Here is a 144,179-nt window from a genome sequence, read left to right as displayed (position 1 = left end):
GTCAGCGGCGTGGTTGCCATGGAAACGCCGTCCGCGGCAGGGCGCGGTGGGCTCTGCGTCGCGGTTTGCCCATGTCGAACCGCTTCCGCTGCCACGTGCCGCGCTCCAGGTCCGCGCCGCCAATCACAGAACGCGCTGAGCGTAACGTCAGGTACGGAACCCCGGGCCACACGAACGTTCGCCGAACCGCTGGCGCGGACGCGGCAGCAGCTATGAAATACGTATCATCCGATTCCAAGGAAACTATTCGGTAGAAAAATTTGATTCTTTGGCATGTCACAGCCTGATATCTTCTCTCAATAAAGGACCGAATTTCTTTTCGTTATTCTTCGTGGTTACTTGCTGTATCGCATTTACGTAAACCTTTATACGAAATTTTAATGAGTGTGCAGAGGTAAAAACGCATTGCGTGGACTTTGCGTACAGTTCATTTTAGGTAATACATTATTGCATATGAAATTTAGTCAACATATCGAAATTGTTTTTAAAGCTGAGAGCAGAACGATAGTTATCACCGTTCTCGAGATATTGAATGATATGTCGGCGGACGGGCTGTGCGGTGACAGCGCGCAGGTCGCTCGCGACGCCACCGATACTTCGTCCTGCTCGTCGTAAACCATGTGGTTGTATCAACTGCAAATTTCGTAAACGGTTCAGGAAATCGAAACTTTTTTTTTTTTTTTTTTTTTTTTGCAAAGGATAACTCGTAAAAAGTCATGTATTTCGTCGTCTGGCAAATATCCAAAATCTGTTTATGTACCGAGATATGAAAGTAACTACAGTTTTTCAGAAGGGATAGATGAATTTTTTTAAACGACATTTAATAGCATTTGGAATGAGAAGTTAAACCAGGACTAATTTGCTGGTATGTCATAAGATGTAATTTGCTAAGTATCTACAGCTATTGATTATTTCCTTTGGTAAGTAACAAACGTTTTTTTCTTTATCCAATGTACTTTATTGGTTCAAAACTCGGTTCGCCTTTTACTTTAAGGCATCTCGGTGGAATCTAGAATGATTCAGTTTTGTTTGGATATGTGATACATGCAGATCATAAAACAGATCACATCTTTTTTTACGTGAATAACTGATTACTTACAGTGAATCGAGTTTTTGGCGGACATCTGCGTTTCCCCTCACCTGGTCACATGCTGGAGGTTGAACTAAAACGTAGATTATGGAACATAAGCACATTTTCATGTTCGCTCTTTTTTCTTCTGTCACTAGATGTAGACATTTTACCGAAAACACTGATTTGAAGACGTAACTACAGTGTGTTCAAAAAATGGTTCAAATGGCTCTGAGCACTATGGGACTCAACATCTTAGGTCATAAGTCCCCTAGAACTTAGAACTACTTAAACCTAACTAACCTAAAGACATCACACACACCCATGCCCGAGGCAGGATTCGAACCTGCGACCGTAGCAGCCCCGCGGTTCTGGACTGCAGCGCCAGAACCGCACAGCCACCGCGGCCGGCTACAGTGTGTTCACCTCATGTCCCTTCCTGTATGCTTTGATTGTGTACATGTTGCCAACCTAAAGCATTATATGCTGAAAACTAATGTTTGTTTATTTCTGTTCTCCTTATATCTGTATGTGTGTGTGGCTAGCTAGTGATAGTTATAGAAAGTTGCAAGTGAATGCAATAGTTGTCAGACAGTGGTTGAAAGATATGGTGTTCAGCTGATTTCAGTTTTGGTTTAAATGTTTTGTGAAGGAGTGCATGGAAGAGTAAATTCGCTGCTTACATTAATAGATAAAACAGTAGAACAGCATTTCAACAGATGATTATTATCAGAATACTATCACATTTTAAATTTTTGTCTCGCTTAACTATCTGAATAATCTCTTTTGTCGTACATTGTTTCAATGTGTTAGGAGATAATGAACAATCATGAACGGTAGTCATGAAATCTGTTGATGGTGAAATGAGAAAACATGAATAATGAAATATGTGAAAGAGTACATTGTACAGAAAATGAAAAATTGGTATGTCTTCACCCAACTTCGTCTTTCCTTCATGCAGGCGTAAGATATAGTTAATCAAATGCACCAGGCGTTTCAGTGGGTCCCGCCCCGTACCTCAGTGGCTGTCCATCATTGGCTACCACTAGCGTCTGCCGCTTCCAGATGGGAATGCCAATTCCGCGAGCCGCCGCGTCAAAGCGGAAAACGCTTGCCACTGCCGTTGCTATACGATGCGCTGCCGCGCTCTAGTGGGAACTGGCCTTAATAGGCGCTGCTCATGCATGGTTGTTTACATCTTTGGGTGGGCTTAGTGATATCTCTGAACAGTCAAAGGGACTATGTCTGTGATACAGTATCCACAGTCATCATCTATCTTCAGGAGTTCTGGGAATCGGGGTGATGCAAAGCTTTTTTTGATTTGTGTAATTCATGAATTAGGAATATTGTTCATTTATCTGAAAAAAATAAAAAAGCATGTAAACTTCCACTTACACAAAAATGCGGATCAGAGAGTAGTGAAAGCTGAAACATTATTTCGTTCTGGCCATAAACTGTACTTAATTGTGTAAAGAACAACATAATCTCACAAAAACAATTCTTTCTTTTTTCAGACAAGCTATGCATATTATTACTATAACTATTATTACTGTTATTATTATTATTATTATTATTATTATTATTATTATTATTATTATTATTGACAGGGCTTATAGTTGCATAAACACGTTGATAGTATAACTGTAATACAACAGATGCTATTAATTTTGCACTCTCCTATTTATCTAAATTTAAAAATTTGTGAACACTCAGGATGTATACCTACTAACAGCAACTGTAAACATTCTCTATTTATTCCCTTACAAATATTGTTTGATGTGTTTGTATGTACTGTATATACTTTCGCTATCAATTAAATGTCTAACTTTTAAAATGTTGTTTCACTTCTCAGCACTATACCACACAAAACTGGTCAAGAACATACGTTATGATGTTCGCTTTGATCCTATATAATCTTTATCATTGTTAGTTCCTCAGTTCTGGTACTATAATTCGATATTTTGTATCATGGCTGGTGTCTCGTAACCTCACTTTCATCCTTCAGTATGGTATGAGGCTAACCAAACTGACGTGACATGATGTGATGGAGAGCATGAATACACTCTGACATGATGGTGCTGTGATGTTACACGATTTACAGTGTGAATTGGCCTTAATGAAGCAATTTTTATTGAATTATATTTTTTAAATGTCGAAAAAGTCAGCTCTAATGAAACAGAAAAATTGAGCTTTTTTGACATATTAGTTCCCTTTTAGTGGATTATATTGTATATTATGTTGCATATGTAAAATAAGTTTTCATATAGGAATCTACAAAACTTCGTGTATGCAACACATATGTATTGTAATATTTGTGTATAATTGACGAAAAGCATTCACACTGGCCGTCAGGTCACCTCCCATCCTGTCCCATCAAAACATTCTGCAAAGCATTTCAAATGGCAGCATCCACAATGCTCATCCCATCTCGTTGCATCATGGCACCTCTGGAGGAAAGTTTTGAGGGTTGATATTATCCAGCCATTGCTGATCATGTAACTCTTGAGCTCATTTCCTCCTATTACACAGCCATGGGGAGAGCTCTCATTTCGTTTTGTCGTGGTTTTTGTGGCCCACACCAGTTGTTCTTTGTTCGTTACTTGCTACAAATCGTGTTGTTTCGTTATTTATTTTGTTAAAATACACTCCTGGAAATTGAAATAAGAACACCGTGAATTCATTGGCCCAGGAAGGGGAAACTTTATTGACACATTCCTGGGGTCAGATACATCACATGATCACACAGACAGAACCACAGGCACATAGACACAGGCAATAGAGCATGCACAATGTCGGCACTAGTACAGTGTATATCCACCTTTCGCAGCAATGCAGGCTGCTATTCTTCCATGGAGACGATCGTAGAGATGCTGGATGTAGTCCTGTGGAACGGCTTGCCATGCCATTTCCACCTGGCGCCTCAGTTGGACCAGCGTTCGTGCTGGACGTGCAGACCGCGTGAGACGACGCTTCATCCAGTCCCAAACATGCTCAATGGGGGACAGATCCGGAGATCTTGCTGGCCAGGGTAGTTGACTTACACCTTCTAGAGCACGTTGGGTGGCACGGGATACATGCGGACGTGCATTGTCCTGTTGGAACAGCAAGTTCCCTTGCCGGTCTAGGAATGGTAGAACGATGGGTTCGATGACGGTTTGGATGTACCGTGCACTATTCAGTGTCCCCTCAACGATCACCAGTGGTGTACGGCCAGTGTAGGAGATCGCTCCGCACACCATGATGCCGGGTGTTGGCCCTGTGTGCCTCAGTCGTATGCAGTCCTGATTGTGGCGCTCACCTGCACGGTGCCAAACACGCATACGACCATCATTGGCACCAAGGCAGAAGCGACTCTCATCGCTGAAGACGACACGTCTCCATTCGTCCCTCCATTCACGCCTGTCGCGACACCACTGGAGGCGGGCTGCACGATGTTGGGGCGTGAGCGGAAGACGGCCTAACGGTGTGCGGGACCGTAGCCCAGCTTCATGGAGACGGCTGCGAATGGTCCTCGCCGATACCCCAGGAGCAACAGTGTCCCTAATTTGCTGGGAAGTGGCGGTGCGGTCCCCTACGGCACTGCGTAGGATCCTACGGTCTTGGCGTGCATCCGTGCGTCGCTGCGGTCCGGTCCCAGGTCGACGGGCACGTGCACCTTCCGCCGACCACTGGCGACAACATCGATGTACTGTGGAGACCTCACGCCCCACGTGTTGAGCAATTCGGCGGTACGTCCACCCGGCCTCCCACATGCCCACTATACGCCCTCGCTCAAAGTCCGTCAACTGCACATACGGTTCACGTCCATGCTGTCGCGGCATGCTACCAGTGTTAAAGACTGCGATGGAGCTCCGTATGCCACAGCAAACTGGCTGACACTGACGGCGGCGGTGCACAAATGCTGCGCAGCTAGCGCCATTCGACGGCCAACACCGCGGTTCCTGGTGTGTCCGCTGTGCCGTGCGTGTGATCATTGCTTGTACAGCCCTCTCGCAGTGTCCGGAGCAAGTATGGTGGGTCTGACACACCGGTGTCAATGTGTTCTTTTTTCCATTTCCAGGAGTGTATATTACAAATGACGACAGGTTAACTGAAGCAATGAGACAGCAGTCTGAATTGTACAACATGAGTGTACTAACATTACTTGCCCTCTACTACATTTATAAAGTGGTTTTTTGTGGATACTAGTGTGCATTTAATATTTTACAGTGAAGTAAATTGCAACATGGCTGCAATTTGAAGTGATAAAAGTACTGTGGATAAAATCAGATTGATAAGTAGGTGGAATTTATTTGAATGTTGTCAGGCATTTTTAGTGTTAAATAAAGAAATGTACTGAAACCTTAAGACACTGCAAGTTATTTGTTTAAACATGTATTTGTGGCAGGCCTATTTATTGTTAAGCAGCTATCTGAGCTGTGTGTGAAACGGTTTTGCAAGCATCAGTGGCCAATATATATGTGGTTTCACTAGCCAATCCCCTTACAAATAAGGCAATTGAACTATTAAAAGTTAAATGCAACATGTGAAGAAAACCTGTACATCTTTATGGGAATGGTATTGAGGGAGATATGACTAATTCACAAAAAATTGCACTGGACTAGCAACTACAGTTAACATTAAACCAAATTTTCATGCGATGTGATAGCAGCCGTATCACAGTGTTCCTTTTAGTAATTATTGGTGTGGTTTGACTTAACGTATGAAAAAATTAATGCTTCTACTTTCCAAAATATAAAATGCAGATTCCTGTTCCTCAAGCTCCTTGTACAGTCTGTGAAATTTCCCCCTGTACCACGTAAAGACATTTTTCCGGCCCACACATTAGATTAGTGGTTTTTTTGTACATCTGTCTCCTTCCTCTTATATACAAGTTATCCTCGCAAGCAGCAAACCATTTGAGTCCAATAAATGTCATTTTCGTACAAATGTGGACTACAGCATTCCTGCATATACACTATCGCATTGTGTATGTGCACAATGCATGAAAAAACAGTTGAAAATCATCTCGCTAAAATCGTAATTCCCGCAAAAATAACAGCCGAGGAGAGCAAAGCGAGTTGAGATCCTGTGATATGAATTGATTTGATGTGCCATGATGTGACGTACAGTGTGAATACACCTTGATATGATGGTGGCATGACGTGATGGTGCCATGACAGACAGTGTGAACTGGCCTTAATAAATATATTTGACACTTAGAAGAAAGAAAAAACAATGGGTAATATAAACAAGCTTTGTTTATTATCTTACAAATATTTCCTCAGGTGAGTTTGTGTGTAATTTTTTGGCGAGAATATAAATGTGAAGGTTTTGAAATGTGTTTTACACTTTGTCTGTTGTTTCACTTCTCAGCAATTAAATTTTATCATTTCTAGTTTATTAATTTTGATACTACATTCTGACTTTTTATATATATCTTTAAAACTTACTTCACTGTTCCACACTGGTCTAAGCAAAGTAACATTGTGGTGACGTTCTGTCTAATGTGAACAGACCACCTTTTAACGTCGTTCCATTTACGTGTAGTAGGGATAGGCCTGTCCACACCAAATAATATGTCCGCATAGATGCCTGCGCATCCAAAAAAATTCCCACAAATCTCGCGGTTTTTTTAACGTGTCATGGTAAGTTCCCACCTCTGTGTTGGGCTTCTATTTCTTAAATGTATAGTTGAAGATTGAGGATTTACTTTTTTAATTAAACGCTTGACAGGGTGCTTGAGGGACAGTATTTTAGCTCTGCCTAAGTTTAACATAGTAAGCTACCTTTATGTATCTATGTGAGGATAGAATTTAAAATATTGGAAGCTTTTAAAATTCAGTCAATTAATGATCTCAGCACATTGAAGTGGTGCCTTGGATGTAGGATCGTAGTGCCTGACATACTGTGTGAAATGACGGATACTGTCTATTTTCTCATGGTTTGCCATAATCTCGCCCTGATTTGGTCCAGTACCTTCAGCTGTCGATGTAGGTCATCATTCCTGGTGAACATGGATGTTAGTTCTATACACTAGATGCATTTATTTTACACAATCTGGATCTGATTTAATGTGTAGTTATTGGTTAATCCCGATAGTGAGCTTCCATATAAGATCGTGGGTGGAACTATCGCTTTGCAGAACATACTTTAGTGTTTGCCTATAACACTCGGCTTTGGAAACATAATAGCTGTGCTTTTGCTATGCCCGTAGATATTTGATGCTCCTCTTGGACACACTGTTAGAAGGTAAGATTCATGTCAAAAGTTAAGCCAAGGTACGTGGCTGTCCTCCTGTTTGATGGGCATTTAGCTAGAGACATGTTCCATTCGTGGAACGTTTCTCGTTGCAATAGAAAACAGTGCATTTTTGCAGACTGAGTTTAATTTTTTGTTGCTGCACTATCCTTCCATATCCGTTAACTGATCTTGCAGCTAACTGCATAGCGGTAACATTGTTTGTCATGATATCACTTACATAAACATTTATGTACACGAATTTTTGGGTGTAGTCAGTATTGGAAAGCAGTGTGTGCTTGTAATTAATATGTGGAACTTATGTTCAGAAAAACAAACCGTATCGGTTTATTTAGTCAGAGAGAGAGAGAGAGAGAGAGAGAGAGAGAGAGAGAGAGAGACAGAGAGAGGAGGGGGTCGAGTTTGGAGGGGGGGGGGGTTAATGGTGAGAACTGCCAGAGGGATGAGAGAAGGTAGCTCCAGTAGCCCCAGAACTATCTCAGAGAGGAAGGGAAAGGGAAATGCAAAGGTAATAAAGACAAAGCCATTTAGCGCCTACTATGGCAGAAGGTTGGAACAGAAGAGAGAGACTTTCGCAGCTGCTGTTCCTAAAGCCCTCAGTCTCACAAGTCAGGTGATCCTGGGGCGTGATTTGACCGGCAGGGCGGCTTTGCTGACGACGATTTAGCTATTGCTGCATGAACCAGTCTATTGCTGTCGTGTGTGTGAAATGTGGATGGACGAAAAGCTACAAAAAGTTCTAGGTCCACCCTGTTAAAACCCTACAAAATATCGACTTTCTAATCATTTCCTTCAAAAAAAGACACCTGACTTCACTATGTTTTTTTCCTTTCCCTACGAACTAGGAGAGGGCCACGCATCCCATTGCCCCAGGTATGATTGAGCTTCACATATCCTCCCCTCTTCCTGAAAAAATTCAGCATGGATTAATTCGATAACCTCAGTGAGGCCCTAAATCTAAGGATAAGAATATATTATTTTCATTTAACAATGCAAATCTTGAAATGCGAATACAATTGTTACATCACCATGCAGTGACTACACTTGGTGACACAGGACTGATGGTGGCAACATTACAAGCATAGCCACAGCTGATTTCAGAAATAGTTTTAAGGACTGCAAGAAACTGAAACTCTTGTATGAAAAGGATTAGAACACAATATGAAAATAATCTACTCTTATTTACAGATCGGTTTTTTAGGATCAGTAAATGAAGTTTTATTAAAAGAGGTAACAGACTGGGGTTATTCATAATAGTATAGGGGCTGCATGACTTGTAAGATTTCCCTGTGAGATTGTAGTATCCCATGTCCTTAAGGCGACTGGATAACCACCAGGCTGGCACCATATGGATGCCAATCTGATCATAAGTCAGATCGAAATCACGGAACATAATTTTGAAGCACAAAACATAGTTTTAACTGGGGAAGCACCACCGATTACATCTTCTAATTAATGTTGTAACTATTTAGAAACGAATGAAAGATTGTAAAACTGAAAATACACTCCTGGAAATGGAAAAAACAACACATTGACACCGGTGTGTCAGACCCACCATACTTGCTCCGGACACTGCGAGAGGGCTGTACAAGCAATGATCACACGCACGGCACAGCGGACACACCAGGAACCGCGGTGTTGGCCGTCGAATGGCGCTAGCTGCGCAGCATTTGTGCACCGCCGCCGTCAGTGTCAGCCAGTTTGCCTTGGCATACGGAGCTCCATCGCAGTCTTTAACACTGGTAGCATGCCGCGACAGCGTGGACGTGAACCGTATGTGCAGTTGACGGACTTCGAGCGAGGGCATATAGTGGGCATGCGGGAGGCCGGGTGGACGTACCGCCGAATTGCTCAACACGTGGGGCGTGAGGTCTCCATAGTACATCGATGTTGTCGCCAGTGGTCGGCGGAAGGTGCACGTGCCCGTCGACCTGGGACCGGACCGCAGCGACGCACGCATGCACGCCAAGATCGTAGGATCCTACGCAGTGCCGTAGGGGACCGCACCGCCACTTTGCAGCAAATTAGGGACACTGTTGCTCCTGGGGTATCGGCGAGGACCATTCGCAACCGTTTCCATGAAGCTGGGCTACGGTCCCGCACACCGTTAGGCCGTCTTCCGCTCACGCCCCAACATCGTGCAGCCCGCCTACAATGGTGTCGCGACAGGCGTGAATGGAGGGATGAATGGAGACGTGTCGTCTTCAGCGATGAGAGTCGCTTCTGCCTTGGTGCCAATGATGGTCGTATGCGTGTTTGGCGCCGTGCAGGTGAGCGCCACAATCAGGACTGCATACGACCGAGGCACACAGGGCCAACACCCGGCATCATGGTGTGGGGAGCGATCTCCTACACTGGCCGTACACCACTGGTGATCGTCGAGGGGACACTGAATAGTGCACGGTACATCCAAACCGTCATCGAACCCATCGTTCTACCATTCCTAGACCGGCAAGGGAACTTGCTGTTCCAACAGGACAATGCACGTCTGCATGTATCCCGTGCCACCCAGCGTGCTCTAGAAGGTGTAAGTCAACTACCCTGGCCAGCAAGATCTCCGGATCTGTCCGCCATTGAGCATGTTTGGGACTGGATGAAGCGTCGTCTCACGCGGTCTGCACGTCCAGCACGAACGCTGGTCCAACTGAGGCGCCAGGTGGAAATGGCATGGCAAGCCGTTCCACAGGACTACATCCAGCATCTCTACGATCGTCTCCATGGGAGAATACCAGCCTACATTGCTGCGAAAGGTGGATATACACTGTACTAGTGCCGACATTGTGCATGCTCTGTTGCCTGTGTCTATGTGCCTGTGGTTCTGTCAGTGTGATCATGTGATGTATCTGACCCCAGGAATGTGTCAATAAAGTTTCCCCTTCCTGGGACAATGAATTCATGGTGTTCTTATTTCAATTTCCAGGAGTGTATATTAATGTGTGGCAGGGACCAAATCATCTACTTCACTAAATTTTTCCGAGCATCAACTTCCACAACATATTAAATTAAATAGACTTAAGTAACAGAAGTATAAAATGATAAACTGAAAAAAATGACACTCCTCATTGCACTAAGGCATGTTAGAAATTAATAACAAATCATATGCAATAAACACCTGAAGAATGATTGCTCTGACCCAAATTTATGTGACTGCGTTATCAAGGTAATTAAACTCAGTTAGACTGAAAAGAAAGAGTGTAAAAAACAACTCTTGGCAATAAAGCAGCTTCAAATGAACAAATAAGCATAACAACAAAGAACTATTATTTGAAACAGTCACAAAGGTAAGTAGTTCATGAGTTAAATACAAAATAATAGTTTTAATTAAAGAACTGTAATTCACGACAGTAGAAAAATTAAAGTTGTCATTAACTTCACACTTTATGTTGGTAGATTCGTTATGAGCTAGGTCAATGCTTGTGATCAGCTGGAATGGCTATATGTGTTCTACACTAATACTTCTGGGTGTAATACCAGTACTAGCTCACACTCAGTATCAGAGTAGCAAGGAGGCCACAAAGTCATTGTAGGCACAGTTACGTTGAGTTAGATATCGTGCTGGTCGAGTGCTGTAATATGCTTGTACTGCTGAAGGTTCCTCCCACACCAACTCGATATAGTGTGAATTGTTGCTGTTCCTGTGTCATCTGCTGATCGAAGGACACGAGTAATCCCATCGTTTCTTTAAGATCCAAAAGAACAGATAAAACAATATGTGCACTGAGAGAGAACCTACAGTCTGGAATGAGTAACAATAATGATTCGATTATGCCATTCAAAGCTTCTTTCAATTGTGCAGGGAACCAAAAACCAGGTAGCAGGATATCGCAATAGGTTCCTTTGAATAGAAGTCCAATATTATTAAGTGATACTCAGTATGTCAGTGGAGTGAAATTCTGAACTAACACATGGGTGAAACTAGAATGGCCTATGGGGCAGTATATAACTGGCTGGTTCTACAAGCAAAGCAAAACAAAACTCTGTGTTCTGGCCCAGACGGGCCTATCAGGGCTGACTGACCACCATGTCATCTGTCATCCTTTGTCAATAGCTTCATTTGGTTGTGATATGCAGAGGGATGGGAGTGTAAGAAGAGTACCTAAATTTCACTGTTATTAGCAGAACCAAAGAACATAACCTTTGTGGAGGCAGCTCATAATCAGCATACATGGCTGATATATGGAGCGCTGATGCTAGATTTTAGTCAGTATCACATCTACACTTATTGTAAAAAGTCGGATCATATAGGGCATTAAGTAAAATTTGTGACTGGATTGAGGACTTTTTGGTAGGAGGACACAGCATATTATCTTGTAGACTCATCATTAGATGTAGAAGCGACTTTGGGTGTACCATAAGGAAATGTGTCTGGACCCTTGCTGATCATGTTGTATATGAAGGAAGTTGGAACGCCCTGTCCCGACAATGTTAAGTTTAGTGACTTGGCTTCCCTGTATTTCAGTAACCACTGTAGCCATTGACATGAAACTTTTAATCGTGTGTTCTGAGTCTACTGAACTACAATAATTGTATTTCAGCCACTGCTTTTGGAAATACAATTTTTTAATTACACAGTTAAAATTTTGTGTACTTTTTTGTACATTATCGTAAATAATTTTAATAATGCATAACATTATGTTCTTCTTTTAGTTCAGTAGACTCAGGATATGTATGTTATTACACCCTGAAAATTTGAATACTCCATTCGAAGTGGTTTCTTCTTTCTGGACTCCTTAGTGACCAACTCTGCTTTATGAATGCGAACCTCGTTCATCCATTCAAGTTCACTGATGCAGTTTGCTCCAGGATTAATTCCCATATGCTGTAGCACTTTCACCCTACCAATGTTGCCATCATTAAAACAATAACAGCATCACTGATCCCCCCACTTTAGTGTCTTCATTCCAACAAAAACATTTTTTGGTAAGCGAGTCCATATAAGATATTGAATGACTCATTGGGATCTTGTGTCTGACTATGCAGACACTTCTTCAGTAATTCACGATTTGCTAGGTCTCTGTAAATAGGTTTTATGATACCCATGACTGCTGCTGGGATGGAATATTTATGTCTGTATGAATTGTTTGAGTACTGGGCATTGCAAAAAACTGGCTCTGAGCACTATGGGACTCAACTTCTGAGGTCATCAGTCCCCTAGAACATAGAATTACTTAAACCTAACTAACCTAAGGACATCACACACATCCATGCCCGAGGCAGGATTCGAACCTGTGACCGTTCCGGTCTCGCGGTACCAGACTGTAGCACCTAGAACCGCACGGTCACTCTGTCCAGCCTGGGCATTGCAGTGATGGCACCATGAATCATGTCCAGGAGGGTAAAGGTGGTGTACTGTTCTTCATCAGTTGACAGTCTGTGGAAGAAGGTAGCCCATACTGCCTGCTTCATTTTCAACTAATCCTCAGTATTATTTCTAATGGCCATCCCATAATACTGCTGTAGTTCATCAATGCCTCTTATGGTTTTACCATCAGGAAGTTTCTTGTCTCTCAAACTTTATTTCAACTTCCTCAACCTGATGCCCATCCTCTTCTGGACATGACCAATACTGTTAACCTTTGTAACACAGGAATCCACAGCCTTCTGTATAAAACACTACCGATTTTATTAGATATTGAAATAATGCACGTAAAAATTTTACTAGTTTCAACCGGTATAGACTATATTTAAGAAAATAAAATAAAATACTTCCCATGTGAGTTTATAAGCGATATATATCATTTTATTCGGAAAATTGTAAATTTTATAATGAGATAAAAATACGAAAGGGTGAAAAATATTTTTTTCTATTGTAACACCCCTTAATGACCTTGCAGACAATATTAATAGTAACATCAAGCTTTTTGCAGATGATGCAGTTATTTATAATGAAGTACTATCTGAAAGATGTTGCATAAATATTCATTTAGATCTTGATAAGATTTCAAAGTGTTGCAAACATTGGAAACTTGATTTAAATGTTCAGAAATGTAAAACTGTGCATTTCACAAAACGGAAAAACGTAATATCCTATGACTACAATATCAATGAGTCACTGTTGGAATCGGACAACTCATACAAATACCTGGGTGTAGCACTGTGTAGGGATACGAAATGGAATGATCACATAGGCTCAGACATGGTTTCAGTGGATGGTAGACTTCGATTTATTAGTAGAATACTGGGGAAGCACAATCAGTCTACAAAGGAGATCGCTTACAAATCACTTGTGCGACCAATCATAGAATACTGCTCAAGTGTGGGGCCCATACCAGATATGATTAACAGTGGATACTGAATGTATACAGAGGAGGGCAGCACGAATGGTCACAGGTTTGTTTAATCCATGGGAGACTGTCCCAGAGATACTGAAGGAACTGAACTGGAAGTCTCTTGAAGATAGATGTAAACTATTCTGGAAAGTCTATTAATAAAGTTTCAAGAACCGGCTTTAAGTGGTGACTCCAGAAATATACTACAATACCCTACATGTCTCTCACACAGGGATCATGAGAATAAGATTAGAATTATTGCTGCATGCAAAGAGGCATTCAAAAAACATTCTTCCTGTACTCCATACATGAATGGAACAGGAGGAAACCCTAAAACCGGTACAATGGGCTGTACCCTCTGCCATGCATCTCATGATGGTTTGCTAATTATAGATGCAGATGTAGATGTAGACTTCCAACACTAACAGGTATTTTCCCTGGTGGAAGGACTAGAATAGGGTGCACAATCTACTTGGAAATTTGGGCTCTAATTCTGATGGTAAACAGTTATGACCTTTTGAAAGTACAGCTTTTAAACTTTTGCATACACTATTCCTTTGTCACACTCTGTTCCAGTAGAGCTGCTTAATGCCCAAGCATTAATATTCAGTGGAGTGTGTAAAAGATTTGTAAAATACTGTTTTGACGTTGGTAAAATGCTTTATTCATAGTGTCGAAGTGTGCAGTTTGTGACCTGCAGCTGGTGGAAGAGATACCTTTTCTTTGAACATTCTTATATTGGAAGTCATAAATGTTATGTAAATGAATGAAACAAATGGATGTGTCTTAAAGAAGTAGCGCGGCACTATTCAGTCATTAACGTCGGTATTGTGTGTTATCTTCATTGGATTTTAAAGCTGGCACTGTTGAAAGTAAAGTGCAGTTGCAGGACATATGTTGTTCTTCAACGTGGTTGGCATGATTAAAGTGTAAATTGAAAATCATTAATTTAATTTCATAGTAATCCTTCAGTCTTTTAAGTCTATCAATCTTGATTTTGAAGCATATCATTGTCTGTTTATTTGTTTTGTTTCTTTGTTTCTAGGTCATACAAATTTTCAGTTTTATTCGATCCTGATGAAGTTTTGCACACTTTACCTTCAGTACAAGAAGAAGATCACTGTTTACATAAGATTTTGTTATGTTACTTGAAACATATATATGTATGCAATACGTAAATGGCAACAGTTGTTACAAAAAATCTCTAAAAGTAATGTCCGATTTACTTCAAATTTCTGTATAGTGCCCAAATGAACATGTAATGTAGGTAATGTGTGTGTATGTGTGTCCAAGATTAAAGCAACAAACGGAAATTTTTCAAGGATGCACTTATTTTATCACAAAATAGTCGATATTAAAGTAGAAACAGCGTGAATAATACATAACATAAACAACTGCAGCATGCAAAATGGTAAGCAAAAATGTTCTTCGTTTTTTCCAGCTTAACGGATTTGCACAAACATTCTGACAACTGGTTAATGTGCTCAGTATGAGGTGTGAGCACCTATGGCAGCATTACAGGTCTGACAACGTCGGGGCATGTTGTGAATGATATCATCAATCTCATATTGACTCAGTAACGCCCATTCTTCCTGCATAGTTGCTAGCAAGTCTTGGAGAGTGGTTGGTGGTCGTAATCTGCGTCCCTAGTGCATCCCACATGCCCTATCGGATTCAAATCGGAAGTGCGAGCAGGACACGCCATCTGTACAATATCTTTCATCCCAAGAAAACATCAACCACCTGTGCTCTATGAGTTCGAGCATTGTAGTCTATCGATACAAAGTCTGGGCCCACAGCAGCTCGCTACAAACACACATGATGTCCCAAGATCTCTTCACGATACGTGACAGCAGTTAAACCTTGCCAGTTCAGCCATACAATTTCAAGAAGAGATTTTCGAGTGGTCAGCATAATCCCAGCCAACACCATTAGGCATCCTCCTGGATAGTGGTTTCTTTCCATAATGTTTGGATCCCGAAATCGTGTTCCATGTTCCCTCCAGACGCGAAGCCATCGAGAATCACTCTCCGAACGAAATCGGCACTCATCTATGAGAAGAACATTGGCCCATTGTTCGACCATCCACGTGGCATGTTGACAGCTCCACTCTAGAAGTTTCCTTTTGTGAAGACGCCTCAGAGATACACATACAGCAGGTCTCCGACAATGAAGGGCACTCTGCTGAAGCCTTCTGTACACTTATTGCCTCGATACAATGTTTCCAGTGAATGCTGCAAGTCAGATGCCAGTTGCTATGCAGGGGTACCATCCTGCCTTTACATCCAAGCAACAGTCCCCTCTTTCTGCACTACACGTAGTCAGTCCTGACCTGGTCTTCAAGATACTTTCTCGGTCTCTATAAACTGGCGCCACAACTGAGAAACAACAGAAAGATTCACATTAAGCCAGTGGGCCACACCAGCTTGTGACTATCCTGCTTCCATTCTTCCTAGGCCCTCCATTGCAGAGAGTCTGGTAGGCGTGTTCTCTGTGTCATGATCACTGTCTGTGACTGTGTACGTAGCAACTGTGGACATGGAACTAATAGGCAAGCACTATCCTGTTTGATAGGTGCCCTGACGTCACTGATGGTGTGGTTGCCCATAGCCCAAATGCCATCTTCCACGCAGAACATGATCATATACACATCTGTCGAGAGTTTGTATGATTGTATCGTTCATGAGACACAGAATGGGGAAATAGCAGTTTGTTGCTTTAATTTTGAACACCAGTGTATATATCTGAACGATTTACTTTAAAGTTCTTGGCAAATTTACTTCAAATTTCTACATTCAGATGAAATGATGGACAAAATTAATGAAAAAATAAATGCCTAGCAAACGAAACATATTGTGGAAAACTGACAGCTATTCCCATCGTGACTAACTGAACAGCAAGCTATGTAACTCTTTACTGCATCAGCATCCATTGGTGACACATCAGGAGGGTAGCAAGTCACATATCTACGATTGTCTGCTTTTATACTTCAGTTAGTCTTGTTAGGATAGGTAGGATGTGTGCATGTTGTGTACGGACGAAGGAGCAGCTGGCCACAGTTTGTGAACAGCTAAATGTGCTACTGGCTACAGCCAATCACCTTCAGGCTGCTGCCTCAAGGTGTAGCGGGGGCGGAGAATCTGGCGTGTCGCATGGGACACCTCAGGTGTCACTTGTTTTGCCCATGGTCTCTGCTACCAAGACACCTCCTAGTGCACACGACACGGTGGATCTGCCGTCACAGCAGCAAGGTGAGTGGCGGGTGGTAATGCGTTGTCATCGCTCGAGCCGAAGGGCCAATGTGGAAACTGGCAGCCTGGACCCGCCCATTCACCCTGTCAATGGACAGGTGTCCGCTCCTTCAGCAGGGTCCGAGCAGGTACACGGAGGAACGGGTTTACTGGTTATTGAGAGCTCCAATGTTAGGTGCGTTATGGAGCCTTTTTGGCAGACAACGTTCACAGCTGGAGAGAAAGGCAATGTGCACTCAGTATGTCTGATGGGGAGCCTCATCTGAGATGTGGAGGCGGCCTTGCCGATGGCTATGGAGTGCGCGAGGTGCAGTCGTCTGCAAGTTGAGGCTCTCACATCGGCGCCTACGATGCCTGTCACATGGGTTCCGAGACGATTCTCAGTTCGTACAGGCGACTGACGGACTTAGTGAAGACTGCCGGCCTCGCCCTCAGGGTGCAAGCAGGGCTCGCAATTTGCAGCATCGTTCCCAGAGTTGATCTGGGTTCTTTGGTTTGGAGCCGAGAGGACGGTGTCAGCCAAAGGCTTCGTCCACTCTCTGACGGTCTTGGCTGCAAATTTCTGAACCTACTTTATCTTGTGGGGATTTGTAGGACTCCCCTTGATAGGTCAGCAGTGCACTACACAAAGGAAGCAGCTACTCGGGTAGCACAGTACTTGTCGAGTGCACATGAGGGTTTTTTAGGCCAGTCGATTCACAGCAAGGGAAGTCAAACAGTGTTCAGAATAAAGACACTTCCACTGTCACAATTTTATTAGTAAACTGTCGAAGTATTCGTAATAAAGTTCCCAAATTTACTGCCCTCCAGGAAAGTTCTCGAGTTCAAATTATTCTTGGGACTGAGAGCTGGCTGAAACCCGAATTGAAAAGCCCTGAGATATTTAGAGAGTCGTGGAATGTTTATCGGAAAGACAGTTTAGAGGCCATAAGAGGGGGACTTTTCATTGCAGTTGACAATAATACTGTCTCTATTGACGCCGAAGTTGAGAGTGACAGTGAAGTCGTCGGGTCACGTATAACAGGTGTAGGGGAAACTAACTTAATTGTTGGGTGTTTTTACCGGGCACTCAATTCCGCTGTGACAGTGCTAGAGTCGTTCAAGGAAAGGCTACGGTCAATAACACGTAAATACTCAGATCATGCAATACTAGTTGGCGGCGATTTTAACCTGCCGAATTTAGATTGGAATGTCTATGGATTCATTGCAGGGGTACAGACAGTAATGCGAAACACTTTTGAACTCATTTTCTGAAAATTGTTTTGAGCAGGTAGATCGGCAGCCCACACAAAGGAAATATCGTGGACCTTGTAGCTACAAAAAGGCCTGACATTATTGGCAATGTCAGTATACAAACGGGAATTAGCGATCATGATGTCATTATACGATGATTACGAAAGTTAATAAACCGGTCAAAAAGGCTAGGAGAGTGTTTCTGCTAGATAGAGCAGATAAGCAGTTATTAACATCTTACTTAGACAGTGAACTGGCATCACTTAGTACCAGTAAGATGGATGTAGAGGAACTATGGGCTAAGTTTAAGCAGATTGTAAATCGTGGTCTGGAGAGTTACGTGCATAGTTAGTGGATAGAGGATGAGGAAGAATCGTGGTTTAATAACGACATTCGGAAGATGCTGAGGAAGCAGAGGCTGTTCCACTCTACGTTCAAAGGGGAATGCACAAATGATGACAAGCGAAGGTTAGTAGAGGTCCAGATGGAATCCCAGTTCGATTTTACAAAGAGTACTGTACGGAATTGGCCCCTTACCTAGCTTGCATCTATCGTGAATATCTCGCCCGGCACAAAGTCCCAAGTGACTGGTTAAAAGCGCAGGTGCCTTCAATATATAAGAAAGGTAAAATAACGGACCCGCAAAATTACAGAACAATATCCATAACTTCTGTTCGCTGCAGAAGCGTTGAACACATTCTCAGTTCGAATATAAAAAATCTTCTTGACGCTAAGCAGCTTATGTCCACGAATCAGCATGGTTTTAGAAAGCATCGCTCGTGCGAAACTCAGCTTGCCCTTTTCTCACATAATATACTGAGAACTATGGATGAAGAGCGACAGCTAGAATCCATATTTTTAGATTTCCGGGAAGCATTTCACGCTGTGCTCTATTGCAGGCTGTTAACAAAGGTGCGAGCATATTCAATATGTTCACAGATCTATAAGTGGCTAGAAGACTTCTTAAATAATAGACTCCAATATGTTGTCCTCGACGGCGAGTGTTCATCAGAGACAACGGTATCGTCAGGAGTGCTCCAGGTTAAGTGTGATAGGACCGCTGTTGTTTTCTACGTATATACACTCCTGGAAATGGAAAAAAGAACACATTGACACCGGTGTGTCAGACCCACCATACTTGCTCCGGACACTGCGAGAGGGCTGTACAAGCAATGATCACACGCACAGCACAGCGGACACACCAGGAACCGCGGTGTTGGCCGTCGAATGGCGCTAGCTGCGCAGCATTTGTGCACCGCCGCCGTCAGTGTCAGCCAGTTTGCCGTGGCATACGGAGCTCCATCGCAGTCTTTAACACTGGTAGCATGCCGCGACAGCGTGGACGTGAACCGTATGTGCAGTTGACGGACTTTGAGCGAGGGCGTATAGTGGGCATGCGGGAGGCCGGGTGGACGTACCGCCGAATTGCTCAACACGTGGGGCGTGAGGTCTCCACAGTACATCGATGTTGTCGCCAGTGGTCGGCGGAAGGTGCACGTGCCCGTCGACCTGGGACCGGACCGCAGCGACGCACGGATGCACGCCAAGACCGTAGGATCCTACGCAGTGCTGTGGGGGACCGCACCGCCACTTCCCAGCAAATTAGGGACACTGTTGCTCCTGGGGTATCGGCGAGGACCATTCGCAACCGTCTCCATGAAGCTGGGCTACGGTCCCGCACACCGTTAGGCCGTCTTCCGCTCACGCCCCAACATCGTGCAGCCCGCCTCCAGTGGTGTCGCGACAGGCGTGAATGGAGGGACGAATGGAGACGTGTCGTCTTCAGCGATGAGAGTCGCTTCTGCCTTGGTGCCAATGATGGTCGTATGCGTGTTTGGCGCCGTGCAGGTGAGCGCCACAATCAGGACTGCATACGACCGAGGCACACAGGGCCAACACCCGGCATCATGGTGTGGGGAGCGATCTCCTACACTGGCCGTACACCACTGGTGATCGTCGAGGGGACACTGAATAGTGCACGGTAAATCCAAACCGTCATCGAACCCATCGTTCTACCATTCCTAGACAGGCAAGGGAACTTGCTGTTCCAACAGGACAATGCACGTCCGCATGTATCCCGTGCCACCCAACGTGCTCTAGGAGGTGTAAGTCAACTACCCTGGCCAGCAAGATCTCCGGATCTGTCCCCCATTGAGCATGTTTGGGACTGGATGAAGCGTCGTCTCACGCGGTCTGCACGTCCAGCACGAACGCTGGTCCAACTGAGGCGCCAGGTGGAAATGGCATGGCAAGCCGTTCCACAGGACTACATCCAGCATCTCTACGATCGTCTCCATGGGAGAATAGCAGCCTGCATTGCTGCGAAAGGTGGATATACACTGTACTAGTGCCGACATTGTGCATGCTCTGTTGCCTGTGTCTATGTGCCTGTGGTTCTGTCAGTGTGATCATGTGATGTATCTGACCCCAGGAATGTGTCAATAAAGTTTCCCCTTCCTGGGACAATGAATTCACGGTGTTCTTATTTCAATTTCCAGGAGTGTACATAAATGATTTGGCGGACAGGGTGGGCAGCATTCTGCGTTTGTTTGCTGATTGATGCCACAGTGTACGGTAAGATGTCAAAGTTGTGTGACTGTAGGAGGATACAAGACGACTTAGACAAAATTTCCAGTTGGTGTAATGAATAGCAACTAGCTGTAAATGTGGAAAAATGTAAGTTAATGCGAATGAATAGGAAGAACAAACCTGAAACGTTCGGATATAGTATTACCAGTGTCCAACATGACACAGTCAAGTCGTTTAAACATCTGGGCGTAACGTTGCAAAGCGATATGAGGTGGAACGAGTATGTGAAAACTGTGGTAGAGAATTTGAATGGTCGACTTTGGTTTATTGGTAGAATTTTAAGAAATAGTGGTTCACCTGTAAAGGAGCTAATAAAAATAACCTTACTTTCGTTCTAACTTTATATCGTGAGATACTCCATAATTATTGAAATTGGTGTTCATCAAAACTTTAAGGTGTTATATTATTGTCAAAGTTGTTGTACCTGTCATGATAACACTGTTCCCTACTTTAAATTATCATGACATTCTTATTTGGGGTTTTGGGTTTCTTGGGGTGTTACATATGCCCCCTGGACGATGAAGTGGGTATTTTATTTCTCGTTTCGTAGTCCCTATCTAGGTCAGGGCCCTGTTTTTAATTTTCACACACACATTCACACACATAGATGTACAAAACTGAAATATTACACCACTCATACACCTACATATACAAAATTGAATTATTACATTGATCAATACAATAACATGAACTTAAGGTTCATCACTTATATAATTCACATCATATTGCACTGTGTTGTCGACTCATCGTCGCACTGACGCTGCGTCAGCACTGGACCATGTGAGCTGCGAAACATGGCCCAGTTCGAAGCCCATTTTTTTCTTCTCTGAACCCCTGGCGAAGATCCCACAGCATCAGATCGTACCAAGCAGCGATTACGATCCGATTATTTGCGGTTGATTGTTGACCTTTGATGTGAAGTGGTGTCGCCCCTGGTAGACTGTACTAAGGACTCAGTTCAATCTGCAGCCTGATGGTTCGCATCACCAATGTCGCGAATCTGTAGCACTTAGTTCACACTTCTCTCTCTTGTGTACTCACAGGACACTATCCATTTACTGGTTCCTACCAAAACTTTGTTTTTGTGTTTATCTAACAATATTATTTATTAGTCTGAATAATATTTGACCTTTGATACTCTCATTAGTTTATTAACACATAGATTGTTCAACACTATCATCACTTTATTGTTAATTTCCTGTCATTCAAACGCTTCTCACTCCCTTTTTCCCTCATCGGTCTCTTTCTCTCTCTTCTTTATGGTTTTCACATGCTCTCCCCCAAAATAAGTGATCTCTCTTTTACATCAATTTTGTACCTGAACTGATTCTGATTATATTTTTTAGTGTGCTTGCATGTACATGAGTGTGATGCCTCTTTTTATAAGATTACATGTGGAGGATTATTAACAAAAATATTTTAAACAAACATTTATAATTAATCTATAATAAATACATACTTAATTAATTAACAAAAATCCAACAATTCTTGATGGCTCTTGCAACAACTTAATAAAACTCATAGTAATTAGTTGATCCTTTGTAAAATCTATCATCTTCTTGGATGACTCAATTTAACTTAATTATCCAAATAATTATTATTACTAACCACTTATTTACTAAATCTAGATAGAAAGATGATATATTGTTAATCATCTCTTGCTTCACAATGGATCCTGTCGTATAAAAATATGAATTCTGGCTTAACTAAAATACTTTTTTAATTCTATGTGAGGATAGACTCCTATTATTTTCTTCTGTTGTTCGTCTTCTAGAAGGTAACTTCCAGTGTGTGGTATTTTCACAACTCGGTATGGTCCATTATATAGACTACAAAATTTTCGGTTTAGTTTCATTTTCTTTGATGATTTCGGATGATTTTTTAACAATACAGAGTCACCAACTTTATAACTAATTATGACACCTAATTTCTTATCAAATTGGATTTTTCGTGTATTAGCCTTATGTTTTAACTGTAAATAAGCTTTACGTATAACCTCATTGTGATCCCTTTCCTTATTACGTATATGGTAAATTACCAAGCCATTCGTCACCATTCGCGAATACGAGCATCTGAGGTCCAGGGAGGTCAGGAACTTCACCCCATAAAATTTTTGGACGAGTTCTTCTACATTTTCTGGTAGAGTCCTAATAGGCTTAATAATTTTTTTGATATCTCGAGCGTATAAGACTAATTGTATATCACCATTAGGCTTAGTTACTGCTAATAGTGGGCTAGAATATCCGGACGTCGAGGTCTCGATAATTCCCCAGTCCAACATCTATTTTATTTCCTTAGTTACCGCTTCCCTTTTTGACCATGGAATTGAATACGTTGTATTACAAAATGTGGTATGCGGGTAAGTTTCGATATTATACTCGAAGATTTTAATCACACCTAGTTTTTTATTGAATACTGGTAAATACAATTGTTGTGTAGATAAATATTCTGATTCCCGGACTTTCTCGTCGATGCTCGACATATCAGCCTCAGCATCAATTGGCTTAACACGGTCATTATTCAGACAATGTAGAGCATTTACCAGAAAACAATTAACAATTAAATGCTGACAATATTTCCTTACATAACTCTTTTCTTCATTAATGTTACCTTCAATGGTTTGTCTTTAACAATCAAAGTACAAACACTTTCTTTAATACCAAGGATTGCACTGTAATCATACAAAAAATCCATCCCCCACATGCACGGTGGAGAAATTCTGGATACTATCAAGAGAGTACATTCCATTTCGACTCCTTGTAGCTCTACTGCTACCCACACCTGCTTAGTTATCCTTTGCCCCTTAGCGCTAAATGCCCCTGTTACTGTGCATCCTGATACTGGCAAAGTGGGTAATTTCTGCTGTCAACTAACCACATTTAGGCAATTAATTGTCATTAAACTGACCGTTGACCCCATATCAGTTGGTATATTTACCGGTATTTTGTTGATTTTTGCTGCCACAATAGCTTGTAAAGTATACCCTCTCTTATTTAATTCAGCCCTTGGTTCATTCATTAAATCTTCTCTTATATCTGATTCATTGTTATACCTAAGGATGTTTACAGACTCGCGAAGCTTGCCTCCCTCCTCATTACCAGTCATCCGAGGAAGGCTTAAAATGACTGATTCTCGTTTGACAGTCCGTCATTCAGTTTCCTGGGTGGTTCATGCACTTCTACCGAATGTACTTCATTTACCTTTTGGGGATATGCACTGTCTATCACCACACTTCTTCCATTCGTTAATAGTATAGGTCTATTAGATTCAAAGGACGTGCCTGTAGTATTGGTATTTGTCCAACCTACGTTATTCATTTCACATGTCCGCCAACTGGACTTATTTGACGGTTCCATGGGAGCACAGTTGTTTCTTCAGCCATCGTCACAACATTGATGATTTGGCTATTGCCACCCCCCAAACTTCCTTTTCCTATTCGTTGATACCAAATTCACCCTTTGATAACCACTTGGTCCTGCCATTTGATTATTATTTTCTGCGAACGATCTTTTAAAATAATTGTAATTCGCCTCCCAATTCTGGTTATTCTTTGGCACGCGATCTATCTGTCCACCACCGTTTTGAGGACTATTGTTATTGCGGTTGAATTCTGGAGAGTGATTGTTATTCTGCTTATTCTGACTCCATTGACGGTTACTTCCATATTGTCTCGCATCCTCCATTAACATATCAATTGAATCTAGCAAGGATAGAAATTGCTCTACATCACTATCAGGTACGTGAATAAGTTTCTCTCTTATATTGAGCGGTAATCTGACTTTTATTATTCTAATGACTTCACGACTCGAAATTGGTTCAGTCCAGCATCTTGTCTTGTTAAAATAACGCTCAAAATATTGTCTTAAGGTCGCTTTCTTTGGATTGTAAAACTCAGGCTGATAAACCTCATTACGTAAACGCCCTTGTCGACTTAATGACCAATATTTTGCTAAGAATAGTTTCTCAAACTCGGAGCATGTATTGCAGGTTTCGCTTATTTCAGCGGCCCACAATGCAGCTTATCCTATAATTTTAGATACTATGAATGGGATCTTGTCAAACTCGATGCAACTACGCGGAAATATTCTCTTAAAAGAACTGATAAATACCTTTGGGTTGATGTTACTCTTTTCACTAGAGAAAACTGTGAATTGTCTACTCTTGAAAATACTGTGTTCAACCTCTAATGAAGAAATACGAGTCCGTTGTACATAGGGATCATTCTCTATATCCATTGTGTCTTTATTTCCCACGGTTCACTGGTATACACGCTACGTTGTATTCGTGGACATTTCCTCTCGCATTTAGATTTTGACTGGCTATATATATTCATTTTCTGGTTTAGAGTCACTATCATATTGTTGCTCGGATGTTAGAGCAAAACTACCTTATGAGTTATGTCTCGGGACACAATCTTCAAAAGTTTTATTTTTAGTTTGTTTAAATTTATTTAAAAAAGTATTTATTAACTCGTTACTCTTCTGGGCCTGTTCTTCAACTACTTTCTGTGTGGTCCCAAGTGTGGATCGCACCTTATTGTCAATCTCTACGGTCTTAAGCTCTATCCACTCAGAGAGATCTTCTTCGAGCTTTTTGCTTTGACCTATCTTCTTAGCTGAGTTAATCTCTATTTCATTTAAACGATCTGCAATATTACTATTAGTTTCTGCCAATGAATTAACCCTTTCTGATACTATTCCAAATTGCTCTGATAAATTACCGACACTTTCCTGTATTTTATTTACAGGGTCGATAATTTTTACTTCCTCGTTTTCCCGTTTATTTAGTCTAGATTCTACATCCTCAATTTTGTTAGCTACATTACCCTGCTGTTCGGCAAATTTATTTTCAAAGATTTGTAGCTGTTCCCTAAAATTGGCTTCAATAGCAGCTTGCTGCTGCACTATCTTAGCATCTATGTTAGATAATCTAGTTTCTAAATTTGCTTGTTGTTCAGTTAACCTTTTATCTACGTCAGAAAATTTACTATTTAATATCGCTTACTGTTCATTGATTTTAACTTTCATATCACCCAATATCGCTTGGTGTTCATTGATTTTAGCATTCATATCACCCATTTTAACATTCATACCGCCCAATATATTTAATTCTGCTAATATAACACTGAGTACATCGACACTTCCGGAACTGGTCTGTGCGACACTCATCATACACTACTGGCCATTAAAATTGGTACACCACGAAGATGACGTGCTACAGTCGCGAAATTTAACCGACAGGAAGAAGATGCTGTGACATGCAAATGAGTAGCGTTTCAGAGTATTCACACAAGGTTGGCGCCGGTGGCGACACCTACAACGCGCTGACATGAGAAAAGATTCCAACCGATTTCTCATAATCTCATACATAAACAGCAGTTGACCGGCGTTGCCTGGTGAGACGTTGTTGTGATGCCTCGTGTAAGGAGGCGAAATGCGTACCATCACGTTTCCGACTTTGATAAAGGTCTGATTGTAGCCTATCGCGTTTGCGGTTTATCTTATCACGACATTGCTGCTCGCGTTGGTCAAGATCCAATGATTGTTAGCAGAAAATGGAATCGGTGGGTTCAGGAGGGTAATACGGAACGCCGTGCTGGATGCCAACAGCCTCGTATCACTAGCAGTCGAGATGACGGGCATCTTATCCGCATGGCTGTAACGGATCGTGCAGCCACGTCTCGATCCCTGAGTCAACAGATGGGGACGTTTGCAAGACAACAACCATCTGCACGAACAGTTCGACGACATTTGCAGCAGCATGGACTATCAGCTCGGAGACCATGGCTGCGGTTACCCTTGACGCTGCATCGCAAACAGGAGCGTCTGCGAAGTTGTACTCAACGACGAACCTGGGTGCACGAATGGCAAAACGTCATTTTTTCATATGAATCCAGGTTCTGTTTACAGCATCATTGTGGTCGCATCCGTGTTTGGCGACATCGCGGTGAAAGCACATTGGAAGCGTATATTCGTCATCGCCATACTGGCGTCTCACCCGGCGTGATGGTATAGGACGCCATTGGTTACACTTCTCGGTCACCTCTTGTTCGCATTGACGGCACTTTGAACAGTGACGTTATATTTCAGATGTGTTACGATCCGTGGCTCTACCCCTCATTCGATCCTTGCGAAACCCTACATTTCAGCAGGATAATGCACGACCGCATGTTGCAGGTCGTGTACGGGCCTTTCTGGATACAGAAAATGTTCGACTGCTGCCCTGGACAGCACATTCACCAGATCTCTCTCCAATTGAAAACGTCTGGTCAATGGTGGCTGAGCAACTGGCTCGTCACAATACGCCAGTCACGACTCTTGATGAACTGTGGTATCATGTTGAAGCTGCGTGGGCAGCTGTACCTGTACATGCCATCCGAGCTCTGTTTGACTCAATGCCCAGGCGTATCAAGGCCGTTATTACGGCCAGAGGTGGTTGTTCTGGGCACTGATTTCTCAGGATCTATACACCCAAACTGCGTGAAAATGTAATCACATGTCAGTTCTTGTATAATATATTTGTCCAATGCATACCCGTTTATCATCTGCATTTCTTCTTGGAGTAGCAATTTTAATAGCCAGTAGTGTATCAGTGATTACACGAATCAAATACTGAGTTTAGTGACTAACAGTGAATCCACTGTGCAGTAAGTTCCTGGAAGTGGAAGTATTTTAGAGTTGTTTCTCTCCGCTGCCAGATGGTTTGGCAACTGATGTACGAATTGTGAAAGGACTGGCTAGCATCGGTCATGTTCTGTTTCCAGTAGGTTTGAGTTTATTTCCTGCTGAATGCATGGACAAACTGTTCTCTGAGCAGTTCTTCTGCGAGTGTGCATATGCCCTGTCAATCACTTATTACCTCTTAGGAAGCTAGTTTTGGCTTACTCGTGAGTGTTTCCACAGTGACATGTGGTTGTTTATTTGGAACTGTTGCATTCCGGTCCCTCCCCTCGCGCACAAACCAAGTGTAGGATCAGTCACTAATAGTTTACCTGTTTGGTGTTTTGTACTAGTTACGCTGTTTTGATACTGTTGATTTTGTGGAATCCAGCTGAAATCTAATCTTGGCTCTGTTTATTGTATGCACAGACAGATATTTAAGTGGTTCCCTTGTGTTACTTGTAAGGAACAGTGTACCTGCATTTGTTATCAAGGCTGCCTGCTTTGCTCAGTGGGTATCCTGAGTTCTCAACAGCAAAATCCTACAGTGAGAGCTGTTCTATTTACTAGCAAGGCTATGGCACCATTTGTGTGTCCTTTTCCAGGAGTTTATCAGACCAGTGTCTAAATAACTTCCAGGCAGGTTAAAACTGTGTGCAGGACTGAGAATCAAACTCAGGACCTTTGCCTTTTGTGGGCGAGTGCTCATTCTGGAAACATCTCCCAGGCTGTGGCTAAGCCATCTCTCTGCAGTATCTTTTCTTCCAGGAGTGCTAGTTCTGCAGGTTTTGCAGGAGAGCTTCTGTGAAGATTGGAGGGCAGGAGATCAGTTATTGCTGGAAATAAGGCTGTAAGGATGGGCTGAGAGTCGTGCTTGGGTAGCCAAGGTGGTAGAGCACTTGGTCACGAAAGGCAAAGATCCCGAGGTCAAGTCTCGGTCCAGCACACAGTTTTAATCTGCCAGGAAGTTTCGTATCGGTGCACACTCCACTGTAGAGTGAAAATTTCATTCTAGTGTCTATCTAGTTGTGAAGGGGCCCACTCTCCAGTCTAAACTGAAAACCTAGATTAAGCTATGGCTTGTGCCAATTAGCATAAGAGGGTATTCATTCAATACATGAGTAATATTGTATGACTTTCTTCTGTTGACTCTTCTAATCTCACTCAAAGGGCATATTGAAAATCCTTTCTTCTTTCGTTTAATCTATCCATACCTATAATTTATTTTCTTGATGTTACTAGTTTTCTTCATTCTTATGGAGTATTAATATTTGTTTTTGCCCTTACCAGTCTATGGTAAGCCTATTTTTTGATACCAGCCTTGGAATTTAAGTCCCCAATTACCAGTTTAAAGCGACAGTCTTGTCCTTTGTTATGTGCATTTTTTATTTCTTCGTAAAATGCTTCTACTTCATCATCTGAATAGCTTGCTGCTATAAGGTGTGAAATGATGGCATTGTTGGGATTGCTGTATCTCATTGAGACTAAGAAAACAAATCACACAAGCGTCATTGAACTGTGGACAGCAGATGATACTGGTATGGAGATTACAGGAGCTGTGATCAGCTACAGAAGATTTATGTTCCTTTTACAATGTATCTGTTTTGAAGACAAGAGTACAAGGCAAGCAAGAAGAGTAACTGATAAACTTGCTGCAATAAAGCAAATTTTGGATGTGTTTGTGGTGAACTGCAAGAACACTTATAGTGTAGGACAATTTGTGACAGTAGACGAAAAGTTGCAAGCTTTCTGGGGTCACTACTCTTTTGTTCAGTATATCGCGAACAAACCAGCGAAGTACAGAATAAATATTTTGTTTTAGCAGATGCTAAAACATTCTTCACTAATAATAATGAAGTATATTGTGGAAAACAACCAAAAGGACAATACCATGTTTCTAATACTCCCTGTGATATTGTAGGAAGGCTAGTTACTCACATTGAAGGCTCGGGAAGAAACATTACAATGGATAATTGGTACACTAGCGATTCCTTAGCCAACATCCTTTTGGAAAAGATACTAACATGCATCGGCATGTTGAGGGGAAAAAAAAAAAAGAGCCAGATCCCACAAGAATTTTTACCTAGAAAATGTAGGGCTATCCACTCCTGTTTATTTGGTTTTCAGAATGATATGATGCTAGTTTCGTATGTGCCAAAACAAAACAAGGCAGTTACATTATTTTCAACTATTCCCAATTTGGAAACGTTGACGAAGTTACAGGGAAACGAGAGATAGTTTTGGATTACAATATAGCAAAGGGAGGAGTTGACACAGTCAATCAATCGGGAGGTGCATATTCCGTCGCAAGGGTGATAAGAAGATGGTCATTGGTTGTATTTTATGCTCTGATGGACATAGCAGGAATCAATGCTCAAATAACTTTTCACACAAATGAGGCAAATCCAAAAAAGAAGAGAAGAATTTTCTTGAAACATTTAGCACTCTCTCTTATGAAGCCTCAACTAGGGGAAAGAGCTAATATTCCTTCACTTCCTGCCGACATTGCAACTTTCCTCGAAAAATACAAAGATCAATGTGTTGAAAGAACTGAGGAGCCTACCACCAAGGAAAGAAGTCGGTTTGTGACATGTGGACAAGTAAGAAACACATCTACTACCATAAGGTGTAACTCATACCATAGCTTTGTTTGCAAAGGATATGTAAAAACAGTGCACACATGTGAGAAGTGTAAAGCATTTCCCGAAAATGCGCAAGACGATTAACTGTGTAGATGGAAGTAATTTTGTGGTAACTTATATTTCTTCAATATAAAAAGTCTTTGCTCTTTTATATTGCAATGAAGGAGTGTTTTTGTTCAGTAGGTTCTTAAAAAAGTGTTGAAACAGGTTGATATGTCAGCTACGGTAGCAGAATGATATGAAAGTTTCTTATTTGTTTAATCGAATAGGTAATTAGTGATGTAATATAAGTTTCTTGTATTGTTGTTTACATAAACTAAAGTTAAAGTGTGATTTAGCTCATACACGTTTCCCTCGGTAGCATAATGACAACTTTCGACTATTCAAGCCACCATATCTCAGCCACAATAAAACCTAGTGCAAAATTTAGAGATGTAGCAGGTTCTTCACCAGCACAAGCCATGGAACTGGCAGTTTTTCTGGCTGGATCAAATGACGTAGAGAGAAATGAAGGAAAAGACTTCTTGTCCTCATTAAAGAAGAAACTGCCGGAACTACAAAATACAAATATCCTCATCTTTTCAATGCCATTTTGGCATGATCTTCCATCCTGGTCGTGTGTGAATGTTGAAGTGACAAGAGTAAATGAAGAAAATTTGTAAATACTTTAAAAATGTCTGTTTTGTAAACATAACTAACTTAGGGTACAAGATTTCACACTGTTCATGGTCTCCATCTGAATCAACTCGGAAAGAAGTATGTGAGTAATGAAATCATAAAACTAGCCAATGAGTTAGGCATAACAAAAATCGAGAGCTCTAAGTCAATACCACTTAGATTTAAGGAAAACTCTTTTTTAGAGGTAGCAAAGAAGTGCTGAGACCAACAGCTTTGCCCAGATTCACACTGGATGACCAGATTAAAGATAAGAATAATATAATAAATGTCAGTAACACTAGAGAGAAATATAGCAGTAATGATGAATGCCCCATTAACAAAAACCACTCACCAACTTTGTCTTTCAAGATAGGTTATCTCAATATTGAAAGTATAAGTGGAAAACACACAATTTTAAACGAATTTGCAAATGAGAACTTATTTGATGCATTATGCTTAAGTGAGCACTGGTGTAAAGGAAATGAAATATCTTTTCATGTACTAGATGATTTCCACTTAGCAAACAGTTTTAGCAGAGAGCAACATATTCATGGGGGTGTATCAATTTACATTAAGAAGGGATTAATAAATTGTAGTAATGAAGTAGATGTAGGATTTTTGTGCAGTGAGATACATTTTGAAGCCACAGACATATATCTGGATCATTTAAAAATTGCTATTGTATCTCTTTATAGATCACCAGATGGAAGTCCATTAATATTTTTAGAAAAACTTGAGACTTTACTAAATTTCTTTCTTAGTCCTCAGTGGAAGAAATATAGTATTGTGATTGGTGGTGACATCAATGCTGCATTAGATGTAAACAAAGATGTGCACACTGTAAATGAATTTAAAAACCTGTTACGACAATTCAACTTCATTTTTACGAACTGCAAACCCACAAGACAGTCCGCTTGTCTCGACAACAATGTCAATAGAGAGTTACTGTCTTCAGATGTAGCTGTCTTCGATTTCTCGGACCATGACTCAGTTTGGGTAAAAATAGGTACAGATAGGCCTAACATGGAGTACAAGGAGTTTAAAGAGCCTAAAATAGTCATCACAAGACCAATAACGCAAGAAAAATTGTCTAATTTCATGGTCTCACTCAGTAATTATGACTGGTCACATCTGTTTAACAATAATGCTCAAGGCTCTGCCAATACATTGTTTAAAAGATTTTTTCATTACTTCTTCAATATATTTGAGACCAACTGCCCTCAATACAAATGTAAAGTTAACCCTAAAAGTAACAGTAATAGACATAGGGATAAGAGTTCATGGTATACCGCTCAACTAGCCAATATGAAAAGAAGGTTGTTGTTGTATAGAGATTCTTACAGGCTTCAGAAAACTCATATGGCTAAACAAAGGTACTCAAGAGCACAAAAGGAATATAAGTATGCTTTAAATGAGGCCAAAAAACAACATAACCTAGTCAGCATTGAGTCATCAAAAAGTAAATGCAGAAAAGCATGGACTACAATAAATTCAGTGGCCAAAAGCAAGCAGAAAGTTGAGGTAGTAATTTCAGCAGATGAATTTAATAACTACTGTATAAAATCTGTTAACCAAATTAGGGAAAGCATTGTGAGGCCACAAGAGACTGTTGCTGATCTCATTAAATACCATAATGTAGACTATACCCTGAACGATAAATTCCTTTTAACAGAGGTCACACCAGATGTTGTTTTAACTCTTGTAAATAACTTTAGACCCTCTGACAGTGAAGATATATATGGTATTTCTTGTAATATGTTAAAAAAGATAATTGGCTACATAGTATATCCTCTTACTAAATGTATAAATAGATATCTAATTGAAGGAGTATTCCCAGAAGCATTAAAATTATCTAGGGTAGTGCCCATTTACAAGAAAGGAGACAAAAATTGCCCATCTAGCTATTGCCCAATATCCCTGACACCTATTTTATCTAAAGTTTTGGAATCCATCATCAACTCCCAGTTGTGTGATTATCTGACATGTAATAACATTATTACTGCGGTACAATTTGGCTTTAGGAAGGGCAAATCCACAGTCCATGCCATTGACTCCCTGATTAAAAAAGTGCTTAATGCTTATGAAGGAAAAAATTTTGCTCAGGCTACATTTTGTGATCTTAGCAAAGCCTTCGATTCTGTGGAGCATATTTCACTCCTCACCAAACTAGTTTATTACGGAATCACAAACAGTGAAGTTGAAAAAATTTTTGAATCTTTCCTCAGCAACCGTAGACAAATTGTTTGTATTGGTAAACAGAGATCACAGCTAGCTGAAGTTAAGTGCGGTGTGCCACAAGGCTCAGTATTAGGACCTCTGCTATTTATCCTAATGACAAACGATCTACCATCCTACATAAATACGCACTCCATTCTCTATGCAGATGATACCACTTTTTTCAATATCAGCTCAGACATTGATATGCTCCAAACTGTGGCAAACGACACAATATCACAGGCATCAGTCTGGTTCCGAGCAAATGGGTTCCTGCTTAATGAGAGTAAAACTCAAAAGATTGTATTTAGTTTGAGAGATCCGCCAGCAGAAGACTTCAAGAATAGTGCTAAGTTCTTAGGTATTGTTATAGATACTAAACTGACTTGGGAGCCACATATTAAATACATTAGTGCAAGGCTGTCTAGAGTGGTGTATTTGTTAAAGAATTTAATAAATCATGTACCTGCGGCCTATGTAAGATCAGCCTACTTTGCTTTTTTTCAAAGTATTATATCTTATGGGCTTTTAATATGGGGCAATAGCTCAGACCTTCAGGACATTTTGGTACTTCAGAAGAAAGTAATTCGAATTATCACAAACAGTGATAAACTGGCCCACTGCAAACCACTGTTTATCAACTTAAAAATATTAACGGTGATAAACATGTATATTTACACTGCCCTACTGCATATAAAGAGCAACTTATCAGAATACCAGTGTAGAAGAGATGTACACTCTCATGGAACCAGAAATAGTAGCAATCTGGACACACCTTACTACAGATTATCCAAGTCATTGAACAGCTACGAAGTGGTGGGTATGAAGATGTTTAACAATTTGCCACTAGAATGTGTAGAAGCTCCATTTGATTTATTTAAAGACAAATTGTTCAGTTGGTTAGCTGCAAATCCATACTACTCACATCAGGAATTTTACGACTGTAAAATATCATAGTGGTACCGATTTGGAGAGTGCAGCATAATTTCTTTAACTGAATCAGTTATGATGCAATGTTTTCATATTATTTCATTTTAAATATTGTATTTTATGTAAAACCTATGTCACATATTGATCTTTAACCCATGTATATATGCTGTATAACTTGTATATATGTAACTTGACTTTGTCAATTGCTGTAATAGCTAAACGACAATAAAATTTAATTCATTATGTGTACAAAGTGCGCCAAGCGCCTGCTCATGTTACAAAAAGCGACGAGCCTGTTCGAGGGAACATTCCTTGATTGAATGTAAGCCAATTGTAACATTAGCTGGAGTGAGACCACATTAATTATTCAGAGCTTTGTTTCAGAACAAGGGCAGTTATGCTTTCCATTTGTCTTACAGGCTCAGCAGTTGCGGGGTTTGCACCCTCATCATTACGATGCCACACTGTTTGAGGTGGTTCATGTTCTCACATCTGGCACCAGGCTCACTCCAAGAATGTCGAGTGTTCCACAATGGCATCAGATTGGAGACTACTTGCCAATAAATTTGAGTAGAGGAAAAAAAATTGAAATAAATAGAAGTTGTTTCTGCCAAATTGATCATCAGTCACAAGAAAACCTGACTCGACTCCCACCCACATTCTCTGACTCATTAGTTTGAGTGCTACTGTCATCGGCACCTTTGGAAACGTGGTCGAAGGATGGTAAAACCGTGAGTTGGCAACACAGTGTTGGATTTCCGTAAAGCAGGATAGGTGAGTATCTGTGGCAGAGCTAATGACACAGCACAATGCCGGTCCAGGCACATGTGTTTGGGAGCACATATTCAGCGCACATTGCTGAATGTGGGGCCTCCACACCGGATGATGTGTGCATGTACCCATGTTGACCAAATGGTTGGCAACTGTAATTGCAGTGTGCACAAATCATTGGGACTGTTGCATGGAAATGTGTCACATGGTCAGACAAATCATGTTTCTTGTTACACAAGATCAATGACCATGTCCAGATACCCTGCCATCCAGGTGTACGGTTGCTCAAAACATGTACCACGCCAAGGGTGCAGTCTACCAAGGGCAGTATTATACTATAGTAACATTCACTTGCACTTTTATGGGACCCATGGTAGTAATGAAAGACATAATTACAGCTGTTGACAATTTATTTATTTACAAGTCAAGTTCCTTAGGACCAAATTGAGGAGCAACTCTCCAAATTCATTGAACATGTGAGTACATGAAATTACAACATGAAAGTAATAACAGATAAAAAATAAAGTGTTTATGAACCTGAAAAAAGTCAATCCATAAGTTTAAGTAAATGCAATCAACAATACAACAAGAATCAGCTTAATTTTTCAAGGAACTCCTCGATGGAATAGAAGGAGTGAGCCATGAAGAAACTCTTCAGTTTTAATTTGAAAGCATGTGGATTACTGCTAAGATGTTTGAATTTTAGTGGTAGCTTACTGAAAATGGATGCAGCAGTATACTGCCCACCTTTCTGCGCAAGAGTTAAGGAAGTCTGATCCAAATCCAGGTTTGATTCCTGCCGAGTATTAACTGAGTGAAAGCTGGCTTATTCTTGGGAATAAGCTAATATTGTTAACAAGAAATGACGGGAAACTTCCTGGCAGATTAAAACTGTGTGCCGGACCGAGACTATAACTCGGGACCTTTGCCTTTCGCGGGCAAGTGCTCTACCATCTGAGCTACCCAAGCATGACTCGTGCCCCGTCCTCGCAGCTCTACTTCCACCAGTACCTCGTCTCCTACTTTCCAAACTTCACAGAAGCTCTCCCTAATCTGCCAGGAAGTTTCATATCAGCGCACACTTCATTGCAGAGTGAAAATCTCATTCTGGAAACATCCCCCAGGCTGTGGCTAAGCCACGTCTCCGCAATATCCTTTCTTCCAGGAGTGCTAGTTCTGCAAGGTTCGCAGGAGAGCTTCTGAGAAGTTTGGAAAGTAGGAGACGAGGTACTGGTGGAAGTAGAGCTCTGAGGATGAAGCGCGAGTCGTGTTTGGGTAGATCAGAGTTCGAGTCTCGGTCCGGCACACAGTTTTAATCTGCCAGGAAGTTTCATATCAGCGCACACTCCCCTGCAGAGTGAAAATCTCATTCTGGAAGAAATGAATGTACGGAATATGTATATATTGAGAGGCCAATGTCAAAATACCGAGGCTCGTGAACAGTGGTTGACAAGAGGTTCGTGAACCTACACCAGTTATTGCCCAACCAGCCGTTTCCGAGCAAAAAATATCCTTTTAGAATGGGAAGAGTTAAAATACCATACAACATAAGTGAATGAAAATAAGCAAAGTAGACTAATTTTCATTTTGAACGATCACTCACTTCAGATATTGTTCAAATAGTAAAAATGGCAGCATTAAGTCTTTGAACAAGATCCTGAACATGGGTTTTCCACGACAGTTTACTATCTATCTGAACACCTAGAAATTTGAACTGTTCAGTTTCACCAATCATATGCCCATTCCGTTTTATTGAATTGTGTGTTGGGAACTGTGAAAAGTGAGTCTTACTTTCATTTAGCATTAGTTTATTTTCTACAAGCCATCGACTTAGGTGATGAACTGCACTGTTTGAAACTGAGCCAATGTTGCACACAACGTCCTGTACTACCAAGCAAGCGTCATCACCAAACAGAAATATTTTAGAGTTACCAGTAATACTAGAGGGCATATCTTTTATCCAAATAAGGAACAAGAGTGTCCCCAAAACTGATCCCCATCTCCCACTTGGCTGTACCCCGCTGAGACCCCACATCACAGCCATTCACAACATTGTGAATAATGACCTTTTGCTGTCTTTTGCTAAAGTAAGAGGTGAACCAATTGTGAGCTACTCCCTGTATTCCACAATGGTCCAACTTCTACAGCAATATTTTGTGATCAAAACAATCAATTACCTTAGTTAAATCAGAAAATATGCCTTGTGTTTGAAACCTGTTGTGTAACCCATCCAGTACCTCACAGAGAAATGAGAACATAGAATTATCAGTTGTTAAACGACTTCTAAAGCCGAACTGTACATTTAATAGCAAATCGTGTGATATAAAATGATCAATTATATTTACATACACAGCCTTTTCAGTAACCTTAGCAAAGACTGATGGCATAGAAATAGGCCTAAAATTGTCTACATTATCCCTTTCTTCCTTTTTCTAAAGCGGCTTCACTACTGAGTACTTTAATCATTCAGGAAACTGACCATTCTTAAAGGAAAAATTACGAATATGGCTAAATACAGGGCTAACATGTCCAGCAGAGTACTTTAATATTCTGCTATGCACTTCACCATATCCATGAGAGCCCTTAGTCTTCAGGGTATTGACTGAATCTCCCCCTTGTCTGCATCACAGAGGAGTATTTCAGACATCAATCTTAGAAAGGCATTTGTCAAGAGTGTTATATGATTGCCTGTAGAAACAAAAAATTTTTATTAAGTTCACCAGCAATGCACAGAAAATGATTATTAAATACTGTACATACATCTGATTTATCAGTAACAGAAATATTTTTACTACGAACTGACATTATATTGTTGACCTTTTGCTGCTGACCAGACACTTCCTTCACAACTGACCCTATGGTTTTAATTTTATTCAGTGAATTAGCTATTCTATTTGCATATCACGTGCTCTTTGCCTTCCTAATAACATTTTTAAGCACCTTACAATACTGTATGTATGGGCTATTGTAGCTTGATTGTGCCTACTATTAATATTTTGATATAATTCCCACTTTTTTCTACGCAATATGCTTATCCCACTAGTCAACCACAGAGGCTGTCTTTTATTCTTACTACCCCATTTAGAACGTTCTAATGGAAAGCAACTCTCAAAGAGCATAAGAAATGTGTTAAGGAAAGTATTTATCATATATGTTATCGACACTATAAACATCCTGCCACTCTTGTTCCTTGACAACGTTTAAAAAGCTCTCTATTGCTGTTGGATCAACTTTTCTACATAGTTTGTAATTACATGTGAGTACAAAAGCCTTTTAGTGTTAAAATTTGTGCATCATGGTCTGAAAGGCCACTCACCCTTTTACTAATGTAATTCCCATCTAGTAATGAATAGTGAATAAAAATATTGTCTATGGCTGTGCTACTGTACCCCTGCACCCTAACTGGAAAAAACAGTCTGCATTAGATCATATGAATTTAGGAGATCTACCAACATCCTTTTTATTGCACCATCATATACAAAATTTATATTGAAGTCACCACATATAAATAATTTCTGGTACCTCCTACAAAGTGAATCAAGAACCCTCTATAGCTTGAGCAGAAATGCTCTGAAGTCAGAGTTAGGGGACCTATAAACAACAACAATTAGAAGTTTAGTTTCACCAAATCCAACTGCCCCTGCACAACGTTCAAATATCTGTTCAGTGCAGTGCCGTGATACATCTATGGACTCAAATGGAATACTGTTTTTTTATGTACATAGCCACTCCCCACCCCACAAGGAACTCCTTGAAAAACAGCCAGCTAATCTGTACCCTGGTAAAGGAAGCCTCTGAATTGTCAAATTACTTAAGTGGTGCTCCGATATTCCAATAATTTCAGAGTCAACATCTATAAGCAGTTCACCAACTTTATCTCTAATACCTCTTATATTTTGATGAAATATGCCAATTCCTTCTCTACTTGGAAACATGACTTCCTCTGAATGTAAGCCTTTACTCAGAGGGACTCCCTTTAATCAGGTATACCTATCAGCTGATTTCAATCTAAAAAAAGGTGCAGCTCTGACACGAATTATTACAGGAACTTTTCCATGAGTGATCCCACCACCACCCACTACACTGTCACCTATAAGCTTTGCCAGCCTCCCCCTTCCCATACCTATTGAGGTGCAGGCCATGCCTAGTGAAACCCGATCTACTGATAGACTCAACTGGCACCACTCAAATGTGACCCATGCCCTCTGCCATCAGTACCTTCTCCAGCCCCATGTTAACATGCCTAACAGCCGCATTAAGACAAGGCCGATCATGACGCTGAAATGCACATTAGTACTACCAGTTTGAGTAGCTATCTTTACCAGGTCATTGCTGTTGTTGTTTTTTGGGGAAGGAGTCCAGACAGTAAAGTCATCGGTCTCATCGGATTAGGGAAGGACGGGGAAGGAAGTCGGCCGTGCCCTTTGAAAGTAACTGTCCCGGCATTTGCCTGGAGCGATTTAGGGAAATCACGGAAAACCTAAATCAGGATGGCCGGACATGGGATTGAACCGTCGCCCTCCTGATTGCGAGTCCAGTGTTTAACCACTGCGCCACCTCGCTCGGTACCAGGTTACTGCCTACATCATATTCCCTGTCCCTATCAAGACTGTTCCCTGCTCCAGCCACTATCACTACTTGATCCTCCTTTATAAAATTCCTACATAACTCCCCTAAGCTGTCAGTCACCTGAGTCAACCCTGCACTAGGCTTCACAATGCTGGTGACCTGGTACTCACTCCCCAACACTTCCTACAACTGCTGGCACACACCTCTACTGTGCGAGCTACCTAGCAGCAGACCCTCCTCCTTTCTGTTAGACTTTGCAACTGACCTAGGCCTCCAAACTGCTGAGGACTGCTGCACATTCCCTATATCTAAAGATACAAGAGGCTCCTCTCCACTCACCTCTGACAGTTGGTCAAATCTATTGCATATATGCCAAGTGTAACTGTCTGCATACCTCCTCCTCCTAGCTGCCTTCTTGCCAACTGCCAGTTCCCATTCCCCACCACCACTCACCTTCCTCAACCCATCTAGTTCCTCCTTTGTGCATCGTAACTGCACCTGCAGGGCACAGATCTTATGCTCCTGCTCCTCTATCAACTTATTTCTACTACAGATTCTGCAGTCCCAGGAGAAGATATCACTAGAATGACCACTGGCTTCCCCACTGAACTGCATCCTCCCCCCCCCCCCCCCCAATGAAAATACTTTGAACAAATCGCACACCATAACCCACTACTCACAAACCTATGACACAGCCCACACATCTCACTCATGATAAATTTTACAGCTACTGAAAAAAAAAAAAACTATACATCTACCCTACCTACGTTCAGTTACACCAGTATAACTATTTATAGAACTGACAATAGCAGTCTCTAAATTCTCTGTCTACTAAGAAAACAACTACTTGTCTTAATACTACTACACCCGATCTAATACCAATACCAACAAAACTTCACAAAATTATTAGCTAAAAGCAAAAATTTAAGCGGCCACTGGAACACTCAACGAAGTTAAAACACCGAATGAAAATTTTCTGAAATATTTCAGGAGAAACAATAAGAAATGTTAGCTGAAAACTAAAGCACGAAGTTTACTAAAAGACTTCAATGCACAGAAAACTCTAAAAAAACACATTATTATAGCCCTTTATGCTCTATGTTCCCACAGCTATGGCGTCTTCCAGCAATATAATTGTCCTTGTCATGAGACCAGAATCGTGCTGCAGTGATTTGAGAAGCATGATAGTGAAACCAGATTGAGGTCTTTGACATTACACATACACGATCTGAACCCAACGAAACATATCCAAGGTGCTACCTGGTGCCAACTCCAAGCCCATGAACTGACTTGTAATTTGCAGGGATTACACAATCTACGCATAGACATCTTGTACTACGTACTTCTGAAAACCTACCACGGACTTGTCGAAAATATGCCGTGCAGAATCGACACAGTATTGCGTTCCGAAGCTGGACCGACACATTATTAAGTAGGTGGTCACAACGTTCTAACTCATCGGTGTTTCTGTTTGTATGTATTATTGGCCTGTTGCTGTTGTGCTTATACTTATAGACAGGTCCTACCAGTCACAACTCTCTACACTATATAACCAGACCGGTATATAAACTTAACAGAATTCAAACCTGTGTTAAACCAAATTAATAACTTAATTTTGAGGCAGTATGGAATGAAACAGTTTGACTGTAATCAAAACTATTAGAAGGAGACATGGATAACTTTATCACTGATAAATGTAGAAGTAACTTGTACACAGTAGCTCAGGGAAGTGTAGTGGGACTCAGGGAGTTGAGGTATAACAATCACCTGGCAGACAATATTAATAGTAACATCACACTTTTAAGAGATGATGTAGTTAGGTATACTGAAGTAAAGTCTCAAGAAAGCTGCACAAATATTCAGTCAGATCTTGGTACGATTTTACAGTAGTTCAAATACTGGAAACTTGCTTCAATTGTATGGAAATACACAGTTGCACATATCACAAAATGCAAAAACACAGTGTTGTATGACTACAATACAGATTGTTTCAAAAGATACATTACAACTTCAATGTATTACAGTATCCAAACTAATCAAGATATTCACATCACAATTGGCTTATGTGACAGATGTACTCACAAAGTTTTCTTTGTGTGCATTCCAGATTGTTGTGAGTGAAGTGTAATGGCAATGGTTCAAGAAAGGTCTCAGGGTGTGGAATGGTTTGTTCAGACCAAATTGGACATGCAGGTTCAAATGAACTCCCAGACAACAGTACAGATGTCGATGCGCTGGTGGTACAGGAATTTTGTGTAGACAAGAAGCATCAATGTGATGTATCCACGCTGGATGACCTGGAAGAAGTGAAGCTGACACTCAGTCGATACGGTTGGCTTTTCAACATTCACCACAGAAGTCTGTCTGGAGGACATCATAGGAGCTGTGAACCCCTGAGGCGGCCGTGCACTGGGTCTGTCGGAAACTTTTACAAATGAATCTGTACCAATTGCAAAATTGCAACCAGACGACAAGTCACAATGTATACATTTTGCTGCAGATGTTTTTCACCATTTAGGGAGGATGGTAATTTTCTAAATAACCTAACATTTTCTGACAAAGCAACATTCCACATGTGTGGTAAGGTAAACAAACACAATGTTCCCACCTGGGCACAACTAATCCACATACTGTGACAGAAGGTGAACAAGACAGCTTGAAAGTGAATGTGCAGTGTAGTTTGATGATTGATCTAATTGTGGAACCATTCTTTTCTCAGAAGAATCAGTTAATTCTAACAGTTACCTTGATATGTTGATGTTTATGTTACCACAACTGGCTGACTGCCAGGACAGTCTTTTCCAACAAGATTGTGCCCTGTGTCTGCTAAGACATGGTGCAAGTATCTTATTTAGTTTGGATGCTATAACACATTCAATTTGTATCGAAACTTTTGAGAAACCCTGTATATTAATAAGTCACAACTAGAATCCATCAACTTTTGTTAACTGGTAGGATAATGTGAAAATAAAGTTGGGTTACAAATGAGATTGGTCACAAAACAGTGCTGCAACCCATCCCATAATATTTCTAAAGAGTATGGGATCCATACTAGATAGGATTAACAGGGTACATTGAATGAATACAAAGAAGGGCAGCATAATGGACACATGTCTCAATGGAGGACATCATGGAAAACCTTAAAGACGTGAACTGGTAGGCCCCTGAAGACTAACACCAACTAACCTGCAAAATGCTACTTTCAAAGCTTCAAGCCCCAGCATTAATAGTGGAATCTAAGAATGTTCTACCATCCCCTACATATTTACCCTGTTACAGAGGAAAAAAAAAAAAAAAAAAAACAAATTCCAAATAATCATTACGCCAATCTGTCTGAAAGTACTAACCAAGCTCATCAATTTGCCTTCCAGAGATGATATGAGGTTATTTAAAAAGGTGCAACAGATTTCAAAAATTTACATCTGATAAACCACAAGAGACACACCTGCAACTCCAGCTGTGTTGCTGTTTATTTGTAGGAAAACGATGATACCATAGGAATGAATGTTTTATGTGCAGCAATTAGTAAAATTTGAGTCCATTGTTAACATGCAACATACATTTTGTTGATAATTCCACAAAGAGCCCCCTTTTTATGAGCAAACTTCAAATGGAAAAGCATAGTTTGTCCACTCACAACAGAAAATGTTGAATGTATATGTGCAACTCACACAAGGAGCCCTAGGGAATCCACAACACAAGCAAACAAGGAACTTAAAATCCATTAACTTATGGTATGGCCAGATATGGAAAACCATCTGAAACAGATGCCATACAAACTGCAGTTCCTTCAAGCATCTTATCCTGATGACCACACAAAAGGTACAAATTTTGCACTGCAGTTCTAGAGAACAACTATTCTGAATGATTAATTTTTTCAAATTAATCTCTCCTTTTTTTTTTTTTTTTTTTTTGCACAGTTTATCTCCATAATGTTAGACTTTGGACGAGTGAAAATCGCATGGTAGTTTTTCAACATGAAAGAGAGAAGCCAAAAGGTAACACTTAACACCTTCTGTATCATTTCTGTAAACAAATTTTATGGCCCATTCTTTTTTTACTGCCAATGACCTTGCTGCAGTGGTAACACCAGTTCCCATCAGATCCCTAAAGTTAAGCGATGTTGGACTGGGCTAGCACCTGGATGGGTGACCATCCGGTCTGCCGAGCACTGTTGGCTAGCAAGGTGCACTCAGCCCTTGTGAGGCAAACTGAGAAGCTACTCGACTGTGAAGTAGCGGCTCTGGTCTCGTAAACTGACATACGACTGGGAGAGTGGTGTGCTGACCACATGCCCCTCCATATCTGCATCCAGTGACCCCTTCCAAGGTGTATTCAGACAATAGTTTAGTTTTTTACTGATATCACTGTCACAGGAATTTTCTATATAGACTTGCCAGAAATCTGACTTTGCTGAGTTTCAAAGTAATTGCCCAACCACATCTGATGTTACCTGCATCAAACCACTGCAGAATGTCCAATTGGAGGAGGAGAAAAAGAAAATTAGTTTCATTGTTGGTGTTTGAAACTGCTCTTTTTTTTTAATAATTTTAACAACAACAACAACAACAACCCTTCAGTCAGTACTGCCGATACACACATCTAGAAATGAAAGTACAGTACACTATCTTAGTTTTTGGAACTAATAGTTTCTTTCTCTGGTAGGAGAGACAGATAGGTTGAGAAAGATTAAAAAGGAGGGCATGTCACTGATACCAGAATGAAAGTGAATCACCTGTAGTGATGACAAGGCCAGACAGAGATGAAGGGTGGGACATCACATAGCACACTGGTAAGCACTGTGCTGGCTTCAGTTCAGTGGGATATTGTGAAGTAAAGATTGATGACAGGATGAAAAAATACAGCAATTAAAAAACTAAGAGAGGAGAAAATGAAAAAGAGAAGAAGCAGGAGAATGAAAATGAAAAAGTAAAAGCAAAGAAGAAAATAGTTATGTGAAAAAGAGGAAAAAATATACATGTATAAAAATATTAATGAAAAATGAGAGTGGAGTTTTTTTAATGGAGATAAATTCGAGGCAGGCTCACCAGTCCCTAAAGTCATACTGTAAAGTATGTTCAGCTACTGGGTACTGGAGATCCACATGGCACAGTGTTCTATATCCATTCATGCACTCTGACAATATAGAGGTTATTTTAACATAAAATGCCACACAATGGACACAAGTTTGTTCAGATACAACATGTTGGTTCATTTTTTGCTCTGCCTGCGATACTATGTGTGTGCATGCGTGGTCTATAGGCACTCAATGGTGAACTCGTCAGCACCCATACAAAAATTAGCATGAATGAATGTGCTTAAAATGTCTAAAGTATTATAAAACAATTAAGGGTAAGTCTGACACACACTCATGGATATCTCCACAATGCAACTATCTCTCATATTTTAAGATGCATAAAACCAATCAGATATCCTAAAACTGGCAGTCAACACATGAGGAAAACAAACAGTGACACAGGGAAATGTGACCGGCTGATCACCTACAAAAACATGGAGGAGCCTTATAACTCATTGAAAACTTCTTCCTGAAATTATAGGGAAGAAGTCTGCCATGTTACAAAAACTTAAGTTGTACCGCATCTGTTTGATCATCAGTTAAAACAGAGGGCAAATCTTCCTGTGATATTACAGGAGCAGGTGGCATTGGGTGGGTGCATGGAGGTGGTTGTACAACAGGGATGATTGCGGTGGTAGCAACCTAGCGTGGTAAGCATAATGGTTTGGGAATGTCATATGGTTTGACTAGAATGTTGCAGAAGTTATGAGGATGATAAAATTGGGTGATGTTGGGAGAATATTAAGGGGAGAGGATCTCATTTCAGGGCTCAAGGCTAACCATATATCTCTCCCATATACACACAGTGTCTGATAGGTACAAAAGAAAGGTGCAAGTAGATGTCAATGAAACAAACAAATAGGCCTTTAAAACAACAGTTTTCACAGTGCGATGTATTATGACTGAGTGCACCTTTTACCAGATTTCCCAAGGATCCAATCGGCAGAAATGAGCTTAAGGAAAAAACATTACAAGTGCCACACGACCACTATTCATGCGAAGGCAGGCTTCAGTAAGTCTCCTTAACAACGCCTGCACACATTAAAAAATCCCACACATTTTTAGACTGAATTGAGAAATACACACAATGTGTTCCCAGTGTTCACTGACAGTTTTGACAGGGATGGAATACACAAGTTTTTACAATAGAAAAAATTCCATTGGGTTCAAGTTGGGGGTTCTGGGAGACCACAGTATTGGTGAGCAATAGCTCATATGGTTGTTGTCAAAGATTTGTACAATGTATTTCTTAACAGCCACACAAAATTATGCCAGTGCCATCGTGCACATACCATATATGCATCCTTTCACCATAAGCTGCAGCGTAACTGTAGCCTTGGACATTAACAGTGCTCCAACATTGGCACGACTGCACTTGTGCATACATCGTTTTGGGAAACCACTGGTTTCTGGACTTATGTTTATTAGGATTATTTGCTTGTTTCACTGTCCTCTACTTGCCCCTTCAATTTGCATCTATAAAAGTCAAACACCATGTATATTAAAAAATTCTCTGTACATAAAGAGGAGTGTTTGCAATTAATGTAAAAGAAAATTACATAAACAGTCAGTATGTTGATAAATGATTACGACAACATGTCCAGCATGAAAATAAAATAAATAAAGTTTGAGCAAAAATATCTTGGGACAGTATCAGGCCAAGATCAAAAGCTGTCAGCTTGGTAGAGAAATATCGTCTTAGGATAACAGCCGACATTTTTTTTCCAACAAATAATTATTTTAGTTCTATGAACTATATCCGACATAACATCTTCAGTGCACTGAAGAAAGTTTTCAGACCTGAAATTTCTTTAGATGTTGGAGTAAATGGAAGTTTGAGCTCGATCTGGTGAAGAGTGTGGGTGATCAAACTACTTTTACTTCAGATCCTCCTATTTTCACACTGCCAAAACACCTCTTCGGCAGTTGCGGTGGTCTTTTTAAAAGAGTATTACTTTCTTTTGCAACATGTAAGTCCTGTAGTTGGTGCAAAAAGACTTTCAAATTATTTTCTTAATCATGCTTTTATCTTTTGGCATATGGTCACAGGATTCCACCTTCTCACTGAGAAATTAGGCTTCATACTCTTTCGTCAGCATTTAAAAAAAAAGGGGCACCTATATCTAAAACCTGTCATCTTTAAAAATATACCATATTGTACACTTTCTCAATGTTTGCATCTAAGGATTGCACTTTCATATGGTTCTACTCAAGAGAAGCTCTGCAATTTCTGTAATTATTATTATTATTATTATTATTATTTTGTAGCCTCTTGAGAAGAAAAATTTCTTTTAATAATAAACTGTGCAAATATATAATGTAGCTGAAAAATTTAGCACTCTTTGAGATACTCAGTTGTTAACTAGTCCCAGGTTTGTAAGTGTGTACATGTTGGGTTGTCTAAGAAAACGTGTGATCTGAAAAGCATTCTGTGCTCATTCAACTGTCACTGCATCTCCTAACAAATTAGTTTACTTAAAGAAAAACCAACAGACACAGAAAATTCACCACAGAATGGCTCGTAGTAAGACAAATCGTACTGTTCCAGTGCAGGTAAGGGAAATATTCACCATTTTGAAATTCCACTTTTAAATGATGTATCAGTCTTTTCCTTCTTTGCCATTTTCAGACACGCAAACCCATTTCTTTTACTATTTAGAATCTTACAGTTTAAGGTAAAGAAATCTTGCCCACAACTACAGAACATGACTTCTGGTCATACTGCCTGCTGACAGAACAATCCAACCCAACTTCCTATAAACTCTGTAACAATTTTGCAGTTTCCTCAGTATAAATGTTATAAGGGGTTCTTAATAACTGCACCTTCTGGCAGCATAAGACCTACATTTGGGCTTAGGATGTTATATCATAAGCAACGTAAGTTAAAATGTTTTATTAAAAAAAAGTCAGAAGGATGACAGGAATTAGCATTTTAATACATTCTTTAAATAATTACACTTAACTACTAATTGATCTTTACTACGTTATTTGGTAACTGTTACAACATGGCGACATTAAAGTTAAACCAGGGCTTAAGCGAATTCGTGAGAGTTTTAATATACAAATAAAGAAAATTAGTCTTCACATCATGCTCCAAACAATTAACAATATGCTGATAATATATGATGTTATTCCTTTTTTCAGTTACTTTTAGCATACTACTTTATCTAAAGTAGTTCGAGAAGCTACAAAGTCTATATGAAAGTAACTGTTGATCAAGCAACAGTTTCAGCATGTGACAGCTTTATGACTAGATAGTTACATGAAATGTCATCGACAGTAACTTACAATACATAATAGCATAAAAAACACTAATATTTGGCTTAATGGTAACTTGTGAGGAGATTCAGATTATCTGTGTAAGCTGTATATCATTCCACCATTATGTTTTACATACTTCCATTTCAGTTACCAAGAAATGAGGAAAAAAACAAAAACTGTGCTATTAAAGCTTAAACCCTGGTTTCAAAAGACAAGAATGAATCAATCTCATTCTAAATGGTAATACTAAAAATCTATATTAACAATGCATAAATATATTTATTAACTTCAGTCTAAGATAGTTTTTCATTGGCATATACTCTGCACATACATGTATTTAACAACACTGCAAAGAAATATGACCAGTGATACAAACACACAGGCAAGGCAGAGCTGTCACTCAGTATTTCCAAATTAAAAGTAAACTTTTTGAGCGTAAGTTTTTAATTTGTAATCTTACAACAACTGATAAATTTGTAAATGTGTGTTATAACAGTGAATTTATATTCAGATTGTTCTCTTATATACTAAAACACACAGAATAAATTACAACCTTCACTGATTTGTGTGCTGCACAATGATTGAAATTATGCCAGTAGACTGGATTTCTAATGTCATTATTGTCTATTTTCTCATTTATAAGTTAATAATGCTGTACATTCCTTAGAAGTTTCTCTACCAAAAGTCTTCCAATGTTCCTGGACTTTCAGGGCACTAGATATTGCATTTTCGCCCATATCTCTGCGTAACATAAAAAGTGTTTGGCAAAAGCATTTTGGTTGGAATACTTTAAGAAGTATAAACATAAAATTCTTAACTTGCATATAAAAAGATGTTTTCTGAACACATTAGAGGGGCATTACTGACTAGCAATACAAATAAGACTCAACATTTATGTAATGATTACTTCCCAATATTTATGTTCACTTAATTAACAACCATTAGCATTCCAGTATTCCATCCGTTTCCTTTAATATGGTGTACAACTTAATTCTTTTTTTAAAGAAGATTTCTATTTGAGTGAAAATATTTGGCACATCTTTGTGAATCAAGGGAGCAATAAATTACGAAAATTTTTTACAAAAATATCATTCACATTTGTAATTAAACAAATATAATTGAACTAATCGAGTGAGGATGTAACAAACAAAATTACAGTTGGAAAAATACAATCATGATTGAATCCAAAGCTACTCTTCATTTTAACAAATTGGCTTTAGATACAGTCTTTATTTTATAAATGTCAAGAGATTACCATTGTCAACATAAAAGAGCATATCATGCATAGCCTTATGAGTATCTAGAGCAAAAAACCCTTCACAGTTTGACAGTTAAGTACTTCTAGAATTTTGATTTTAAGGGTATTCAAAGTAGGTACCTGTAAGTTCAGCACATGAGAGCACCACCATATAAAAATAGAATATATTGGAAAAAACTGGTCCCAAGCCAAATTTGTAACTTGCCGTAACATAGTAGTCCAAACTGTGCAAAATTAATTTTCTTTGGAAATAGGAGTGACAAAAAATAGCTCCCTAAGAATGAAGAACTACAGATATGGCATTATACTTTTAAGTGTTCTCATTGAAAATTTTAAGGGAAGTCATGACTTATTCACAGCTATATTAATGAAAATGCATTAGTATTATAGCAAAATTTCTCATGACAAGCCCTACCTGCAATTTCATTGTTTGGTACTCCACAAGTACAAAGAACTGTTAAACTGCAGTGGTGCACAAGTCTTTCAAAATTATAAAGATTAAACTAATGTCCATAAATTACAAAACTGTACAAACTATGTTACTTATGCAGATAAGTATTAGAGTGCTTTATGGCACTTATACTGGATACGTCCAAGAAATAAAAAAAAGTTTTTTAAAATATAAAATAATCATGACAATCATCTTATGAGAATAAAACTTTTACCAAATTTATTTGGTCATATTTAAGCAGTCATATTCATAGCTGTATACATTACTGTCACCCACATACTTCAGTAACTCTCATATACTGAAGATTTTTTAGTTCTGTTTGAAAAATATAATAAAGCTTTTGAGTATTTTATGTTGAATGAAACATACAGTGAGTAAGAGAGAGAGAGAGAGAGAGAGAGAGAGAGAGAGAGAGAGAGAGAGAGAGAGAGAGATGAAATGATAAAAGACAAAATAACTTTTATTGAAACAGACTTTTTTTCCGAAGTTGAAAGTTGCTGAACTTCCAACAAGCACTCATCGTACACAGAAATATAGTTTCCCGTGCTTTGTATGTCAATGAACTTTAAAATTATATTTGCAACTCATCACACACGAAATGTTGTGCTAACAAATTATGGCAAGACTTTACCATTACAAAATTGTGTTGTATTTTTTCACAACGGCTTCCACTTTATCTACAATTTTTTTTGTCTCTCAATGACTTGCTACTGAACAATTTAAACTGATACGTATAAATTAAATGACTAACATCAGCACATTATGCTACCTTTTTTTTAATCTCTCCCTACTAACTCAGAGAATAGGGTGGAAAACTGAATAACAGATAACCTGTGACATTGACTGCTAGCAAATTCCTTGCTCGAGTGCTTTTAAGTTTTGTGCCACATTTTAAAGTCTGAAGAAGTTTAAAACTTAAAATTTTTACAGTTACACATTTACTGCTAGATACTTTAAATTCTTAAATATAGTACATCACTACAACAGATTTTGATTCTAACCACACAACTCAACTTTATCTAGTGTTACAAGCAGTGAGACCTCTTCCTGTAAGTGCCACAATTTTAAGACATTTTGCTTCAACCAATAAGTCATTTCAAAAATATTAAAAATAGACTCATATCAACTATGCTACAATGCATTACTTGTTAAAAACAGTGTGAAATTAAAATGCAAGTTACTGTACATTAATGACTGACAGATTTTTCTTTTCTAGTGCAAATATGTTATGAAACTTTACTAATCCACAGATCTTTGTAGGAAGAAGACTGCAGGCCACAAATATCAAGCTGCTAGGAGGAAAAAGGTTCACACATTAACCGAAGACAAAATTATGCCTACCCTTAAAAAAATAAAGACTTCAAATATTTACGAATGTCGAAAACTAAACCCATATAAGAAATACTGCGTGTGCATGTGCGTGATAGAGAGAGAAGAAGTTGACAGACAACATGTAACAGCTAAATACTACTGTTCTGGGAACACAAAGAACATTCCCAACCCAGCTATCAACTTTAAACTTGTATAAGGTGAACTTGCCTATTAATCTATGACAATAATTCATCACAACATACAAATAAATTAGATTGTCATGACTTATTCAAGCAAATAACAAAAAATCTGAGCATTTGCACATATAAAAAGTTTATGAAATTCTATAAACAATGATTTAAAAATCTTACAGCAGAAGTGAGAAGTAATTATAAATGATTCAATGCTACCTTCAGATCTAACAAATAAGACAACATGCCAAAAAACAGGCAGGCTAAGAGATTCAAACTTCTTGCACAGTATAAGTTTCATAAAAATATTCTGTATAAATGTACCATGAAGTATGTAAGCGCATTATGGTCCTTTATGTTAATTGTGTGCATTGAGAAAGAAGTCGTTTTATATCTCATTTAACAAATAAAATAGCTGTAGAGGAAAAAATTTAAGCTTTGTATCTGTCCTCTGAACGAACAGCACAGCACAGTATTAGTGAGAATATAAGACCCAGAACTTCAACTGTGGCAAGTGCCAGGCCAACACCCATCAAAATATTTGCATACTGCTGAAGGAGTTCAATCAGTTTGTCGACACAGCCCTGCAACAAAATAAACCCAAATCAATTTGCACAGAATGCATAGCAATTTCTACAAATGTTTGACAGCAGCTCAAACAAAACACCATTCTGCAAACCTGTAAAACAATAGTAAAATATACTAGTTGTCGCATTTCATTCTTAAATTATCTCTAATGCTTGGAAGTTACACAAATACACTAACTGTGTACTGAATTAGAGTGGCTGTGTTTGAGATAGAGCACTCCTGTCACAAGGGGTGGTGCCAGGGGTTGGGCCCAAATAAGATGGACCAATTTCAGAATCGAAGTCCTAAGTCAAACTTAATTTTATAAAATTGAAATAAAATATACAGAGTTATATGCATATGGCAAACCACTCAGTCAGTTTGTTAAACAATTCTGTATTGTCTCATATTAAAACTGTAAAATCAAACAAATACATTTGAAATAGATTTTATTACAAAGTTAACACTGACTTATCCATTGATCTGCCCATGTTGAACAACAAACAAATGAAGCAGTCTATCAATCTATTGAATGAACAGTTCTTCCCCAGTTTCTTGTGGGTGTTTGCATGTGTTTTATTGTTTCTATTGATGCTAAACGATAAAAGAATATTTGTTATCATTGTGGTCTTTTGTAGTGAACTGTACATTTTCTTTAAAGTGAACTTAGTAATTTGGCAAAACTGCCCAGCATCTCACATTTCTTCAGTTCACAGCAAACAGTTATTAAAATGAATGAGTACATTACATCTCCGTCTGTAACTGCAGAGGTTAGTTTCCATGATTCAGGAAGTGAAGTAGAAAAAATTGTGTTTGGTGGTGTTGGTGATGAAATAGGAAGTAGGAAAAGAATTAAAACAGTCTGAAAATGACATCTCAGTGAAAATAAAGGTGAAGATTTATTTTCTATTTTCAGCACTAGCAACAGCAGTACTAATCGGTCTGCTTCAGTTCGTGATATATCTATGAAACTGACTGTTGAATCTGAACAACCTATATTAAGGACTTTTCCTTTCGCTTGTTTGGGGACAAAGAAAAATTTCCACCCAGGTTGGTACAACATTTATCCATGGCTAGAATATACTACTACAAATTATGATGCATTCTGTTTTGTCTGTTGATTTTTTTGTCCCCAACTAAAGTGATAACAAGCCAACTGCTTAGTTTTATATGTGGTGGTTCCACTAACTGGAAAAGTGCAACAGAACCTAATTCCAACTTTAATCATCGTGAGAGCAGCTCCACACACAAACTCCATATTTGTCCTGGAGTCTCTCAAAAACTTGAAAAATAAGTTTGGTGAGAACACATCTGTTGCTACTCCACTACATGAAACAAACGCTCTGGAAATTCAAGAAAACACAGAATAAATACAAATGACTGTCAATATACTTTGATACATAGTTTTTCAAGGAATAGTTGAAAGAGGTCATAATGAATCTAACGATAATGTAAATAAGGGAATTTTTTTAGCGTTAATGAAACTTATGTGGGAAAAAGATCCAAGTGTTAGGAAACAACTTTAAAAGGGAAAAAAAACACACACAACATAATATACGGAAAAAAAAATCTTAGCACCATGTGCAATATCATGCTATAATATATCTCCAATGCAGTGAAAGAAGACCACTATTTTGCTCTACTGATTGATGAGTGAAAAAGATTGTTCAAAAACTGAGCAACTATCAACTATGGTTCAATACTGTTTGGATGATGACACACAAGAAGGTTCTAAGCTCTGAAACTTCAAAAACAAATTGGATGCTGCTGTGGAGTTAAGTTTAAACAACTGTTGCACACACATATGATGTAACTTCATTTCTGAGTGGTGCTTGTGCAGGTGTTCAAGTTCTTTGAAGAAGGGAACCCCATACGAGTTATATAAACCATAAGTTGAGTATTGTCATAGTAACAACATGTAAAGGAATCAAATTGGCTACAATTTTTTTATGGCGCAGCGGGGGGGGGGGGGGGGTATGCTTTTTGGCAGTGCATCAAATGTTTACTAATACACAAATAAAAAAAAAATTGGAAAATTGCAATTAAAAAAGTTAAGTGACAGCAGATGGGTCTGTCTGTATGCTTCATGTTTGGCTGTGAAGAAGATAACTGATGCTATTGTTGAAAACCCAGTAAATATTCAAAGCAGGAAATTCAGAACAAGCTGCAGAAGCACCAGGATGATTTAATGCAAAGTAAAACTGTTCTTTTATTTTTCACTTATACCTTTTCATATATATGGTAGGAAAGTGCAAATCTATCTGATTTCCTTCCGAGCAAAGATCGTTGCTGCAATCAACTCAGATGCTCAAAGGGATCATTTCACCCAAATAGTGTGGCTCAGACTCTGGTTTCACTGAATGGAATGAAAGTGTAGATGTGGCAACAAAAACAGGTGCTGATACTTCTGCAGACTTCTTGCTTCTTCGTAGAATTTTAAATTTCCAAAACACACTGGGGAATATGTTTGTGATTTGCCAAATAAATATAGCCTGGAACCTGTACAATCAACCAGTTTCAAATCTTGAGCGTTTTATAAAGTTTTACATAAAACGAAAAGTGAACTTTAGAGACTTGTTGCAAAATCTGCAATAATTAAAGAAATCACTGCTTAAACCAGAAAGTGAAACTTTTATGGACAAACAAATGTTACTGCCACTGGCAGAAAATTATTCATCCAATACCGAATCGCTGGAAGCAAAAATTCAAGATATTAAAAAAATGTTATCACACGACATAAACAGCAAACCAGAGTGACTGACAATTTACTTGCATTGCTCAAGTTGTTAAACAATATAAACTTGTTTTACATTATTTGTAGAATTTAAGTCAAATAGCTGACTATTCAACCTTCCTCTGCATTACATGACAAAGCTTCATGTATACAACATGTGAAATGTTATTTAAGGAACCCATTGAGTGTGAGGTCTCATGTTTAGTCTTTAGTAAGTATCATTTAGAAGTGTTACATCAACAGTCATGAATTAGCTGCTAATGACTCACCATGTGCGCCAGGAGGGCAACAGAAAATGAGTGTCCGGGTGGTGCCGAGATCAACCTTCTATGGAGTGTGTGTGTTACACTTCACTAAACTGAATCGCCGATATTCAAAAAATGTTCAGAACAAACCATTAACTTCATGATGAACACCAAATGAAAAATGGTGTGCCACGGTGATAAAAGAGGTACGACCCATCAATATCAAATCAGAAACTCCTTAGGCATTATGTACCAAACTGGACAATCAGCTAGGTATCCACTCAAAGAATGCTTTCAAGAATCATATTGGTGTAGCGAAGTGATGAGAACTTATGGAATGTGACAGCATGAAACCAAATATGAAACAGTCTGTTCTGTTTTGTGGAGCTCATCATGAAACTGGCTATCCTTTAAGGCATACCTGCAGATAGTGTATTGTTTTATAGGCTCAGGGGGTTGGGGGGGGGGGGGGGGGGACATCCAGTTTCTGTGATATGAACTGCAATGTACAATTTCACAGGAGAGAACGTTTGTTCTAAAGGATTATGATTTTTATATGCCGACCAGGAATCTGGCATCAATAGTTTTAGTTCTCTTCTGCCCGTTTTTCCCCACTCTTGATTGCTGTGAAAAAAATTCCCTTCTACAGTTGCAATATTATGCACACGAGAAAGAATCATACGAGCAGAGCACCTCCAATTTCTTGCAACACAATAAATAACTTTCCAACCAATTTGCAATCCATATTAGCAGTTGGCACAATTGAATATGAATGCATTAAGGCACTGATGTTAGCTAATCTTTACACACCTCTCTTGTTCCTCTCATTTCCAGGGTTCCTTCCGAATGGATTTCCTCTTCAAATCCCAATTGGTCAGAGTTGAAAACAAATTTTGCGGCCAATTCCACAGTTTGCTGTGCATAGTCAAGTTGACGCTTTGTTTGAAATTTCATTATCTTACGTCTTCTAGTTCTGTAACACTGTCTGAAGTTTTGCAACCATCCACTACTTCCCTTTAAATCACTGTAATCTACGTCGCTCACAGTTTCATGTACATAACACAGTACGTCACTATAACGCACATCCTGAAAATTGTATCCAGTATCCTTGAAACACGCTAACACCAATTTTTGTAACAAGTGCGTCTTGTCCTCCCTCAAATATCCACTATTTTTTATTCATTACATGATCATATTCCTGCAGAAGTATTCAAAATCTGTATGTAATTATGTTTAGTACCTGCTCCTTGGACAACGATTGTCCTTTACTACATTTCAGTGGAAATGGGATTTGTGGCTCCCTGTCCAACAAGGATGGTGAACTATATGGCTTGACACCTGTTTTAGTATCACTTTCACTTAAGCACATATCGTTATCATTGCACTCCTCGTGTACATTGTCTGCAAAGTAAGACTGTATATGACACCATACATTCCACTGACTCATCTTGCAGAAACACTAATATTTCATCTGCCACTTCTTTCTCACTCTACGAAATTCTTTAGGTTTCTTTCTGGTAAAATGTTAACTTCAGCAATTGTTGTTGTAGATATATTGCAATGTTTTCTATGTTTATTGTTGCCACTGCCCTGCTTTGTAACACCACCAATAACACTGTAGCACTGCTATGAGTTATTCATCGACTTAGCAGTTCAACTACAATAATGTTGGAAGGTGAAGATATGAATTAAAATTTTTGCCGCAGTCAGGACTCGAACCCGGGTCTTCTCAGTGCAAAATGTGTTTACTCTTTGATGCAATGCATAATGTGCTCTGTTGTTGTTGTTGTTGTTGTTGTTGTTGATGATGTTGTTGTTGTTGGTGCTGCTGCTTCTTTAGGGTGCAAAACAGCTGAGGTTAAAAGCAGGAATACACGATCTACAGCTTGTACTGCATCTGCCTAAATATCTGATAAATTCAGATAGCAAACACATGTTAAAACAAACAGTTATAAAAGCAGCACTGGAGCAGAAAATGGCACACTGGCAATGGCTGGCTGTGGTAAGCACAGATAAGTGCGGGGTCTCCACTTAAATAATGGTAACTGAAACGACAGTACCCAATATGCAATCAAGCTAAAGTATCTCCTAGGAATGATAAGGGTGAGAGAAAGTCCTCCAAGCTGTTGGGAGGTATTTAATTTCCTGGAGTTTGTTCCCATATAGATATGACCAGTGTTCATGCCAAAGGGACGCTATGCTCCTATGTGCAGCAACACAGAGATCATCCGAAGGGAAAGAATAGCTGAAAGGCCTGGGTAGTCTGACTGCAGCCTTGGCAGCAGCATCGGCAGCTTCATTCCTCAACACTTCAATATGACCAGGGACCCATATGACCATCACGGTGGCTCTATCATCAGTGGAGTGAGTGAGTGAGTGAGTGAGTGGAGGCATCCATGGATTCGTTGCACTAAGGGACGGTGCATGTATAATACACACAGGCTCTGGAGGGCACTAAGTGAATCTGAACATAATACACAACTGAGAAGCCTGTTTCACTGGATGTACAAAGGGTGTTCAAAAAGTTTTGCACAGTCGTCTAATTTTTTTTTATTTTTTGCAGGAGGAGAATGAAATTTTTTGTGAACATACTGGGAACATTTCACTGTACACTGAGCGTACTCAATGTAGACCCCATCAGCTGTGATGCATCTGGCCCAACGTTCTTTCCATGATCTAAACACACTTTGGTAAAATTCTGGGGATTGACTTTTACATCATCGCTTGACACAGGAAATAAGGTCTTTCTTGCTATCAAATGTTTTACCACACAGGTGGGCTTTCACACGATCAAAATACTTATATGTACCAACTTCTAGCTGAATGTTTGAAGTGTGTTCACAAAAAATTTCATTCTCCTCCTACAAAAGTAAAAAAAATTAGAGACAATAGTGCAAAACTTTTTGAACGTCCTTTGTACTGAGTGACCTGATGAGAGTGGAAACCCTTACAATAAAAATCAAGCACTGGTCTGGAAGCCGGTATCTAAAATGTTTGTTGTCAATGACAAAGGTACATCTGACACCAAGGTTAGTCTTGCAACCATCAGTGTACACGAAGGTGTTGTCTCACAGTGGTCTGCAAAGTTTGAGAAAGCGATAGGTTGAATCCAGAGTAGTGTCCTTGGGAAGCAAATTAAGTCCAAGAGGAATGGGGATCTCTACACATAGCCAAGGCGGTGAAGGACTCTCACACATCAGCCATGTGGCAGGGAACATAAGGTTAAGGTTCCGAAGCAGTATATGAAAGCAAACTTCAGAAAGCAACAAAGAAGTGTGAATCTCGTGTGATTGCCAGTGTCTCCGATGGTGCGCTCCTTCATTCCAAGTGCCTTCCACAGAGGGGAGTACACCTGTGTTAAGTGAGTGTTCACACCTCAGGTCACACTTCCCGAACTCCAGACAGAGGGACCAATCGACAACTGGACTGGGAAGGTAACAGATCAGGTAATCACTCCTCCCTGGGCCTGGCCTTTACCAGATGTACATGCAAACCCTTGCTGTCAACTAGGGTGCTGGGAGCATTACACAGTGACCCTTTACATGTCAAACACACGAGCCGGCCTTCAAGCACACACAGGGAGGAAGACAGACAAAAAGGGAGGCCTCAAATGGTGAAGCAGAGGAAAAACAGCAGAAGTCAGAACAAGAAAGGAGAGAGAGACAAAAATGATACTTTCATGTTTTGGTTAATCGATTTTACATAAGACCTGGTCCCCCATGGGAGGGGAAAGAGTAGTAGGACGACAGACATGCAGCACAGAAAAGGAAGGAGTATTGCAAGGTGTAATGATACAAGTATCATTACAACATAAACAATATCTACAATATCTTTATTAGCAGAATTACTAAATTTCAATCATGTAGCAGTCTGCTGTCACAAACAGGCACTGTATGAGCCACACCTAATGTAGATGCTCATGGCATCTTGCAGTTGCAATGACGCAATCTGGTTGTAAAAACGGGTGGGTTATGAATCACCCTTAACATGCTGCCACCTAGTGGTGGAAATGGCAAACAACCTAAGTACACATTTAATAAACTAATTATGAAATAATTAAATATATTATGTTCTGTTTATTTTGTTAAAACAATTAGTGTGTTAAAATGACTGTAAAATTATGTATTGTTTATTATAAACAGTCACGGTTTTAGAAATAAGTAATAATTGTTAAAGGAATTCCTGCATATTAATCTGAGCAGCGGTATGTCACCCTTTTTGAGAAGAGAGAGTTCTCAAACAAAGATTGCCTAAGTAGTCAGTAGTAGTGTGAGCACAGTGCAGGTGTATGGTGTTTGCGAGCTAAAAATTGAGCACTGGTAAAATTAGCCTTGAATGACTGCTGAATGATGATGCTATTTTGTAAAAAGTGCAGCTAAATTGTATGTTACGGACTAAGAGGTTTGCTCTAACTTATTGTGGAGTAAAACGCCAGTTGTGTCATGGATAATGGGATAGTAAGCAGCCATTTCACATTTCAGTAGCAACTGTGATTAGTGTAAAATGAAAACTAAGCACTCTTGAATGCTAAGAAACAAAAATCTGAACCTTTTGTGCACTTTCAGACAAATTTCCCTTTTAAATACTTAATAAGTATTGCTTACTGCACACCATATACTCATACTTAGAGATATACTCAAAATAAACTACAATTTCTCTTATTTCAAGACGCAAAATCCATGTCAACTTACCATCAGAGTTTTTATGAGTAATTGCCACACTTATGGTGCCAGTTTTAAGTAATTGATGCATCCTGATTCACAGATAAATTAGCTGTATAAGAAAACAGTATATCTTTCAGTGCTAATATTTTCTTCCCCTGTCAGATTACATGGCTAGAACCTAATACCAGTGGAGTATTATCAGTATTTTTCACAAAAAACAAAACTGCATGTATGTAAACTAACCCACTACTGATTTTTTTTTTTTAACGACCCGAAGTTCAAATAGAAGGTGGATCAATAAGTATAATTTTTCACTGTTTAATGAAGAACAAAATCACAGAGATTAGGTGTGATTCACTTGCAATATTTTGGGACTTAGTAACAAGTGTCAGCATGCCTTGCTATGCAGTAGTTTATGTGGGTCACTACGTGTGATGCCACACAGCTGTTGGCAGGCCTTGTATTCTCTGACATATCTAAGCAGCCCATGTAATAATCTCCAATGGCTTAACTACAAAAAGAGTTATTGCCAAATGCAACACCCCCTCTCATAAAGTGTTCCAAGTCTTCAGTTTCTGTCAATCCCTATCCTTTAGGAACTTGAGAAATTTCTATGGTACAGAACCCCTGAACTACCTCCGTTACCTCCCTGAATTACTCTTACTATGCAGTACAAATTTCCTACATTCCGTCTCCCAAATAGAAGTCCCTGCTGGCTGTCCAACAACTGAAAGAGCATTTCAAACACCACCTCAAGAAGTCATCCAATCTATTGTCTTCCTAGTTCTCCTGCTCTCTGATGAAACCCACTATTCAACAAGACAATGCTACTCTCACAGGCACTCCCTCACCTTCACATCAGTCTCTTATAAGGCCCAGACTGTCTTGCCAAATTCCCTCAAACTCACCTGTCAACATCTTGCAAGATGCAGAACCCAAACAAACCTGCACCATGACTGCTAACTAACCACTAAGTACCTTAACTTGTAAAGCTTCAGCCCATTCCAAAGCCATCACCTTCAGTCCTATGCCCAAATTCAATCATGCAGTACTTGAGAAGGATCTACTCTACCTCGCCAATTCCCTACAGTAAAAACACTTTTCTCCCACTAAAAACCAACCAAAAACAAACAATGAACAAAACCTCTCTCAAACTATGCCTTCATGTAACTGTGGCACTCCCATTTCCAATCCAACCACTGCCCGATTACTTCCCACGATTTCTTTTCCTCTGACAACCTCGCTTTCCTTTCCTAGCTTTATTCCAAAAAACACAAACCCAGCAACAGCAGAAAGAGCACTGATCCACAATATTAAAACAAACCCTACAAATAACCTATATCGTCTCGTGGTTAGTGTTGTGGGCTATTAACAAAGAGGTCCCAAGTTCAGTTTTGAAAAGGATCCTCGAGTTGTGCCATAGGGTAGTTGGGTTTCAGGTTCCGCTGAATGGATCAGGAGTCCACTACAAGCAAGAGGCAGGGGCCCTGTGGCATGGACTGGGCAGTTTTTAGGTTAGAGGGGCTCGGGGAAATACAAGAAGGGCTTCAGTCACAAAGGGTACAGGTCAAACATAGGAAAAACAGATACAGAACCATTGGTATAACATTTTTAAATTATTGTTGCTGTGTTGGCAAAGTACCAGAGCTCCAAGCACTAACAGAAAGCACAGATACTCAAATTATTATAGGCACTAAAAGCTGGTTAAAGACAGAGAAGTTCAGCTGAAATTTTTGCAAAGAACCTAACAGCATTCCGAAAGGATAGGCTAAACATAGTTGCGGTGGCATGTTCGTTGCTGTTAGGCGTAGGTTATTTTGTAGCGAAATTGAAGTAGACAGTTTCTGTGAGTTAGCATGGGCAGAGATCATTTTTGGCAACTGGAATAAAATAATAATTGGACACTTTTACTGATCTCCCAACTCAGGTGATATAATTGCTCTAAGGTTCAAAGAAAACTTGAGTTTAATTTCAAGTATGTACATGATTCATACAATTATAGTTGGTGGTGATTTTAATTTACCCTCGATATGTTCACGAAAATACATTTTTAAACACAGGGTACACATAAGACATAATCCAGAATAGTGCTAAATACATTATCTGAAAATTATTTAGAGCAATTAGTTTAAGATCCAGCGCAAATAGTAAATGGTTGTGAAAATACATTTGATCTCTTAGCAACAAATAATTCTAACTTAATAATGAGCATCAAAATGGATACAGGGATTAGTGAACAGAGGGTTGTCATAGCAAGACTGAATATTGTAACTCCCAAAATCCTCCAAAAATAAATGAAAAATATGCCTATTCAATACAGCAGATAAAAATTCGCTTGATGCATTTCTGAGGGACAATCTGCACTCTTTTCAAATTAACAAAATAAGTGAAGACAAGATTTGGTTTAAATTCAAAGAAACAGTGTTTACAGCAATTGAGAGATTTATACCAAACAGACTAGCAAACAATAGAGCTGATCCCCCTTGGTACACAAAATGGGTCAGAACTCTGTTGCAGATACAATGGAAAAAGTATGCCCAATTTAAATGAACACAAAGTCTCCAAGACTGGCGACCTTTTACAGAAGCTTGAAATTTAGCACGGACATCAATGTGAGAAGCTTATAAAGGTTTCCACAGCAAAACTATGTTGAAACCTGGCAGAAAATCCACGGATATACTGGTCGTATGTAAAGTATGCTAGCGGCAAGACACAGTCAATGCATGTGGGCATTAAGGATGCCTCTACCTTTTTCATCAACTGATGGACTGCAACAACACCCTAATCAGAGAGGTATGTTTGGATTTCTGCATCGGCCAGACCATCTAGCAGCCTAGTATAAATAACACCATAGGAAGAATTCAGCATTTGATAGGCCTCAACATGAACAGGATAGCCATGGAGGAGCGAAGCAGCAAGCAGTTGTGCTCGAGAATCAGAAGTTGTCTCCAGGTGCAAAGTACCATTGCGTAAATGTGAGTAGGATTTCACAGAGCCAGCAATTGAGGCTGCTAGCTGGTCTGACCGATGCAGAAATCCAAACATACCTCTCTGATCAGGGTGTCGTTGCAGTCCATCAGTTGATGAAAAAGGTAGATGCATCCTTAGTGCCAACATGCACTCTGTCTGTTATGTTGGACAAGTTGGTGCTTCCGTCAAAGTTGATGAAAAGGCAGATGCATCCTTAGTGCATCTGTAATTGTCCATGGCAAATACACTCCCGGAAATGGAAAAAAGAACACATTGACACCGGTGTGTCAGACCCACCATACTTGCTCCGGACACTGCGAGAGGGCTGTACAAGCAATGATCACACGCACGGCACAGCGGACACACCAGGAACCGCGGTGTTGGCTGTCGAATGGCGCTAGCTGCGCAGCATTTGTGCACCGCCGCCGTCAGTGTCAGACAGTTTGCCGTGGCATACGGAGCTCCATCGCACTCTTTAACACTGGTAGCATGCCGCGACAGCGTGGACGTGAACCGTATGTGCAGTTGACGGACTTTGAGCGAGGGCGTATAGTGGGCATGCGGGCGGCCGGGTGGACGTACCGCCGAATTGCTCAACACGTGGGGCGTGAGGTCTCCACAGTACATCGATGTTGTCGCCAGTGGTCGGCGGAAGGTGCACGTGCCCGTCGACCTGGGACCGGACCGCAGCGACGCACGGATGCACGCCAAGACCGTAGGATCCTACGCAGTGCCGTAGGGGACCGCACTGCCACTTCCCAGCAAATTAGGGACACTGTTGCTCCTGGGGTATCGGCGAGGACCATTCGCAACCGTCTCCATGAAGCTGGGCTACGGTCCCGCACACCGTTAGGCCGTCTTCCGCTCACGCCCCAACATCGTGCAGCCCGCCTCCAGTGGTGTCGCGACAGGCGTGAATGAAGGGACGAATGGAGACGTGTCGTCTTCAGCGATGAGAGTCGCTTCTGCCTTGGTGCCAATGATGGTCGTATGCGTGTTTGGCGCCGTGCAGGTGAGCGCCACAATCAGGACTGCATACGACCGAGGCACACAGGGCCAACACCCGGCATCATGGTGTGGGGAGCGATCTCCTACACTGGCCGTACACCACTGGTGATCGTCGAGGGGACACTGAATAGTGCACGGTACATCCAAACCGTCATCGAACCCATCGTTCTACCATTCCTAGACCGGCAAGGGAACTTGCTGTTCCAACAGGACAATGCACGTCCGCATGTATCCCGTGCCACCCAACGTGCTCTAGAAGGTGTAAGTCAACTACCCTGGCCAGCAAGATCTCCGGATCTGTCCCCCATTGAGCATGTTTGGGACTGGATGAAGCGTCGTCTCACGCGGTCTGCACGTCCAGCACGAACGCTGGTCCAACTGAGGCGCCAGGTGGAAATGGCATGGCAAGCCGTTCCACAGGACTACATCCAGCATCTCTACGATCGTCTCCATGGGAGAATAGCAGCCTGCATTGCTGCAAAAGGTGGATATACACTGTACTAGTGCCGACATTGTGCATGCTCTGTTGCCTGTGTCTATGTGCCTGTGGTTCTGTCAGTGTGATCATGTGATGTATCTGACCCCAGGAATGTGTCAATAAAGTTTCCCCTTCCTGGGACAATGAATTCACGGTGTTCTTATTTCCATTTCCAGGAGTGTATTTCGCATTTTCCTTTTGTACTTTGCTGCTGAGGGTGTACAAAATGCCTCAAAAGTAATCAAGGAAATTGTGAGATGCTTCCATAAATTATTGTGAGAAATTATAATCTACATTGAATCTACATTGATCCGAGTTAAGCTTGATCCGAGGTCATTTTCTGTGCTACTCTAAAGTTTTGCTTTACACAATTGGCCCTTAGTATCATGACAGGCACAACCTACCTCTAGCCTATAAGAAGCAAGGTCAACTACTCTACAGCGTTATTTGGAAAAACCAGGTATCCAACCAAATGACTAGCCTCCATCAGTGCATGCCACTGAGCAAAATATGTCCTGCTTCAATGGCTGCTGCATAATCCATACTCTCTGGATCAATCCTCTCCCTCTACATCAACTTCTGTAAGCTGCATACATGTGATCTGTCTCTACAACAGATTCTTTGAACCCTTCATCCCACTGGCCTCAAGCTCTGCTAGCTTCTATCCCATACCCACCTTCAACTCCACTCCCTCCACTCATCGTCCCCTCAATGTATACCACACATTCAATTTCCCCTACCTGCAACCAGGACCATTTCGCTGGTGCCAGATCCTCATTCTATTCTCTTGTTGCTCCTCTGTTCCATAACCCTTACTGTTACTTCTCTTTACCCGTTCCTTACCTTTCTTTTTGTTCAAACATGCTCCACCCACTCAATGCCTTACCCAGGTCCAAATATATATAGACACACAATGGAAAATCCAGGATGGAATGTAGCAATACTGTGAGAAGGATAGCTGCTAATGTCCATATAGAGTCGCAGATAGGCACAACAAAACGGCTGTCACATGATCAGGTTTTGGCCAACCAGGCCTTTTAACAAAAATAGACAACAGATACACACATAGCTGCCAGAGGCTGTGGTCAAGTGTGTGTGTGTGTGTGTGTGTGTGTGTGTGTGTGTGTGTGTGTGTGTGTGTAATGCTCAATGTATTACTGTATTGTCAATGGTTACTTTGACTCTTTTCATTACTTGTTACTGTATATGTACAACTGTGCCAGCAAAGTAAAATTGCTCTGAAGGCAAAAACGTTCAATATGAATCATACAAAAATACGTTCAATACTATGCAGAAGCTACGTGGTGATTTTTCTTTGATGTACATTGCATATTACCTCAGAATAAATGTGTCTGTTTATAGCAGCAGTTAATATCACTGTGCGCCCTTCTTCACATTCCTTTTTCGTAATTCCATCAATGCAGCAGCTAGCAGGAATATTGTAAACATTTACAGCCTTCTTAATTGTCACTTCCACTATACTTTTGTCACGCATATTGAATTTACTATTAGCCCAATCACCTGGACCAGATGCCCCGCAGCATTTCAACTGTGGACAGAAATATCACAATAATTATTTGAAGTATGAAAAATTCACATGTGTAGCATATATACATTAGGCTCCAATCTATAAATATCCTGCCTGTCCTATGAAACAGATCAAATACACAGTTTAAAAAAATTTGAATGTATATATTCAAATTTGTTTTTCACTGAACTGAGAAATGTGAACACCTTCCAAGTTTTGAAAATGCATATGTAAGAGCTCCAAAGGAAAGAAAGTAAGTATATTCCCCAGTTTGGGATCTATTAACACTATGTTCTGAAATGGGTATTATACTTTTTTCACAAAGACAGCAGTAAGTAAATAGCTGACAATTACTTCCTGAACCAAATCAAAACATTGATAAATTAATGACAGAACCTTTTTGAAAAATTGCTAATTTCATTGACAATGTACCAACATGTGCAGCAAATCGAGAAATTCCATCCACACAGACAGCTATCATATTTTCAGTTTTGAAACTGATTACTAGAAATTTTGATTTGATTTGAGTGAAGTCTGCTCACTTTGTCCCAAGTGATCCTAAAATACAGAAATACGATCTGAACGAAGAAATGTGCATATGTAATTACCTGCACGCACTTCACTCAAATCAAATCAAAATTTCTAGTAATCAGTTTCAAAACTGAAAATACGATAGCTGTCTGTGTGGATGGAATTTCTCAATTTGCTGCACATGTTGGTACATTGTCAATGAAATTAGCAATAGCAATAGCGCGCACACACACACACACACACACACACACACACACACACACACACACTTTTGCAGAAAACAGGCAAAAAATTGTTGGAACACAATGTAAAAAAGAAACTACTTTAAAGAACTTACTCCAGACTGTATAGCATCAAATGTAGCTGTACGTGAATCAGCTCCTGATGTTCCATAATCAGCTTGTACGGTTGCAGTAACACTCTGACTGACTAGTTCCTTTAAGCGGTCACTATTGCTATAAGCCCATGCTCCAGCAGCAATTTCCGCAACCAATATTATGAGAAGGAAACAGAAGAACTGAAAAAGAATGCATACTATCATCTTCACAAGATCTTAAACCATCCTTTCTAATAGAGAAGTATGTCACTAGAAAATATGCTGGAGTGTAAAGTAATTAAGAATATTGGCATGTAACATCACAACACACACAAACTGAAATCATAAAATGGGAATTTTGGTGAGAGACTAAGTATAATAAAACAGTAATAATTTTTCAAGTACCTGTTCCCATGGTGAAAAACAGTAATTTAATCACAAACAAGCACAGAACTTTACAAGATTGTCACAACTTGACTACCTACCTGTTTGAAAACAGAAAGATAACTCTGCATAATAACTGAAGAGTGCTTAATAATGACACACACACACACACACACACACACACACACACACACACACACACACACACACGCAGTACAGTAAAAATAAATTATTGAAGAAGAAAGAAAAATACAAACATACTGACTATGACAAACCAGATGTATGTGGGCTGTTCAGAAAGTAATGTGACTTTTCAAATTGCAAGCAATGTACATTCGATTATCGATCTTTTTGTTGTTACACATGTACCAAACACATGTTCACAGTTTCAAGTGTACAGCACACTTCGTTTGTTCTTGACAGATAGATGATTTAAATGTGTTTTAGTGTGCTCGGCAATTTTTGATTATGATGGTGGCTTGAAAAATTCTCGGAATCACCACCAGAGGTCAGTGCTAGCACAACGAGTTGTTCACGTGATATTCATTGAACTGTTGCCAGTTAACACGGCGGTGACATGGCTCTGTTGTTCCCGCATGGTGATTTACTAAGATTGGGGGACGGGGGAGGGGGGGGGATATCTAGATTCGAGCAGTGATTTAAGTACTTCGTAGAGAAAGGTATGAAAGCAAAGGGCATTCGTGCCTATTTCCAGAATACGCTGGGGGACTCTGCTCCTTCATGTTCAACTGTTGCCAAGTGGACAGATGAATTTAAATTTGGTCAAGAGAGCTTAGATGGTCCATGCAGTGGTCGGCCAAGATGTGCCACTACTCCAGAAATCATTGCAGAAGTGCACAAAATGGTCTTGGAGGACCACCAATTGAAAGTGCGTGAAATTGCTCACACTAGCCTGATGTCATCTAAAAGGATATATCACATTTTAACTGAAGAATTAGTAATGAAAAAATTATCTGTAAGATAGGTGTCACGACTAAGATGGATAAAAAATGCATGAGAATGGACATATCTAAACAATGTTTGGCCCGTTTTAGGAGAAATGAACAAGATTTTTTGCGCCGGTTTGTGACCACAGATTAAACTTGGGTGCACTACTATACCCCAAGAGACAACACGCCAGTCAAAGCGGTGGAAACATGCTGATTCTCTGCCACCAAAGAAAGCGAAGGGAATTCCTTCAATGGAAAAGGTCATGGCATCAATGTTCTGGGATGCAAATGGGATTCTGTTTGTAGATTATCTCCCCATTGGGCAAACAATTACTGGAAAACACTATGCTCACCTCCTGGACAAATTGTAACAAAAGATATGCAGAAAAAGTCCAGGTTTAGCAAGGAAGAAAGTAATCTTACATCAAGACAATGCGTGCCCGCCCATGTGCCGTCGTCATGGCAAAATTACATAAACTATGGTATGAATTGTTGCCACACCCGCCTTATTCACCTGATATGGCTCTGTCACACTTCCATCTCTTCCCAAAACTGAAAAATTTTCTTGGTGGACGAAGATTCACTTCAAATGAAGAATTGATAGCCAGAGTTGACAACTATTTTGCAGGCTTGGAGGAAACTCATTTTCAAGATGGGATCAAGGTGCTGGAACAACATTGGACCAAGTGCATTAATCTAAAAGGAGATTACATTGAAAAATAAAAGAAATTTGAGTGATGTAAGTACTTTTTTCCTATTCCGTTCTGAGAAATTTTTAGACCACCCTCGTATTATAAAAAAATGGAGCAAAGAATTTGCATCAAATTGTGTGTGAAAAATGGAATCAAGTGTTCTAAAACACTTGAAATATTGACAGTGGCATATGGCCAGTCAGCTCTAAGTAAAAAAAAGGAAATTTAGAAATAGTAGAAGTTGTTACAAAGTGGCTGAGAAGATGAAAATGATGAGCCTCACTCTGGATGCCCCAGCACATCAACAACAAATGGTAACATTGAAACTGTGAAGAAAATTGTTTTGGAAGATCATCGAATTACAGAAAGAGAAGTTGCTGAGGATGTTGGAATATCTATCTGCTCGGGTCTTACAATTTTTTCGGATGTTCTGGGCATGGGACGTGTCAGCGAAGTTTGTTCCAAAACTTCTCAATTTTGATCAAAAGAACCGTTACATGAGCATCACTCAGGAGCTCTTGAATGGTGTCAATGATTATCCTGATTTGCTCAAAAGGGTCATAACTGGTGACGAAACATGGGTTTACAGTTATGATGTCGAAACCAAAGCCCAGTCATCCCAATGGAAGCATCCCGAAGAGCCAAGACCAAAAAAAGCACAATAAGTTCGATCAAATGTCGAAGTTTTGTCTAGTACCTCATGCCGCGGAAGTCAAACACGCGCCAGAACAAATAGACGTGGTCAACCCATAGGCGGCTACTCCGCGTGGTGAGGGCGCCGCCACCTGCAGACAGCGGCCAATAGCCACTCCCTCCGGTTTCGTATATAGGGGCCTGCTCTGCCCTAGTCCAGTCAGTCTGGTACTCGCTCTGGGTTGAGTTTCTATCTCGGCGGTACTGCGTTCTTGTCGTTGCTCGTTGTTGACTTTTGCCTGGCTCTGGTTCAGAGTGGATTTACTTTTGGTGTTTGGTGTTGTGGTTTCTACAAACCTCCGTTGTTTATCTCTTCCTTGTTGTGTCGGTCATGGTCGGTTGTTGTCAGTTGTCGTTGGTCTGTCGGCCGACTCGTCCTTGTGTTTGCCCGGTGGTGCGTGCTCCACCACCGGCGGCTCCCCCACCTGGCGGCTCCTATCCGCAGCCCAAGGCGTTCCCGCAGTTGGTTGTGGTTACTACATTTTGCTCACTGTAGTTTTTTTTTTTTTTTTTTTTTTTTTTTTTTCCAATCATTGTGGCATAGTACATATGGAATTTTTGCCTCAAGGTTGTACGAGCTATAAGGAGTAATACCTTGACGTTATGCGCCATTTGAGATATGAAATACGAAAAAAAGTCTGGAATTGTGGGAAAACAATTCATGGCTTTTGCGTCCTGACAATGCACCTGCTCATTCATCCTTGCTTGTGAGATTTTTTGGCCAAAAACACATGAAATCATGCCCCAACCACCATTTTCAATGGATTTGGCCCACCTTTGACTTTTCCTGCTTCCAAAACTGAGGAGACCTATGAAAGGAAGACGATTTTCAATGACTGAGGAAATAAAAACTGTATCTCTGGATGTACTCAGGCTGTACCAAAAAGTGCTTATGAGAAGTGCTCCAAGGATTGGCACAAGTGTATTGTATCTGAGGGGGATTACTTTGAAGTATCTGTGTAGTATCCACCACTATTACATCTCAGCACCGAGCAACAGCACGCTCCATTACGCGCGGCCAAGAAATGCATCACTGGCTGAACTTCTCTGCGCACCGCCCACTGCCAACATCACAGGTCACCTTTGCACGCACACACTTCAGAACACAGTGATTGGCCACCCGTAACACTCAGCGATTGACTGCGCAGAATACACAGTGACCCCAGCCAACAGCTCCGTTAACTATGGAGCCTCATTTAATGCCGCTCCTGACCCTACAAGCCAGTTCTTATCATGCTATGTTTCTACTCCATGCTGCGGTGGACCTGCTGTTAGATGTTGATTCGGCTGTACTGGAATTTGGACTTCAACACTTGCAATTACTAGATATTGGTATAACCACCATCAAATTATATAATTTTCCATAAAGTGTTCATCTTCAACTTGGCGCTTGGGAACAGAATTATTTGTATCAGTGTTTTGTTAATAAACCGTAGAATGGTGATATATTTTTTCTTTTATTTCTAGTTATAACACAAGAAAATGCCGCCAAGCCATCAACCATCTACACTGTAAGCTCTAACCACGCAACTTATTCATCAGCAGGACAAGAACCAGATGCTGCAACTGAACACTCTCCAACCACTTTTTCAAAGCTTACTACAGATGCAAGCAACACAGCAAGTGTCGGCTTTTCCTTCCTTTGCTAAGGCTTTAGAGGACTGGGAAGCCTACAAATTGAGATTACTGGAGCATTCCCCACACATTCCAGGTAATGCCAGACTCATGAAATCTTTGTTTTTGTTGTGGTCAAAATCTGAGATTTACCATCTACTGTGCAAATTGGCCCCTTTATTTAACTCTTCAGAGCTCACCTTTTCAAACATTCAGTCATTGCTGGCTAAATATTACGAGCTTCATACCTTTGTTATTATGTCCCCGGTAGCAATTTAACAATGCAAGAAACAGCCAGACTCGGCGAATGGCTCTCAGAATTATTCAGAAGGAAAGATCAGAGACATGATCATCCGGGGTTCTCCTGACAGATTTCCAGCATAAGGCACTCCAACTCTAAGACTTGTCATTAGACAAAGTTTCAAACTTAACATACAGCTTTGAAGTGACCTGAGCAGCAGATAAGAAACAGGAGTCATGAATCAACATAGCAGCCATTAAGGCAAACACATCTGAGCCAGCAGCCAATGCCACACTAATGGCAATTTGGATGTAGCAACTGTACAGGCAGAACACTGTACCATTAACCAACCACGTCCTCCAGCCTGCTCGAGCCGATCAAACTGGTCTTGGGTACCAAAATGGTTGTTTTCATGTCCGGATTATTTTAAAAAACATCAATGTGAAGACTGTCCTGACAAATGAACCAATTGCCAAAACTGTTCTGTCAATGGCCAGTTAGCTTCCTTAAGTCATAAGTCCTATCAGGCAAGAGAGCCTCCTACCCAACAGATGGTTACTAGATAAAACTCCACTACAGACCTCCAATACGCTTCTTGTAAAAAGTGCTAATTACAAAGAAACAAGTTCAATCACAAGTAGACATCGGCACAGCCATGAGCATTCTGAATTACGGTACATATTTAAAACTTGCAAGAAACAAAGAGACATCTAATGGCTTATGATAATCATATCAGTATGTGGTCATCAAGTTAAACTGCCAGCGACATATCATAATTTCACCAGCCACATTACCTTCTTAGTCGTTAACAGTGATTCTGCTGAAAACTTGTTTGGACCTGATTCTCTTCAGAAATTTGAATTTCAGTAGATGATTACGTGAATTTGTTAGCCGAAGATGTTCTATACTCGGACTTAAAGACACTGACAGGATTATGAGAACCTGTTCACCCCAGAACTTGACACCGTAAACAATTTTGAGGCACCCGACACACTGAAACGTAATGCATGATCTCAGTAATTTCGAGCTCGCGCCATTGTGTTTGCAGTCGAGAGACCAAGTAAAGGAAGAATTTGACCATCTAATTCCAATTTCAGTTCTACAACCTATTCCTTCTAGTCAGTGGGCTACCCCACTAGTCATATTGCAAAAGCCATCGGAAAAGATCCACCTGTGCAGCAATTTTAAAGTAACTGTCAACACCCAATCGGAGATTAAGACATATCCTATTCGAAGCCAGAAGAATTATTGTCAAAATTAAAAGGTGGGACCCACTACTCTAACATAGACCCATCAGATTTGTATCTCCAACTTCCCCTTGATGCAGAATCTCAACAGTTTAACGTTTAACATCCTGCACAGGCTTTATCGTTTGAAATGCCTAATGTTTGTTATAGCACGTACCCCCGCCATTTTTCAGCGGTATTTGCAACAATTATTATTCAAAGTGAATGGATGCATTAACTATTTAGATGACATCATTGTAACAGGGAGAACCTTCACATTCTGAAATCTTTATCCAGTGTCTTAAGGGAGGCTGGCCTAAAATGCAGAAGAGAAAAAGGTTTTTTTCCAGCCCGAGACTGAGTACCTCAATCATCTCATTTCCAGCTCAGGCATTCGTTCTCTGGATAAACGTGTCAAAGCTACACTCAAACTTGCTGGACTAACAACACTTAAGCAACTTCATTCCTTTCTGGGGAGGATATTTCATTACTGGTAAGTTCTAACCCACAGCAACAACAGAAACCACCCCCTTGTCCCAGTTACGAAAAAAAAGTGGGTGCCTTTCCAGTGGACAGCAGCACACCAACTTGCGAGCGCACCTTCCACAGGTTGAAATCCTAGTTGTTGACGTCTCTATGCCTCGAATGTTCTGATCCAACAAAGCAGTTATTGCAGCGGACACATCTGATACAGGTGTCTGAGCAGTCCTGGCATTCAGGGAGGTGGATGGCTCTGAGCAACCTGTGGCCTATGGATTGAAAGCATTTACTGGCACCCAACACAGATAGCCAGTGCTTCTTTTTCTATTTGTGGCTATCATCTTTGCATTAAAGAAATTCCATGTGTTTGTTTATGGTACTAAGTTTTACCTGAACACAGATCATAAACCACTGATCTTATTCAATCAAGCAGTGAAGATTCCAGACAGGACTGCTAACCACCTCCAGTGCTGGGCTTCACTTTTGGCGCACTACCAGTATGAGATTCACTTCTACAGCACAACTGAGCATGCCAACACTCATGCCCTCTCCCACCTTCCATGGAGACCCAAACCAGAGTTGGGCAAAGAAGAAATTCAGTGTTTTCACATCGAACAAGCAGATGCCTCCGTAGATTCTTTTATCATAACCAGCTCCCGGGTTGCAGACACAACCAGTACTGATGAGGTACTCCGACAAGCCCGGACACACATACTTCATGGATGGTCCTAACAACCTCCCACGGCTTCCATGGCATTCCATCAGCTTTTTAATGCCCACCATCAGCTCATGCTGATCAATGGAGTAATTCTACATTCTACTCGTTTTCAATGACTAACACCCACGAGTAACCATTCCTTATTCTTTACGTAAGCACATCCTGCAACTATCGTACCAAGGTCACTGAACTCTTGGCTTGTAGTTTCACTTACTGGCTGGGCATGAACCAGGAGATTGAACGACTCACCTAAACATGTCCATCCTGCCAAAACCAGCAGGCAGCCCGAAGACACTCATTTGCTTCTTCGTCACCATGTGCTTGCCCTTAGGAGTGGGTAAACACTGATTTTGCAGGGCCCGTGTTTAACACCATGTTCTTGATAGTGGTCAACACTTACTCCTGATTTCTCAACATTGTTCAATGCAATGCCATATCAACCACCACCACAGCCTTGGGGGAAAAAAAATTGTAACTGAAGGTCAGCCAGAAGTACTTTTAACTGACAATGATTGGTTGGTTGGTTGGATGGATGGATGGATGGATGGTTAGAGGGGGGGGGGGGGTCACCAGTCCCTTGTTCCCAGTAACAATTACACAACAGGAAAAGAAAGGAGACATACAGCACAATAACAGGAGAAATGAAAAACCAGAAGAATGACACTAGGACAACCAACACTACTACGGTCACAACAGGAAAAGAAAACCACAGAGAGAAGCAAGAAACAGGTAGAATGGGTAAAAACAATAGAGCAGATGACCATGGCTGGCCGACCACGAGAATAAAAAGGAAAAGCCAGCCACTCTGCGACACATTAAAACATCCACCCTAAAAGTATTAGTGTGCAAAACATAAAATCACAAAGGACATGTGTGAAAACTTATCTAGAATGATAAAACACACCGTCACGTATAAAAGGTAAAACTAAATTAGCTGATGAGGCATTGTCAAATAAAATTAATGGCAATGAGTCCGGTAACTGAAGAGGACGTTGCAGGGCAGCCAAAGGAGGACAGTTCACCAAGATATGGGACACTGTCAGCCAGGTGCGGCACCGAAACTGAGGTGGATCACCATGGCGCAGGAGGTAGCCATGTGTCACCAAAGCATGGCCAATGCGGAGCTGGTAGAGAACCACAGAGTCCCTGCAAGAGGCCCGCATGGAGGACAAACACATTCGTAGTCTCCTTACTGGCACACAGTTTGTTGTGCGTACTAAGGTTATGCCATTTCGTCTCCCAAAGTCACAAAACCCTGCGGCATAGTACTGATCACAGGTCAGATGCAGAGAAGCCAATCTCAACAAGCAGTTTCCATGTAACTTGTTTGGGCAGCCTGTCGGCAAGTTCGTTGGCTGGGATTCCGACATGACCTGGGGTCCAGACAAACACCACTGAACGACTGCACCATTTCAGGGTACAGATGGACACCTGGATGGTCGCTACCAAAGGATGACAAGGGTAGCACTGGTTGATAGCTTGTAGGCTGCTCAAGGAGTCATTACACAGAAGAAACAACTCCATAGGGCATGAATGGATGTGCTCAAGAGCATGGGATATAGCCACCAGCTCGGCAGTGAAAACACTGCCGCCATCAGGCAAGGAATGCTGTTCAATATGTCCTCCATGGACATACACGAAGGCAACATGACCTTCAGCCATCGAGCCATCTGTGTAAACCACTTCATGGCCTCAGTATATGTCAAGAATCGAGAGGAAGTGGCAGTGGAGAGTTGCATAGTTAAGTGAGTCCTTAGCGCCATGCGAAAGGTCCAGGCAAAGCCGCGTCTTAGGTGTACACAACGGAGGTGTACATGGATGGACCTCAAGTATAGGTGGTAAAGGCAAGGACTCCAGTTCGGAAAGAAGGGATCGGACATGAACTGCAATTGGAAGCACTGACCTGGGCTGCCGATGCGGGAGACAAACCGCCGTGGGTGGGAAAAGGAGACGGTAATTCAGATGCGCAGGAGAACTACAAATGTGTGCAATGTAACTGTCCAGCAGTTGTGCATGCATAACCTGCAACGGAGGGACTCTGGTTTCCACCTGGATGCTGGTCACTGAACTTGTTCTAAAAGCTCCTGTCGCTACGCAAACGCCACAGTAGTGCACTGGGTAGAGAAAACGCAAAGACGCCAAACCATAAACCAGACTCCCATAGTCAAGGCGGGATTGAACAAGGGCTCTGTAGAGCTGCAATAGCAGAGAGCGATCAGCACCCCAATTATTATTGCTCAGGCAGCAGAGAGCATTGAGGTGCTGACATCACTTCCACTTAAGCTGATGAAGGTGAGGATGTGAAGTCAATCGGGCATCGAAAACCAGTCCTAAGAGTCAATATGTCTCCACTACAGCGAATGTATCATCATTAAGGTAAAGTTCTGGTTCTGGATGAATGGTACGACGCCAACAGAAGTGCACAACACATGACTTTGCAGCCAAAAACTGGAAACCGTGGGATAGAGCCCTTGACTGCACCTTTGGGACGGCTCCCTGTAGGCGCTGCTCAGCAACACCAGTACTGGTAGAGCAGTTCAAAATGCAGAAGTAGTCTGCTTACGCAGAAGGTGAGACAGATGGCACAATAGCTGCTGCTAGACCATTAATGGCCACTAAAAATCGAGAGAGACTAGATACTGAGCCCTGCAGGACCCCATTCTTCTGAATATGGGGGAGAACTATGGGAGGCACTAACTTTGACGCAGAAAGTTCAAAGCAACAGGAAATTTTGGATAAAAATCGGGAGCAGGCCTCAGACCTCACTCGTATAATGTGGCACAGATATTATGTCGCCAGCTGGTATCTTACACTTTTCATAAATCAAAGAAGATGGCAGCAAGGTGTTTGTGTCTGGGAAAGGTTGTACAGATGGCAGACTCGAGGGACCCAAGATTATTAGTGGTAGAGCAACCCTGGCGGAAGCTGGCCTGACATTGAGCCAGTAGGCCACGTGACTCTAGGGCATGACCCAACCCAACCGCTGACACACCACACATTCCAGCAGCTTACAAAGAATGATGGTGAGGCTGATGGGCCAATAGCTATCCACATCAAGTGGGTTTTTACCAGGTTTGAGCACCGGAATGATGGTGCTCTCCTGCCATTGTGATGGAAAGATGCCATCACAACAGATCCCGTTGAAGATGACGACGAGATGTGGCTTGTAGACTGTGGATCCGATCTGGCCCAGGAACTGTGTCGGAGCAATGTGCAAGGGCACTGAGGAGCTCTCATTCTGTAAATGGGGAATTTTAGGGTTCACTGTGGTGTGTAATAAATGGAAGGACTGTCCCTTCCAGTCGCCATCTGAGAGTGAAAAAGGCTGGGAGGTAATTCTCCGATGCAGAGGGTCAAGCATAGTGCTCAGCAAAGTGCTCAGGAATCACATTTGCATTGCTTGATAACACGCGATTTATGTTAACACCAGGATCACCTGTTGGGGTCTGGTACCCGAACACATGTTTGGCCTCTGCCCAAACTTGGAAAGGTGACATCTGGCACCCAATGGTGGACACACATCTGTCCCAACAGTCCTGCTTCCATTGTTTCATAAGTTGACGAATGCAGGCATGGAGCCATTTAAAGGCTACGAGTTGCTCCAGGGAAGGGTGTCACTTATGCCACTTTAGATATCACCGATGCTCCATAATTGCTTCAGCTACTTTCGGCAACCACCAAGAGACTGCCTTTTGTCAGGGGCGCCCTAAAGAGCAAGGGACTGTGTTTTCTGCCACAAACAATTGTTGTCACCTGCCCAACCATCACGTCGATGTTACCATGTGGGGGGAGATTCAACAGTAACTGCAGAGGTTAAAGTTTCCCAGTCCGCCTTGTTTAAAGCCCATCTGGTCAGGCACCTGGGAGCCTGATGCCGGGGCAGTGACAGGAAGATGGGGAAGTGGTCACTACCACACAGGTCATCATGTGCTCTCCAGTGGATAGATGGGCGAAGTCCTGGGCTACAAATTCAGAAATCAATGGGTGAGTAGCTACCGTGAGAGACACTTAAATGTGTAGCGGCCCCAGTATTTAAGAGGCAGATGTTGAACTGAGACAGTACAGTTTTGACATCTCTGCCCTGGCCAGTAAGCATGGTGCCACCCCTGAAGGGGTTATGAGCATTAAAACCTCCCGAAAGTACAAAAGGTTTAGGGAGTTGATCAATCAGTGCAGTTAATACATTCAGGGATACTGCTCCAGCTGGAGGAAGATATACATTGCAGACAGTTATTTCCTGTGACATCCTTATTCTGACAGTCACAGCTCCAAGAGGGGTTTGAAGGGGCACAGTTTCATTACAGACTGAGTTTAGGACAAAAACGCAAACTCCACCTGACAGTCAATTATAGTCGCTATGGTCCCTGTAGTATCCCTTATGGCCACAGAGGGCCATGCAGAAAGCAGCTGTAAATCTTAACAGTTGCCGTAGCTCAGCCAGGTGGTGGAAAAAACTGCCCCAATTCCACCGGAGGAAGATGTCATCGTGAGACTGGGAAGGCATGGAACATTCAATGAGGCAATTTACTCCTCAGGGTCACCTGTTGCCATCTACTTTTTACCTGATCAGTCTATATCCATTGTGTCTTGAGGGTCTAGCAAGATCTAGGTCCTCAGCGGACACCAGACTCTCCACCTTGTCCGCAGACTTAGAGCTTATAGGTTGCGGTGGTGTGGGTGCCACTGCAATTCCCTTGGTCTTAGGGACCTTCTTTCTGGATTTCTCTCACTGCTCCTTGTGTTTCCTTGGCTGGGAGGACTTCACTGATTCAGTCTCCAGGACGGAGGATGAGCGTGAAGCCCTACAACCAGCTGCTTTTGGGCTCTTCAGCCACTGGTGGGTGTCTTTTTTCCCCACTAGCAGAAACTTGGGAAAGGGTTGACCCAAGGGACCCCTTCCTAGTGAGAGAAGCCGAAGAAGACTTACGCTTCTCTGGCTCAAAAGTAGGGACTGATATCCCCAATGGCTGGGTGGGGTGGGGTGGGGTGGGGGCTGAGGGGGTGCTCCCGAAGTAGGTGGTGCGGGAGTAACAGGGAGGGAAGTGCCCCCCACCGTCAAGGGGACAGAAGTAGTCTTCTGGTTCTGAGAGGCAACAGGAATGTGGGAAACTGATGGGGCAACAACTGTTCCCGTAGCGGCGGCGTAAGAGGATGTCATAGCCAAGGCACTCAAAGTTCCTCAGTGTAGGTCAATTGGTCCAATATCTTTTATTCCACGATTTTCCTCTCTTTCTGTAAAATCCTGCCATCTAGCGAGCAAGGTGAATGATGTTCTCCTTGCAGTTGACACAGATGGGAGACAGGGAACACTGAGGTCATTTTTTTTTTTTTTTTTTTTTTTTTTTTTTCGGGCGCAAAACTGCTATGGTCATTAGCGCCCGGTCTGTGACTTAGGAAGCAGTAAAAAACCGAAAACGGAAACCAGCAGCAATGGGAACGAAAGTCATAAAATTGGAGAAACTAAAAGCAGAAGGAAGGCTTAAATATCCACTACAGAAGGGGGTTGGTTGTCCCAAAAAAAACTTCAAATGACTGACGTCATTTCACTGGCACGAATGAACTCTAGAACGCGATCAGCCGAGCGCGTGTCATCTGCTAAAATTGACGATATATCAGGCGACAGCTGTAGACGGGCGCGTAACGGATTAAAATAGGGGCACTCAATTAAAAGGTGTCTTACTGTCCACAGCTGAGAGCAGTGGGGACAGAGTGGGGGAGGATCACCGCTTAAAAGATGTCGATGGCTAAAAAGACAGTGCCCTATCCGGAGTCTAGTCAAAATTACCTCCTCCCGACGTCCAAGCACAAGGAAGAGTTTTCACGTCCCGCAATTTATTTTGGGGAAGTGTCGACCAATGCGCGTGCCATAAAAGAACAACACGAGGACATAAAACGCTCCGTAGATCGGCGACGGGAATCGATTGAATAGCTGGTCGAAGAAGAGAGACTGCAGCCTTGGCTGCAATATCGGCCGCCTCATTTCCGCAGATACCAACGTGTCCCGGGAGCCAGAGAAACGCCACCGAGACGGCCCCCAGGTGGAGCAAGCGCAGACAGTCCTGAATCCGGTGGACCAGAGGGTGCACAGGGTAAAGAGCTTGGAGACTGAGGAGAGAGCTGAGAGAATCTGAGCAGATAACGTACTGTATCCACCGATGGCGGCAGATGTAGTGGACAGCCTGGAGAACAGCGTAAAGCTCCGCAGTATAAACCGAACACTGGTCAGGAAGCCGAAAGTCATTTGGGGTGTCGCCAACAATATAGACACTCCCTACACCTAACGATGTTTTCGAGCCATCGGTGTAAATAAATGTGACGTCCGTCATTTGTGCACATAGAGCACCAAATGCCCGACGATAAACAAGTGAAGGGGTACCATCCTCGGGAAATCAACAAAGGTCTCTGAGCAGGCAGATCCGGGGACGGAGCCAAGGCGGTGCTGTACCCCAAGTTGTCAAGAAGGTTTTAGGAAAGCGGAAGGAAAGAGAATGGAGCAGTTGACGAAAGCGGACTCCCGGTGGTGGTAGGGAGGAGGGGCGGCCTGCATACCCTACATCAAAGGAGGCGTCGAAAAAAATGTCATGGGCTGGATTAGCAGGCATGGACGACAGATGGCTTGCATAACGACTCAGAAGGACTGCTCGCCGATTGGACAGCGGAGGTTCAGCAGTCTCAGCATAAAGGCTTTCCACAGGGCTGGTGTAAAAAGCTCCAGACACTAAACGTAATCCACGGTGGTGGATAGAGTTGAGACGCCGAAGAATAGACGGCCAAGCAGAGGAGTAGACTAGGCTTCAATAGTCCAATTTCGAGCGCACTAAGGCGCGATAGAGGTGGAGAAGGACCACTCTGTTCGCTCCCCAGGAGGTACCATTCAGGACACGGAGGGTGTTGAGGGATCGCAGACAGCGAGCCGAAAGGTAGCAAACGTGGGAGGACCAGCACAGTTTTCTGTCAAACATAAGACCCAAGAATTTAGCGACGTCTGAAAACTGAAGGTTGACAGGACCTAGATGTAAGGAGGGCAGAAGAAACTCCTTACGGCGCCAAAAATTAACACAAACGGTCTTACTGGGAGAGAAACAGAAGCCGGTGTCGATGCTCCAAGAGTGGAGGCGATCGAGACATCCTTGAAGACGTCGTTCAAGAAGGCTGGTCCATTGAGAGCTGTAGTAGATCGCAAAATCATCCACAAAGAGGGAGCCTGAGACATCAGGAAGGAGACAATCCATAATTGGATTGATGGCAATGGCAAACAGTACAACACTCAGCATGGAGCCCTGGGGTACCTCGTTTTCTTGGGAGAAAGTACGGGAGAGAGTAGTGTTCACCCGCACTCTAAATGTGCGCTCTGCCATAAATTCGCGAAGAAAATGGGGCAGCCGGCCTCGAAAGCCCCAAGAGAACAGTATGCGGAGGATACCTGTCCTCCAACAGGTATCGTATGCTCTCTCCAGATCAAAAAATATTGCTACTGTTTGGCGTTTCCGGAGAAAATTATTCATGATATAAGTGGAGACAGCAACAAGATGGTCAACTGCAGAACGATGCTTTCCGAATCTGCATTGGGCAGGTGTTAAAAGACTGCGGGATTCCAGCCACCAAGCTAAATGGTAATTCACCATATGCTCCAAAACCTTACAGACACTACTCGTGAGAGAAATGGGGCGATAGCTAGAGGGGAGATGTTTGTCCTTTCCAGGTTTCGGAACAGGAACGACGATAGCTTCCTGCCATCGTCTGGGAAAAGTACTGTCTGTCCAAATTCGATTATAAAGGCGAAGGAGGTAACGCAGACTATAGGTTGATAATTGCAGCAACATTTGGATGTGGATACCATCCGGTCCTGGGGCGGAGGAGCAAGAAGAAGAGAGTGCATGTTGGAGTTCCCGCATGGAGAAAACAGTATTGTAGCTTTCGCGATTTTGAGAGGAGAAAGCAAGAGGTCGCACTTCCGCTGCACGTTTCTTCGGGAGAAACGCTGGCAGGTAATTTGAAGAGCTCGAAATCTCAGCAAAGTGCTGACCCAATGAGTTAGAAATTGCGACGGGGTCCACTAATGTATCATGCGCGACAGTTAGCCCAGAGACCGGGGAGAAACTAGGCGCGCCTGGGAACCGTCGAAGCCGACTCCAAACTTCCGAGGAGGGAGTGAAGGTGTTAAATCAGCTAATAAAGAATTTCCAGCTTGCCTTCTTGCTATCGCGGATGACATGACAGCATCGCGCTCTGAACTGCTTATAGCGGATACAGTTGGCCAAAGTAGGATGGTGGCGGAAAATGCGGAGAGCACGTCGCCGCTCACATATTGCGGCACGGCATGCCTCGTTCCACCAAGGAATTGGGGGGCGCCGGGGCAATTCGGAGGTGCGTGGTATTGAACGTTCCGCAGCTGTAAGAATAACGTCGGTAATATGTGTGACCTCATCGTTGACGCTGGGAAAGTGACGGTCATCGAATGCCGCGAGAGACGAAAAAAGTGTCCAGTCGGCCTGGGCAGACTTCCAGCGTCTCGGGCGCATATATGGCAGTTGAGGCTGCAGTCTAAGGACACATGGAAAGTGGTCACTCGAGTGTGTATCATCAAGAGCGAACCATTCGAAGTGCCGAGCTAGCGAAACAGTACCGACCGCAAGGTCCAAATGAGATAAATTTTGTCGTGGAGGCAGACAAAAATGTAGGGACCCCAGTGTTGAGGCAAACTAGATCCACTTGGTGGAAGACGTCTAGCAATAGTGAGCCACGTGGACAAGGATGTGGAGTTCCCCAAAGCGGGTGGTGGGCATTGAAGTCCCCAACCAGCAAATAGGGGGGTGGAAGCTGACCAAGAAGATGAAGGAGATCAGCTCGTGCCATTGGTGTGGACGATGGAATGTATACAGTACAAGGAGAAAAGGTATATCCAGAAATGGAAAGACGGACAGCTACAGCTTGGAAGGAAGTGTTTAAGTGGATTGGGTTATAATGGAGAGTATCATGGAGAAGAATCATGAGTCCTCCACGGGCTGGAGTGCCTTCAACAGAGGGCAGATCATATCGGACGGACTGAAAATGAGGGAGAACAAAGCGGACATGGGGACGCAGCTTTGTTTCCTGAAGACAGAAGATGACCGGCGAGTAGGATCGTAAGAGGATCGACAATTCATCACGATTGGCTCGAATGCCGTGGATATTCCAGTGGATAATGGACATAGGGTGAACAGAAAATGGAGGAATGTGACCAAGGTTGCTGTCAACTCAACGACTGCTCAGAGCTTGCGACCGACAGCATGGAATGGCATTCAGCCGAAGGCAGAAGATCCTGATCCGTAGGTTGTTCAGGAGCAGCTCCTGCCACCAGCGATCTGCCGGTTGATCGGCCGCCAGCAGTGCGCCTCGGCGACACAGAGGACGGCCGAGGGCGATTTCCACCAGGTGGTGCTGTAGATGGGACACGCCTTGGCGGGGAAGGAGATGAACTGGGTTTCTTTGTAGCCTTCTTGGAATTATGATGTTTAGGTGAAGGAGGAACCGATGGTTGTGAAGTTGGGGTATGTAAAAAATCTTCACGAGTATGCTCTTTTTTCGAAGTCTTGGTGTCTGACTTTTGGGCTCGTGTATGAACGACTCCACGCGAGGAATTTAAAGTGCGGTGCGCTTCAACCCGGACAGGGAAGGTGTGGAGCAGAGAAGTACGCAGCAATTGTTGTGCCTGGAGGGCACTGTGTGTTTCTAAGAACAGGGTGCCATTCCGTAATATGGAACAAGACTTTACAGGACCTGCAATTGCGTCGACACCTTTCTGAATAATGAAAGGGTTGACCGTGGAGAAGTCGTGACCTTCGTCAGACCGAGAAACAACAAGGAACTACGGCAACGATGGAAGAACCGTCTGTGGCTGACACTCAGTACACTTACGCTTGTGAGCAGACATAGTGGAAGGTGAGGAAACCATTGCGGACGAATCCCCCATGATTTCCGGCGTCTCCGATGGCGCGCTCCTCCCTTGTGGGGGCCCTCTCTGAGGGCACTCCCGCCTTAGGTGATTGTTCACACCTCAGGTCACACCTCCCGACAGTCCGCCGCTCGTGGTCTCACGGTAGCGTTCTCGCTTAGCGAGCACGGGGTCCCGGGTTCGATTCCCGGCAGGGTCAGGGATTTTCACCTGCCTCGAGATGACTGGGTGTTTGTGTTGTCCTCATCATTTCATCATCATCCAGGTAAGTGGCGAAATTGGACTGAGCAAAGATTGGATAATTGTACGGGCGCTGATAACCACGCAGTTGAGCGCCCCACAAACCAAACATCATCATCATCACACCTCCCGACAAACGGACGGAGGGACCAATCGGCACTTTCGGAAGGTATCAGCTCGGGTAATCACCCCTCCCTGGGCCTGGCCGTTACTAGGGGGTACGTACGTGTCCTACCTGTCTACCCGGGGCGGGGAATTACGCGTTACCCCGTCACCGGCTACGCACAAAAATGTGTGGGTCGGCCTTCAGACACACACAGGGAGGAAGAAAGAGAAAGGAAAGGAAAGGAAAGAAGAGAGGTTTCAAACGCCGCAGCGGAGAAAAGGGTAAGGAGAAGAGGTAAGGAAAAGAGAAGGACAAAGGAAGGAAGAAGACATACAAGCAAAGAAGGCGAAGAATGCGTTACATTTTCGAGCGTCCGTCTCCGGACGTAGGCACAAACCATACTCCCAGATGGGGAGAAAGGGAAGGAAAGAGCCAGAGGTGAGGGGTGGAGGGGCGAAGATAGGGGATGGGGAAGGATGGGGAAAGGGAAGGTATGCAGCCCGGAAAGGAAGGAAGGCCACATTATCTCGGGGTCCCATGCTCGCTACACACGTATCCACAGAGTTGTGGACCCCCTCGGGGGGGGGGGGGGGGGGGGGGGGGGGGACACTGAGTGTTTGGATGTGATGGATGTCCACAATCTCAACATGTGATGCTGGAAGTACAGCAGGAAAACATATGGCCGAACTTCCAGCACTTAAAGCACCGAATCGGGGTAGGGATATATGGCTTGACATCACAGTAGCAGACCATCACCTTGACCTTCACAGGTATTGTGTCATCCTCGAAGGCCAAGATGAAGGCACCGGTGGCAACCTGATTATCCCTCAGATCCCGATGGTTGCACTGGACGAAATGAACACCTCACTGCTCTAAATCAGCATGCAGCTCGTCGTCAGACTGCAAAAGAAGGTCCCTGTGGAATGTAATACCCTGGACCATATTTAGGTTCTTATGGGAGCGTGAAGGTACAGAAACATCCCTCAACTTGTCACAAGCGAGTAATGCCCTTGACTGGGCAGAGGATGCTGTTTTGATCAAGATTGACCCCGACTGCATTTCGGACAAGGCCTCCACCTTCCCAAACTTGTCTTCCAAATGCTCCACAAAAAACTGAGGCTTCATTGACATGAAAGATTCCCATCAAGTCTCGTACGTAAAAGGTACCAGGGCGAATAAGCTGCACTGCCATCCTTAGCCTGGCATTCCTCCCATGGTGTGGCCTGGGATGGTAACGATTTGGGGTCATATTTCTTAGCATTGAAGTTTGACACTGCATGCTTAGAGACTGCTGGTGGCAGACCACCAGCAAGAGATGACGTACTACGCTTCATGGCGTGTCATCCGCCCTGATGCCACCCACTCTGACCAACCAGCCTCAGCAAGGGCCACCTGACACGATGGCCATTTCCGGGAGTCCCGATGCCCCAGGGAGATGGGCATCCACTCCATGGCATACGTGGGGAGTTAGCCACGCAGCCATCAGCAGAGTGATCCCTGTGTGGTCAGGGGCTACAACCAACAGGGTACATGACAGCCCCACCACAACAGACTGGCTACCGTGCTGGATATGAGGTGCAAAGAATTCCATGGTCCTTGTAGGCACACAAAACGACACTGCATAGTGGGTGGAGAAAAACACAGCCAGGAAAATGTCCTCGCTCAAGAGACGAAGGATGAGCGGGACTGTAATGCCACGACGAGAAGTGGGCTAAAGATCTCAATGCACGATGGACACAATGCACCATGTAAGGCATATCCCTACAGGGGACCACCATATAAAGGCCGAAAGGCGTGAGACTCCTTTTTGTTGCCTCTTACGACAGGCACGAATACATTGGGCAAATTCTAACCCCCCAGGCCCGCAGGGGAAACTGACAACGGTCCACTATTTTGCAGCAAGGAGTATGGTGGTTTCTGTACCCAGCATGGCATTTGCCACATTCCAACACCCCCCTTCCATCCACAATCAATTGGAGAAGCCAAGAGAATGGTTCGCACTTTCAAAACTCAGATGAAAAAATACCTCCAGGATCGCTCCACCAATGCATCATTAATTAATTAATTAATTAATTAATTTTTTTGAACAGTTACAGGTCCACACCCATCGGAGACAATAGCCTTGCAGTGCTTCTCCACGGATTGCAGCCATGGACCATCTTCAGCTTGTTCATATCAACACCACAGCCAGCATCACTGCTGCCTGCACCCAAGCTCAGCCCTGGGACCTTGGTTTGGGTAAAAGGATTTCACGAGCGACCAGCCTGGATTCTGCAAACAGTCATCCAGCACCGGGGCTAGAAGGTTTTCAGGGTGCAGTTTCCAGACCAGGAGGTTCTGTGACATGCTAATCAACTTTGTCCCTGACTAGTTTCCCCAACAGTTATTTCCGTCCCCCACAATTACCAGTCACCTAGTTCCTATCCTATCCCAAACCATACAGCCACAGTAACACCAGACTTATACATGCCTTTTGCCCACAGCCTATTAATGTGCCGTTCATTCGCAGCAGATGCTTCCCCAAGGGGGAAGGGGGTGTGATATCCACCACTATCACATCTCTGTACCAAGCAGCGGCACACTCCATTTCATGCGGCCGACAAATACATTGTTGGCCGCACTTTTCCGTGCGCGGCCCGCTGCTGACATCCCCGGCTGCCTTCTTGTGCACACACTTCAGAACACAGCGACTCGCCACCGAAGATATACAGCGACCTCAGCCGCCGGCTCCATTAACTATGGAACCTTACTTAACACTGCTCCTGATGCCTACAAGCCAGTTCTCATCATGCTACGTTTCTACTCTACAACTCTGAAGCACTACTCTGTAGTGGACCTGCTATTCGTTGTTGATTCAGCTGTGCTCTGGACTTTGAATCCAAGTGCTATACTGGAACTTTCATTTCAACATTCCCTTGGCTTAGTATGTCAACGGACTTCTTATTTCTGCCAGAATTCTGCATTTCACTTAACACTTCCTGGACATTTGTATAACCACCGTCAATTTATACGATTTTCCATAAAGTGTTCAACTATAACTTGGCACTTGTTAACAGAATTATTTTTATCAGAGTTGTGTCAAACCATAGAACTGTGATGTATTTATTGTGCTATTCCTAGTTATAACACACTGGTTACAAACTGTTTAAAAGAAAGAATTTGACAATGATATGGTATTCCGGTTAATTAATTTAAAATAAGCACTAGCAAAATAATTACTTTAAGTAGCTGTGTAAACAAATTATTCTGAGGATCAATTTGACACCAGTATAGTTCCTCCCCCCTGATTAAGACTTACTTTACACTTTGCTCCTACAGGAAAGACAGCTGTCATACAGGTTCTACTTGAGTTAGATTATAAGAGTACCTACTGAACTCACTTTGGAAGCAGATGATTACTCTCCTACTTCCAAGAAACCAAACCAGATTTCCAATTCAACATCAGGTTACACTGTGGTAGCTTACTGAAGCAGTAAAAATCTTTCCTGATAATTGAAGGACACTCAGATTACTCTCTTTGAGGATTTTTGTACAATGGCAGAAACTGGAATCCTGTGCAGCACTAAATGTTAGTCAGCAAAGGTCTCAATTATCGGAGCTGCTTTACTGGGATAGGTAACCAACACTCTCCCTTTGGTAAAGCAGTAACCAACAGTTACCTGGCTTTGCCAAAGATCCATCCAGTTGACTCATGCGTTGTGGTTGTTGAAATGGAAAGATCAAATGAACTCGGGAACTTCTGCCACTATCTCCAAATGATAACTTACAACAACAAATCCTTTTTCCCTTGCTGCAATATTACCATTTTGCAGAGGCTCCTGAACTTAAACATTTTACTTGCAATTTGACTTTGGTTTCATTGCTGGCAGTCTGTAAAATATGTCTGGCACCTGCATGTGTTAATTTGTGGGTACCTGTGTAGTTGCAGACAGCATTTGCTGCAGCAGGATGATATCTCTGTTGGGCTATATAACTATACAATAACTTTATTCATGACTGAGGAAAACACTGCTGCTAAAAGTGGAAATATATTGCTATAATTATCTTCACTGCTTCATCATAATACCATTTGCTTGTTAACCTTTGGTTCTTATTTTTACCTCATAAGTAAACTCAGGACATCCACTACTCCACACAGTTTGGTTGTAAGGGAAATTGAAGGCTAGCAGATTGGAGGAACATAATTTCCTTAGCTGGTGTGCAGCTGATTCATCAAACAACCAACTATGATGTGATGCATGTAAATACACTGACTGTCACCAAGTTACCTCTGGTGACTCTTAATCAGTTGTCTATCTAAAGCAGTTTAACTCTGTATTATTTGAAAAATACAATTCTGGGGAAGTCATAAGAATGAGACCTACTGGAAAATTGCCAAGGAAATTAAATTTATTGGTGAAGGTCAGATTCTCAGCTTCTATCCCACAATCTTTCACAGCACCTGGAGACTTGTCCACTTGGCTACAGTGTGCATCAGAGCCAGTTTCTGCTATCCGGGAGAAAGGGGCTTTGTAAAACCTGGAGACAATGGATAGCTCTTTCTGTAATCCTGTTGAATGAATTGTAGTGACTGCCTATTTTCCTGGCTTAAGAGATTTCTCATGATGGCATGTTTTGCAGCAACTATTGAAAATAAACTTATCAAAAGTTCAGACCGTAAGCTCCACTTTAAAAATAATTCAGTGGAACTACTACGAACTCACAAAACTGAGGAGTCTGTGCAAAGCTGTTGGGAATGAATGACGCAAGTAGTGGGCTGTTTGTGGAACAAGTGATGCTTCAAGAGTGTTGAGCTTATCAAGTTCATTGTGAGTGATCAATAAAGTTTTTCTCCCAGTACGGAAAGCTTTCAAGAAGTTCTAATACATTCCTCTGTGCGAGTGTGAAATTTTGCTTAATCTGCCAGTTTTCCAGGCACGTCTTGCAGTTTAGTGGGCATGCAAGTGCGGATAGGAAGAGGATGCGCTGCAGAGCATAGAGCCGTTAGGTAGCTGAAGATAGTGTTTCTGTGGATACTTTAAGTGTGGCTTTTTAACTTGTCCTTATGCATTTTTTACTTTTGAACTGTTATCTTGTTTTGTTTTTGGAGTATATTATTGTGTTGATAAAATCAGTTGTGTGTAGTACAGAGTTACTTTGCAGTGTATGTTTCCCAAACTAGGCAGACTGAGCAGAGTGTCTCAAAATAGTTTGACTGCTACAGGGCATTCAGTAGGAGTGACAACTTTAACCCAGTCTCGTGGGTCGAAGCAAAGTTGGTAACCCTTATTTAGACTGACTTAATAGTGTAGCAGAGCAGAGGATTAGTCAGGTCCACCAATAAATGTTTCCAAGTTAATCTACGAAGTAACACATCACACATTGTTTAATAGTAAATGGATTCTGGCCAAAGCCATGACTAGGACTTAGCATGAAGCCATGGAAATTCCGTACTAACCAGTTATTGAGCATTGCCTGTCAAACTCTTATCAATCAAAGGGGAGACATACGTTAACAAGTATATTTGTTATAGATTTGTTTTATTATCAATGTGAGCATCATAGCGATGTTTAATATACTCAGCCAACAAGAAACTAGTTTTTATTTTTCAATTTCATTATATTAGCATAATCAACTGTGACTGTTATGGGAGTATATCCAGCAGATCACATTATAGCTAAACAAAAAAGGAGACAGAGAGATACTCAAAAACAAATCTAACTTACCGATACAAGCATACAAGGAGACTCCCTGTATGCTCCACAACAGCCCAAAAATGCAACTATAAATATTAGTGCACCAGCTGCGAGTAGAATGTATAAGCCTGTATAATAATTTCCATCATCTTCAGTTATGCTCAGGTATGATGTCTTGTCAGTGAGCAGTAAAATAGTAAAAACCAAAATTGTCAGTCCCACCAACTGGAAACAAAATCAAATTACACTCTTTACAATAATAAAATGACATTCATAAGTACAACGTACATACTATTTTACATTAGCACAATGATAACTCTCAGCTTCCTTACCGTACAGTTCTATAAAATCTGAAACTTTTTCCCATAGTTAACATACTGAGCTAAAAGTCTGTTACGACATTATATTGTATTGCATTAAAATATATTACATTATTTATAATATTATACTACATACTGAGGTTCAAAAACTCTCAGTTTAGAATTTTTCTGGCTCACTAACAGAACAGATTATCATTCTTAATAGTCTTTAAAAAAGGTAACACTATTTTTCTATGACTGGAGCATAAAAAGAAGAGAAATTTCCTTAAAAGGGTCTAATCTAATCCCATCTGCGTCATTAAATATGAAAAAAATTCAAGATATCCTACCTTTCTTGGTGACAGGAATTCTAATAAAAGAGCAGATGTCCAAATAGTAAAGAAAGCACCAGAATGCCGCACATTATGCCTACTCTGCCATGTACTGCAAAGTAGGAGTATAAAGACTAAATTTCTTACAATATGAAGCATTGTATTCAGCTTCTGGCACATGGTACTGCTATTAGTGATATCTTCCCCCTAAAATATTCACTTGGATACTTTGATTTTTCAGCACATTATTTCTAATCCACTGCCTCTCAACTATCACATTCCTAAGATGACTGCCACTATTCTTGCAGTAAAAAGTTCGGACATTTCATTTCATGAAAGTGGTAGGCAACTATTACATTGCTCCCAGCCTAATGTCATGAGATACATTCATGAGAAATTCTTTTCAATCATTCACAACAATTTTTGGGAAGAAGGAAAAAAAAAAAAAAACCACACACACACACACACACACACACACACACACACACACACAACATCAAAGCTGTATACAATAAAACTTTGCTAAGGTTGCGTTCTAACAGACATCCCCACACATTCATTCCCTCATGTAATTTTCTGGTATAAAAAATTCATAAAAATTCGCAGTCATGAGGAGTAAATGAATCTATTATGAATCTATTAAGGGTTTATGCTGCCCTAACCACGTAGAAAACACTAATTACTAGAAAGCATTCTTTTTTACTTTAGTGGTTGTAAGAAGTAACAGGACATTATGATGTGTTGTCTTTACTCTATTGCTTTTAAATTTACTCTTTCATTCTACAGATTAACAAGTACAATGATTTCCTGTAAGTATATTTTAACACTTTTGCAACTCAGCCCGAGTCTGTCTCACGTACTGGCTACGAGTCAGTGGGATCCAGGCTCCATCACAAAAGTGTTATGTTGTGATACTCCTATGGCAAGTGCTGACAGGCAGGAGTATTACTAAATTATCAGTTAATAAGTCATGGCTGTAAAATACTAACACAACTGGCTACAAAAGTATGGAGCAACTGGTGTTAGCCAACCTAGGGGATGATGGCTCCGAGTTCTAGAAAAATTTAAGAACACAGGAAGAAATACTGATTTATCGAAGAAAATAGGTTGATGAAAAGTAAACTCTCATTTATAACACTTTTAGATTTAGAAAAAGATCTGACAATGCTGAATACACTCTCCAATTCTCAAGTTATCAGGGATTAAAGGCAAGTAGTAAAATGTTATTTACAACTTGTATGGAAACCAGACTGTATTTCTAAGAGTCAAAAGACATGAAAATAAACTAAGGAAAAATTTGGAAAGAATTCCAGTTCCGGGAGAATAAATAAAACTAAGGTTAACCAATGACATTGTAATCATGTCAGAAATGGCAAAGGACATCAAAGATCAATTGAACAAAATGGATAGCATCTTGAAAAGAAGTTCTAAGACGGACATCAGTACCAAAAGTAATAGCTGCTTTTTGTTATTTGAACGGCAAGATAACTGACAATAGCAGAAGAAGAGTGGACACAAAATTTAGATTGAAAACAATCTTTTTCAAGAAATTTTTCTTACTATGTTAATAATGAATACAAATATTTTAGGAAGTCTTTTCTACAGGTATTTGTTTGGAGTGCTTCAATATATGAAAAATGAAAGGTAGACAATAAATAGTACAGACTAGAAGAATAGAATTGTTTCAAATATCTCAAAACAATGCAAATAATTAGATATATTAAAAACAAAGATTCCATGACTTACCAAACGGGAAAGCACTGGTAGATAGGCACAATAAAAAAAAACCACAAACACACACACACACACACACACACACACACACACACACACACACACACACACAAAGTTTCGAGCTTTCGCAACCCCCGGTTGCTTCGTCAGGAAAGAGGGAAGGAGAGGGACAGATGAAAGGGTGTGGGTTTTAAGGGTGTGGGTAAGGAGTCATTCCAATCCCGGGAGCGGAAAGACTTACCTTGGGGGAAAAAAGGACAGGTATGCGCGTGCGCGTGCACACACACACACACACACACACACACACACACACACACACACACACACCTCCATCCCTAAGGTAAGTCTTTCCGCTCTCGGGGGATTGGAATGACTCCTTACCCTCTCCCTTAAAACCCACATCCTTTCATCTGTCCCTCTCCTTCCCTCTTTCCTGACAAAGCAACCGGGGGTTGCGAAAGCTCGAAATTTTGTGTGTGTGTTTGTGGGTTTTTTTTTTTTTTTATTATTGTGCCTATACCAGCGCTTTCCCATTTGGTAAGTCATGATATCTTTGTTTTTAATATATTTTTCCCATGTGGAATGTTTCTTTCTATTTTATTTATATAAAATAATTAGACAGGTAGATTGAGTAACTAATGGAGTACTGGTTCAAATTGAGAAAAGAGAGAGCTTTATGGCACAGCTTGACTAATAGGAGCGATGTGTTCATGACACATCCTGTGACATCAAGGAATAGTTAAATTGGTAATAGAGGGAAATGTCGACAGTAAATATTTTAGAAGGTGTCCCAGGTATGAATACAGTAAGCTTCAAATGGATGAAAGGGGCAGTAGTTATGCACATATGAAAATATTTGCACCAGATTGACTTTCAGTGATCACTGTATCAAACCATTCTCCAGACTGATTACCACAGCAACAGCATTGTTATGACAACTCACCAAATGACATAACAGATGTGACCTGGCACGACATCTTTCTCTACCCATACTGAGATTTCACTGTCAAGTACTGAAATAGCTGAGTATGAGCTGCTTCCAACAGCATCACAAAAAGAGGGGTACATGAACAAATAAAGAAGACAGTTCTAGTATCACAATCTACTGTCAATAATGGAAGCAGTACAGGAACCACTCAGTCTTAAAGTCCATGCAGAATAGTAAAATCTAACCTAGCAGATTTTCAAAACATTAGGAAGTTTCAGAATTCACATGTTCTTACACTTTTCTTTAAATAGTGATCCCTCCCCTAGCCAATCTGCAACCGACGAAGTACCAAGTAACATCTCTATGTCAGCTTGGACAAGCAAACATGAAGCAACTATGTTGGTTGGAGCGAAATTATTGGTTGAGCTATACAATATACAACATCTTGTGTGAAAAGTCATGCTCTGACATCTGTGTGACATCTGTATTTCGTATCTATAACCTCAAAGTGTTAATGCTTGATAACTAATATTTACTGAACAGTGTCATTAATTTCGGTGACTGTAATGCAAGTTATACTGTGTGTGCTGTTAAATGCCTTTTACTGTATAGACTGTAAGTTTCTCCTTGACAACTACTCCTATCCTGCAGAAGAATTTCTAATAATGTCAAGTGCAAAAACTTACAAATTTTCAGCATGTAGCCATATTTATAAATTAAATTGGGATATGAATATGACTTTTCACAGCATTACAATTTATCATGCAAAATGATTTGTGGAACATTAAACTAATTCTGCTGTGAAGTTCAACAAATACTGCAACTCTGATTAATGCTTGAATAATTTCTCTTCTGAATATATTGATGAAGGAAGATATGTGCATATCTTCACCTGTTTAAACTGTGATCTGTAAAACTAGAACTGGCCATCAACAACAACATAGTGTGAATAAAGTAGGAGGAGCCATTTTTAAAATCCACATTTATGAGATCTACATTTGGCACTATCCTTTACAGAACCAGTTACCAGCATATTTCACAACTTCAAGATATGAGACTCCAGGATACATGTGCCCGTGTGCATTAACAGGTAAGGGGCACATCACACATTCTCCAGGAATTGTCATGAATTTAAGAACAGAAAACAACATGTGGAAGCATATGCGATAAAAGTTTGTAATACATCATTCATGACAGTAAGCATACACCAAGCACCTGCAGGTAATTTAAATCTATTTATAAATGACGTTTAAGCTTCTTTGGCAAAAAGCAAAGAAATACTGGTTGTGATTTTAAAGTACATTTTCTTAAAAATTCTTCCAGTAAGAATTTATTACAGTCAGTAACACTACCATTCAACTTAATTCCTGCTGTACACTTACTAACCAGGGTAGCTAATTGTTCACAGTCAGTCAGTCATTGATAATATCTTTGTAGAAAGGTCTATTGAACAAAATTATATTACGAAAATAACAGTCAATGACCTCTCAGACCATGACAGGCAGATCCTACTGTTAACTATTAATACTGAGCAAGATATAAAATCCACTGTAGTCAAGGTAGTGTAAGGTCACGTACACTGTAAGCCAATGAAGGCCAACTAAGGACAGTGACTGGATTTGGCTGAACACTGAATGCCAATGCATTGGCATTTTCCTTCTCATCCATACCAAACGAAAGGCTTGGGGCCAAGGGGTTCAGCCATGTGGAATCACAATTAGCTCTGATAACTTGCCAACATTGCTCCCATATTATTATTGTTATAAGATAGCATTTTAATTACAACTTCAATGGCTGACATTATGAGGGAAGAAGAGGATTTCTCAGTCTTCACATGTGAAGCATTTATTTTACTGCACGAAGATGGTGATTAGAAGAAAAAGAGGAGGTAATGACATTGGTGGATGAGCTCTTTTTTTAAAAAAAAGTAATGAGCAGTATGGTGGGACAAAACATCTGACCTTAAAGCTGAAATGGTATATGGGCTATTTCATATTTTTTTTTTCTCCAATGAAAGCTACAGATTTCTAATCATTATTGAATTGTGTAGGCCCTAAAATTTACAAAGATAATATCTCTTAGGAGATCTGCACCTGCAGCAGACAATTGTCACACCCAGTTTTGTTTGTTTCTCTTTGTTGTTCACAGTGAAAAGATGTCAATAAAGACACCATTTTTCTTTTCCACATCATGCATATGACTTTCTAAAGCCAAGTTATTTCCCTCCAGTTTGTTTTTATATTTGCAGTTCACAGGTGCCCACAAACATTCCAGTTCACATCAAGTTATCAGCTTTACCTCTCTCTCTCTCTCTCTCTCTCTCTCTCTCTCTCTCTCTCTCTCCCCCTCCCCCTCCCTCCATATTCCACTCTATGCTCCAGCATTTTTTTTTGTGGTTTTAGGGCGCACAACTTCAATGGTCATTAGCACCCAGGCTACGTTAGGAATGCACCGCGAGGCACAAGTTTAAAACAGCAACTAAAAGGGAAAACACGATAAAAGACAGACTGACAGGCATAGGATTTTTTTAAAAAAAACACAGCATAATCAAACGTTCTTAGAGAGGTTTGTCAAGTTGATAAAACGAAGAACGCGAGCAGCTGCTCGTGGGTCATCCGCTAAAAATGGCATCTAGAGTACCTGCCAGGCCAAGATCAAGACGCAGTGTGTTAAAATCCGGACAGGACGTTAAAATGTGGCGGACCGTCAGCAATCGCCCACATGGGCAGAACGGTGCCGGCGCAGCCGTCAGCAGATGGCGATGGCTGAACCGGCAGTGTCCAATTCGTAATCGGGCCAAAACGACCTCCTCCCGCCGAGAAGGGCGTGAGGAGGACGTCCAAGCTGCGGGAAGAGGTTTCAAGGCCCGAAGCTTGTTGTCCATAAGTGCAGCCCCATCGGCATGCCACAGCGATAAAATGTGCCGACAAATGACCCTGCTACAATCTGATGAAGGGACACAACAAGAAGCTGTCCGAGGCTGGAGGACCGCAGCCTTGGCCGCGGCATCTGCAGCTTCGTTCCCAGGGATACCGACATGGCCAGGAACCCACATAAAGCTAACCGGAGAACCGTCGTCCACCAGCTGCTGAAGAGAGCGTTGGATCTGGTGCACGAAAGGGTGAACCGGATACGGATCACTGAGGCTCTGGATGGCGCTCAGGGAATCGGAGCAGATGACATAATCAGAATGTCGGTGACAGCAGATGTAAAGAACAGCCTGGTAGAGGGCAAAGAGCTCAGCTGTGAAGACCGAACAATGGCCATGGAGCCGGTATTTGAAACTTTGTGCCCCGATAATAAAAGAACACCCAACCCCGTCATTGGTCTTAGAGCCATCTGTATAAATGAAGGTCATATTAATGAACTTCAAACGAAGTTCGACAAAACGGGAGTGGTATACCGAACCGGAGGTAACCTCCTTTGGGAGCGAGCTGAGGTAAAGGTGAATGCGAACCTGAGCCTGGAGCCAAGGTGGCGTGTGGCTCTTACCCACTCTAAAGGTTGCAGGGAGTAAAAAATCAAGGTGTTGAAGGAGGCGACGAAAGCGAACTCCAGGGGGTAGCAGGGCAGAGTATACAACCCGTATTGACGGTCGAGAGAGTCATCAAAAAAGGAACGATAAGACGGGTGGTCGGGCATTGACAGTAGCCGACAGGCATACCGACAAAGCAGTCTATTGCGCCAGTAGGTAAGTGGCAACTCACCAGCTTCAGCATAAAGACTCTCGACGGGACTAGTATAAAACGCTCTGATCGCAAGACGTAAACCCCGATGTTGTATGGAGTTGAGGCGGCGTAAGATGGATGGCCGTGCAGAGGAGTATACGAAGCTCCCATAATCCAGCTTGGAGCGGACGATCGACCGATATAGGCGAAGTAGGACGGTTCGATCCGCTCCCCACGACATACCACTGAGAACACAGAGGACATTTAGAGAACGGGTACAACGGGCAGCCAAATATGACACATGTGGAGACCAGCTAAGTTTCCTGTCAAATGTAAGACCTAAAAATTTTGTTGTCTCCACAAATGGGAGAGCAACGGGACCAAGTCATAAGGACGGTGGGAGAAACTCTTTGTAGCGCCAGAAGTTAATACAGACCGTCTTCTCGGCAGAAAAATGGAAGCCATTGGCGACACTCCAGGAGTAAAGGCGGTCAAGAGAACGCTGAAGACAGCGCTCCAGGAAACATGTACTCTGCGCGCTGCAATAGATGGTAAAATCGTCCACGAAAAGGGAGCCCGATACATCAGCTGGGAGGCAATCCATTATTGGATTGATCGCTATGGCGAAGAGAGCGACACTCAAAACTGAGCCCTGTGGCACCCCATTCTCCTGGTGAAAGGTGTCCGACAGGACAGAACCCACACGTACCCTGAACTGTCGATCCATTAAAAAGGAACGAATAAAAAGAGGGAGGTGACCGTGAAGGCCCCATGTATGCATGGTGCGGAGAATGCCCGCCCTCCAACAGGAGTCGTAAGCCTTCTCCAAATCAAAGAACACAGCCGCGGTCGGGCGCTTCCGCAAGAAGTTATTCATAATGAAGGTTGACAAGGTAACCAGATGGTCAACAGCAGAGCGGCACCTACGAAATCCACATTGTACATTGGTAAGTAGGCGTCGAGATTCGAGCAGCCAAACCAATCGAGAGTTAACCATTCGATCCATCACTTTACAGACACAGCTGGTAAGCGAGATGGGTCGATAACTGGAAGGCAAGTGCTTGTCCCTCCCCGGCTTAGGAATCGGGACAACAATAGACTCGCGCCAGCATGCGGGAACATGTCCCTCAATCCAGATGTGATTATAAGTATGAAGAAGGAAACCTTTACCCACAGGAGAAAGGTTCTTCAGCATCTGAATATCAATAGAATCAGGCCCCAGAGCGGAGGACCATGCCCGGGCAAGTGCATTTTAAAGTTCCCGCATGGTGAATGGGGCATTATAACTTTCACGATTTGAGGAGTGGAAGTTAGGTGGCCTAGCCTCCTCTGCCTGTTTTCGGGGGAGGAAGGCAGGGTGGTAATGAGCGGAGCTCGAAACCTCTGCGAAAAAGCGGCCGAAGGCATTGGAGACATCCTCAGGGGCCACAAGGACGTCATTCGCGACCGTCAAGCCAGAAACTGGTGAGTGGACCTTAGTGCCAGATAGCCGGCGCAGGCTACCCCAGACAACAGAAGGAGTAAAACTGTTGAAGGTGCTTGTGAAAGCAGCCCAGCTGGCTTTCTTGCTTTCTTTAACAATACGACGACACTGTCCACGTAATCGTTTATAATTGATACAATTCGCCACTGTAGGGTGGCGTTTAAAGGTACGTAAAGCACGTCGACGAGCACGTAAAGCGTCTCTACATGCTGCAGTCCACCAGGGGACCGGTACGCGACGTGGAGAAGAAGTAGGGTGAGGGATGGAATATTCAGCAGCAGTGAGAATGACTTCCATGAGGTGTGCGACCTGACGATCGCAGCTTGTGAAGGTTTGATGCTGAAAGGTCGCCCTGGAAGAGAAGAGCCCCCAGTCTGCCTTGGAGATGGTCCAACTAGAGGAGCACGGAGAGGGGGTATGCTGCAGGAGATGGATAACACACGGGAAGTGGTCGCTCGAATATGTATCAGCAAGTGCATACCACTCAAACCGGCGTGCAAGTTGGGGAGTACATATAGAGAGGTCTAAATGGGAATAGGTGAGAGATGTGTCCGGAAGAAAAGTAGGGACGCCAGTATAGAGGCAGACAAGATTGAGCTGGTTGAAAAGGTCTGCTAACATGGAGCCCCTCGGGCAGGATGCTGGAGAGCCCCAAAGGGGATGGTGGGCATTGAAGTCTCCAGTTAACAAAAATGGTGCAGGTAGCTGAGCAATAATTTGCATCATGTCTGCCCTGGTAACGGCAGACGACGATGGAGTGTAAACGGTACAAATGGAAAATGTAAAAGTGGGGAGAGTAATTCGGACGGCAACTGCCTGCAGGCCGGTGTGATGGGATCGTAGTAAATATCATCCCGGACCAGCAACATAACCCCTCCATGAGCCGGAATACCTACCACGGGGGGTAGGTCAAAACGCACAGAGGTGTAGTGTGCCAAGGCAATTTGATTGCATGGGCGTAGCTTCGTTTCCTGGAGGGCTACGACGAGTGGACGATGCAAGCGGAGCAGCAACTTCAAGTCCTCTCGGTTGGAGCGAATGCTGCGAATATTCCAGTGAATAAGTGCCATCGTAAGAAGAAAAGGAAGATGAAAGAAGGGGTCACCTCGAAGGCCACTGAGGGCCTGGCTTCGAGCGAGCACTACCGCCGCTATCAGTAGGCGAACAGTCATCGTCCACTGGTTCTATAGGTTCATCGGCCATCTTGGTAAGATGGCCGGGAGGGGGAGCTTCCTCCGCAGTTGAACGGCCAGATGTTCGGCTACCAGCGGTGTGGCCAGGCGAAACGGATGACGGCCTGGGGCAGCAACCGCTGGGTGGCGCAGAAGAAGAAATGCGACGTGGCGGAGAAGGAGAACTGTGCTTCCTATGAGCCTTCTTGGAAGGTCGTTTGGTGGAAGTACTGGTCGATGGCTGGGAGTTCTAGGTACGTAGGAAGTCTGCACGGGACGGTTCCTTCTTGAAGGCCCGTGCATCTGACTTCTGGGTCTTTGTCTTGGCAGAAGCTGATGAAGGGGCTTGTGTCTGTGGGGTGACGGGAGGAAGAGGAGACGTCGACCACGTGATCTTAGCGCTGGCCGAACGGACGACCGTGGTGCTGAAGGTCAGATCGCATGTCTGGGTTGCTACCTCCCTGGTAGTCCAAGGAGAGGCGAGGACAGTACTGTATTTCCCCGCTGGGAGCAGCGTGGGTTTCCTATTAGCACATAGCTTGCGAGCAGCCGAGGTGGACACTTTCTCTTTGACCCGAATTTCTTGAATACAGCGTTCTTCCTTATAGATGGGACAGTCGCGGGAGGACGCTGCATAGTCACCCTGACAGTTCACACAACCAGGAGACAGAGGTGGACAGGCACCCTCATGGGCATCCCTGCCACAAGTGACACATTTAGCCGCATTGGAACAAGACTGGTGAGTGTGATTGAAACGCTGACACTGGTAGCAGCGCGTAGGTGTCGGGACATAGGGGCGAACAGAAATAACCTTGTAGCCCGCTTTGATGCGCGATGGCAGCTGAACACTATCAAAGGTCAAGAAAAGTGTCCGAGTCGGTACAAGGTCATCGTTGACCTTTTTCATGACCCTATGGACAGCCGTCACGCCCTGCTCAGCGACGAAAGACAATCTCCTCGTCAGTCAATCCGTCGAGTGATTGAGTATAGACCACACCACGAGACGAATTCAAAGTTCGGTGAGCCTCCTCCCGGACAGGGAACGTGTACAGGAGTGTGGCTCGAAGCAGTTTCTGTGCCTGAAAGGCGCTCTCAGTTTCTAGTAACAAGGTACCATTACGCAACCTGGTACAAGACTTAACAGTTCCGGCTATGGCATCTACGCCCTTCTGGATAACAAAAAGGTTGACAGAGGAAAAATCTTTTCCGTCCTCAGATCGAGAAACGACGAGGAACTGTGGGGCAGGCGGTAGTACTTTTGTCACTGGTGGCTGGTCAAGTTTCCGTTTGTGGGCAGAAGTCGAGAGAGAAGAAGAAGAGAAATCCTCCATGATTGCCAGCGTCTCCGATGGCGCGCTCCTTCCTTATGGGCACCCCCTCAGAGGGCACTCCCGCCTTAGGTGAATGTTTACACCTCAGGTCACACCTCCCAAGAAACAGACGGAGGGACCAATCGGCATGGTCAGAAGGTATCAGCTCAGGCAATCACCCCTCCCTGGGCCTGGCCTTTACCAGGGGGTACGTGCGTGCCTTACTTGTCTACCCAGGGCGGGGAATTACGCGTTACCCCGTCACCGGCTACGCGTGCGAATGCATGGGTCGGCCTTCAGGCGCGCACAGGGAGGAAGGAAGAAGAGGAAAAAGAAGAGAGAGAGGACAGACTGTCTCAAACGCCAAGGCGGAGACCAGAGAAGGCAAGGAGAAGGAAGGCAAGGAGAAGGGAGGCAAGGAGAAGGGAGGCAAGGAGAAGGGAGGCAAGGAGAAGGGAGGCAAGGAGAAGGGAGGCAAGGAGAAGGGAGGCAAGGAGAAGGGAGGCAAGGAGAAGGGAGGCAAGGAGAAGGGAGGCAAGGAGAAGGGAGGCAAGGAGAAGGGAGGCAAGGAGAAGGGAGGCAAGGAGAAGGGAGGCAAGGAGAAGGGAGGCAAGGAGAAGGGAGGCAAGGAGAAGGGAGGCAAGGAGAAGGGAGGCAAGGAGAAGGGAGGCAAGGAGAAGGGAGGCAAGGAGAAGGGAGGCAAGGAGAAGGGAGGCAAGGAGAAGGGAGGCAAGGAGAAGGGAGGCAAGGAGAAGGGAGGCAAGGAGAAGGGAGGCAAGGAGAAGGGAGGCAAGGAGAAGGGAGGCAAGGAGAAGGGAGGCAAGGAGAAGGGAGGCAAGGAGAAGGGAGGCAAGGAGAAGGGAGGCAAGGAGAAGGGAGGCAAGGAGAAGGGAGGCAAGGAGAAGGGAGGCAAGGAGAAGGGAGGCAAGGAGAAGGGAGGCAAGGAGAAGGGAGGCAAGGAGAAGGGAGGCAAGGAGAAGGGAGGCAAGGAGAAGGGAGGCAAGGAGAAGGGAGGCAAGGAGAAGGGAGGCAAGGAGAAGGGAGGCAAGGAGAAGGGAGGCAAGGAGAAGGGAGGCAAGGAGAAGGGAGGCAAGGAGAAGGGAGGCAAGGAGAAGGGAGGCAAGGAGAAGGGAGGCAAGGAGAAGGGAGGCAAGGAGAAGGGAGGCAAGGAGAAGGGAGGCAAGGAGAAAGAAGGCAAGGAGAAAGAAGGCAAGGAGAAAGAAGGCAAGGAGAAAGAAGGCAAGGAGAAAGAAGGCAAGGAGAAAGAAGGCAAGGAGAAAGAAGGCAAGGAGAAAGAAGGCAAGGAGAAAGAAGGCAAGGAGAAAGAAGGCAAGGAGAAAGAAGGCAAGGAGAAAGAAGGCAAGGAGAAAGAAGGCAAGGAGAAGAGTAAGGAAGACAGTGAGATGGAGAAGAACAAAGAAAGGAACCAACCAAAGGAAGGAAGAAACGAGAAGAAGTGAAAAAACAAAATGACCACAAATACAGGTCGTGGAACCGTCCGTCTCCGGACGCAGGCGCTAACTACCCCCTTGAGGGGGAGAGACTCCTTTTAGTCGCCTCTTACGACAGGCAGGAATACCTTGGGCCTGTTCTAACCCCCGGACCCGCAGGGGGCCCAGCATTTTTAAAAACACCACACACCTTTTTAGTGAGAGCAATCACTGCCTGCAGGGGAAACAGCGACTGTTGAAATTAAATTTTTCAGGACAGCCATAAGTCACACTCAGCATGTTTTATAGACTTGTTTCGCTTTTTAACAGCCAACTACTGTACTTTAAACTGTAAATTCTCCCTGCCGCTGTTGGATAAGCAGCAGCCAGCAGCAAGTCGTACCCTTAACTCACTTGTATGTTTTATAGTTTAATTCTTAATTTCTTTGCATGTTTTTGAGTACTTGCATAGTTTAATTCACAAATTTCTGGCATATTATAGTATTTGAAAGTTGTAGCATAGTGTTAATTTGCGTAGTCGTCATTCATCCTTGTTTTGGACAGCTTGAGAGATAAAAGAGAGGAAAAAAATTGTTAGGGATGGATAGGAACTGCGCCTGTTGTGTATGGATTCAGGGGGAATTGGCCACCGTCCGTAATGGCTGGAAGCTGTTTTGGCCATGGTCGACAGGCTCCAGGCTGTTGCCCTTGGCCACAGTGACATTGGGACACCAGAGGTGAGCACTCTGGCGCCTATGGAATCTGTAGCATTGCGTGGGATCTCTGTTACCACTGCGCCCTCAGTTTCAGATGTCCCTGCCAGTCGACACTTGCCTGACAGTGACTGGCGAACCATGGCGGGGTCATGAATCCCTGGGCGGAAGGCAAAAGTTGGTGCTAGCTGCAAGGCTGTACCCTTATGCCTCTGTAACACGTTTGAGGTACTGCCCACTGCTGAATATACTGCCAGCAATGGCGGCATCGCTTGTTGCGGCAGTGGCCAGTCTTCCTGAGAGGTTGAGACAAGTGCAGAGGGTGGGATGGCTTGTCATTGGGAGCTCCTATGTTAAGCGGGTGATGGAGTCCCTTAGGGATATGGCAGCTAAGGATGGGAAGAAAGCCAATGTGCACTCCGTGTGCATACCGAGGGAGTCATCCAAAATGTGGGAAGGGTCGTTCCACTTGCCATGAAGGGTACAGGGTGCAGCCAACGGCAGGTGGTGGCTCATGTCTGCACTAACGACGTGTGTCACTATGGATCAGAAGAGATTCTCTCTTGTTTCCGGAGGCTATCTGAGTTGGTGAAGACTGCCAGTCTTGCTAGCGAGATGAAGGCAGAGCTAACCATCTGCAGCATTGTAGACAGGACCGATTGCGGACCTTTGGTACAGAGCTGAGTGGAGGGTCTGACTCAGAGGCTCTGACGGTTCTGCGACTGTGCAGGCTGCAGTTCCCTCGACTTTTGCCATAGGGTGGTGTAGTTTTGGGTTCCGATAAATAGATCAGGTGACCACTACACACAAGAGGCAGCTACATGGGTAGCATTGGCTGTGTGGTGTGGACTGGGCAGTTTTTTTTTTAGGTTAGCCAGCCTCAGGAAAGATTAAAATGGGCTCCAGTACAGGGCAGAGAAACGACGAGAATAGACCAAACAACAATTGATATTGTAGTTGTAAATTGTCGTAGCTGTGTTGGAAAAGTGCCAAGGCTTCAAGTGCTGGTAGAAAGCACTGAAGCTGAAATCAGTTATAGGAACAGAAAGCTGGCTAAATCCGGAGATAAATTCTGCTGAAATTTTTTACAGAGGTAGAAACCGTGTTCAGAAAGAATAGATTAAATAAAGTAGGTGGTGGTGTGTTTGTGTCTGTTGGTAGTAGTTTATCTTGTAGTGAAGTTGAAATAGATAGTTCCTGCAAATTACTATGGGGTAGACGTTATACTCAACAGCTGTACCAAAATAATAATTGGCTCCTTCTACAGACACCCCTGACTCAGATGATATAATAGCTGAACGGTTCAAAGAAAACTTGAATCTCATTACAAATAAGTACCCCACTAATACAGCTATAATTGGTGGAGACTTCAATCTACCCTCGATTTGTTGGCGAAAATACATGATCAAAGCGGGTGGTAGACAGAAAACATTTTCCGAAGTTGTACTACATGCTTTCTCTGAGAATTAATTTGAACAATTAGTTCATCAGCCCACAGCCCACACAAATTGTAAACGGTTGCGAAAACACGCTTTACCTCTTAGCCACAAATAATGCTGATCTAATAGAGATCGTCATGACAGATACAGGGATTAGTGAACACAAGGTCATTGTAGCGAGGCTCAAAACCTTATCAACCAAAACCACTAAAAATAAATGCAAAATAATATCTATTTAAAACAGCAGATAAAGATTCACTTGATGCCTTCCTAAGAGAGTCTCCATTCCTTACAAGCTAATTATGGAAGTGTAGACCAGATATGGCTCAAATTCAAAGATACAAGATCGACAGAAATAGATAGATTCATACTGCATAAGTTAATAAGAGAGGGGACTGACCCACCATTGTATGCAAAACACATTTGAACACTGTTGCAGACGCAACAAAAAAAAGCACACCAAATTCAGAAGAACACAAAATCCCCAAGACCGGCTAACTTTCACAGAAGCTCGAAATCTACTGGAAACATCATTGCGAGATCCTTTTAATAGTTTCCACGATGAAACATTGTCTCAAAATATGGTAGAAAACCCGAAGAGATTCTGGTTGTATGTAAAGTATACCAGTGGCAAAAAACAGTCAATACCATCATTGCGTGACAGCGACTGAAATGTTACCGATGATGGTGCCACTAAAGCGGAATTACTACATACAGTTTTCCATATTTCCTTCACGGAAGATGAAGTACATATCCCAGCATTTGAAATCAGAACAGCTGCTAGCATGAGTGACATAAAAGAAGATATCTTAGGTGTTGCGAAACAACTCAAACCACTTAAGAAAGAAGAGTCTTCAGTCCAGATGGTATAGGTTCCTTTCAGAGTATGCTGACAATAGCGCCTTTCTTAGCAATTGTATACAACCACTCACTTGACAAAAGGTCTGTTCCTAAAGACTGGAAAGTAGCACAGGTCACACCAATATCCAAGAAAGGAAATACGAGTAACCCATTGAATTACAGACCCATATCGCTGACCTCAATTTGCAGTAGCATTTTGGAGTATATACTGTTGTTGTTGTTGTTGTTGTTGTTGTTGTTGTTGTTGTTGTTGTTGTTTGGGGAAGGAGACCAGACAGCGAGGTTATCGGTCTCATCGGATTAGGAAAGGATGGGGAAGGAAGTCGGCCGTGCCCTTTCAGAGGAACCATCCCGGCATTTGCCTGGAGTGATTTAGGGAATCACGGAAAACCTAAATCAGGACAGCCGGACGCGGGATTGATCCGTTGTCCTCTCGAATACGAGTCCAGAGCATATACTGTATTCTAACATTATGCATCCCCTTGATACATAACCAACATGGATTCAGAAAATATCATTCTTGTGCAACACAGCTAGCTCTTTATTCCCATGAAGTAATGAGTGGTGTCGACAAGGGATCCCAGATCAGTTCCATATTCCTAGATTTCCAGAAGGCTTGTGATACCATTCCTCACAAACAACTATTAATCAAATTGCGTGCATATGGAGTATCGTCTCAGTTGTGTGACTGGATTTGTAATTTCCTCTCAAAGAGGTCATAGTTCATAGTGATAGACGGTAAATCATCAAGTAGAACAGGAGTGATATCTGGCGTTCTGCAAGGTAGTGTCATAGGCCCTCTGCTGTTCCTGATTTATATAAATGATCTAGGTGATAATCTGAGCAGCCCCCTTAGACTGTTTGCAGATGACACTGTAATTTACAATCTAGTAAAATCATCAGACGATCAATTCCAATTACAACATTATCTAGAGAGAATTTCTGTATGGTGCGAAAAGTGGCAACTAGCACTACACAAAGGAAAGTGTGATGTCATCCACATGGGTACTAAAAGAAAGCCGATAAATTTTGGGTATATGATAAATCGCACAAATCTAAGGGCTGTCAATTCAACTAAATACCTAGGAATTACAATTATCAGCAACTTAAATTGGAAAGACCACATAGATAATATTGTGGGGAAGGTGAAACGAAGACTGCACTTTGTTTTCGGAACACTTAGAAGATGTGACAAACCCACTAAAAAGACAGCCTACATTACACTTGGCCGTCCTCTGCTGGACTATTGCTGTGCAGTGTGGGATCCTCACCAGGTAGCATTGATGGAGGACATCGAAAAAGTGCAAAGAAGGGCAGCTCATTTCATGTTATCCTGCAATAGGGGTGAGAGTGTCACTAATATGATACGTGAGTTGGGATGGCAGTCACTGAAACAAAGGCGGTTTACTTTGCGGCAAGATCTATTTACAAAATTTCAATCACCAACTTTCTCTTCTGAATGCGAAAATATTTTGTTGACACCCAACTAGTTAGGGAGAAATGATCATCATAATAAAATAAGAGAAATCAGAGCTCAAACGGAAAGATTTAGGTGTTCCTTTTTCCCACGCGCCATTAGAGAGTGGAAGGAGTGCTTAAACAAATCTCTTATTTGCAATCAATGTTGTCAGACATCAAAGAGGAGTAAGTAAATATTCCAGTATTCAAATCGAGAACAACATGAGTAACTTCAAAGTAGATATGCTCGGTTTAGCAAAGCAGCTTAAAGCACATAATAAAGGCAACTCTTCCAGTCCACATAGTATACCAATAAGGTCCCTTTTAGAGTATGCAGATACAGTAGCCCCATACTTAGCAGTCATATGAACTGCTCACTTGACGAAAGATTCTTACCGAAAGACTGTAAGTTGAACAGTTCACACCAATACTCAAGAAAAGAAATAGGAGTAATTTGTTGATTTACAGACCCATGTCACTACTGTCAATTTGCAGTACAATTCTGGAACATATACTGTGTTCAAACATAAATTACTTCAAAGGTAAGTGTATTGACACACAGTCAACATGGATTCAGAAAATATTGCTTGTGTGCAACACAACTATCGCTTTGTTCTCATGAAGTAATGACCTCAAATTGATTTCGTATTTCTAGATTACCAGCAGGCTTTTAACACCGTTCCTCACAAGAGATTTCTTATCAAATTGCATGCCTATGGATTATTGCTTCAGTTATAAGACTGGATTTGTCATTTCCTGTGAGAAAGGTCACAGTTCATACAAACTGATGGAAAGTTATCCAGTAAAACAAAGGTGATATCTGGCATTCCCCAAGAAAGTGTTATAGGCCCTCTGCTGTTCCTGATCTATATAAATGATTTAGGATACAATCTGAGTACCACACTTCGACTGTTTGCTAGATTGTAAATGACTGCATCATCTGCAAAGTCATCAGAAGATCACAACCAATTGCGAAATGACAGACAGGACATCTGTATGGTGTAAAAAGTGGCAACTGTCTCGCTAAGGAAAGGTGCGAGGTCATTTGTACGAGTACAAAAAGAGATCAGTCAAATTTTGGTTACAAAATATTTTACACAAATTTAAAGGCCACTAGTTTCACTAAATACGTAGTAATTACAAACAACTTACATTGTAACAATCACAAAGATAATGTTGTGCGGAAGACAAACTGAAGGTTATGTTTTATTGCCAGAACACTTAGAAGATGCAACATATCTACGAAAGAGACTGCCTACACCGTACTTATTCATCTTCTGCTAGAGTACTGCTGTGCAGTATAGGATTCTTAACAGATAGGACTGACTGAGGATATCTAAAAATTTCAAAGGGCAGTTTGTTTTGTATTATCAGAAAATAGGGAAGAGAATGCCACGCATATGGTAAGCAAGTTGAAAGGGAAATCATTGAAACGAAGGAGTTTTTTGTTACAACAAGAGCTTTTCAGAAAAATTTCTCCTCTGAATGTGAAAAATTTTATTGTCACCAACCTACACACATAGAATTGATCATCACAGTAAAATAAGATAAATCAGGGCACATAAGGAATCTTTAACTGTTCATTTTATCTCATGCACTGTCAGGGAGTGCGATAGTAGAGAAACAATCTGAAGGTGGTTAGAAGAACCCCCGTCAGGCACTTCAATGTGAACTGTAGAGTAGACATGTAGATATAGAAAAAATAAAAAAAGCTGGTACACTTTGCATATTGTTGCAGCCCAGGATAATATTCCAGGTGGCTATTAAACTAATTTTAAGTTCTTCCCTGGCAATGCCAGAGACAGAGCAGAGTAGGCCAACAGCCAGGCAGAATTAGCTGATGGTGTAGCAGCAAACACAGAAGCTATTGCAAAGCCTTGGACAGGCCACGCACTCCAGCAAGCAATGTAGCAAAATAACATGGCGACAGGAGAACAGCCATAATGGCGACTCCCTAAAGTCTCTAAAGAAAGCCCAGATCGAATGCAAGAATAACTAATCGGTTACTGACACAAAAAAATGTGATTGAAAAGCGAAGCTGTGACATGCATAAGTGACAAAGTGCGCTGAAAAGCTAAGAAAACCAGGGCACATTCAGTCAGCCCCACAGAAGGAAAATGTCACTGGTGTAGCTTGAAAAGTACATATACCCTTACTCTCACGTCTTAATTCTCAGTTTTAGCTCAGCGTTACAGTCAACTAGTACTGATCCAGAACTTTTGACACTCAATCAGCTTTATATTGATATGACTATGATCTATGATGCCACCACCAACTATGTCTGATGGACTTTACTGCAGAGGGCTGCTGCTCCCGCCGCCTCACCCTTGCCTTCACTGATGGGAAGACTTCGGCTCCTTCCAACTCCAGGCCTCTACAGGCCTCCTCACTGATGGCCCTAGATAAGTTGATTAACCACCATTGTTTTGGGGAAGTGCAGTAATTGCTGCTCCACCTCACAGCTACAAGCTAACTTCAGCACTGTGAGCCGGTCTCTTGCATGGAGGCCATGACTTAACTCTCCCCAACTACAGCCACCTTGAGCAGAACTGTTGGCTGCCTTGGCAGAACAGAGTACGGGCAACACTGTCCATGCTGTGGCTAGCTAACTGTGATGTCTTGAGGCTCCGAGTAGGCAGATCTTTCACTGTGGCAAGACACCCTTGTGTCAGCCCATCCCAGCATGGTTGATTCCCTTCTGCCCACTGCACTGCTGGCAACCACAGAGAAAGGCAACTGTGTACCTCTGATCAATAAATGTGTATTCTAATGATGTCTCATCAGCATCTTCGGGTATTTGACAAATCCTCAGCACCGATTTCTGCATAATGCTTTCCTGATGATTGTAGACGCCACATTCCCAGTCCCCTTTATTTGGTGTCAAAGTGGTTGCCAGCGGTGGGGAAAATCTACGCCAGGTATCACACCCACACATCTACTGCATTAGCAGTGATTGTCAACTGTCTGGCTGCTCTTCCAGCTCACACGCTACAGTTTGCAGTGAGTGACCTTTTTTTTAGAACCTGACGTTTCTCTTCAGCATAGCTTTGGGATACACTTGATAATGGTCCAATATAAATGCCCAAACTGGCCATGTGAACTTAATAAAGTTGTAAAAAAGAAAAGCAATTGGAGCAGCTTTTCATTCATTGACTGTCTTGTTGGAAATGACTCATAGGGGCATCCACAGCACTCAAAGTGTCATTTGTTAAACTGCAGAAGCCTGCAGACCTGGCTCAGTGATGTGGAAGCTGTAGGGAAATTTACTTGCAGCCAGTGAGGTGTCTATACTGCAATTTCTCTAGACACAAGTTGCCGTGTATTCTGTCTATGTCAGCTATATGTAAAATGTTTAAGGTTTGACCAAGTGGTGCAGCAATGCACAGAATCCAACTGGGCACAATGATTAATATAGTTTGTCTCTTGTTTAAGCATTTTGGGTACAGTTTCCTTATTTTTCTTGTATAACATCAGATGGAGGTTACCCAAATTGCCAGAAACACGTGTGGCAACTTCGCACAATACTGTTGAAGTCTTGGACAGGCAGGTAGCTGTTTTGCTGGGAACTAAAGCCTAACAGAAAGAGTTGAATGAAGCATTACTAACAAAAGTAGTAGCATTACAAACCATTGTTGGGCAAGAAGAATCTGACCCAGGGTGAACAAAAAGCTTGTTGAACATACCTGAGCCTTCCACTGATCCCACAGCAGCTAACTAGATAACACCTTTTTCAGGGAAAACAACTTTGAATGCAATGCATATTTATTAGTTTCTGAAGGATGCAACTAAACTATGAAACTGGCCAGATCAAAATTCCTTAAATATGGCTAGGTTATGATTAGTGGGCAATGCCAAGATGTACATCATGTACCATGAGGCTGAGTAATGGGCAAACATTTGCTGAGCTGTCTAACACACTTGTCCAGCACTATCATAAACGAATTAGCATGAGGGTTTTTAGGTAAAAACTCGGGGGATTATCGCAGAAACTTGGCAAATCAGTAGAGCCCTCCTCGGACAAGATTAGGAAAATTCACACACAAACTTACGAACTGACGTAGAATGCAGAGACTGACAAGAATCATCACATATGAGGTGAAGAATAGGGCTTCAGATGTATTTGTGGGGGGTCTTTCGGCTGCCATGTCAAGAAGAGTCAGGCTGGAGTGTCCAAATGAGTTGTCTGTTGCTATTAGGATTGCCACACAACCGAAAGAAATCAATATTGCTACTTAGAGTGACAATGTTTTCTCCTCTGAGGTAAACTGTTGTAGGTGTGATTGTACAGACCACACCAGAAAGCAATAATGCCAGCCGGAATGTTATGAGTGTGGAGAAGTAGATCTAAAGTGCATTATCACTGAACCAAAAAACCTGATAAACAATTTCCAAGTAAGTGGTCATTAAACAAGAAATAGGGTGCCTTGCCCATCGAACAGCATTCTCAGTAGAACAGAGGACAGCAAAAATATATGCAGATATGGAATGCTACCTGCTAGGAACAGTGAACGGTAGGGAACAAGTTTTTGGTGGATGCAAGTCCTCACACTGGTTATCAGTCAACCTCTTAAGCAGAAAGTGACAGGTCTCCATGACATAGGTTATGTGGGGTAAGTGACAATGATGTGATGTCACTGGGGACAACACTGCTCTGGTTTAGTGTAGGAACTGAGATTTTTCAGGAGCTACGGAAGTGTTGTCTAACAGTGAGGGGTACTGTGCGATCCTAGGACTTGACTTTCTTGATAAATATGACACAAACACTGTCCTTTTGCAGTTCACAATTGAACTCCGTAGGACATTGTTTCCATTAGGGGCAACAACTGCACAAATTACAATGTCGCAAGGTTCATCGAACATGTAGGTGGAAGCAAATAAACTGCTGATGTGCGCCACAAATAAGTTTGCACGACAGCACGCAACAGGCAAAGGGAAGTTGGTCTGAGTTAGTGGAGGTACAGACTTACTAAAGGAAATAGTGTGTGTTGTAGAGCCACTGGAAAGAAATAAAGAACTTGAGAAGCCACACTGTTCTGTATGCAAAACTGTAGTACGAGTCAATGAAATAGATGGTTATGTCAAGGTTCCAGTTAGTCTTGATAATTTTGTCATAGATGAAGTGAGACTGTCAAAGGGTTTACTAATTGCTAATTTAGATGTTATGGAGGAGGGCGAGACAATTATTTAATCATTAGCAGAGACACCAGTCATGCAGTACAGGATACCGAGGAGAAACAATTGTCCGACATATAGGAAACTGTACAGTCTTCTGAGAGGTATGCAACCACTGATGAAAGACTTTATTGACCAACAACTGGCTGATGGGTTTACTGAACACGGTGACAGCCCATGGGGTGCACCCACTGTCCTGGCCTTATGATCATTGGATGGCATTTAGACAAAGATTCTTCTGTGATTACCGCTACCTCGATGCAAGAACTATCACCGATGCTTATCCCAAATTGAACCTAACAGAGACTCTGGACAATTTGGGTCAGTACAAATATTTTTCGACAATGTGTGTGAAGAGTGGATCTCATTAACTATAAGAAACACTGGAGGACCAGCTGAAGAGTGTTCTTACTGTACCCTGGCGCCATTTCCAATACCATTGAATGCCGTTTGGACCCAAGAACACACCAGCTAATTTTCAAAGACTGTCAGATGGGTTGCTTAAAAGCTTTACATAAAAACAATGGATGATCTATCTGGACGACATTACAGTGTTTTTGAAGGACAGGGAGAAAAATGTAAATTGACTGGAAGAGCTGTAACAAAACATCTAACATTGATTATTTATAAATGTCACTTTGCAGTGACAGTAGTACACTATCTCGGGCACATGATCTATCAGGAAGATGTACAAACTGATTCACAGTGTCGTCAGTTTGTGATTTCTTACCACCACAGGCAATGAAATAACTGCTGTAATTTATAGGCCTTTGTAATTATTATAGAAAATTCTAAACAATTTTGTTGAGATTGCCGAGCCTTTGAACCACTTATCAAGGAAAGGAGCAAAATGTGAATGGTTTACCGAATGTCACACAGCATTTGATACCTCGGAACAGGCACTGATGTCAGATCCAATTTTAATATTTTCCAACTTTGAAAAGAAATTCATTTTGTCCTGCAGTACAAGCAATCTGGTGGTGGGATGCTTTTGCAACCATAATATCAATAACGAGGAACATCCAGTACCATACGCATCCAGATAACTGAATAAAGCAAAGCAAAATCACTGCACTACGGAGGAAGAAATGTTAGCAGTTATCTACAGTATTTCTTATTTCCTTTGTTACCTTTATGACCAAAAATTTAAATGGTGACTGATCAAAGCATGTTAAAGTGGTTGTCAGGATTAATAGTTGCTTCCAGTAGGTTAAAGACTTTGGCACTAAGGTTAAGCAAATTCAATTAAGAGGCGGTGCACCAACCACAGAAAAAGCATACTAACACCTATAGTTTAAGCAGGAAAACTGCAGTTCTGCAAGCATTGGGCACAACCATTACTTTGTGGCAAAGGGCATAATTAGTTGACTGTCAGGCATTCATGTCACAACCACATGCAAAATAGATTACTGTGAACAACAACAAAGTGTTAGGGTTAAACACATGTGATGGTACCCACAGTATTCTGGGACAAAGTTTTGAAACAAGTACATTACCTAATTTTGGCAGGTCATGGCAGTTGCAGAGCAACTGACCAATGCGTAGCTGAGGAGTTTTGAAGCAAGACTAGGAAGCAGGATGTTGAGCAATACCTCATACAAAATGGTTTGACCTTCCATTACAAAGGCTACAAGAAATGTCAAAACCTTTTGAAATGACAGGGCTGCATATTTTAGGACCTTAAACAACACCAGTAAATCTATACATATCGACCGTAATAGACCCATTTCTCACACTTCATAGGCACTAATTTTATGTCTGATCTTATGAAACTGTTTCATCTATTACTTCACATTCACACAATTTCTAAGACCTTAAGCTATTATGTGAATAGTAATCATAATAGCTCTGATGTTTACTTTCAGCACATAGCCACCACATGCAACTCTAAAGTTCACACAGCAACTGGCCTTTCATCAAATCAAGTAATATATGGCACGAAAATGCCTTCGTCTTTCAAAGTGATAAACTCAAAGCTTGAAACCAATGATCAACCAGTAAAAAAAAAAAAAAAAAAAAAAGGCTGCAATATGTTTGGCAAAAAGTGGAGTGCACAAAACGAAGGCTGTAGAGCATCAGGAATGGCTAGGACAATGTGTAGGGAAGTTGTGACACTACAGGGTTGGTCAATGGGTTTTGGTAACAAAGCCATACATGCCTAAGGGTAAACCAAAGAAATTCCTAACCCAATACCATGGAACATACCAGGTGGTGAAAATGACATCTCCTGTCAATACATATGCTGACAGGAACTTCCACACTTCACATGGGGGTATGTTAAGCTGTTTCAGGGAGCTGTGGATGCTCTACCCCAAGTGGTATCATCATTTGTAGTACAGAAAGCAAAGTCTAAAAAAAATAAGAAAAGGACCAGCCAGTAATGAGCAAAGTTCACACAGGATGCCTTAGGCACTTCGAGCACATCAATTGCATGTTGAGGTTGAATTGCTCATTCCATGTAGTTAGACCTATCAGAGGAGGGAGAGTAAGTAATAAATGTTCCTTCTCTCTCAGGTGGCTTACCAACAGGTACAGACATAAAAGATAATGGTGCAGAGAGAAGCCTACATTCCGACATCATTCAAAGAATTACAGGAATTTCAGAGTGAAAGAATTACGATTTCCCAAGGTGGCATGGTATACACTGGCAATGCACAGGCATGCAAGGTTCAAATCTTCTTGTGAAAAGCCAAACCATTCCAGAAAGTGACACACACTGGGTCTACCAATTTTTTTTCCACCAGAAATAATAATCATAAATTGGTTCAAAAATGGGAAACCAAAGGGCATGACCAGAATGGAATCGTGGGACAGCAGAGTAATGATAATTGGTATGACTTAACACTGCAGGACAACACTCCATTTTCCAGCTACGGTCACCTGTACGAGTATACACAAGTGGACACAACCTATGCTGTATTGGCCAGAAAAGCTGCTGGAAGTGCTGTCAACCCAGAAATTAATCTCCCTGACTAATATCGTGAACCCAGACAACATATGCTTGCTAGATGAACTGAACTTTTAGTGAGGGAAAAAGGATGAATCACAGTAATGCAAATGCTCCAGCACGTGCATGAATATCATGATAAACAACATCGCAACTTTAAGGCTAAAAGTTGTTACACCTTACAGTGTTGCAGGGGGTTTCGACTGTGATTTGGGTAATCGGCTTTTGCTTTAAACGAGAGTCTGTACACCACTCAGAGTTACGTTTCACAAGATACCCAGCGAAGGTTTGTTAATATAGCTAGGGATTAATAAGTGATATGTTTAATTTAAAGTCAAACAATGGAAACTCCAGACTGGAAGATCAACAATGAAAGGAAAGGATAGATTATTACTCACCATAAATAAGACAGGTTAGGTTGCAGACAGGTAAAAGTAAATGACTTAGACATAAACTTTCGGCCACAGCCTTCATCAGAGAAAGAAACACGCACACCATTCATTCACATAAGCAAGCACACATCATCAACACAACTGTCAATTCTGGTAGCTCAAGGCATTTTGGTCTGACCTAGCGATTGGTGGTAATATGTTCACGAGAGGTGCTTAATTGTGAAAATGATGTTTTTCTGACGATGACTATGGCCAAAAGCTAATGGTAAGTGTAACTGTGTGTGTTTGCAATTTAACGTATCACCTGTATGGTAAGTAGCAATCTGTCTTCTCCTTACATTATGTTTAAACTACTACTAAACTTCTAAACTTATGAAAGACACTGTTAGCTTGTAAGTGGTGACTTCGAGAAAGATCAAGATGATGCATTCGATGGATTGAACTTGTAATGTTACAGGATTAAGAGTCAACACAAGAGCCTTATGGTTCAGCTATGAGGGAGGAGAAAGAAAACTAAGTTGTACACTGTATAATTATTGCTGTTAAATTTGTCTCACTAAATTGTTTTACCCCATAACAATATTCCATGTGGATTTTAAAAATTGTTGAAGTACTTCAAGGGCAATGCCAGAGGCAGAGCAGAAAGGGTCAATGGTCAGGCAGAATCCCAGCAAGAGAGAATCACTGATGGAATAGAAGCAAACATGGAAGTTATTCCAATACCCCATCCAATACACCGGATGGACCCCCCTCAAGCAAGCTCCACGCATGGTAGCCACCACACAGTCTGAGGCATCTTGTCACAGTCCACGACGCTCCCCCGTCGGAGGTTCGACCCCCCCCTCCCCTTGTGTGTGTGTGTGGGGGGGGGGGGGGCCCCGATGTGATGTGGAATGAGCATGTGAGAACTGTGGTAGGGAAAGGGGGGAGGGCGTGTGTGTGTGTGTGTGTGTGTGTGTGTGTGTGTGTGTGTGTGTGTGTGTGTTTGTTTTTGCTCACATCATAAGATAAAGTAGTATGTAAGCCTAGGGCAGTTTGGTCCCGTAAGATCTTACCACAAATTTACAATCTTAAGCAAGCAACATAACAAAATAACATGGGAAAAAAGGGATATCATCATAAAGGTGACTGTGTCACAAGAGAACTCTGTTCAAATTAAAGAGTAACTTTCAGTTACTGACAGTACAAGAAGAGCATCTAAAAGGTGACGTTGCAACATCATGAAACAGTCATAAGTGCTAACAAACCCACAAAACTAAGACACATTAGTCATCCCCACAGAAGGATAACATTAGCAGTGTAGCCCAAGAAGTGTGTATAACCGGACTTCCAAAGCTTATTTCTCAGTTGTACCTCAAGTGTTGCAGCCACTTAGTACCACGATGGAACCCATGACTCCATCCATGGTCTACTGAGATAACTATGATATGCAATACCACTGCCAACTACGTTTGACTGACTGTGCTGATGAGAGTTGCTGTTGCCACTGCTGCCACCACCGCCTCAAAAGCCACTGGTACCTTCTAAATCCAGGTCTTTGCAGGTATCAATTATGGTCTTTGGCGAGCTGATCATCCACCATAAAGTCGGGGCACGCAGTAATTGCCAACAGTACGAACATGATGCATACATTAATGATCAACCTGCCCTGAAAACTGTTTTAAGATGCTACATCTACATAGATACTCCGCAAGCCACTGTACAGAGCATGGCGGAGGGTACCCTGTACCACTAGTAGTCATTTCCTTTCCTGTTCCACTCTCAAACAGAGCGAGGGAAAGATGACTATCTATATGGCTCTGTATGAGCCATAACTTCTCTTATCTTTGTGGCCCATACGTGCAATGTATGTCAGCAGCAGTAGAATCTTTCAGCAGTCAGCTTCAAATTCCTGTGTTCTAAATTTTCTCAATAGTGTTTCTCGAAAAGAATGTTGCCTCCCTCCAGGGATTCCCATCTGAGTTCCCAAAGCATCTCTGTAACACTTGTGTGTTGATCGAACCTGCCAGTAAGAAATCTAGCAGTCCACCTCTGAACTGCTTCAATGTCTTCCTTTAAACTGACCTGCTACGGATCTCCAGAATAAGTCACGCCAGTGTCCTATATGCAGTCCCCTTTACAGATGAACCACTCTTTCCTAAAATTCTCCCAATAAACAAAGTTGACCCTTCGCCTTCCCTATCACAGTTCTCACATGCTCATTCCACCTCACATCGCTTTGTGTAACACCCAGATATTTGAAAGACTTTACTGTGTCAAGCAGGACACTAGTAATACTGTATCCCAATATTACAGGTTTGATCTCCCTACTCATCCGCATTAACTTACATTTTTCCACATTTCAGGCTAGCAGCCATTCATCACACCAACTAGAAATTTTGTCTAGGTCATCTTGTATCTTCCTACACTCTCAATTTCAACACCACAGCATCATCAGCAAACAACCCCAGATTGCTGCCCTCCCTGTCTGTCAAATCATGTATGTACATAGATAACATCAGTGGTCCTATCTCACTTCCCTGGGGCACTCCTGATGATTTCCTTGTGTCTGATTAAGACTCGCCGTCAAGGACAACATACTGAGTTCTATTACTTACTAAGTCTTCGAGCCACTCGTATACCTGTGAACTTATTCCATATGCTCATATATTCATTAACAGCCTGCAATGGGGCACAGTGTCAAGTGCTTTCCAGAAATCTTGAAATATGGAATCTGCCTGCTACCCTTCGTCCACAGTTCTCAGTATATTGTGCAAGAAAGTTTATTACATTCAAACTGATAATACGTTCAAGGATTCTGCAGCAAACAGTAGTTAGGGATACTGGTTGTAATTTTGCAGGTTCATTCTTTTACCTTTCTTACGCACAGGAGTCACCAGTGCTTTTTTCCAGACACTTGGGACTTTTTGCTGGGTGAGAAATTCATGACCAATGCAAGTTAAGTAAGCTGTAGAGCACTCTTTGTATTGTGAACATGACAAGAGTTTTTCAAAGTATCAATCAGAATAGATTAAATGTTCAGTGTTGTTCAATATGTGCTTAAAATTACATTTTTTTTTCAATAACCAAAAAGTGACAGACCTGCTTGCATAGCTTAACGCACAACGCACTAGACAGGGCGAGCCAGACCCAGAATCAAATCTGTGCAGTGGGTTAACAAATATTGGTATAAGACACCAGTCATCCTGAGTGTCATTTTAGGGAGATTTCTATGTTCAGGTAGGCAAATACTGGGCTTATCCCCAATCTCTGCCTCAGAAAACCTAATACACTGGCAATTAAAATACAGTTACACAGAGATCAAAATTTACAAATTTAACATACAGATGGTGCACCTGACTGTCTTACCTTAACTGACAACTGATAACAGGAAAGTATTAAGGCCACAAAGTTAAAATAAAATAAATCTGCCAAGTTATTAAAACAGTGCACCCTGTTACAGGATAAGCAAATTTTCTAAGAGTTACTGCAAGAATTATGAAACTGGTATTCTTTGCATAAGAGTAAAACAGAAAATGTTTATTTTTCAACTCTCATGAATTGGGAAAAAAATCTAAGGACATTACACAAGGTCTGATCAAGGGCACTTTGCATTTCTTGCTATACATGAACAACCTATTTTAGTTTAAATGGCAAGCAAAAATAACTGCTCTTCTTAGAACGTAAGTATTATTCTGCAGTCAATGAAAAAGCCTTCAAGAACACTGCATGTATTTTGTTGAAGCTATCAAGTGGCTTTCTGCAGAAAGTACACAACTCCAAGGTGTGTCCCACTAACTGGGATCATAAAAAGGTACCATCTCCATTTTCTGCATGTGCATATAAGTGAGAACTTACATTTTAAAACCCATAACATACTTTCTAAAATTACCAGATTCATGTAATTTTGTTGCCTTTGGAGACAGAGATACGGTATACTTCAAGGTAATTCACCACTTTGAAACACTATCTAGTTAATCATTTTCAGCTACTCATTCTTCCATTTTTACACATATCTCCCCCCCCCCTTTCCCTAGTAACCAAGCTGGCTGTAGATATGGAATACCATAGGACTTTATACTATGCTACCATGTGTTTCGTACAGGCAATCGTGGTCAAACAAACAACTCTTCTCATTTCCCACATTCCAAGTGTATTGGAAGCCAACAGAAAGTACATATTTGTATGCATTTGTACCATATTCTCCAAAAGTTTTGGCAGTTATGAATATAAGTTCCTTCAATACAGCTTCATTCCTTTTGTGGTCCCATTTGGTGTTCACAGCTGTTCATCTCAAGAATTTCATTCCACAGGCTGCCTTTATTGTCCAGGCTTTGCGACCACAGCACACTAAAGGTCTTGCTAATATCTTGTAAAGACATACTCTGGTGTGTTTCTGGACTAGGGAAGGTTTCATTACATTATTAACGACACGCATTACTTTTGTGTATCTGGTGGCTTCCTCGCCTAAGTCTGTTTCTGCCAGAAAGGACAGTTTATAACCTAAATATGTGAATGTGTCCACTCTTTCAAGAATTTTATTTTTCAAACAGGTATTACTTTGTATTGAGTATTTTCCACAGAAGGCCATATTTTGTTTTTCAGTGCTTATGTCCAAACTGTATTTTTCGGATATAATCTGTAACGGATCACTATAGGTCATCCTCTAAGGCTGCTACAAGAGAAGAGATAAATATCTGCAGAACATAAAGCATCTAGCTTTGTGTTTAGGTTCATTTGAATGAAGCCATGTGGCATTAGTCTCTACTCTTTGATTACTTTATTCATATAAATAATAAACAAGAGTGATGAAAGGCCATATCCAATTTTACTGCTGCATGTATTCTACCCCACTCCTGTAATTTGCTCTCTTTCTTGACACAGATTAAATTTGTTGTGTAAAATTTGTATATATAATTATACAATTATACAATTAAGACAGCTGGAAAAAAGTAAGTACACTGTTTATTATTTCAAAAGTAATGGCCAGAACTGTTAATACATTTATCCCACTGTAAGACAAGACAGTCACTCACTGCCTACATGGAAAAAATGTTTGCAGTTACCTGTAGAACAATGATTGTACCCAGGTGCACACCCCTTCGTCCTAAGCAAATCAACAGCCATGAATGGCTTTCTTCTGGGCTCAAAAATATCGAAATCACATAGGAAGATATCAGGACCTAATGGAGGAAGTGTACAAGTTATATATGTCTCTAATTAAGTAAGTTTCGAACAAGAGTGGCAGCACTTGTGCTGCGGTGTCTCTGGAGAGACAATAAATGTAACTGAGTTGTTTACAGAAGTATGTCTTTGCGCAATATGGAAAAAAAAATCAGTGTAATAGTTACAGCCTTCATCCTAAAACAAGTAGATGTAACAGGTTACAAGTCCAGTTTTGTTTAAGAGTCTACAGCGAATTAATGGCTCGAAACAGTAAAGAAAAGCTTGTAAAAATAAGGCAACATGTGATTAGAGTGAAAAAGTGTTGTCATAAAGTCTTCCTCTGAGGTGTGTTAGTGCAAGCAAGCATCAAAATGAGATTTTATATCAACCATCAAATACAGCAGTCAGAATTTGAGTTTAAATTGAAATTACAATGAAATGAATGCCCTTAGCTGCATACAGGTGTTGATATAATTTAACGGGGACAGTTGAAAATGTGTGCCCTGAGTGGGACTCAAACCCAGGATCTCCTGCTTACAAGGCAGACGCTCAAGCCATCTGAGTCACCGAGGACACAGAGGATAGTGCGACTGCAGGGACTTATCTCTGGCATGCCTCCCATGAGACCCACATTCCCAAGTGTCGTCAACTGAGTTCCGAGTAGAGTACAGCCAGCTGAGTTGAGTTTAGAAACAATGACAGCTGAGTTTTAAGGTTAACAGATTTGTATTCAGTACATAACTTTAGGCCACATACTGCACTCTCAGATGAAGTTCTGAGTTCTGCAGAAATGGATATGTCCGAAAATATTAAACCACTGACTGGAGAAGTGGACTGGCAAATTTAGAAAAGGAAAATACGAGATCGGCTGGATTACCACGAAGGTGTATTCAATGTCACTGAGAGGAGATCAGTGAAGCCCAAACCACTAGAACACAGCGCAAAAGCGATTTGTATCGAAAGGCCAACAGTTACATAAACTGCATAACAACTAGTGCAACTAGTGATTAAGTATATCAGAAGGTGAGGGACAAGGAAACAGTGATACATGGGATACCTTAAAGCAGCAGTTTCAAAATCATTGAAGAATCAGTTGTTCAAAATCTGTACAGACTTTTTCTCCTTTAGCTGGAACCAAGATGAAAATGTTTCTACCCACATAGGGAAACATAGAAGTTTGTGGAACAAGTTAAACAACATGCTGAAATCTAAAAACAAAAGTGTTTTACCAGATCTTATGCTAGTCCGCAGAGCCTTGCATATTTTACCAAGTGAATTTGAAACTTCTCAATCAAGATGGATGTTGCTGACAATGGCTGAAAAAGAACATCTGTTGAAGTGACAGTGCAATTATGTATGTTAGAAAGGAATCTCACGAAGAATCCAAACAGTGACAAAATGCCGAAGGAAGCATTAATGGTAAATGTTAGTAAACAAAAAACCAGATGGTAAAGGCAAGTTTGTTAAGAATGATTCAAGAAAATGTGAATTACTGTACACAAATGGGCCACCTAGGGGAAAGGCTGCAGAAAGTGGATTTCCAATCGAAAAATAAATAAAAATCACAACACACGGTAGGAAATTGTGCACTTGTAGGTTCTCTGCTGATGTCTGTCTGTGAAGAGGGCCATTCAGGGGAAGTAGATTGAGCATTCTGGTGGGTGGACAATGGAACTACAACGGATGTGACTAATCTTTCAGAGCGTTTCACAGATTTTCTGAAATCTGACAGACTACGTGATGTAAAGGCAGCAGGAAAGAACGCTAATGGAAGTAGGAAAAGGTAATATTGAGTTGTCATCTTTGACTGATGGGCAGAATATGATGCTGTCTAGGAACTTTTTTTCAGTGTTAGCTGCTCAGGACCAGAATCTTAATAGTGAATTTAAGTCATCAGCAACAGAGTGTTGGCTTAAAATTGATGACAAAGTGTGTTTCATGGAACCCACTGAGCTCTTTGGAACCTTATACAAGGCAGACATTCAACCAACTTTTCTCAAAGATACTGCTGTAGTAAATGCCACTGAAGAGACTTCATTACTGCACCAGTATCATGTGACATGGGGACATCAGGATAAACACCATGCCAAATGAATGTTAGAAGGTATGTCAGAAAGGGACTTAGGCATAAGCATTCCCATGGAAAATGCATTTTGTGAGCCCTGCATTTATGGCAAAGCACATCACTTTCCATTTGGTCAGAGAGAAAAGACAACCAAACCAGGTGAACTAATGTCAGCTGACACGTATGCAGACCTTGTAGAACTTCCAATGCGTCTTTCTATAAAAAGAGCTATATGGTTGCTTTCAGAGACAGTTACACAAAATTCGGTATTGCTGCAGCATACAGCAAAAATCTGAAGGCAAGGATGCTTTGAAATATGTTCTTCAACAGTGAAAGAGCTACTAAGTGACAGTGGTGGAGAACTCCATAGTACGGGAGTCCAGGCCTTACTGCATACAGAATGTGTTACTCAACAGACTGACAGCACCCTACACAACACAGTAAAATGGTGGAAGTGAGCGAGAGATGTGAACTATAGTTGAAATGGCAATAACCTTCAAGAACTCAAAGCAGCTTATATCCCAGTAGCCATGTGGGCAGAATTGGTTGGAGCATCAGTGTAAATTCTATATCTAACTGCATAATAATCTGGGAAGGAATCGGTCCTTTTGAGTTGGAGTTCAGTAAGAAGCAGAGAATAAAACCTTTATGTATAATAGGCTCTACATGCTATGCCCATGTCCAAGTTCAAAGAAGACAGAAAATGGATGAGAAAGATGTCCAGGATCATCTCGTGGGGTATGATGGAGATCAGCATTACAGAATTTGGGTGAAAGAAGAAAATAAAGTCACTCTTAGCAGAGATGTTATCTTCCACGAAAGGCCTGCAAGTTGTGAAGAACAAGTCAAATTACTGCTGCAGGATGTTGAGCAAAATAATCAGGGAAAGTACGCAGCTGAGGAAGAAGGCAAGGCAAACACCAACAAAGAAGAGAATGAGATTTTCACTCTGCAGCGGAGTGTGCGCCGATACAAAACTTTCTGGCAGATTAAAACTGTGTGCCGGATCAAGACTCGAACTCAGGACCTTTGCCTTTCACAGGCAAGTGCTCTACCAACTGAGCTACCAAAGCACGACTCACGCCCCGTCCTCACAGCTTTACTTCCACCAGTACCTCGTCTCCTACCTTCCAAACTTTACAGAAGCTCTCCTGTAAGATGGGAGGGCCGAGAGGAGGTCGTCCAAGCCGCTGGGAGGGGCTTAATAAGCCGAAGCTTATTCCCGTGAAGGGAGGACCATTGGCAGGGCCTTTACGGTTCTTACTGTTTAATTATTTATTATCAAAATGTAAAGTCTTATAGTGCTGGTATGTTAACTGCACTGTCTAATTGGATTGGTGATGTTGCTAGTTTAATTTCAAGTGCTTGAATGTTTAATTTTGGTGGTTGGATTTATATTTATTATTATGACTTTATTTCAAGTTCTTTTGAAATAAAGTTTATTACTGTATAATAGCTGCTATAACTAAGAGAGCTCTAATTCCTTTTTTTTTCTTGACTTCCCGCTGCTATAGCTGCCCCTGGGGCACACCCACCTTAGGTGATTTTTCACACATCTCGAACACCTGACAGGGACCAATCGGCAATTTGGGAAGGTTGCAGCTCAGGCAGTCGCCCCTTCCTGGACCTGGCCTGTACCAGGAGGTACGTGCAAACCCTACCTGTCAACCTGGGGCTGGGAATTTTGTGCTACTCAGTCACCTGTTATGCATCAGATGCGTGGGCCGACCTACAGGAGTGCACAAGGTGGAAGAAGAAAAAGGGGAACCTCAAATGCCGAAGCGGAGGAACGAGAGGTGAAAGGAAAATGGAACGAGAACAGTGGTGAGACCTTTCTTATGTCAACGACAGACAATGCAAAACATTCCCAATAACACCACAGGCAAGTTCCCCAAGGGAGGGGAAAAAGAATAGCAAGAAGATCAAGATGCAGTACAGAAGGGAAAAGATGCTGCTAAGGCTGGGGCCCTGTGGCAGCCAAGCACGAACCCGCCAAAGAGTGGCGAGCCCTCTGGGAGAACAAGTCAAGGTAACAGTGTAAAGGAATCTCTGAACAAACTTGTGGGTGGGCATACCCGCATGTTGCCAAGGTTGCTTAGACTATGCTGCAGAAGTTTCAATGGGAAGCCCTTATGCATCCTTCACATAGCCCCAATACCACCCAGTGTGATTTAGATATTTTTGAAGCCCTGAAAGAGATATCTGTGCCATCAATTTGCTTAGGACAAAGAGGTGCAAGCCTGGGTACAATTGTGGTTCTGCAGGCAACTGTAAACATTTTGTTATGAAGGCATTGACCTTTTTGTCTCACAGTGTGATAAATATATTAACAGTTACAATTATTACTGTTGAAGTAATAAATAGTTTACTTTTTCCCACATCTCATCTTCATTTGACTGCTGCTTATATCATCGATAAGTTGCTGAGCTATATGATCATCTGCCAGAATCTGTATTAATTTGTTTACCGACTTTATCAAACATATTCTCTGATGTCAACAAAGGCAATGTGTGTTTCTGGATTGAATTTTCAGTTTTTCTATCAGCAATTTCAACGAAAAATAGTCATCACAACACCTGCTTGTACAATTTGATGATGTTGGCAAAAATTTTATATGCAGACTTCAATAAGTTTATTCCTTGGTTGTTATTACAATTTTGCATACATCTTTTTTTTTGGAGCTAGGACCAACAATTGATTTATTCCAGCTCTCAGGTGTATCATTTCTTGGCCAAATCACTTTCTAAGTGGTTTAGGAATCTGTCTATAAATGACTTGCTTGAATATACAAACTGGTCTACATTAATTGAATCATTTCCTCGGATGTTATTAGTTAGTTTGTTGGATTTAGAGAAGTCATGGAAAACCTAAATCAGTATGGCCAAACAAAGGTTTGAACCATTGTTCTCCAAAATGGAAGTCCAGTGTGCTAACCAATGTGCCACCTGGAGAAGAAAGCAAGAAGAAATTTGGAAAGGAAATTAGAAGTTCAGGGAGAAGAAATAAAAACTTTGTGGTTATGTAATTCTGTCCAAGACAGTAAAGGACTTAACAGAATGGACAGTGTTTCAAAAGCAGTTACAACATGAATATCAATTTTTTTTAAAAAATTGCAGGGGTAGAGGAATTAGTCACATTAAACTAGGCAATGCTGAGGGAATTAGATTAGGAAATGACACTCTAGGTAGTAAACGAGTTCTGTTATTTGGGCAGCAAAATAAGTGACAACATCTGAAGGGGAGAGGATACGAAATGCAGATTAGCAGTAACAAGAAAATCATTTCTGAAAGAGAAAAATATTTTAACATCTAATAAAAATTTAACTGCAGCCTTTAACACAACTGAAATGTGGAAGGCATGAAGTTCAAACAAGAAGAGAATTGAAGCTTTTGAAATGTGGTGCTACAGAAGAACACTGATTAGCATAGTTTAATAGATGGGTAGATTATACAACTAATGAGAAAGTAAGGAACTGATCTGGGAGAGAAAAGATAGTGATGGAACATCTTGACAAAATTAAGCAATCTGTTTATAGGACACAGCCTCAAACATCAACAAATTGTTTACTTGGTAACAGAGGTAAGTTAGCGGATAAAAATTTGAGACTGAGATAAAGGCTGGGGTGTAGCAGACCAATTCAAATGGATGTAGGCAGCTGTAGTTATGCAGAAATGAAGTAGCTTGAACAGGATAGACTAGCATGGAGAGCTGCATAAGAATATTAATCAGACTGAAGATGATGACAAGGCAGAAGTCACATAAGGAGAAGGACTGTCACCAATCCTGTACAATATGGCAATGGCTGAAGTGACCAGACAGTGGAGTGTGACAAACAACAAACTGATTATAAAGACACTCATGAGGGTCAAGGAGGTCAGTAGGTCAAAAGTGGATTATTTTACAGTAATACAAAGTGTAACTGAAGAAAATGCACAACCTGAGCAAAACTGCTATACGAATAGGACCTTTTTACCCTACTTAAGAACATACATAGACACATGGGTTGGATAGCTTGTAAGGCACTTTAAGAATTGCTGCAGAAAAGGAACTTCCTACCATCTGGAGATATTGCTGACTACTGCTTTCTTGATCCCACACAGCTCAGCATAAATACATCAAGTGGCAGATCAGTAAGCAAATTCTAATGATAAAATGAGGGGGAAATACAACAGAACAACCTGCCTTAGATTAGATTAAGTTTTCGTTCCATAGACCCAAAAAATGAGATCATTCTTGTGGGCGTGGAACATAAAGTCTGAAAAACATAAAACATTTGAATATAATATTACTAGCTTGATCATTTGTCAGGAGATAGTCTAAAATAAGCTAATACAATGCAGTAAACTGGATCAGCTAATATTTACAGAATTAACACACAGACAGAATGAAACACTGTTATCCACTATTAATAAATTTATCACATGCAAAATACCTAATCTTGACTGTTGTGACGAAGTGTTGTCAAAACTGAAATCTAACATATTTTTACATAAGCTGACTTAACAGTCTCTGTTAAGATATTCATCTATGGAGTAGAAGGAGTTGCCAATCAAAAAGGCTTTCAAACTCTGTTTAAACCGTGCTCTATCTGAAACCAAGTTTTTAATGGTTGCTGACAATTTATTAAAAATGTGTGTTCCTGAATATTGGACCAAGGTACATGATTTTAGACCCTTATGTAGATTCTTCTTATTCCTATTACTGATAATGTGTACTGAGCTATTGGTTGGAAACAGATGTATTGTTCAAACAAATTTCGGGCTTGCAGCCGGTCGTCGTTCAATACACACAATAGTGTGGTTCAACTATCAAGTTTTCGACGCATGCGCAGAATAGTTACAGTACGTTTTATAGTGCGGAACGCAGGACGTTTTCGCCAGTCTGCGACGGTTCACCTGAAGATGACTGGCAGGTGCCCAGTATTGAACAATGACCGGCTGCAAGCCCGAAATTTGTTTGAACAGTCAATTCGCCGGGAAAATTTTAAAATTCACAACAGATGTATTACTTGCAACAAATTTCATTGAGGAATAAATATACTGAGAAGCAGTGGTTAGAATACAAAGTTCCTTGAACAGATTTCTAAGTTCCTTGAACAGATTTCTACAAGATATTCTAGAATTTACACCACAAATGATTCTTATGAGACACTTTTGCACCCTAAAAACTTGAGCTCGGTTTGATGAGTTGCTCCAGAATAATGATCCCATATGACATAACAGAATGAAAGTAAGCAAAGTATGCAAGTTTTTTTTATATTTATATCTCCTACATCTGACATCATTCTCACAGCAAGTACACACTTGTTTAGGCGCTTTAGCAATTCTGTGGTATGCCCTTCCCAACTGAATTTATTATTGAGTTGTAATCCCAGAAATTTAACACTGTCAACCTCGTCGATCTGCATGTCTTCATACATTATACTCACACTGGAAGGAAATCTCTTACAGGTTGTGAACTGCATATAGTCGGTCTTCTCAAAGTTTAATGACAAAGAATTAGCTTTAAACTACTTATTAATGTCAGTGAAAATTTGATTAGCAGCTCTTTCTAAATCTGTACTTGACTTGCTACTTATTGCAATGTTTGTATCATCAGCAAACAAAACAAACTAAGCCTCTGGCAATTTGACAGATGAGAGGTCATTAATATACACAAGAAAAAGCAATAGACCCAAAATGGAACCTTGAGGAACACCACATGTAATTAATTCCCAATCAGATGAAGACTTACCGCTTACTGCACAGATATTTCACAATGACACCCATCAATATACAGAACTAAGTTTGTTTTGTGTTCAGATAAAATGCTTTTAAAAACCTCCTTACAAACAGAACACAGGGTACTTCTCAAGCTGTACCCCACCATGTCTAAGTCTACTCTTAAGGTACTTTGTTATAATAGTGTTTCTGACCCAATAGAAGGAGTACCATTTGGCAAACAAGGCTCGCAGCAACATGGGGAAATGACTGTACCGTTTTCATTCTTATAACTGATAGATGTTATGTTACCAGAAGCTACTACATGTTTTTGTTAGTTAAATAGGCAAAGCGACTATGTGGTACAAGTACATTCACTACACACTCAAATCAGCAGACCAGCTATCTCGGACAGGGAAGCATCAATTAAGATAGAAAGCTTATTTTGTAAATACTGATTCATGTGTTCAGCAGTTCTGCTGTCACTGACATGACAGAACAACATGTTAAAATCAATTTCTGTTCACTGTCAGGATAATCTGTAGCAGATACCTCACATTACTTTGGGAGGCATACAGGGAGGAAATGTTGCACCTTGTGCTTCACCACTATGACTGGAGAAAGCAAACCAGGTGAGAATCAACATGAGAACCATGTAAAGTTATCTTTCTGACAGCTTCTTCAGAAAGAAAAATGAGGGATTAAATGCAACTACAAGACAATCAGACAAAATAAAGCCTTTGTAAGATATGGATGGGGAAGAAAATGGAATGCATTCTTTTCCAAGGAACCCTCCCCAGTTTCACCTTTATCAGTTTAGGGAAAACTACAAAGAACCTAATTTGGAATGAACAGACCTACCATGATTTGAACTTTACTCATCCCAAATGAGAGTATGGTGCACAATCACTTCAACATCACATTCCATTTCTCAACCCAGTACAAAGCAAGGAGTGTCACGCAGTTCACAGCGAGAAACAAATGAGGATGGTTTCACACCTATCCTATTCACCAGACCTGGCCAACGTGACTCTCGTTTTCACCAGAACAAAAACTAACATGGAAATATCTTCTAGTACATAAAGAATGCTAAGCCACTATTGTGTGAGGTGTATTAGGTCTTACGGATACTATTTTGAAGGCAAGACAATTACGTAAATGTGTTAAATACAAGATGTGTCTAAACAATTCTACTTAACCTCCCACCCAAGTTTCATACTATTAATCAGAATGGCTCATACTGACTAAACAAATGAAACGCGATATCTTGCATTACTAAAGAACTCTTTGTCATGATGTATTAGTGAAAGACTTCTCATATTTGCAACTATGTCCATATGTGTGACAAGTTTAATCAAACTCTATAGACACAATGGCAGCAGATGAGCAGTTTACTCCAAGACTTTTGTTGCATACAGCCAACAAATTGAATGAATGTGATCCAACATACAAAAAAGCTCAACTGATGGCGCAAATTTATGTACTTATCATATATGATCAATTAGCAGTGATCACTTTCAAAGCAGGGCTCCCTCTGAGTCCACAAAATATCTGCAATGTTTCTTTTCTCTATTCAAAACATTTCTTCTTCAATGGCACTATTCAAGAGTTCCACCGTCTTTGCCTTTTTGCAGGATATTTCGGTACTTGACTATTCATCCATGGTCAACAAGTCTACCAATTTCAATTAGTCACAGCATCATGACATCCTTCAAGGATGAACAGATACCTTCAATATCATTTCACCAACCCATACCCAAACCGTTCCCTTTGAATGTCATTAAGCTACAGCACTGATCAAAATGTCATCACACCTAAGATTTCATATTCACATTCATTTTCTTTTCCTACTTTCAACCAAATCTTCAACCTCCAACCTGACCTATAACTTGGGTTATGTTACAAATCAGTCTAGCCACAACCTACAATACAAAAAATATACACAAAAAAGTCAGTGCTCTGTTTTCTTCCCATTAGCATGTGTATGACACCACATGCCACATCATTATTACATCACAAGATGAAGCAGACATCCGCTATTGGTAGGCTCAATTGACCCAGTTCAAGGTATCTACAATGTTGCGGACTAGTACTTTAAAATGTTGTGGATCTCTGGAATGTAAGCAGCTTCACACATTTTGGTTGAAACTGTACTGCAATTGCTGCTGTTTGTGACATGGTGGTGGCGGTGATGAGTGAATAGATAATGAACACAGTCAACACTATCATCTGCCCATACTTTGCATAGATAATGGTTTCTGTAGAAATAACATAATTGCACCACAGCATTATCTGTAGGCCTAAACTGAAATTTTGTCTACCTGAAGGCAAGTGGGCATAGGAGTTTCAAGTACTAATAATGTCAATTTGTCCTTGGTGCATGCTAAAAATATGCAAAAAAGTTGTGTGTTAATTTCTTGTGCCTCTATCATCATCAGAAGATACACTTTAAGTACCTATGTTCAAATTAGTACACACCATATGACTGGAGTCCACTTGGCAGTTTGACTCATCACATGTGAAAAAACTTTTATAACTTAACTGCTTTTAACTGTCTTCTTTAAGCAGTGTTTATAATGTTGAATTTCATAAATAGTTATCTCATGGAGGTCTAAAAGAGATTTTACCAAATTTTCTGTGTAGGGTACAGACTATTCTCTCACTAATGTTTCTTCATTCAAATGTTTTTTTTTTCCTTCTTCTTTCTCCAAATTCGTATTCATACTCAGGCAGTCAAGAGCTGTGATGAATGTGATACACCTCTACGAATACATTGAGCTAATTTATTTAATGTTTTTCTTTATTTATTTGCTAACAATTTTGAATAAACTATGGCTTCATCTTAAACTTTAGCTCAGTGAACAATGCAATGTACAATGACTAGTATATCCTGTTAATGTTCTTGCTGAGAATGAAGCCACTGTTGTTTTGAAATCTATACAAAATAACTAAAAAACAAACTGCTGACTGGAGTACAAATTAGTAACAGAGAGGCCTTAATTCACCCCAAGACACATTTACTCTCTCTGTTATCATCGGCACCCCAAAACGTCCAGATAATATACTAATCGACTGTGAAACATATGTCACTGACGAAATAAATCTCTGGTGAACAGCCTGGTGTGAGTGTGCATAGAACACAATATTACGGCAATCGACCATGTTGCCATCATCAGGTGCACTGATGTACTGTACATCAGCGCACCTGATGATGGCAACATGGTCTATTGCTGAAATATTGTGTCCTATGCACTCACACCAGGCTGTTCACCCGAGATTTATTTCATCATAAAATACTCCTGGAGAAGTTGAAGAATCACAAATATGTCACTGATGGAGCACCCTAAAGAAGGACCACTAATAGCCACAATCACCAAACATCTGTTTGTAACACTGCTAGCCAAACGTAGTGATATAATGAAAACACATATGTATAAACTTCAGTGGCACTGGAAAGAGTACCTTTTATCCTTTTCAGAAAAAATATGACAACTCCAAAACATGAGAGTTAATAATACAACAACAAAACATGACACTTAGCCTACTAGAAGTCCCTCTCTGTAATATCAGGAACATGTGAAGAAGCTACATTAATAGCAGTAATTTCTTTGAATACATTGCAATATACGGCTGTTACAGTTATACACAAACAGAAATGCCACAGACATCCCCTATTAAACAATGGTACTATACTTCTGTAAGGCACTCCACAAAATGTGTATTTTAAAGTATAAATGACTTCCATCTTATCCCTAGGGTAGAAATGAAGACCAAGCCCAATGCTGACAGTTTAGGAGATAATGCATAATTTGAACAGTAAACTGTTTCTGATGATGTGTATTAATGCTACATCAGTTTAAAAACTGTGATTTCTGTTTACATGAATTATGTCTCAGTGTTTCTGCTGGACGCCACTGATGTATAACTTCAGTACAGTCTGCTTCCCGTGCACGTTATTACTGCTTACCTGTACAAACATATTACTCTAGTAAATAACGTTTTTTTTTAATTTTCTTTATTGTGGTAAATTTTTAAGCAATTTCTGTTTAAAAAACCAGTGTAATCATTATGTACATAATATCATTAAAGTCATGATTCATGAACCAAAAACTATTATTATTAATAATTATTATTATTATTATTATTATTATTATTATTATTATTATTATTATTATTATTATTTAATAATATCACTACCGCACATGTCAAACGCCGTAAGCATTTGTGTCATTTATGTTTGTTAACATGATGACAAGTAACCAATTATCCAAGAAACGTGGTTAACAGCACCATGTAGAACGCTATTTACATAACGTATTTTGTAATTGGATGTTGTCCTCGAGATAAAATACGTACAGTCTCCGATTTTGCCTCCCACGCTATTAGCCTACCTATCCTGGATGACGTATGTCTAAAAATGGTGTCTGTCATGCTACCTTTTTCCAATTCTCCCCAAATTTTAATTTTTCCTATAGGCATAGTTCCTACTTGCCAGACACCAAGTACTATATATTACCAAAAATCGATTATAAAAAAAGCTTAATTTGAGAATTACCACATACTGCATATAAATACTACTTTACTTTCGAATGTCAACAAACTAAACTCACCCAGAATATGAAGTTAAAGATAAACAAAAGGAACTTCAAAACGGCGTAACATCCCGTTAACGCCATTTCTGAATGTTGTGCGTGGACTGCCTACACAAAACACAGTCACAAAAATGTCTCCTTTAACTGCTCTACCAAACAGTAGGCCTCTGCATCAATTCTGATAACTACGCCCCCACTTCAGATCTCTGCGTTTCGCACACCTCTGTTCACAGTTCCTATTTAGGAATTGCCTACAATACATTCGTAGAAACTGCCGCTCTTGTAGTACCAACTTCTAAACGAAAACTGTCTATTACCAAGGAATATCACGATATTTCTGATTATATTTTACCTAAATACGTTGTATCCTTCCTGAGAGGATCTTCCCTCATCTATAAAATGTAAATATACATCTTAAAATAGTAAATAAAGATGGATCACATATTTTAAGTAGTATAAAGTGATAAAGGAAAATTTAAAGGGGACAACTAAAACCTACTGTAGACCTGTCCACACGTTTGTGTTGTAAAATTAACAATTGCAACATTCCCTTAGGGCTAGATGGTAGAAAGCAGTATAATGAAATAAAGGCAATGCTCTCCAACTGCTATGACGTGTTAACTAACACTGGAATTACATGTAGAACGACGTAAGCATCTGTACCATTCATGTTGATTAAAACGCTGAAAAATTAATAATTATCCAAGAAACATATTTAACCCCCATACCAAAAGCTAAAAATCACCGGAGAAGCAGGTAATGTACATAAAAAAAACAATGAATATGCATTCAAGTGGAATGTGAAGAATTGTGCAGACAATTGTCACAGCAAGCAAAGTCTTCAATCGACGCAACGAGATTTTGGGGGCAGTGCGCACTCTTTGATCTGGCACCCTTCCACACCCTTCCAACTGCGCTTCACTCCACAAATATAACAGGTGTATACACAATATGTTTCTCAGAATTAGTAGGTGTTACATCTTACATATTTCCAAAATATTAAATTTTACCCTGTGATGTGGCATTTTCACTGCAGTGAACAGTTTTTAATGGTCACTTCTCTGGTGTTTTCAGTCAGTCATAAGACTGAAAATGCATGCAGGGCATAACACCAGTAGGGAGCGCTCACTGCAACGGACTGTGTGCATTAGCAGCCTCATTCCGATCTGGGATGCCGCGGGAGACAGACGTGCGTTCTGATGCGACGGGTGTGGCGGATCGCCGTCCGGCGGAGCTTGCTCCGTCGGCGGCCCCATCCGGCCCCCCACATACAACGACCACGCACACGACTACGGTGACGATTGGGCATATGAAGAGGACCAAGACAGCTGCTGCTGGCGGCGTTATTGCGCTGCCTTTGACCACCATGAACTACACCTCCACCACCACCACCACCACAACCACCACAGCCACTGTCACCTGCCCCACCCCTGCCATTCCCGGTTGCAGTTTCATTGATGCAGGCATCAATGAAACGGCACCTAGGGCGATTAGGGAAATCTGCGCATCAGGGCCACCTTCATGTGGGACAAGCCCGCGTGCGCCGCGTTCTAGATCCCGCTCCCCCCTCCCCCCCCCCCACCAGCCGGCCACTCGATATGCCGGACATACGGGATGCCGAATGTGCCCCCCAGTCGATACCGGCACACGATGAGTACATTGCGTCGTCTTTGATGTCAGACGCAGACATCCAGGAGGGACTACAGGAACAAATGATTGCCCTCCAAGACGCTGCAGAGGAGGTAGGCCACTTGGTCGACCCAGTGCAGCGCCAGGCCATCTTCTACCCGAACATGGCTGCCGCGCCCGACGACAGCGATGACGGGAGCGCGATGGAGTTTGATGATGACCATCGGCGCCCGGTCGCTGAACGTCGGAAGTGGCAGTTAGTCTCCTCATCAGACTCTGAGGCCACTCAGCCCGCTGAACGCGGACTCACCAAGAAAAAGAAGGCCATTGTTGACGCAGAGGGCTTCCAGGTGCCGCGCAAAACGGCACCTCATCGCCAGTTCACCACGTCATTGTCGGACGTGCCTGTTAGCAATACCTATGCGGCTATTGATGGTGCCGCAGACACCCTACCAACTCCTCCAACACCCGCACCCTCAGCCACCCCTCCCACCCCCCCACCCATCTACATACAACACAAGGGACCCTTCTTGGAGCTTCGAGACATCCTAACTACCCACACCGAACACCCCTTCCGCTTAAAATGGTCCGGCAATGATAATTACCGCCTGTATCTCCAGTCCCCCACAGACCTTACTAAGACCCTTATCATCCTCAGTAAGCTCAACATAGGTTTCTCCACTCCCCCTAAAAAGACCCGCCGCCTACGGGTTGTTGTCAGAGGGCTCCCCATGGAGTACTCTGATGATGACCTGAGGAAGACACTTTCATCACTGAACATCACCACTACAGTCATATCCAGGATCATTTCCCCTAGAACCCGACTCCCCACCCCACTCTTCTTTGTCTCCGCTCCTGACACGCCGGAGAACCGCAACCTCCTCACCCTCTCGCTCATCGATCACGTTTGCGTGACGATGGAGAAACCGCGCTCCAGGAGGATGACCCTGGTATGCTATCGATGCCAGGGACTGGCGCACTTCGCGGGTGATTGCACCCGCGAGGTGCATTGCGTGAAGTGTGCTGGTGGTCACGCCTCCTCGGAGTGCTCTAAACCCCGAGACGCCCCCCCCACCTGTGCCCGATGCGGTGGAAGTCACACGGGCAGCTACATGGGCTGCCCAAAAGGTCAAGTCATTCAAGGCAAGCCAGAAACGATTTGCAGGACCGTCGGCGGCGGCCCGCCCGGACGCCGGTTACTCCGGTGCCCTGGTGGGTCCGGCGCCACGCCCCCCCCCCCTCTCTTTGCGTCTCGCTCCTATCCCGCTCCTTTGGGCTCCTATCCACCCCCCCTCCTCTCCATCCCCATCCAACCCCCCACAACATCCTTCCCTCACCTCCCTACCCAGCGGGTGTCAAGCACTGCTTCCCCCTCCCCACAGCGGGTAGAACAGTAGACTGACAAACACATCTGGTCGTCGACTCCTTCGGGTCGCTGAGCGGCACCTTGCCCGCACCATCGGCCCGCACGAACCCACCATTTACCCCTCTGGAGGACGTCCCCCAGATGTCTTGGACATCGCAGTGGCGAAAGGTTTACCCCACCTCATCACTGCTGCCACCCGCATTGCTCTAGCCTCGGACCACCGGCCGGTCATCTGTTCCATCGACCTCGCTGGAACCCCGACCGCGCCGAGTGAGGGCCTGAACATCCGCGGTATTGACTGGCAGTCCTACCAGAGACGGGTCGAAGCAGCCCTACCCACAATCCCTGCTGCCGATCAAACGGACGCAGATAACACCCTCATACACCTTACCACCATTGCCCTAGACGCCGCAACAGCAGCGACCCCTCACCGTCCACACAGACCCCCAGACCATCTGCGTCCACTCCCCCCCCCCCCCTCGCATCGTTGCTCTCATCACAGAGAAAAACCGGATCATTCGAGAATGGCAGCTCACTCGAAACCCGGCAACCAAGCGCCTCATCAATAGACTACAGCGCCAAATAAAGGCTGCGGTGCAAGACCACCGCAATCAGGCATGGGAGAACAAAATCTCTGCCATTGACCTGAGTGACCCGTCTGCTTGGCGGCTCACAAAAAGCCTTCTGAGATGAGGGCAACGGATCCCCCCAGTCCAGGTTGGCAATGACTTTGTGTCCGAACCAGACGCCAAGGCTAACGCCTTGGCTGATGTTTTCGCCCACAACTTCACTCCGGTCAATGACCCCCTTGACCCCAACCATATCCGCCTGGTAACGGCACGCCTCCCACAACTCCTTGCCATCCAGGACCCAGAGGATGAAATCACCCCCATCAATGAAGAGGAGGTTGAACTGCAATTGCGGTACCTCAAATCCAAGAAAGCTGGTGGCCCCGATAAGCTGACTAATGCCCTACTCAAACAGCTTCCCCAGCTACTATTCCCATCCTGACGGCCACCTTCAACAACATCCTCACAACCAGGCAATATCCCTCTGCCTGGAAACATGCTGAAGTGGTCGCCATACCCAAGGCTGGGAAGGATCTTCGTTCCCCTGCCAGCTACCGCCCCATCAGCCTCTTGCCCGCCATGTCTAAGGTGTTCGAGAGGCTGTACCTTAAACGACTGCTCATCCACATTGCCCGAGAACGAGTCCTCCCTGATGAGCAGTTTGGCTTCAGGCAGGGACATGCAACTACGCACCAACTCCTGCGCCTTGTAGAAGAGGCACTGGACGCCATAGAACGTAGGGAGTACTTTGGGGCCATACTCCTCGACGTGTCCAGAGCGTTTGACTCGGTCTGGCACGAGGCGCTGCTCTACAAATTATTTTCCCTTGGCTTTCCAGTGTCCCATGTTCGGCTAATAGCCACATACCTGGAAGGTCGCACCTTCCATGTTAGGATCCCAGACGGGAAATCTACACGAGGACGAATCAGGGCAGGAGTACCACAAGGCAGCGTACTTGGACCGCTACTCTATTCCCTCTTTACAGCCGATCTGCCCTCTGCGCCGAGGGTACATTCAGCTCTCTACGCAGATGACACTGCACTCTTCTCTCGTTCTCGGAGTGCGGCAGTTCTTCAACAGCGGCTCCAGGGGGCTACAGATTCCCTAACCGATTGGGCTCGGACCTGGCGTCTGGCATTTAATCCCACCAAAACCCAAGCCCTCATCATCTGTAGACGCCATATACTCATTCGGCTCCCTCAGGTGACGGTCCTTGGTACCCCAGTCCCTTGGACTCGTACTGCGAAGTACTTGGGGGTTACCTTGGACCAACGCCTCACCTGGCGCCCCCACATCGATGACGTGCGTCGAAAGGCAATAGGGAGGCTATGCCTGCTCTACCCTCTCATCAACCCAACCTCCTCACTCCCCACACACATTGCTGTTAGACTGTACACCTCCCTTGTTCGCCCCATCCTTGAATACACGGTGGTGGTGTGGGGCAATGCTGCCCCCACCCACCTCCGTCGACTTCAAACCGTCCAGAACCGGGCTCTCCGGCGTGCCCTCCGCCTCCCCTTCGACTTCCCAACTCAAGAGCTCCATAACCTGGCCTAAGTGCCGCTCCTTCGCACCCGCATCCTCTCCGCAGCCAACTCCTTTTACCAACAAACCCGTCTCTCCCCTAATCCCTTAATCCTATCCCTGGGTACCCGTGTTCACCGACTAGCCACCACTCGATGGCCTGACCTTTTATTTCGCCCCCCATGACTTCACATGCAATAGCCATCTCACCTCATGACAATTATTCTCCCTCACATCATAGAACACTCTCCCCAACATGTCAAGTCATTCACTCCCCAACACGCCACCCCCCCCCACACCCACACTATCCCAAATGCTGGCCTAATCATGACAGGCCCTTCCTTTTTCCCTTCTCCATCTGTCGCTCTCTGACTTCTTTCTCTTTCCCCGACCCCCCAACCCGCCACATCAAGACTGACTACCACCACCATCAAGACGCCGCTATGAAGATGAAGAAGAAGAAGAGGCCAGGACAATGGCCTTTCGCTTTCACCATCTCTCACTATTCCTCCTCCTCTCCTTTAATCTGTAACTTAGTCGTAATCCACGGCCAGTCAATTGGGCCATTCGTTTTCCCACTTCTTCCACTATCACTCTAACTTTCCTTTCTACTTCTGTAAAAAAAAAAAAAAAAAAAAAAAAAAAAAAAAAAAAAAAACAGCACAAAAGTCAAGACGTCAAGACCAAAAAACACCCACCATGTAACTCCTTATTACCAACCCCACCATTTAAGAAGGAGAAGCGCATAAAGCGCTAGAACTTCGTTCACTGAAGAGGGTCCATCCCTCAGCCTTGTGCGAAGTGAAGTAAGCAGCCTCAGGACTGATGAAAATTGACAAAGAAGCGACCATTAACAGCTGTCCACTCTAGTGGACGCTATACACCACAGGGTTACCAGTTCTTATTTTCAAACTTCCAGGCAGATTAAAACTATACACCACAGCCAGGCTCGAACCTGCGACAGTTGCCTCTCGTGGGCAAGTGCTCAAGCGACTGAGCTATCCAAGAACAACTCATGAGCCCTTCCTGCAAAAGGCAAAGGTCTCAGGTACAAGTCTGGTGCATAATTGTAAACTGCCACGAAGTTTTAATTCAGTGCACACGCCACTGCAGAGCAACTATTGTTGTGGGTGGTTCAGAAGGGGTTCAGGGTGGGAAATCAGTGAGATAAATAACTTCATATAAGCCGACATCTCCTGTAATTTCTTCTACCTGTCAATCTCTCTGCTAGTATGAAGCATGTATATTCCTGCAGACTGAGTGAGTAGGGAAAATGGAGAGATTATGCACATCCACAATTTTCAAGTAGTGTGTTAACTGTAAGTATGCCTTTTCTATTTAAATTTAAGAGCTCCCAAATTTGTTTTCATTTGCATTCGAATTAAGATCGTGCATTTAAACACATTATCTCAAGATTTTATTTTCTTTGCCAGTAATAGACCTCACTAAAGATCGTGACAATGATGAGACTTTTGATTATTTTGAATGAATATTGCAACAGAGCACTGAGCACTAGCATGATTATTTGTAAATAATGTGTGTAATACTATAAATTATAAATTAAATAAAGTAGTATCTGCTGTTATTGGTAAATTTTGCTTAGTGCATCATGTTGGAGTAAAATAAAATACTGGACAATTCATTAAATAAATGTTAGTGTTATGGAAACACTGTAGACAATATGTTTAGGCACCTATTATGAAGCCACCATATTTTGTCACATATATGGTATACACTCTGCGTTTGTGAAAGTGGATTAGTAATCTATACTAATCAGAATTTAGTGCCATCTACAATTGATGGCTAGTGAAATCAACCATTACTAAAAAAACTTCTAAAACTGCGAGTTCCAGTTTTCTACACACCATTTCTTGAATATTGGGTGGAATAACAGAAGCTGCTCCACAAATTGCTCACAACACTATCATCAAATTCAGCGCATTTTATTTTCAATATAGTTACTTTATTGTGCCAAACTGTAGTATGTAGTAAGAAATCAAACCGTTTTACATTTTGCTCCCAAAATATAGCACCACATAACAAACAAAAATTACGTTTTAATGTTTTAGCTTCTCTCAGTGTACTTCTTGAGCAAATAGTTCACAGGTGAACTGCCAGATGTCAGTGTCCAACAGGAATAATATTTTGGCGAGTTGCCATCAGGTGCACTGATGAACTGACTGTTTTGGGACTAAAGGCACAAAGAAATTAATGACATTAGCTGCCAGTCGACATTGATTTAAATCAATGCGGAAATTTGAAAATTTGTACCAGCTGGGATTCGAACATGGATCGCCTGCTTATAAGGCAGATGCAATCTCCACTGCACCATCCGGATACAGTTGTCATCACAACTGCATGGGCTCCACTAGCACACCTCCCGCCAGATGCAAGTTCTCAACTTATCCACACACACTACTGATGTAGTGCCCCTTGCCCATTATCCGCATTACTTGCAGCATTTCACTGACTCTTATAAGCTCATCGATTGGTCGTCCTCGCCGTAATTATATGAGTGTTGCCGTTCTTTCTTCGCTCATTGGTTTAAATTAATGTCCACTGGCAGCTAATGCCATTAACTTCTTTGTGACTTGATTCACAGTGGCTGCGGGTTCAAAATGGTGCCTGTTATTTCGGACATGTCCAAAAGAACCACACATATGCTTAGGGACTGGCACACTGTTTTTATCTACTTCTTCCCCCCCCTCCCCCTCCTTCTGACTCGCTACTCTATCTGCTGCCAGTGCATATCATCTCCTTCCCCACTCCTCCTGCCAACATGTTGCTCTGTTCTCGGTTCACGTCTAGGCACGCGAGCTGGCCACACCACTGTTGTTCCTCCGCCTCCCCCTAAAGTCAGTTTGTTGTGTGATACTGCCTTCGACTTCTTAATCAGACTAACTTCAGGTTTCCAGGCCTTACTAAGGATGTAGCCAGCAACATGATTGATCAGTGATTCCCCAGATCTCGATAGACTTATTAATGACACAGTCCCAGACGGTAAACATCTGTATCAAAACCTTAGTACGGTTCTAATCCATTTCGTGAAGCTCCAATAGGCAATGTTCCTAGACTGCCGAGTTGTTAGACTGCTGCAATTTGGTTTGTGGTTGGTGTTCTCAGAAATGATCTTCGATAGTGCACACCGTCTGAACTACATATGTCTTACCTCATTGGCAGCGTATCCGATAGACTTAAAAATTCTTGTAGTCCGAGCTCATCTTCGACTGTTCCAAGCAGTCGCTGTCTTTTAGCTTGTTTGTAGAAGAGCGTCTTCATTTGGTGTTTATGGAGAATTCGTCCTATCTTTTCAGATAACGCACCACAAAAAGGAAGAAACGCAGTCGCAGCATCTTCCTTAGGCTCCTTTTCTGTTTCCACCGATTGTACAGTTAGCGTAGGATTTATGGGCTCTGCGAAATTTCCACTCCTTGTAACCACTTTCTCTAGAACACTATCCTCAGATGTTCAAGTTCTTGGCTGCCTTTCTTTATCAGAGAGGGTGCGAGCTGTCTGTGCCCCATTCCTCCCTGCCAGGTGGTAGATGTACACTTCTAGGTGTAAGTCATTGTGTGTCTTCTTCCAGTACACACTGTAGACCAATGTACTGACAGCTCTTCTTTTTACTAGGACATCAAGAAAGGGGACCACTACATCCACTTCGACTTCCAGAGTAAAATTGATATTTAGAGCATAGAACCGAGGTTCACACATACTTACAGAACATAGTATCAGACAGAGTTAAGAAAAATATGTTCAGTTGTGTATATACAGAGTGGCCAGCACAATGTCTTTATTGTTTACATGGTATTTGCTAAAGGATCACTTATTTAAGAATTTTGTATATGCGCATCTAAGAACTCCTTTACACTGTTATACCTGCATCTAAGAACACATTTACCATGTAACAACAGGCTGAGACAAAATGACATTTTAGTTATTGTTTGAAAGCAGACAATGTTTTTAATTTCTTTATACTCCTTGGAATGTTGGTACTCTGCATACATGTAGTAGTTCTCTTTACATCTAGTGCTTCAGTTATGTATATTTTTGTACATCAAAGCAATGCAGTTTATTTTTAAGAACATTATTACTGTCTATGGGTACAGAACAGTTGCTGTCATTGTTTATAATTCTTTGAATTTATTTCTGCAGGTCTGCCTTGGTGACAGGTTTCCAATGCACCTAATCACTTTCTTTTGCAATTTAAGTAACATACATTTGCGTATATTAGCTGTGCTGCCCCTCACAAGTAGTCAATATGAGATGAGTGGATAAATTGGAGCATTAATATATTTTTAGTAAAGTGTCATAGCCAACAGTTTGTGACATTTTTCTCACTAGAAATTGTGCTAATTGTGGACCTATTTTATCTATATGAGTTTCCCATGCCATAATACTGTCCACCAGCAATCACAGAAACCTGCTTACTGAACTTCTGTAATATTTGAATCCCCAGGCTTGATAGCAAGATTGTCTGCTTTGACTGCCTATTTGCATGCATTCTTATGAAAGTGGTTTTACTTCATTCATAAAAAGATTGCACCCTCCAAAATAATTTTATACCCTACCCATCTCTAAACATGTCCTCATTTCTAGATCCTTTGCAGATTTAGTGGTTTCTAGTAGAGATGTATCGTCATTGTATATGATCACCATTTCATTTACAGCTTTTGGCATGCCATTTACATATAGACTAAATAGTAATGGTCAAGATAAAGAACCTGAAGTACACTATGCGTTACCTCCTTCAAAGTTCAAAGCACATTTTGCTAGATTTTTTGCTTATTTTCAATAAATGTCTTAATAATATTGTTGACTTTCTCAAAGTCACCGATAGATATCGGCATTACCGTGACTACGGATTCGACATTGAATCCTGAGCTTTCTGGGATCATCACTCATGTCATCAGGCTACCAAGCTCGTGGCACTGCCGATAGTGGTCACAATCAGTCCTCCATTCTTAAAAGTCTGGTCGGACTTTTCAAGAGTTGTGAAAATACCTGCATTCTGTTTGAGTTATTGGCAGATGTGCTACGCACTCTGTATGCTTTTGCACTCTAAGCACACAGAAGGTAGTATAAATTTTCCGCCTGTAAGCATATACAGGCGCGTTAATCTAAGAAGAGGACCTTATGGATGGGCTATGTTCGCTTTCCTTTACTCATGTTTCTAGGATTTGATAGTCTGTGCCCGGACATCAATTCCCTAAAGCATTGCAACAAAATTTAAAGAAATGCATAACCTAAAAAAGTTGCATTTAAAAATGAAATGATTTCCAACCACTCTTAAGTGCAAAATATTTTACACATGCTTCATAGATGTTTGTAACTGAATGCATAGGGTCGACGATTTGTGATGAAAGACTCTCAGGTTTGAATCTCTTTTGCACTTTTCTTTTTTTATATGTAAACTCCATATTTTTGTCAAGTGGAAATGATAATAAAGAAAGGCTGAATCATAATTTTCTAATGAAAATAACATCATTTTATATTCTGTTATGGGTTACATGAAACAAATTAAAATTTGATGCAATCTTATATATATCAATAATACCACAGAATGAATTTCAGTCTATATCTCCACCCTTTCTACTAATGTACACTAATTTCTTCTTCTTCATTCCATTGAGAAACAAGCATATGAAAAGTACTAGTATTACTAACGAAGCTTCCTGTCTGATTAATATGATTTTAATCTGTGAGGAAACTTCATTTCTATGCACACTAGGCTGCAGAAAGAAAATTCATCTGCAGTATCATTGATGTATATAAATCATTTCACATACCAGCATAAAAGTTTAATTTGTTTCATATGACCCATAATGGAAAATAAAATGGTTTTATTTTCGTTAGAAAACTGTAATTCAGTATAAATTTAATTTCCACTTGAGAAAAATATAGAATTTAAATAAAGGCAAGAGAAGTCCTTGTAAAGGAGATTCGATCCAGAGGCTCTTTCATCACCAGTCTTGGTCGTTATGATATTCAGTTACAGGAATTTAAAAAACATCTGCAAAACGTTTTGCAGTAAACAGTGGTGGCAAATAATCTCGTTTTTAGAGACAACTTTAACGAGTTTTTCGTTTTTGGCAGCAAGTGATGATCGAAAGGATCATTGTGTTAAAAAGAAATCAATGGATACCAGTCATTGAATGCTGGCCCCTATTTTGACTGCACCAGAGGTGGAATTCCTCCTACACGTCCGTCAGGGGGTCTGATGATGGCAAATCCAGCACTGAAACTGGTTGCTCAACGGAAATAGCAACTGGGAGTTTAGATGGCTGAAGGTGTTTTTATTCGAAATTGTATATGGATTTCTGTATGGTCATTGATCAACGAGCTGTTTCTCTATAATGTATTCTGTGTTGAACTAGGGAGATTGCTCGAAGATATCCCATTCTTGGAAAATATGAAAATAGCTGGGTAAAACTTGTGAAGTTATTTCCAGACCCTCCAGTGAAAAATGATTTAATTTAGTAAGCAGCTCTTGTTCTATTGGTTCGAGTGCTTTGTCAGTTGATTTCTTTACACTGTCATTAGGTGGACAATAATTTACTACCCACACGTCTTGCTTCTTGGTGGGTACTTCTATCATATCTAGTGGAGCTATGTTCAACACTGGTGCAACAATAGTTCCTCACAGCAGTTCTGCTTCTGCATTGTTGATGTTTATCTATTTTCCACTTGTTTCTTTCTACTGACACTGACAGTTCTCACAACATAGGAATGCCTGTGGTCTAGCAAGCCACCATTTGCTGTTGGCTCTAAAAACAAATTACTCCCCTGGTACATTGGCATCAGCACGTAGATATACATAGTTTTTCCTGTTCCTGGCGGGATGCTCTCGCATTCAGTTAAATATTTGTTGCAACCCGTGTTCACTCAGGTACGAGCAGCCCTTAGCGCCTCGCCATCTTATCCTATTTGCAACTTTTCATGACGTCGCCTTTCCGGCTTCGATTTTTTTTAGAATGTGACTTGTAAGTACTGCATCTCTTTCCAGTCAGTAAACACTTTAGTTATTAATGTCTTATATACCTATTATGTTTTAGAACAGTTAGTTTAATTCTGAAGACGACGCTCATAGTAGCGTCGAACCCTGGTCAATTTTGACTTAATATTTGTGACCGAGGGCTTATTTGTTCTAATATAATATACATCGACTTCGAATGGCGTAATTGCTCCACTACTCAGCATGCATATTACTTTAGTGGCGCTAACATTCCCTTGAGTATGACCTCTAGAGTTCCCAATGTAGTCATAATCGTTATAACCGAACCAGATTTCTCTTCCTACAACAATGATCTGATCATGGTTAGCTGTCAGGAAATCTAACCTCAATATAGCTTTGTAGCGTTCTCTCTGCTTCTTATCACTTGCATTTTTACTACATATCCATCTTGGCTTATTGTGATGTTATTCAACACTTCTCTGTAATTGTGCATCCCATTGCCACTTAAACCTTTATTTGTACACTTCGGATGTCACATACATTCTACCTTAACTATATGGCATCATGTCAAAGAAATTCGAGCCCCGGTATCGCATACGAAATGGACATTTTGTTCATGGTAAATTGTGTTCACGAGCACACCTTTGGAACTGTCATGAGT

The 144,179-nt window shown here is 41.9% G+C and overlaps 1 protein-coding gene across 1 annotated transcript; it reads right to left on the bottom strand.

Annotated features, from left to right (window-relative positions):
• Positions 1–47,048: 47,048 nt before the first annotated feature.
• On the bottom strand, positions 47,049–131,725 carry LOC126184629 (CD82 antigen). The gene is made up of 5 exons (XM_049927101.1): positions 131,494–131,725; positions 88,667–88,861; positions 65,705–65,884; positions 64,645–64,857; positions 47,049–51,226 (listed from the first exon to the last, which is right to left on the bottom strand). Exons 1-5 carry the CDS (start codon positions 131,557–131,559, stop codon positions 51,074–51,076), a joined length of 807 nt encoding a protein of 268 aa, XP_049783058.1. The 5' UTR covers positions 131,560–131,725; the 3' UTR covers positions 47,049–51,073.
• Positions 131,726–144,179: the final 12,454 nt, after the last annotated feature.

This window comes from Schistocerca cancellata, chromosome 4 (genome assembly GCF_023864275.1).
Source record: "Schistocerca cancellata isolate TAMUIC-IGC-003103 chromosome 4, iqSchCanc2.1, whole genome shotgun sequence".
Taxonomy (NCBI): domain Eukaryota; kingdom Metazoa; phylum Arthropoda; class Insecta; order Orthoptera; family Acrididae; genus Schistocerca; species Schistocerca cancellata.
This window is presented reverse-complemented; position numbering and strand designations above follow the sequence as displayed.

Excerpts from the sequence above, each read along its gene's own strand:
- LOC126184629 (XM_049927101.1), bottom strand. The coding sequence starts at position 131,559 with ATGGCGTTAACGGGATGTTACGCCGTTTTGAAGTTCCTTTTGTTTATC. Across the intron at positions 88,862-131,493 it reads TCTTTAACTTCATATTCTGG|TTGGTGGGACTGACAATTTT; the intron begins GTGAGTTTAGTT and ends TTTTGTTTCCAG. Across the intron at positions 51,227-64,644 it reads ACAGACACATTTATTCTGAG|GGCTGTGTCGACAAACTGAT; the intron begins GTAATATGCAAT and ends ATTTTGTTGCAG.